The sequence below is a fragment of the Patella vulgata genome, chromosome 6 (assembly GCF_932274485.2).
Source record: "Patella vulgata chromosome 6, xgPatVulg1.2, whole genome shotgun sequence".
NCBI lineage: Eukaryota > Metazoa > Mollusca > Gastropoda > Patellidae > Patella > Patella vulgata.
The window spans coordinates 55,334,688-55,478,866 of record NC_065884.2 but is presented as its reverse complement, the minus strand read 5'-3'; the positions used below and the strand labels follow the sequence as shown (position 1 = coordinate 55,478,866).

The following is a 144,179-nucleotide window of genomic DNA, read 5'->3' as shown; positions in this document are numbered from 1 at the left end:
ACACAAACCCATTTGACATTATTGAAAATGATATAATGAAATATAAACAAAAAGGTGAGGTAATTTTAGGGGGGGGGGGGAGGGGGACTTCAATGCAAGGACTAGATTACTTAAGGATGTGCTTATCTATGACAATGTAGAGACCGGCCCACACTTCCAAAATAGACCCTATCCATATCTAATATCCGAATTGCCCGTCAATACCATAAATACTGAAATTTTTAAGTCTAGAATTAATAATATGGACAAAAAGGTTAATCCCTGGGGGAATGAATTAATTCACTTATGTAACAGTACAAGTGTCTGTATACTAAATGGCAGATGTATGGGTGATCTCTTAGGTGCCCATACCTGTATTAATTACAACGGGTGCAGCACAGTAGATTATATTTTAACCAGTCTCTCTCTGTTTCCTCACATATCGTACATGCGTGTTAGCCCCCTAACTGACATAACTGACCACTGTATGGTGTCTTGCAATATACAACTACCGACTGAACCAGCTGAACAAGTGCTAACGAATAATGATAATACCAAACTAGCAGACCGGTTGTGTGGAAATTCGAATAACTCTGTTAAGGGTAACGTTGGATCTCGACAAAAAAATTTATTTGGAAAAATAATTCTGATAATATATTTATCTCAGAACTTCAAAAAACTAAATATAAATCTGCTCTTAATAACTTTATGATGACCAATTTTGACAAATCCAGTGAACATGATGTAAATGGCGCTACTGCGCTTCTGACTGAAATAAAAAAGAAAAGAAAGCGTAAGAATAAATGGTTTGACAAAGACTGCTCGCGACTTAAACGGGACATGATGTCAGCACGTCGTAATTTCATTGCGAATCCAAATAGTGCCCACGCTCGATCTGTATATTTTGGAAGAAAAAGGGAATACAAAAAAGCAACTAAATTTAAATGTAGACAGGCGAAAAATGACATTTTATTTCAACTTGATGGGTTAGAATCGCGTAATCCTAAAGAGTATTGGAAGCTTGTTAATTCCCTTGTAAATGATAATCCTGAAGTAAAAGATAAAAATGACTGTATTTCTACTCAGTGCTGGGAAAACCATTTTCCAAACTTATTTCATAATACTTCTATTCTAAAATCAGATATCGATGAAATTGAAACTGAAACCCATTACGTGAAATCCTCATTGACAATAAATGATGAAATTAATAAAGAAATTTCCGTATCTGAGTTACGTCTCGCATTTAATAATCTCAAACGCAATAAGTCCAATGGACCCGATCTTATACTCAATGGAATGCTCATGGCATCCCGCGAAATCATGATCGATCAGTATTTAAAACTTTTTAATTTAATCTTATCGTCTAGTATATTTCCTGAAATATGGCAGGATTCTTTTATTTTCCCCATTTATAAGAAAGGAATGAAAGATGACCCTAATAACTACAGGGGAATAGCCCTTGCTAGCTGTTTGAGTAAATGTTTCTTATCAGTAATTAATAAACGCATTGTTTCGTACTTAGAATCAAATAACCTTCTTGACCAATCACAATGTGGCTTTAGAGCAGATCGCAGAACTTCGGACAATATTTTTATTCTCAAAACATTGCTTAACAAATACAAAAATAAAATCAAAATTTATATGTGTGCTTCATTGATTTTAAAAAGGCCTTTGATTGTGTTTGGAGAAAATCTCTATTCCTCAAGTTGATGAAGCACAATATAAATGGCAATGTTTTGGACTTAATAACCTCCATGTATGGCAACACGTCATATATAATTAAAAATAATAATGGATGTCTTTCCGACAAAATACATTCGGTGCGAGGGGTCAAACAGGGATGTGTGCTTAGTCCCACGCTTTTCAATGTATATGTTAATGACTTGCAAGACTACTTCAAATATTCCACAAATCCCATAGACTTCCCCACGTTAAATAATACTCCAATTTCCCCATTTACTTTTTGCTGACGACCTTGTAATGCTATCAACAACAGCAAATGGTCTCCAAAATAGCATTACTTGTTTAACACAGTTCTCCAATGATTCAAAGTTATCAATAAATGCCATAAAATCAAAAGTCATGTTTTTTAATAATGGGAGCAAACTAAAAAAACCTACACAATTTAAATTTGGCAACCATGTATTAGAATATGTAAAATCGTATATGTACCTTGGAGTCTACATAACTGATAACAACTCATTTAAAGCTGCTATGTCTGATCTAAGTAAAAGGCAAGAAAAGCTTGGTTTTCCATTAAGTATAAGGTGTGTACTACAAATTTCCTACCAACCGATATTTTGACTAAACTGTACCATGCTATTATTAAACAAATTTCAATTTATTCATCTGATATATGGGGTTCTCAGATTGTCCACAGCAAAAATTCGGATCTGACAAAATGGGATAAATTAGGCTTAAATAAAATCACCATAAAAATTTGTAAATCCATTTTAGCGCAACCTACAAAGGCATCAAATATTGGCTGCTTAGCCGAAGCTCAAATATTCCCGCTACAAGTGAGCTACTCTGCTACTCGGTATCCTAGGACTGGCATTTTTTTTTTTTTTTTTTTTTTTTGCTACAGCAGCAAATTTGTAATTTGGAATTTGGAATCTGGAATTTGGAATCTGGAATCTGGAATTTGGAATTTGGAATGAGCCTTCTGGGCTTTTGTAGTAGGCCGCCCACGACGAGATCGTGGACGCCCAACCAAGAAACCCACGCACACCGCCGCCCGAAGAAGTCTACCATAAAAAAAGCCAACGGGAGATTGTAAGAAATTTTCCAGGTCAAATTCACGATGGGGAAGAATTTGAATCAAGCCCGCGCCAGGCGTGATATCTTCAAAATTCAAACAAGTCTCACTCTAACCCGATTACGAACTTTTCGTTTTTCTCATAAATTATTATAGGTAGGCTAAATTCGTATTCCTTCCTTCAATTTTTTATAATGTTCATATCAAATATCATAATACGCCAATATCGCAAATTCAGCTTCAAAATTGAAATTTCCCCTTTGGTGCAAACCCTATTTTCCAAAATTTTCTCCTGGGACGCACCCTAGACGCTTCTCCGAAGTAAGGTGCGTCCACGGTGCCGTTCGCCGTGGACCGTCAAGTGTAGGTACCTTGGTTCCCCCAGAAGCCTCATCGGCACCCCCGAAGCCCTTGCCTTACCCAACATTTTAGGGCTAGCTACGGGTCTGCATAGCATCCACAACTTGGACTACTTGATTCAACCAATACAAATACATGTATGGCCTAGTTTGTGGCAAGTGGATGTTAAACACCATTTGACTATTGGATATAAGTACCTTATAAATACTTTACGTGGGATTGTAATTTCACATACACTAATAATTGTAGGACACTGGACACACAAATATAAAAATAAAATGAAATTTTTACCAGTTTTTCTTCAATGGAGTCCTTGGTAAATTCTCAATTATAATGAAACTATAGAAAAAACTTCCAAAGATTGATTCTAGTTCTATCATTTATTAACTGTGACTGAATCAGTGAAATAATATTACACAAAGATAGAACGGAGTGTATGGGAAAAATATGTTTATTTGTTTGAAGGTTTTTTTTTACAGAATTTAGATTTCATTTCAACTAACATAAAAGTGAAAAAAGTTATTTTCTAGTCTATTCCCGGGTTTGTTTCCACTTTTGCCAGAATGTCTATAACATATCATGAAACAAGAATCAAGATGGCCGCTAATCCATCCTGCCTGGGTATTATTTCAGGGATACGGTCAAAACCCCCTAAGTCAGACCCCCCCCCCTCTGGTCAACCCCCTCCCCCCATTTTTATATTATATAATATTGAAATGGCCTGGGCCATTCTTGTTGTTTTTGTATGTTTTCGCCCGTTCGCTTGTTGACGTTCGTGAGCCTTTATTCTAATTATAGTAACATGGGGATGCCTTTCGTTTCTTTATGATAACGTATTAGACCAGGAGCCCAGTGGGTCAACCTAGCTGAAAAGTGTACCAATTTTCTCCTATATGGTATCAATGCATGTATAGCTGGTATCATAAGAATGTAAGTCTGCCGGGGTTCTAGTGGTGGATGTGGTATTCCACGCCCAAAATGCAATGCCCCCCAACTAGGCTAGATTAGATCAAAAGTGTACCACATGAAAATCGTACAGTCAGTATACCGTACATCTTCAGATATTACAAAAACACTCTGGCAGACATTTCTAGTGGTGGGTGTAATTGCAAGATATAATATAATGACCTGCTGCAACCTCCGCCCATATTGTAATTTGAAATATAACACCTATCCAAAAATAAAAATAGAGGTTAGCCTTAGGATTAAGGAATAAGTATAAAAAAAGTAGCCTTAGGCTATAAGGAATAAGTATAAAAATTTTTTAAGATGATCGATTAAGAAATGCGGTCTGCAAGTGACACACAGACATAAAAAAAAAAGAAAAAGGGCGTAGCTCTGTCCCTGGGGGTTGGGTATTCACCACAAATAATAGGGATGTTCCTTAGGATAAAAGGAATATGTATGCCAAGTTTCAAGGTGATACGATAAGAAATGCGATCTGTAGATGACAAACAAATAAATAAATATAAGGGATGGGCGTGGCTCTGCCCCTGGCGGTCGGGCATGCACCAAAAACAATAGGGATCATCGTTAGGGTATAAGCAATTCATATGACAATTTTTCAAGACGATTGATTAAGAATTGTGGCCTGTAGTTGACACACAGACATAAAAAGAAAAGAAAGTGGGCGTGGCTCTGCCCCTGGGGGTAAAAAAACAATAGGGATCATCGTTAGGGTATAAGCAATTCATATGAAAAAATTTCAAGACGATTGATTAAGAATTGTGGCCAGTAGGCGACACACAGACATAAAAAAGAAAATGGGCGTGGCCTTGCCCCTGTGGGTTGGGCATGCACCCAAAACGATAGGGATGTTCCTTAGGGTACAAATAATAAGTATGCAAAGTTTCAAGATGATACGTTAAGAAATGTGGCCTGTAGACGACAAACAAACAAATACAAAAAATGGGCGTGGCTCTGCCCCGGGGAGGCGAGCATGCACCAAAAACAATACGGATCATCCTTAGGGTATAAGGAATAAGTATGTAAAGTTGATACGTTAAGAAATGCGGTCTGTAGATGACAAACAAATAAATAAATATAAGGAATGGGCGTGGTTCTGCCCCTGGGGGTCGGGCATGCACCAAAAACAATTGGGATCATACTTAGGGTATAAGCAATTCATATGAAAAATTTTCAAGACGATTGATTAAGAATTGTGGCCTATAGGCGACACACAGACATAAAAAGAGAAAATGGGCGAGGCTCTGTCCCTGGGGGTCGGGCATGCACCCCAAACGATAAGGATGTTCCTTAGGGTACAAAGAATAAGTATGCATAGTTTCAAGATGATACGTTAAGACATGCGGTCTGTAGATGACAAATAAATAAATAAATATAAGGAATGGGCGTGGCTCTGCCCCTGGGGGTCGGGCATGCACCAAAAACAATAGGGATCATACTTAGGGTATAAGCAATTCATATGAAAAAATTTCAAGATGATTGATTAAGAATTGTGGCCTATAGGCGACACACAGACATACAAAGAAAAAAAAATGGGTGTGGCTCTGCCCCTGGGGGTCGGGCATGCACCCCAAACGATAGGGATGTTCCTTAGAGTACAAAGAATAAGTATGCATAGTTTCAAGATGATACGTTAAGAAATGTGGCCTGTAGACGACAAACAAACAAATACAAAAAATGGGCGTGGCTCTGCCCCTGGGGGTCGGGCACGCACCTAAAACAATAGGGATCATCCTTAGGGTATTAGGAATTAGTATGTAAAGTTTGAAGATGATCACTTAAGAATTGTGGCCTGTAGGCGACACATAGACACACACACCCACACACACACACCACAGGAATCTGACCTTCTTCCACATTATGAATGTGGACGTATAAAAAGTATTGTTTGAAGTTTAAACTAGTGTTGTCAAGAACCTACCTTAAAGACCTAATACATTGTGTCTTACCCAAAAGCTGGACCAAGCCTGTTTTTGTGGCTTCTTCTGGCAAGTAACTTAGGAAGCACATGTCTACGATATATATCACCAGAGCCGGTGGAAGCAATTCTTGATTTGGGTGCTACCATCCTAGGTTCTTAGGCGAGGGTCCAGGGGGTCTAGATCTTCGGAGACGCTTTCTGAGCGATTTCTAGCCTATAAAATTACTCAGCAATTATTTACCATGAAAACACAATCTATGGTGGTTTAATCCTGTGATGCTGAACTTGATACATATATGCATAATAATACCAAGGTTGTGGACACTCTAGAGGTCACAATTTGTATCCGATTTTGGTGCCGAATGAAAAATTTGTATCCGTATTTTTCATTGGACCTACCTTTTCGTAACGCCGATTTATTCGGGCCAGTCGACAGAGTTGTCCCCCTTATTACGACTTCCGTCATGTCTACTGAACATTTTCAAAATGTCGATGAATTGTAAAAAAAAACTCGAGTGATTTATGGCAAATAAACTGACTAAGCATTTTTTTTTTAAATTTGAAATATGTGTTTTTATCCAAAGGAATATATATCGAAGGGTACCGAGTGGTTGATTTGTAAGGCAAAACAATTTTATTCACGATTTGGAATTAAATAGCGACAGGGGTACCTCACGGAGAATAAAATGTCAACAGAAAAGTCTTACCTTTCTCTTTTATTATATAGGCAGAAGGTATGATTTTTAATACGAACATGTTTGATAGTAAATATTATATTATTTAGCACCAAATAGGAAGAAAAATAAAGCAGATTAAAAAATTTGAAAAATATTAAGAAGAAACCCCAGAAAATCATGAAAATATCTTGAAAAAATCACATAGGTCCACCATATAATGGCGTGCCTGTCCCCATGTACCTGTGCCTCTAGTCTAGAGATTACACTTTTTATCTGATTTAAAAGGCGTTCGAATAATATATCACTGTCCGACAAAATGGCCACTCCCCTAATAAAAAAAAACCATGTAATACCCAGGTTTGATTTAAATATTAAGGCCACCTGCAGATTTCGCCAAGATCATGAGATGTAAACAGAGCTAGCGCCATCCCTAACCCAAGATCTAGCCCTTACCCTAACCCGCAATCCTCGGCAACAATCACGTGTTCTAACCCTGTTTACATCTCGTGATCTTGGCGAAATCTACCGATGGCTTTGATATTTAGATCTGACCGTAATACCCAGGTTGTAGACCATCCAGCGGTTTCAATTTTTTTTATCCAATTTTGATGAAACTTAAAATAATCCCAATGATCTGGGTTCCTTTCGATATTGGCGCGTATTGGACCGTAACGTTTTGGATTATGACCCCCTGATTCTACGAAATATCACGTTTTTGCTTATGAGCACTCTACGGGTCACAATTTGTATCTTGTTTTCAAAACTGTTCAAATATATTCACTGTTACGCCGTGAAATAGCCACCCCCCTTTTCGAAAATAGTATAATAAAAGCATATTTGTAATACCCAGGTTGTGGACCATCTAGAGATCACAATTTTATCCGATTTAGATGAAACTTAAAACCGGTATCACTTGTTCTTGGATGAGTTCAATTTTCGTACGCATCTTCCCCTGCCTTTTACACAAAATGTGAAATATTATGAATGAAGTTTATGGACTTTTCACGATGAAACTTAAACTTAACAGAGTGTTAAGGATCAAAAGTTATTGAATGGCAGCAGCAGACCTTACATTCTAGAACTATAGCCCCTGCTTTTCACGCAAGATTTGAAATTTGCACGGATTTTGTAGGCCCTCCAGGGGCGCTAATATTGTTGTCCAATTCTGATGAAACTTAATATGTTAAGGATCAAAAGATCTTAAATGAGAGGATTAGCCCCATTGATTTTACCTCTTCCCCACCCATTTAAAATGTGGACATATCTTGCATGGCAACCGCTTGTTTTAACTGGTCATAGCAGTGAAATATTTGATGGGTAAGGGACACAAGGAAAGAATATATATATATAACTTTATCCCGTCGTTTTTCTAATTACCTAATAATATGCCATAGATACAACGGATGTAAGATGGACTTGAAATAACGATCGGTTGTTTAGTTATCTAATCGCGGTTGTCGCAACCGTGGGTCTCATAATCCAGGGATCAGTATAGAGCATAGCAGGGTTTTCTTCTTCTGAAAGTCTACGTTCTAAAAATCAAGCCTCTTTGTTTTTAATTTAATACTTACTTGCGTGCAATATCCTGGAGAAAAGAGTACTTGCGGTCAAATTATTGGTGGAGCTAGTTTTAAATAAACTCATACCATAGCTAATATACTGTACTGACAATGGAGAATACAAATAAAACATATGTATTTATCAAATTATAACTCGTGTCCTCTGGTGCATTTATATTCGTCTAATACAATTTCGCATAAATTATCAAATACAACGACCGGGGAATCGAAACAACGCCATTTGACTCAATGACTGATCTTAAAAAAAAACAACGCGCACGCGCTAACCATTATGTCATCCAACCCCCCTTAATAAAATAGAATAAAATGGAGATTTAATGTAATAGAAAGAAATGTTACTTAAAATTATTAAAGATGTCTGATTGGCTAAATAATTAGACCGAAACCAAAAGTAGATCACAGTGGATTCGACAGTAAGAAACTATAGTAATATCCATTTACAACATTTATTTTCCCAATTTGTCCATACAATCTGTAAAATAGTATGCAATTCTGATAATTAATAAAATACTTACTAGGAAAATGCTTGTCGAAATATATTGTAACGCATGAAAATAGTATGACTATAATTTATGATAAATTATGATAAATTATCCTTTACCGGAACAGTTTTTTTCGTGGATTATTCTTAAAAAATTAATTTCAGTAGATTTCAATTGCAGTTATCGAATAGTGGTATCATAATGATGGATATTGTAAATTTTATTATTTTAACAATGTGAAGTGAATCAGATGCACCATTGGGAGGGACTATGAAGCAGTGGATGATGACCTCCTTAAATACGCCATATATTCAAAAAGACTTTCGTATATATAGCTTTATTCCGTAAGACAAAAATTACAATCATAAGAAAATGACAATAACGACAGTTTAGACAATATAGGCCTAGCACGAAAACGATAGCCCTCATTGTTGATAACCGACTCAACCAGACTGTAGCTATCAAAGCTTTGTGGCAAAAAAGGTTTATCGCCACGGCTGAAAAAGAATCGCCATACAATAAAAAGTTATTGCTAAAAATGTCTCCAGATTGAATATTTGACGTGCACGTAAAAGATCCCTTGGCAGTTGGAATTCGATATAAGAGTAGGCCATAGCGCCGCTACCCGAGCAAAAAGTCCCTTATAGCATACTGCATGGCTTATGTCCGTCTTCATTAGCCTAGTCGGAGCAGAACAGTGGGACGTTAAACCCCATTTCATTTCATAAAGTTTCAAATACTGTCGCTCCCAAACATGGAGGCTAAATCAGCTAGGGAACACAATACAAAAGGGGGGCTCATTTGGCGAGAAAATCATAGCCAAATTCATTTCTGAACAGCTATCAGATTCGACATTATAGCTAAGTTAAATAGGAGACCATAGAGTAAAATAGTAATGACACGAATGAAAATGAAGAATCAGACTGCTCTGCTGATTTGTTGTTGTATTTATATTGTTTAATGTCCGCTTCCACCGAAGGTGATATCGCAGACTAGTTGTCTTTTTTTCATTTTTATTACCTTAGCGCACGCGTAACGGTCTTTCTTTGGGAGGAAACCGGAGTACCCGTAGTAAACCCACGAGGTTGAGAAGGCGCCCATATCTCACAGCCACATACGCTCATACCAGGGACCGAAACCACAATCGCAAGCCAGGGGAGACCGGCAAGCTAGAGGTCGAAGCCTGGCACCCTAAACCACTAGGTCATCCCATTTTTTAAATACGAAAGTCAAAATATATATGTGATGTGATATACACACATAACAAACGTTATCCACATTAGCAAAGAAAAGGCATCAGTAATTTACAATACATGTATTATTATTATTATTATTATCTAATACAGAGAGAGAGAGAAATGGGGTTTAACGTCCACTCGACACAAACTAGGTCATTTCGGGACTAACATATGGTTTAATTTTATTTACATAATTCGCTTGCGCGTAGGGGTCTTTAGCAGTGGGTGGGAGGAAACCGGAGGACCCGGAGAAAACCCACGAGGTTGGACAGGCGACCCTACTCCTTGCCACGTACAACCGGGGATTCAAAACCACGCCAGTCGACTCAATGACAGACTTTATGATACAGCGCGCTCACGCTAACCATTCAGCCATCCAACCCCCCTATCTAATAAAAGTAAATAATATTAAACGTTTATCATGCATACAGTAATTATTTCAATTCATAATATTGATGAAAAATGTAAAAGAATATTGGAGATTACACAAGATGGTATAAAATACAAATAGATACAATAGAAGGCAGTAACTGAAGATGAGGTGGGGAGAAAATATACTGAAATATTGTTCACCGAAATAACTTTTTTTTCGTTTTTCAAAATTTATAAGAAAAGGATGCTTCCCGAAAATTGAAATCTATCGAGTTCAGACGCTAGACAAAACATGTTAAATATAGCCACGTAAAACGCGGAAATACGCCAACAGAAGAGCTATATCTCAGCCGCAACGTATCGCAAAGGAAAATTTGGATGTTGATCAAATGTGATAGGGGATGCCGCCACGAAATCTGATCTCTGTCGTGTTTACAAGCTTGAATACACCCGTTAAAACAGCAGCCCATATTGTGCTTACAGGGTTTCCGGTTAAATGGGGGTAACTCTGGAACAGGAGGTCGCGAAACGCTGAAATGAAATGAAATGAAATGGAGTTTAACGTCCTACTGTTCTGCTCCTAACCTGGGCTAATGAAGACGGGCATACGCCATACAGTGTGCTATGAGGGAAATTTTGCTCGGACAGCGGCACTACGACCTACTCTTATATCGAATTCCAACTGCCAAGGGATCTTTTACGTGTACGCCAATGTGTACACGGGACCTCGGTTTTTCGTCCCATCCGAACGACTAGACAGCTTTCCTTGTCAGCCCCTCCGTCCTGCATCTTTGACAAGGGAGAACCACGCCGGAAAATCTGGATGAACTTTCTCGGCCAATGCAGGGATCAAAGCGAAACGCTGAATATCAATAGCCGCTCATGACCATAACCTCAAATGAAATGAAATGAAATGGGGTTTAACGTCCTAGTGTTTTGCTCCGAACTGGGCTAATGAAGACGGGCATACGCCATACAGCGTGCTATGAGGGAAATTTTGCCTGGACAGCGGCACTACGGCCTACTCTTATATCGAATTCCAACTATCAAGGGATTTTTCACGTGCACGCCAATGTGTACACGGGATCTCGGGTTCTCGTCTCATCCGAATGTAAAAACTGTAGCCTTTATCAACGGGAGACAATTCTGGCATTGAAGTTTTTCGACATTTGTCCCGAATGTTTCCCACCAAATTTGAAAAAAAATCTGTTACAAACTTTAACCTCTATCGTATTCACAAGGTTTTGGGCAATGGAGGAAAGGTGTTTTTTTCTAACACGACACCAAATACCAGAATATGCCAGTGCTTAAACATGGTACTACGGCATTTCTTGTTTTTGTCATATAGGAATAGGGGTCATACTACTTTGGCCTATATCACGGAATTCGCAATTGTTTTCTTATCAATTCACTAAATGATAGACAAACGATTTGTAGAAAAATTTTTAGTTTCGAATAATCTGACACTTCTTTGGTCTCTTCGATACTATCATATCGAAATTTAACTTGTTGCGGAAAATAACATTTCATTTTGAAGTAGTAGCCAGTAAAAATGCTTCGGCTTAAGGTTTACATTCTTTTCTTGATCGCTCTGTCTATCAGGCCAGATTTTCTTCTTATTCGTTTTGCACCGTGGCGCACCTGAAACCATCGGTTTTCTCGTGAATATTTTGAAAATCAAGCGTCTCAAATGATATCTTTAAAACATAAAAAAAACAACAAAAAAAAACCCCTTCAAAATTAACGTAAACGCGTTTATCATTGAAAGATTAACTAAATTAACTATAATATTTGATTGTCGGAATTAAATCTTATCAGCGTCAGAATATGTGACGTCATCCCTAGGAAGCATAATTGATTGAAATTACAGAGTATTATTAAATAAGATGCTTCTTTTCTGTTGTAGGCGTTACAATAAAACTTATGTTAAAGTGTCAGTAGGAGGAGCCATCCCCGTGTTTGCTTTCGTATTTATTCTGTATCGAGTAGTATCACGCAAATTACTACAATGTATATGATATATAAATAATACTTCACATGGATTGGTCACTTTAAAGTGTCCCAAATTTCTAAAAGTGTGTATGCCTATATTTTCCTGACCCCACACTATTGACCAAAAATTAAGTGCCTTTCGGATTTGGGGAGACAGGGGTCCGTTAGGTACAAAGATGTACGAATCGTGAGAGCCTATATAACGCTTTCTATCACAATTGTTACTGATTTTTCCCATATCACAGTTTTTCTCTTGTTTACCATGTCTTGTTAGAATATACATCAGCTTCTTAGAAATCAGGTCATCCTTGTTGATCAATTCGAACCCTTCTCCAGGATAAACATCGATGGGCGTATACATGGCAATTTCTCCTTGAAGCTTCTCATAGGCGAAGTCAAAATAAGTGATATGCTTTCGCGGGTCTTCAACGCGATTAAACACCAATTTAGCCGTATTAGTTGTAACATGTGCTTTAACGTAATCGACAACATCGGACTCGTTATAAAGAAAATGAACACGATAAATACATTCATGGTTTAAAGTGTTTTGTAGGCCGGTTATAAATTCTGACATTCGTTCTTTAATTTTTTCTATTGTAGATGTTTTGTATTTTTTTGTCTGCAAATCTTTCTTGGTTAATAATGGCATGGTAACTATGGCATGTATCTTAGGTAATGGCTGCCTAGTTGTCATCTTCTGGCGTGATGGTATTGGCTTCTTAAATGTCATCATCGCCTGATGGGATGGTACGGATTCTTGTGCATGATCTGTTTTAATTTCACCCTTGTTGTATTCTGAATGATTGGTCAAATTATATATGATGGTTAAGACCAGTACTACCAAGAATATTATAAGTACGACGGCTTTTGACTTCATCTGAAAAAGAAATGAAATTGCATTTAATGGCAAGTCGGTAAGGGCGCTGCTATATTACAAGAAACATATTACGATATATCCCAATAGCGGAATCGTTGAACCCGAGGAAGTTAAACAAATCACAGAGTTTGTTAAATAATACTTTAATTAATTCTCAACATCAATGAAACAATATTTGTAGCACCATGGGTCGTCTGTCAGACGTGGAGAGCGGACAGCCATTAAAACCGGTGTCCACATCCGGCGTATAACCCATGCATCATTTCTTACTACATATTTTGGAACAGCCCTTGATGACCTGGCGCCTGGTACGTTCGGGCATTTTTATGCGCGAACTCTTAGTTTTTTTTTTACTGGCACGCGCACAGGTACTATTTCTTTTTCTTTTAACAAGTACCCAAATCGGGGATTTCGTGCGGAGGTAGTTCGGAGGTAAACAGTCTGTGAAGTACAACATTTGCCACAGTACCTGTGTATCGCTAATTATAAACCGAATGTGTGAAGACAGTTCATACATATCACTCAAAAATTTTTCAGTACAAACTCAGTTGATTCACGCTCGATTTGCTACTAAACAAACCCATCGGTTTATTTTCTCAACAGTGTGACCCGAAGTGACCGCGGATTTATTGACCTTGTATGAACTTATCCATAGCTATATCCTTACACCGAGAGAAATTATCTAGTCTCGGTGAAAAGAACCATGGTCATCTGGTAGAAAATTACTTTTGTATTTTTTGGAACGGAAAACAGTGTTTTTAGAAGCAAACTAACCTGCCGCACATGAGGAAGTCATTATACTAATAATAAAAGGCGAGACCTCTTTTTGCGGCGCAGGCTTATCACTGAGTAGTAAACCGTCCACAAACAATAATATAGGAAGCCTAGTGACAGTGTAGTAAGTGGGCTATAGACTATAGGTTTGAGTCGAGATTACTGGCTTTCAGTTTACTCTGTTTTTGCGATAACCAATTATGTGAGAAATACCATACTGACATTCGGTTTTTAAAAGTTGTACGCGAACTAAATGCGTTTGTTAGATACTGACAGAGCAGCCCCGAGTCGAACAATCGCCGCCCGAGCTGTCTTCGTCAGCTAGTTTCACAATATCGTGCAATAGGTGTATTAATGTGATTTTTAGGTTTAACCCCGCAAACAATGCCAAAATAGTGTTTTCACTGCTTACAGAAAACTGAAATTTAAAAAAAAATTTTTTATGAGGGTGACACTCCCTATCGAGCTGCCGCTCGGTCTGCGCAGCCTCATGCCTGGCACATACTGTCAACATTGTATATTTTTCCGTTTCCGCCCTTCCCCCCCACAATATATATTTCACGGCTACGTTGCGACGGTACCAGCATACCCAGTTGTTGACACCCATTACATCACTCCTGTCTAACAAATCATAAAGCTGTGGTGTTACGGTGGCGGCATAATATTTCACCGTAACACCACAGCCACTCTAACCATTCATAATACATCTAACTATCCCTTTACAGCACTCCCTAAACATTTCCCCTCGTCCTACTTTCACAAACGTCAACAACACATCTCATACATCCAGTTCGCTGATTAACCCTTGTACCACGTCTACTGGATGACCTGGCGCCTGGTACGTTCGGGCATTTTTATGCGCGAACTCTTAGGTTTTTTTTACTGGCATGCGCACAGGTACTATTTCTTTTTCTTTTAACAAGTACCCAAATCGGGGATTTCGTGCGGAGGTAGTTCGGAGGTAAACAGTCTGTGAAGTACAACACTTGCCACTGTAACTGTGTATCGCTAATTATAAACCGAATGTGTGAAGACAGTTCATACATATCACTCAAAAATTTTTCAGTACAAACTCAGTTGATTCACGCTCGATTTGCTACTAAACAAACCCATCGGTTTATTTTCTCAACAGTGTGACCCGAAGTGACCGCGGATTTATTGACCTTGTATCTAGTCTCGGTGAAAAGAACCATGGTCATCTGGTAGAAAATTACTTTTGTATTTTTTGGAACGGAAAACAGTGTTTTTAGAAGCAAACTAACCTGCCGCACATGAGGAAGTCATTATACTAATAATAAAAGGCGAGAACTCTTTTTGCGGCGCAGGCTTATCACTGAGTAGTAAACCGTCCACAAACAATAATATAGGAAGCCTTATAGTGACGAGTGTAGTAAGTAGGCTATAGACTATAGGTTTGAGTCGAGATTACTCGCTTTCAGTTTACTCTGTTTTTGCGATAACCAATTATGTGAGAAATACCATACTGACATTCGGTTTTTAAAAGTTGTACGCGAACTAAATGCGTTTGTTAGATACTGACAGAGCAGCCCCGAGTCGAACAACCGCCGCCCGAGCTGTCTTCGTCAGCTAGTTTCACAATATCGTGCAATAGGTGTATTAATGTGATTTTTAGGTTTAACCCCGCAAACAATGCCAAAATAGTGTTTTCACTGCTTACAGAAAACTGACCCTCCCACACACTCACTATCGAGCTGCCGCTCGGTCTGCGCAGCCTCATGCCTGGCACATACTGTCAACATTGTATATTTTTCCGTTTCCGCCCTTCCCCCCCACAATATATATTTCACGGCTACGTTGCGACGGTACCAGCATACCCAGTTGTTGACACCCATTACATCACTCCTGTCTAACAAATCATAAAGCTGTGGTGTTACGGTGGCGGCATAGTATTTCACCGTAACACCACAGCCACTCTAACCATTCATAATACATCTAACTATCCCTTTACAGCACTTCACTCCCTACACATTTCCCCTCGTCCTACTTTCCCAAACGTCAACAACACATCTCATACATCCAGTTCGCTGATTAACCCTTGTACCACGTCTACTGGATCGTCTAGTATTGTTTCTGATCGCATATGTAATTCCTTAACTGGTTAGGACATATCTTTAAATGTCATTCCGACATTCCCCATTAATGACTTCAAATGGTGTTTGAATATATTGCATCTTAAATGATATCATCAACAAGAAACAACAGGTACCACATTTCGGTTCTACCTTTTATATTAAGCACTGCTACATATAGGCTACATAGTTACAAGCATTATATTAAAGTCATTCTTTCTAACCCCCTCTCATACAGACTCAGCGAGTCTGCTGATGGAAATTCCTACATCTTCTCCCTACAAGAACCACAAGGCTGTCTACCTAGAACGCACATTCTATTAATTATATATTCTCAGATTCACAGTAATTAATTATTCTATTGGCTAATTATGATGTAATTAATCATGTGATTGGTCACTCTTGCCAAATATGAAATGGTAATTTTCCTTTCACGTGTTTTTATACACTTGCGTTTTAAATAAACTCATACCATAACTAATATTTTGACAATGGAGAATAATTTGTAAAGATAACAATATTGTTTTAGCCATCATATTTCTCTATTCCTTGTCTATAAATTTGAAAACAATGTCGCAACGACAATATTGTTACATATTTAATTAGTGCTAAACTTTAATAACTAAATATTTTACAATAATATATATTTAATGAGAGTGAAACCTTAATAATTTCACGAATTTTGACCCCTGCAAATAGACACCTACACAAAATTTCAACATTCTATCCCAATCAGAAGGAGAGTTATTGTATTCTAGAGTCTCGACCAAACAGACTGAACTATGTACTTCGCCTAAGCAGAAAACACTCAACATCGAACTTTGTTAAGCTGTTGGTGTAATGAGACTATACATGAAGTTTCACCACTATCACTCAATTACAATGAAAGTTTTCGAGGTCCAAAGTCTCGACCAATCAAATTGCTTAAATCGCTTTGCTCACCCTGATCCGAAAATGCTCACTATCGAACTTAGTTAAGGTATTGATGTGATGAAACTTTACATCCCACTTCTACTCGTTGCCACTGGCAACCTTTGATAAAACTGTCCTGTTTAATTGCAATACATACAAGTAAATACAAGTAAAACATAGAAATAAAACAAGAAGTAGAAATCGCTCACCTTAAAATGAGAGAACAACATCAGTTGAATGGTGTAATGTACTGTTTTGGAGAATCGAATGTGAACTGTACTTATATACCCTAAATTGTTTATTTGGTTGGTAACCTATAAACAATTGGGGTTTTAATCCAAGTCTAATTAATTATTTCTACAGCATTCGAGTCTCCGAACAATACATAATTATCCAACCTTTGTTGCTTCTCAGGTAAAGCGTAAATCTCTTAGTCTCATAATCTCTTTCTGTGATCATAGTTATCTGACTATCAATTAAACAATGCGTTTCTAATTAAACGTCTAAGATAGTATTTTTATAATTTAAAATAAGTTGTGGGTTGTAGGTATTTTACTCTACTACAATAACTTCACGAAAAATTGTTCGATAGGCCTGTAATTTGGCATATGGTCATCTCAAAGGATCCATAACAAAATATAAAAAAATTGGAAAAATCTGGAGGGGTCGGGTTAAAACCTTGCATCAGTTGATATGGAATGACCCACATGCGTGTTAGCCCCCTAACTGACATAACTGACCACTGTATGGTGTCTTGCAATATACAACTACCGACTGAACCAGCTGAACAAGTGCTAACGAATAATGATAATACCAAACTAGCAGACCGGTTGTGTGGAAATTCGAATAACTCTGTTAAGGGTAACGTTGGATCTCGACAAAAAAATTTATTTGGGAAAATAATTCTGATAATATATTTATCTCAGAACTTCAAAAAACTAAATATAAATCTGCTCTTTATGATGACCAATTTTGACAAATCCAGTGAACATGATGTAAATGGAGCTACTGCGCTTCTGACTGAAATACTCACCGACGCATCTAGGACAAGCATTAGACTGGTTGAAATAAAAAAGAAAAGAAAGCGTAAGAATAAATGGTTTGACAAAGACTGTTCGCGACTTAAACGGGACATGATGTCAGCACGTCGTAATTTCATTGCGAATCCAAATAGTGCCCACGCTCGATCTGTATATTTTGGAAGAAAAAGGGAATACAAAAAAGTAACTAAATTTAAATGTAGACAGGCGAAAAATGACATTTTATTTCAACTTGATGGGTTAGAATCGCGTAATCCTAAAGAGTATTGGAAGCTTGTTAATTCCCTTGTAAATGATAATCCTGAAGTAAAAGATGAAAATGACTGTATTTCTACTCAGTGCTGGGAAAACCATTTTCCAAACTTATTTCATAATACTTCTATTCTAAAATCAGATATCGATGAAATTGAAACTGAAACCCATTCCGTGAAATCCTCATTGACAATAAATGATGAAATTAATAAAGAAATTTCCGTATCTGAGTTACGTCTCGCATTTAATAATCTCAAACGCAATAAGTCCAATGGACCCGATCTTATACTCAATGGAATGCTCATGGCATCCCGCGAAATCATGATCGATCAGTATTTAAAACTTTTTAATTTAATCTTATCGTCTAGTATATTTCCTGAAATATGGCAGGATTCTTTTATTTTCCCCATTTATAAGAAAGGAATGAAAGATGACCCTAATAACTACAGGGGAATAGCCCTTGCTAGCTGTTTGAGTAAATGTTTCTTATCAGTAATTAATAAACGCATTGTTTCGTACTTAGAATCAAATAACCTTCTTGACCAATCACAATGTGGCTTTAGAGCAGATCGCAGAACTTCGGACAATATTTTTATTCTCAAAACATTGCTTAACAAATACAAAAATAAAATCAAAATTTATATGTGTGCTTCATTGATTTTAAAAAGGCCTTTGATATTCCACAAATCCCATAGACTTCCCCACGTTAAATAATACTCCAATTTCCCCATTTACTTTTTGCTGACGACCTTGTAATGCTATCAACAACAGCAAATGGTCTCCAAAATAGCATTACTTGTTTAACACAGTTCTCCAATGATTCAAAGTTATCAATAAATGCCATAAAATCAAAAGTCATGTTTTTTAATAATGGGAGCAAACTAAAAAAAACCTACACAATTTAAATTTGGCAACCATGTATTAGAATATGTAAAATCGTATATGTACCTTGGAGTCTACATAACTGATAACAACTCATTTAAAGCTGCTATGTCTGATCTAAGTAAAAGGCAAGAAAAGCTTGGTTTTCCATTAAGTATAAGGTGTGTACTACAAATTTCCTACCAACCGATATTTTGACTAAACTGTACCATGCTATTATTAAACAAATTTCAATTTATTCATCTGATATATGGGGTTCTCAGATTGTCCACAGCAAAAATTCGGATCTGACAAAATGGGATAAATTAGGCTTAAATAAAATCACCATAAAAATTTGTAAATCCATTTTAGCGCAACCTACAAAGGCATCAAATATTGGCTGCTTAGCCGAAGCTCAAATATTCCCGCTACAAGTTGATGTGTATCGTAGAATGCTTTCATATTTTAAACGTCTATCCAACCCACAACTCAGTATAAATAACCCAATTCTTTTTTCTTCCTTTAAAGAGGATAGTACTTTAGCGTGCATTAACCCTAAACTCTCTTGGACAGCAGCCATTTAATATATCATCTTTAAATCCATCATCAAATGAAATTACTAAATGCCTTGAAGACAAATTCAATGAAGTTTATGCCAATCTATGCTCTTCAGATACCCAGAAACTAAGAACATTTTATAGGTTTAAAAAGAATATCAAGGCTACGGTGCCCTACCTGCAAGCTGTTAAAAATCTTAAAACTAAAACCGCTATGTCCCGCCTTAGACTAAGCACACGTTCCCTTGAAATAGAGAGAGGGCGATACAAGAATAGACCTGCACATCTGCGGTTTTGCACAAACTGCCCTCAACAGAAAGTTGAAAATGAGTATCATTTTCTCATTAAATGCAACCGCTATGAGGAACTCCGTAAGACAATTGTTTTTGGGGCATTTGATACCCAAATGTATCCATTTTCATTCGAAAACATGGTTAACCCACCGTTTGCTCTGGCCAAAGCAGTGTGCAACTTTGTGCATTAGGCTTTCAAAATAAGGGATGTGGCACCCACTTCTATATAAACCAAAAAAAATAAAAAATAAATAAATAAATAAATAAATAACCAACAATTCAAAGACCTCTTCACGTTTAGTTTAAGCTACAGTAACGCCACATATATTTTTTTCTTACAAGCAAAGACTACAATCTTACTCCTCTCATAAATACATTGTTTCATTTTAATTTCTTATGCCCAGCAACTTGTATTGAACTTACTTGGATATCCAAAATCTTACCAATTTTGATGTTATATACCAAAACTCGAACAAAATCAACCAATGAGTCTGTCAAAAAAAAACCAAGTCTGCTGAGTATCACGTCGATCGTATTTGAAATGGCAGAGCCTTAGGCATTGTCCCAAGAAGAAGAACTACATTACCAAGTGTATAGAACTAGTTCCCGATTCAGAAAACAAATATGCATGGTAGTTACAAAGCCTTTGTCTGATTAGCAAGCTCTGTGAGAAAACATTTCCACAATATCAATAGCCATTTCCAACTGTCTTTATCTTCCGGGGAGGGGTAGGGGGTAACTGAAAACTGAAAAAAAGCAATGTATTAATTGGCTTAAATTTATTAGACAGTTTTGATTTCCTTAAAAAAGTGTTAATTTAATTACATTTTTTTTTTCATGTGTTGATTTGCTATGTCACAGATGAGTCAGTCATATCTATCTAGACTTAACTAAGATTCTTTCTGTGTACATACATGTAGGTGTACAGTTTTACTATATTAAACTGAATTTTAGATTCCAAAATACCATAACAACAATCTTTTCTATTAGAATTGAATAGTAAGCCGCCATTTCTTCTTTCATTTTTTTATTTTTGAATTTATTTTATTATATGATCTTTTCCTTGGTAATTTGCTTATGCAGCCAATATTGAAACTGAAAAAATATATACATGACATGTAATTAACCTTCAAAGATACCTTACCATATACAAACTGTGTGATATGAAATTGAAACTAATGTATCTACATGTATCAAAAGTTTGTTTCAAATCCTCTATAAACATTTTAATCCCAATGAACTACCTTAGCCGTAAAAATCTATTTTAATAACCCTTTTTTGTCATGCGATTTGACTGTTGTAATAATTAGAAGAGAGCCGTGGAGTAATTATAAGGCGCTGGCATGCTAGCCTGGAGGTTGCGGGTTCCCTCTTGGTTTTGACCAAGAAAGCTTTTCAGGATTTCCCCGTGTCAGTAGTGCATGACGGAGGGGCTGACAAGGACAACTGCCTAGTCGTTCGGATGGAACAAAAAGCCAGGTCCCGTGTACACATTGTTGTGCACGTAAAAGATCTATTGACAGATGGAATTCGATATAAGAGTAGGCCATAGTTCCGCTGCCCAGGCAAAATTTTTCTCTTAGCACCCTGCATGACGTATGGGCCCGTCTTTATTAGCCCAGTAGGAGCAGAACAGTAGAATGTTAAAATGTTCAACCCTATTTCATTTCATTTCATTTCATTTCTGGGAATTCAGTATTTTATTAGTAAGATTGAAGTCTCTACTTTCTGTACATGCTAATATCATATTTGAAATAAGGCATACATTTATTCGATATGGGTTTGGGCGGAGGGAGGGGGGGGGGGGTCTAGATGATTAACGTATGCACATGAAATCACAGGGTCTGTCATTGAGTCAAGTGGCATGGTTTCGATTTCAAAAGCGAATTATACATATTAAACTGAATCATGTTAGCCTCGAAATGACATAGCGCTAGTAAGTAGATAAGGACCCATTCTACAACAACTCCAGGTTTATGCAAAATTAATATTACACAACACATGCCAAATTTTAATACACGTTGAATGAGGCAGTACACGGAAAGAAGGTGCAAATGGAAGAAGGCTACTCGTCCCAGTTGATTACCGGTATACATGTAGGTCTTGGCAGGCCCGTAGCTAGCGGTAGGCTACGAAAGCCCAGAAGGCTCATTCCAAATTCCAAATTCCAAATGCGAAATTCCAAATTCCAAATTCATGTCTTACCGATAAAATAGCAAATTGGCAGACCCCCTCAATTAAACAAATGAGAATTTTTATAAATTGTAATTTTACACAAATAATTACTTCTAGTTTACATATCTGGGCCGGATAAATACCCGTTCCAAATTACTAGATTCCAAATTCCAAATTCCAGATTCCAAATTCCAGATTCCAAATTCCAGATTCCAAATTCCAGATTCCAGATTCCAAATTCCAAATGCTTAATTCCAAATTTCAAATCTGATCCGACCAATCGGATCAGATTTATGCTTTTGACTAATCAGTGAGGGGATAATAATATTCCAGTTCTGGTTTGCTTCGGCAGATGTGAAAAGTTTGGAAATGAAATGAAATGGGGTTTAACGTCCTACTGTTCTGCATACGCCATACAGTGTGCTATGAGGGAAATTTTGCCACGGCAGCGGCACTATCACTACTTTTATATCGAATTCCAACTGCCAAGGGATCTTTTACGTGCATTCCAATGTATACACGGGACCTCGGTTTTTCGTCTCATCCGAAGGACAAGACACTTGTCCTGCATCACTGACAAGGGGGAACCACGCCGGAAAAACTGGATGAACTTTCTCGGCCAATGCAGGGATCGAACACCCGACCTCCAGACTAGCGTCTAACCCACTTAGCCACGTGATCCCCTGAAAAGTTTGTGGCAAAGTTCCTCTGCAGTGAGCTACTCTGCTACTCGGTATCCTAGGACTGGCATTTTTTTTTTTTTTTTTTGCTACAGCAGCAAATTTGTAATTTGTAATTTGGAATCTGGAATTTGAATTTGGAATAAGCCTTCTGGGCTTTCGTAGTAGGCCGCCCAAGGCGAGATCATGGACGCCCAACCAAGAAACCCACGCACACCGCCGCCCGAAGAAGTCTACCATAAAAAAAGGCAACGGGAGATTGTATGAAATTTTCCAGGTCAAATTCACGATGGGGAAGAATTTGAATCAAGCCCGCGCCAGGCGTGATATCTTCAAAATTCGAACAAGTCTCACTCTAACCCGATTACGAACTTTTCGTTTTTCTCATAAATTATTATAGGTACGCTAAAGTCGTATTCCTTCCTTCAATTTTTTATAATGTTCATATCAAATATCATAATACGCCAATATCGCAAATTCAGCTTCAAAATTGAAATTTCCCCTTTGGTGCAAACCCTATTTTCCAAAATTTTCTCATGGGACGCAGTAAGGTGCGTCCACGGTGCCGTTCGCCGTGGACCGTCAAGTGTAGGTACCTTGGTTCCCCCAGAAGCCTCATCGGCACCCCCGAAGCCCTTGCCTTACCCAACATTTTAGGGCTAGCTACGGGTCTGCATAGCATACACAACGTGGACAACTTGATTCAGCCAATACAAATACATGTATGGCCTAGTTTGTGGCAAGTGGATGTAAGTATAAGTACCTTATAAATACTTTACGTGGGATTGTAATTTCACATACACTAATAATTGTAGGACACTGGACACACAAATATAAAAATAAAATGAAATTTTTACCAGTTTTTCTTCAATGGAGTCCTTGGTAAATTCTCAATTATAATGAAACTATAGAAAAAACTTCCAAAGATTGATTCTAGTTCTATCATTTATTAACTGTGACTGAATCAGTGAAATAATATTACACAAAGATAGAACGGAGTGTATGGGAAAATATGTTTATTTGTTTGAAGGTTTTTTTTTTACAGAATTTAGATTACATTTCAAGTAACATAAAAGTGAAAAAAGTTATTTTCTAGTCCATTCCCGGGTTTGTTTCCACTTTTGCCAGAATGTCTATAAAATATCATGAAACAAGAATCAAGATGGCCGCTAATCCATCCTGCCTGGGTATTATTTCACGGATACGGTCAAAACCCCCTAAGTCAGACCCCCCCCCCCCCTGCTGCCTGGGTATTATTTCAGGGATACGGTCAAAACCCCCTAAGTCAGACCCCCCCCCCCGGTCAACCGCCTCCCCCCATTTTTATATTATATAATATTGAAATGGCCTGGGCCATTCTTGTTGTTTTTGTATGTTTTCGCCCGTTCGCTTGTTGACGTTCGTGAGCCTTTATTCTAATTATAGTAACATGGGGATGCCTTTCGTTTCTTTATGATAACGTATTAGACCAGGAGCCCAGTGGGTCAACCTAGCTGAAAAGTGTACCAATTTTCTCCTATATGGTATCAATGCATGTATAGCTGGTATCATAAGAATGTAAGTCTGCCGGGGTTCTAGTGGTGGGTGTGGTATTCCACGCCCAAAATGCAATGCCCCCCAACTAGGCTAGATTAGATCAAAAGTGTACCACATGAAAATCGTACAGTCAGTATACCGTACATCTTCAGATATTACAAAAACACTCTGGCAGACATTTCTAGTGGTGGGTGTAATTGCAAGATATAATATAATGACCAGCTGCAACCTCCGCCCATATTGTAATTTGAAATATAACACCTATCCGTAGCGGATTGGTCAACAACTAGCTGTCCGTTCGGGGAATTAACCCACCCCAGACCGAATACTGACCAATCAGGTGACGGTGCGTGGGTGTGGTACCCGGAATTCAAGGCTGGACATCGATCCGGCCCATAATATATAAGATCAGATAAAACGTTTTGGGGATATCACTTCGGTGCGATATCACTTCGGTGGAAGCGGACGTTAAATAAAGCTATTTCACACACACACACACGCGCGTTTTGGGGACAATCCCGGCCAGAGAGCCGAGCTGGGAACAAGACCGCTACCAGACGAAAACCCGGTTAACATAACTATTGTAGAACAAGTATTGTACATATGTTCAACATCAGTTTAACGTTTCGTTCACATTAACAGAACACAATTTTTATTTTAAAACAATCGATGTCTTTATTCTAAAAGCATGACGTTTCGAATAGGTATGCATAGTTTCAAAATGATCTGTTAAGAATTGCGGTCTGTAGGCAAAACACAAGACACACAAACATTAGGCGTGGCTCTGTCCCAAGGGGTCTAGCATGCACCAAAAATAATAATAGAGGTTAGCCTTAGGATTAAGGAATAAGTATAAAAAAAAAGTAGCCTTAGGCTATAAGGAATAAGTATAAAAAAGTTTTCAAAATGATCGATTAAGAAATGCGGTCTGCAAGTGACACACAGACATAAAAAAAAGAAAATGGGCGCAGCTCTGTCCCTGGGGGTTGGGTATTCACCACAAATAATAGGGATGTTCCTTAGGATAAAAGGAATATGTATGCTAAGTTTCAAGGTGATACGATAAGAAATGCGATCTGTAGATGACAAACAAATAAATAAATATAAGGGATGGGCGTGGCTCTGCCCCTGGCGGTCGGGCATGCACCAAATACAATAGGGATCATCGTTAGGGTATAAGCAATTCATATGACAATTTTTCAAGACGATTGATTAAGAATTGTGGCCTGTAGGTGACACACAGACATAAAAAGAAAAGAAAATGGGCGTGGCTCTGCCCCTGGGGATAAAAAAAACAATAGGGATCATCGTTAGGGTATAAGCAATTCATATGAAAAAATTTCAAGACGATTGATTAAGAATTGTGGCCTGTAGGCGACACACAGACATAAAAAAGAAAATGGGCGTGGCTTTGCTCCTGTGGGTTGGGCATGCACCCAAAACGATAGGGATGTTCCTTAGGGTACAAAAAATAAGCATGCAAAGTTTCAAGATGATACGTTAAGAAATGTGGCCTGTAGACGACAAACAAGCAAATACAAAAAATGGGCGTGGCTCTGCACCGGGGAGGCGAGCATGCACCAAAAACAATACGGATCATCCTTAGGGTATAAGGAATAAGTATGTAAAGTTGATACGTTAAGAAATGCGGTCTGTAGATGACAAACAAATAAATAAATATAAGGAATGGGCGTGGTTCTGCCCCTGGGGGTCGGGCATGCACCAAAAACAATAGGGATCATACTTAGGGTATAAGCAATTCATATGAAAAATTTTCAAGTCGATTGATTAAGAATTGTGGCCTATAGGCGACACACAGACATAAAAAGAGAAAATGGGCGAGGCTCTGCCCCCGGGGGTCGGGCATGCACCCCAAACGATAGGGATGTTCCTTAGGGTACAAAGAATAAGTATGCATAGTTTCAAGATGATACGTTAAGACATGCGGTCTGTTGATGACAAACAAATAAATAAATATAAGGAATGGGCGTGGCTCTGCCCCTGGGGGTCGGGCATGCACCAAAAACAATAGGTATCATACTTAGGGTATAAACAATTCATATGAAAAAATTTCAAGACGATTGATTAAGAATTGTGGCCTATAGGTGACACACAGACATACAAAGATAAAAAAATGGGTGTGGCTCTGCCCCTGGGGGTCGGGCATGCACCCCAAACGATAGGGATGTTCCTTAGGGTACAAAGAATAAGTATGCATAGTTTCAAGATGATACGTTAAGAAATGTGGCCTGTACTTTAAAAACATAAAAAAAAACCCAAAAAAAACCTTCAAAATTAACGTAAACGTGTTTATCATTGAAAGATTAACTATGATATTTGATTGTCGGAATTAAATCTTATCAGCGTCAGAATATGTGACGTCATCCCTAGGAAGCATAATTGATTGAAATTACAGAGTATTATTAAATAAGATGCTTCTTTTCTGTTGTAGGCCTTACAATAAAACTTATGTTAAAGTGTCAGTAGGAGGAGCCATCCCCGTGTTTGCTTTCGTATTTATTCTGTATCGAGTAGTATCACGCAAATTACTACAATGTATATGATATATAAATAATACTTCACATGGATTGGTCACTTTAAAGTGTCCCAAATTTCTAAAAGTGTGTATGGCTATATTTTCCTGACCCCACACTATTGACCAAAAATTAAGTGCCTTTCGGATTTGGGGAGATAGGGGTCCGTTAGGTACAAAGATGTACGAATCGTGAGAGCCGAAATAAAGCTTTCTATCACAATTGTTACTGATTTTTCCCATATCACAGTTTTTCTCTTGTTTACCATGTCTTGTTAGAATATACATCAGCTTCTTAGAAATCAGGTCATCCTTGTTGATCAATTCGAACCCTTCTCCAGGATAAACATCGATGGGCGTATACATGGCAATTTCTCCTTGAAGCTTCTCATAGGCGAAGTCAAAATACGTGATATGCTTTCGCGGGTCTTCAACGCGATTAAACACCAATTTGGCCGTATTAGTTGTAACATGTGCTTTAACGTAATCGACAACATCGGACTCGTTATAAAGAAAATGAACACGATAAATACATTCATGGTTTAAAGTGTTTTGTAGGCCGGTTATAAATTCTGACATTCGTTCTTTAATTTTTTCTATTGTAGATGTTTTGTATTTTTTTGTCTGCAAATCTTTCTTGGTTAATAATGGCATGGTAACTATGGCATGTATCTTAGGTAATGGCTGCCTAGTTGTCATCTTCTGGCGTGATGGTATTGGCTTCTTAAATGTCATCATCGCCTGATGGGATGGTACGGATTCTTGTGCATGATCTGTTTTAATTTCACCCTTGTTGTATTCTGAATGATTGGTCAAATTATATACATATATGATGGTTAAGACCAGTACTAACAAGAATATTATAAGTACGACGGCTTTTGACTTCATCTGAAAAAGAAATGAAATTGCATTTAATGGCAAGTCGGTAAGGGCGCTGCTATATTACAAGAAACATATTACGATATATCCCAATAGCGGAATCGTTGAACCCGAGGAAGTTAAACAAATCACAGAGTTTGTTAAATAATACTTTAATTAATTCTCAACATCAATGAAACAATATTTGTAGCACCATGGGTCGTCTGTCAGACGTGGAGAGCGGACAGCCATTAAAACCGGTGTCCACATCCGGCGTATAACCCATGCATCATTTCTTACTACATATTTTGGAACAGCCCTTGATCGTCTAGTACAATGTAGTTACAAGCATTATATTAAAGTCATTCTTTCTAACCCCCTCTCATACAGACTCAGCGAGTCTGCTGATGGAAATTCCTACATCTTCTCCCTACAAGAACCACAAGGCTGTCTACCTAGAACGCACATTCTATTAATTATATATTCTCAGATTCACAGTAATTAATTATTCTATTGGCTAATTATGATGTAATTAATCATGTGATTGGTCACTCTTGCCAAATATGAAATGGTAATTTTCCTATCACGTGTTTTTATACACTTGCGTTTTAAATAAACTCATACCATAACTAATATTTTGACAATGGAGAATAATTTGTAAAGATAACAATATTGTTTTAGCCATCATATTTCTCTATTCCTTGTCTATAAATTTGAAAACAATGTCGCAACGACAATATTGTTACATATTTAATTAGTGCTAAACTTTAATAACTAAATATTTTACAATAATATATATTTAATGAGAGTAAAACCTTAATAATTTCACGAATTTTGACCCCTGCAAATAGACACCTACACAAAATTTCAACATTCTATCCCAATCAGAAGGAGAGTTATTGTATTCTAAAGTCTCGACCAAACAGATTGAACTATGTACTTCGCCTAAGCAGAAAACACTCAACATCGAACTTTGTTAAGCTGTTGGTGTAATGAGACTACACATGAAGTTTCACCACTATCACTCAATTACAATGAAAGTTTTCGAGGTCCAAAGTCTCGACCAATCAAATTGCTTATCGCTTTGCTCACCCTGATCCGAAAATGCTCACTATCAGACTTAGTTAAGGTATTGATGTGATGAAACTATACACCACGTTTCATCACACTTACTTAATTAGAAGCAAAGATATCGTGTCCGAAAGCATCAACCAATCCCTGCTTACTCTAACTAGAAAATGCTCATCTTTGAACTCAATCAAGACATTTACCTAATCAACACCCATACCAAGTTTAAACATTCTAGCTAAATTAGAAGGAAGGTTACTGTGTCCCAAAAAGTATGACGGACATACAGACAGACCATTTAAATAGTCCCTTGCTTTCGTCGAAAGGCGGGGTATAATAATTTGAGTGTATGCAGTACATATTATTTGTGATAAAAAAAAAGAATCGAGCCGTGTCGGCAGTGTTCATGTCAAACAAGGTCAAAAATTTAATACTCGATTTATGGAGGCAAAATCTGACACCCCACACTATTTACCGTATATCACAGGTCCTACAGGTCGGTATAGGCGTGGTCTACCGTATATCACAGGTCCTACAGGTCGGTATAGACGTGGTCTACGGACAAATTCCAACAGCGCAATTTAGGTATTATTACCATATTTTAGAATGTTATTGCATGCATGACGAAGTCTGCAATGGGGAATGCATGTATCCAAATCATAATCAGGTGACCCAATTCTAATAACGACACGGTGGCAAATATTGTGGCTAATAAAAAAACAAAACAATAGTTACTGAAATGATAATTTAGATTGATGTAGGTTTTTCAAATATAAACTGAAACTATCAATTAGTGTATATGCTCTGTATATAACATTAATAATTACTAGAAATCATGTTGATGCTACATATATAATAATGATATTACCCCCCCCCCTCCCCCCCCCCCCAAAAAAAAAAAAAAAACAAACAAAAAAACCAAAAAAACAACAAAAAAACCCCAACAAAACACCCCCCTCCCCCCCCCACCCAAAACAAAAAGAAAAACAATAACAAAAAAAAACCCAACAAAAAAAACCAAAATAAAATATAGAGTCACAATATATTCAGCCCAATGCATTTCAATGTCGTGACTAACATTCCTTTTAGGACACTCTTCTACACGCATGAAAGACTTTCAATAGTGAAAACTACTGTGCTGTTAAAAACACAACACAGTTTATATAACGTAACGTTATAACAGAGGAAAATGAGTATGTAAAATATAAAAACTAAAACGAAATAACATTAATTAGACATCAATTATAATTAAAATAACCAATCCTAAGCATTTAAAATTGGGTTATATATAGCGGTCAAGTTGCTTTCTTTTGTTTCCAAGAGATCATTATCGCTAATATTGAGTTTGTACAAAGGAAAAATCTTGAATAGACCTTTAATTAACACAAATATCCAAATGTTCGCTTACCGACAAGACTCTATTTCTTGCGAGTTTTATATTAGAACGACGTCGGTCAATTCGTAAATTCAACTGATCAGTAGTTTTTTTTCAAATGTACTTGCCATTACAACCATTACATATTTCGATTTGCAATTCATATTTTGTTTTACATAGAATTTAACATCTTTATTATCTTGATTTTAATTATGTTTGATGTTTATTAATGTTATTTCTATATTTATAATGACTCTATATTTATACACGGTGTTTTAGGTCATGCGACAAAGGAGTTAATTGATAACTAACGTTTTACGAAAATTACTGCCAGATTTATGGCCCTTGGTAGTAAATGTTTTGTATACTTAACGTTGGTATAGGCAGAATTAGAAGTCAACTGGGTTGTTACTCGTAATCAGATTTCAGTGTGTTGTAAATATTTTCATTACTGACAAAAGAAATAAATATACGCCAACTCTTTCTGAGTGGCCGGACGACTTAGATGCTGTGGGCGCATGTTTCGATGCCTGGCAACATACATTTTTATATAATGCTGTTTGACAGCTTTTGAGAGTTAAAATGTCGTAAGTACCCAGATATCTCTCTCGTCAACGAGCATTTCTCATCCATTACGGTAATGTATTAATACGCTTTGGGACAAACTATCCATCTTCTGTCAGCCATTGTACAATTTATGGTCTTAAAAATCAGTCATGCAAAACATTAATGTTGTTGTCTTACAGTACTTCTGATATACAATATTTAAGACAAAATGGAAATTTAAAAATTGGCACACGTATAGCGTACCAGAATGCTTTCGAGTGCCATTTGTATGAAGTTATCTTATAAATAAACAGTAATAGTTCCAACAGTCATCTTATATATAATAATAATATATCAAACAGTTATCTTATAAACAGTAATAGTTCCAACAGTTATCTTATAAACAATACTATTTCAAATATTAATCATATAAACAGTAATAGTTCCAACATTAGTCTTCCTGTTTTAAAAAAAGTCTTCGGTACTAGATCGACTGACTTATCATCAACCTTTGACTAAGAGAAATAACGACTTAAAACCGATTCTAAAAGACTTAAAAGTCTTACCTTGAAGCGAGAAAATCCAAAAACAATAAAATAATAGTAGGGTGCCTCGTGCAGCGATAATTATCCTTACAGAAAGATGAACTCAACACGGCGAATGTGAACGCTTCAGTGGCTTGTCTCGAAGTGAATATTAGTTAGTTGTTAGTTGTGTTTTACGTCCGCTTCCACCGAGGTGATATCGCAGACAAGAAGTAAATATTGCTTTGAGTTTATAATTGGTTAAATTGTCATAGCTGATTAAGTTCAACACGGCCGTTTATTTAGTGACTATAAATGTGATTTAAGTATGGTGGCTGATTGGTATCATGTCGTAATGTCGTGATGTCGCCTTTCATAACGCGACAACCCGACAACCCGACATCACGACATTTCTACCCGACATTACGACAACCCGACAACCCGACACGTCGTAATGTCGGGTAAAAATGTCGTGATGTCGGGTAAAAATGTCGTGGTGTCGGGTTGTCGGGTTGTCGTGATGTCGGGTTGTCGGGTTGTCGTGATGTCGGGTTGTCGCGTTATATCTTGACCATGTTGTACATCTCTATATTCGTTTAAAAAACAACTTAAAACACATTTATTTAATCAGGCTTTTAACTGACTCTGTATACAATCGTTAACATGTTCATAATCTTGTTGTTTATTTATGATTTTCCTAAGGCTAAGCAGAGATAAGCAATTTGATTGGTCGATGTTTTGGGACACAATAACCTTGATTCTAGCTAATTCTGAGTTTGATCATGAGAAAGAGAGAGCGAGAGAGAGAGAGAGAGGTTTAACGTCCACTCGACACAAACTAGGTCATTTCGGGACTAACTTATGGTTCAATTTTATTTCAATTATTCGCTCGCGCGTAGGGGTCTTCAGCAGTCGGAGGAAACCGGGGGACCCGGGGAAAACCCACGAGGTTAGACAGACGACCCTACTCTTTGTCATGTACAAGCTTGGGCTGGAAACCACACTACTTGACTCAATGACAGACACACAGACAAGGGGGGGCTTCATAATATGTTCACATTATGAAATGAAATGGGGTTTAACGTCCTACTGTTCTGCTCCGACTGAGCTAATGAAGACGGTTCACATTATGAATGTGGACGTATACAAATGGATACGAATGCAACTCAAACTGCACTGTAAGTGTCATAGGCGTACGTGGCCGAACTTGTTTGGGGGGCCAGCATATTTTCCCGACAAATATATTTCTTTAGAGTCCGCGGGCGGCGAAGCCGTCCGCCCGCGGGCGCCGGAGGCGCTAAGCGTCCGACGGGGGGGGGGGGGGTCTGGGGGGCCTCCCCCATAAAATTTTGAAAACCAGACGGCCGTAGACGCGATTTCCAGGCATTTCGAATACTTTCTAGTAATTTGGAGTGTGTAGTAAATTATGTCAGTTGCAGCATAAAAACTGGTAAAAGTCATCTTTAAAATACAAGCTCTATTACTACGAAAACAAAGAACAAGTCGAACGATTTACTTTTGCCACATTTTTCAGATCACTTCTATCACTGGGCTCGTCCGGTGCATGGAGTTGGATGCCAGTATACAACCCGGGTTGTCGGGTTGTCGTAATGTCGGGTAGAAATGTCGTGATGTCGGGTTGTCGCGTTATGAAAGGCGACATCACGACATTACGACATGATACCAATCAGCCACCATATTTAAGGCTTGGTATATATAGAGAATCTCCTACCAGTCTTTTTTGATATCAAAAAAATATCAACAAGTTGATAAAGTAACAAAAAACGAGGCTCTGCCGAGTTTATTTTTTTACTTTATCAACGAGAAGGAGATTTTATTTATCACCCAATCCCTTCTTACATGCACAAATAGATAAATATAATTCTTTGCTGTAGATTGAACTGTTATTGAACATTACGGCGTAGTGATACATCATTTTTTGACAGCAATTCAACCATTGCGCAGTCCTTTATATTGACCCAATGTTTCCATCAAGGTCAATTGAATAACAATAGTTTATTTTTAATAAAAAAAAAAGAAAGTTACTTTTAATAAGAAATGAACTGTTCTTTGAAAATAAAAAAGAAATGAACTGTTCTTTGGAAATAAAAAAAACAACTGACCAATCAAATTCATGTAAAGCGATATCTCAGTAGATTATTAAATATATCACACAAGCGATATCTACTGTAGAATGTATTATTGGGTGATAAATATAAATATTGTGGTGTAATTGTCGAGATATTTGGAGAAATTTATTTATGGTGGGGCACCATAATAATAGTCCTTTTATTGACAGCTTAAGTCACAAACTGTTTAATGCTGAAAGATTCAACTACGAGTTGCATATCGTGGTTATTGTGACAAAGTGCTTAATTTTCTATTTTATAAAATACGAACTATTATCTAGATTCTGTGAACTTATTGACCTTATCTGGTTTTGATAATAGATGATGTCTTACCTTGTGAAATTAATTAAGGTTTTTGACGACCTTGTATATATTTTGAAGAAATTTTGATACGATACGATTGTATCTTGTTATCCCACCTTTCAGCCAAGCGAGGAGTCGCCAGAATAAAACATTGTTCGTACTGTTACAATGTCATGCATGAGTAATTTAGGTTTGAATGGCCATACTGTAGTTCAGGGTAACCAAACCTTCGACATAGTGCGTCAGATATAAAATGAGAATAAAATGCCGAGCGCGGACCGGACTTTTCAATACAATACACTGATAACGGAATACAGAATACACTGCATGTACACAAATAATAAAGACAGTCCTACTTATTTACACTGAACAAAGCCTTGTGTTAGGTTCTTTTGTTATTGTTATACTATAGAGGGGTAGATTACAGACAAGTCATTCAGAATTGGCTAAATGTACGTGGCAGCCTTTTCAGATTAATATCCCTTGATATAATTTTAGTTCATTGTTTTAAATAAATTAATTACCCCCATTATTTACGTTGGCTACCATCTTGAGAGAGTTATGTCTACCAATACTGTATTTCCTCGCTGAAGCAAAACTAAAGGATTAACTAAAACAATGAATGTCAATTAGGCCCGAAGCACTCAGACCATGGCAGGTTTAAAACCCATGTGACCGCAACTGACTTCAATGAGTTAATCCTTAATCTGCCTTTAAATACGAATGTAAGACGTAAAAATGTTCTCTAGAAGGAAGCGTAAACCGCCCTACTACTAATAAAACTCCGATAAAATTAATAAATCAATTAATAAAATTAATCAATTAACAGCAGGGCGGAACGTAAAAATGTCCTCCAGAAGGAAGAGTAAACCGCCCTACACTACTAATAAAACTCTGATAAAATTAATAAATCAAATTATACAATGTAGGATGAAGCGAAAAAACGTCCCCTAGAGGGAATCGCCACCTGTCCTACACCACAAATAAAACTATTTATTAATAAATCAGGGTGATAGCGCAAAAATGTCCCCATAAGAGGGAAACGCTACACACCCTGAAATGTTCTTTACACTTTTATTTATTTGACTAAATAAGTATTGATTGTAGATCATATTAAGCCACCATATATGTATTATTGTATTTATTAACTCCTAATAAATTTTGATTGAATGTATATCATACTAACTTGCCATAAATGCATTTTTTTCCCTCCAACCCCAGCCCCCCCCCCCTCGAAGCCTTACTAGACGAAATAAAAACAAAACCATCACAAAACCAGCTACTCTTTTTTCTCTAGCTTTCTCTTTTCAGGCGCTGGATTCTTCCTTCAGAGAACCAACAACAAAGAATGAACAACAGAAATAATGACGAAATCAACCACCATACCGGACAAAAAAACCAAATGGAAGGAAGAATGGTCCAGGCCTTACACTCACCAACAAGCCCCAAGGAAGAGTTGCACCGCCCTGCCATTCAACCGGACAAATCGACCAGACCGACGAAAACGACCTAAATATATAAATATATATTACTCAATGTTTAAGCCCGAGACGATTAAACAATTTAAAGGGCAATATTGGTGCCAGTCATTATCACATATGTGATAGAACTGGTTAAACACGTTCCAAATATTATTTTATCACATCGATCATTGCTACAATAGAGACGTAAGCAATGCTTGAACAATCGGAAGTGACGAACGCAAAAGGAAAACACTAGTTATCCCTCTATATAACTGACTGAAGTGACGATTGATAACAGATTCATGGGAGAATTTCTGCTTACTAATAATTCCTTCGAAGACCAAAAGTTGTCATATGAGACTGTAAGAGCATATCTGACAATTCAAAAAAGTAATTGAATGTCATTAGATAAGAGAACACCAGCGGCTGCCAGGCAGGTTACGCCCACATTTTCGAGAGATGGATAAAGAACAAGCTAAAAAGAAAGTGATTTTTCCTACAATCAAGGGCCATAATTCAGAAAATTACAATTCGATATGCGCAAATATCGAAAAGAACCGAGACCTTTGGGTTATAAACTTACATTTCAAGTTTCAACAAAATCGGATAAAAACTGTGACCTCTATAGGGTCCACTACCATAATATACCATATTTTTACGCTATGCGCGAATATCGAAAGGAACCGAGATCTTTGGGTTATAAGTATACATTTCAAGTTTAAATCAAATCGGATAAAAATTGTGACCTCTACAGTGTTCACAAGCTAGACACGTGATTTTTCGTACAATCAGGGGCCATAATCCATGAAGCTACAGTCCGATACATGCCAATATCGAAACGAACCGAGATATTAGGGTGATAAACCTATATTTCAAGTTTCATTGAAATCGGATAAAAATTGTGACCTGTAGACTGTTCACAAACAATTGTGGAAGGACGGACGTCCGGGCGTATAACGAGAAATAGAAACAGTCCGTACATTCACGTGTGTTTATTCATTCTATACTTATATAAACATGGTAATGCACGGACTTTTTCTATTTTTCTTTCATGTTCTCTTACATAGTGACAGTCAATTCTTTTTATGAATTGTCAGATATCCTTTCACAGTCTCACACAACAACTTTTGATCTTCGAAGGAATTATTAGTGAGCAAAAATTCGCCCATGTACCTGTTATCACCTGTCACTTCAGTCAGTTATATAGAGGGATAACTCGTGTTTTCATTTTGCGTTCGTCACTTCCGATTGTTGAAACATTGATTACATATCTATCGTAGCAATGATCTCTGTGATACAATAATATTTGGAACGTCTTTTACCAGTTTTATCACATATGTGATAATGACTGGCACCAATATTGTCCTTTAAAATAAAGACATTATCTCGCACGTGCCTTTCAATGTTGCATCTAGTATAAAGTTACGATTGCCAAGTTGCTCGTAAATTATGTGAAGTCACATCTGTATTTTAAGTATAAATACTAGCCTGTCCAGTGGATATCCTGTCAGCCTAATAAATTGTCTGCCTAAAGGCTATATATATGCACTGGTCTGCCTAATGGCTATATATATGCACTTGTCTGCCTAATGGCTATATATATGCACTGGTCTGCCTAATGGCTATATATATGCACTGGTCTGCCTAATGGCTGTTTTATATTAACAAATATTAGGCAGACCACCAAAATTGTATATTTGTATTTTTGAGGATTTTTTTTTTAAAAAAAATTTCAGATATCAATTAGACAGCCCCAAAGGTGTCATTTTTAAAATTTTCATCTCCAAAAAGTAATAAGTATGGATTTTCACAAATGTCTACCTAATGCCCAAAATATAATACGGTCTGCCTAATGCCCAAATCATATATATATATATATATATATATATATATATATATATATATATATATATGTACATACTATGTCTAAATGTTTGTCTCTGTCCAAATGTTCGTCCACATTCATGTCTGTTTTGTTACAAATTCGTCTGTTTTGTAAACGTCCACTGGCACCTCTTTATTCTATTCTTTGCACCTACTATCTCATGTCTCTTGCTGTTGTCTATTGTCTTCTGTACATATATATATAAACCTAATTATCCTCCTTTTCACTAATCACATTGTAAATTATTGCACCCTGTATACATAACATGTTATTGTCTGCGATATCACCTCGGTGGAAGCGGACATAAAATACAACTAACTAACAACAACAATCAATTTCTTCACAATACAGTATTGGAACTTAAACTCTCTCTTCTGTTTTAATTCAAGGTACGGAACGCACAAAACAAATTAACTACGGCGTATGACACGAACCGCCCCTTTAAAATACATCAAATGCTCTTAAAGCCTGAAAAAATCGGCAATAAATATACTTTCTATGGATGGTTCAGAATGTTTAAATAAACAATTCATTTTGCCACATATTGAGTCCCTATTTTGTTTCAATTTTGCAAAATACTTATCGTATCTTTTCCAGTTACAGGCACGGGCAGATAATTATGCTCCAATGGGCAAGAAACCTGCACAAAAGACTTGAAATTTGGGATTAAAGTCTTATAACAGGCCGTGTATTCACCTTTATAATACTGTGTCTCCCAATCAGATTCCTTCTACATCAGGACAACGCCTATTTATTTGGTAATGTCTAATTATTTTTGGGCCCATTCATTTTCTAATTCCACCGACAACAATTTGAATATAAAGTAAAATTATTGTCCATCATTTTTATACTGCTATCTACTGTAAAAATACACTTACGGTAACGCCACATATATTTTTTTCTTACAAGCAAAGACTACAATCTTACTCCTCTCATAAATACATTGTTTCATTTTAATTTCTTATGCCCAGCAACTTGTATTGAACTTACTTGGATATCCAAAATCTTACCAATTTTGATGTTATATACCAAAACTCGAACAAAATCAACCAATGAGACTGTCAAAAAAAAACAAGTCTGCTGAGTATCACGTCGATCGTATTTGAAATGGCAGAGCCCTAGGCATTGTCCCAAGAAGAACTACATTACCAAGTGCATAAAACTAGTTCACGATTCAGAAAACAAATATTGTAAAAGCTAAAGTTCTCTGGTTATAAGTCTTAAAATGAAACTAACACTGTATTAGATGTATAATATTAAACATATAATTAAAATAAAATAAAGTATTAATGACATATTAATATTTACATAAGTTGGGGGGTAGGTGTAAGAGCTTTCTTACTCGCTGGTGTTTAGAGGCACTATTTCGTCTATAGGACGCCTATCTTTAAGTTATAAAACTACACACTTTGGACAAATAATATACAAAATATACGCTTACCTTAAAATGAAACAAACACTGTATTTGATGTATAGCAAGTTTATGAGGACATTACTTACTTAGTTAGTTGTATTTTACGTCCGCTTCCACCTAGGTGATATCGCAGACAATGAGGACCCTATTCGTTCGTTCTTGGTGTTTAACGTCTGCTTCCACATAAGTGGTATCGCAGACAAGACATAGGAGAGCCGAAGCTGATTCCTGTTTTTTAGAATATGATTTTGCAATCTTTCCATTTGGCCTTAGGCCATGGATTTGGTTTAGTGGGAAGTTCTTCCCTTTATTTAATATAAAACATATCGTTTGGTAGAGGATTACGTCTTCTTCTGGATTGGTAGATGTCATCGTTTTAGTGTTTAGGTGGAGGCCCGTCTTATCGTGGCCTCCCCTTACTCCACTATCCCACTCTCTGGGTTTGGTATCAGTTTTATTTGCGGAATAATGTTTAGATGCCGAGTTCGTCTGACCGTAACTCCCCCTTACTCCACTATCCTGCTAGTTTGGTAAATGTCATCTTTGTGGGGTTTGTGTTTAGGTGCCAGGCCCGTCTTATCATGACCTCCCCTTACTCCACTATCCCATTCTGTAGGTTTGGTGTCTGTTTTTGGTGGAATAGTGTTTAGATGCCGAGTCCCCCTTACTCCACTATCCTGCCAGTTTGGTATAAATCCCCTATGTAGTTTAGTGTTTAGATGCCGGGCCCGTCTAACCGTGACCCCCCCCCCTTACTTCACTATTCTACTTAGTCCAACTGTGTCCATTAGGGCGTGGATTTGTTCGAAGATTTGCAGTTTCAGATCTGGTCTCGGGAAGAGTAGGTTCTTAGTGTTGAATGGTATGTTGTTGGTCTCCATTGTTCTCACTAGTTCCCTTCTCTCCTCCTCGTATACCTCGCAGTCTACCAGGACATGGTTGGTGGTACATTCTTCTCCGCACTCACAGATGATGACTTGGTGTTTGTAGTCTCGCAGCCGCTCTTTCACCCTTAGCTTCGATATAAGTCTACAAATATCTCTTCTAGGGTGATTGAGTGTTGTCTTTGTGTAGATCTTGTCATCCAGCCGGAATCTGTATGTGTCATGTTCAACGAGATTTAATTCCCAGATTGAATTGACCTGTCTTTTGAATATACTGTAGATGTCCGTGGTGCTGTAGTCAATGGTGCGGAGTGATGCTGTGTCCTTGAGACCTTCATTGGCGAGTCGATCTGCCTCCTCGTTTCCTCTAATGTTGACATGTGATGGAATCCACACGAGTTCTACTTTGCTTCCCGTCTCTATACCCCTCTGGTACAGCTGCCTGATTTCCAAAATGACTTCTGGTCTTGAGTCCGAGTTGTCATTTTGGATTGAAATCAGACTGCTCAGAGAGTCGCTTGGAATGACGAACTTACTAGTCTTTTGATGGGAAATCCATGATATAGCGTCACGAATGGCCACAAGCTCTGCAGTGTACACCGAACAGTTATTGGGCAGTTTCCTGCTTATTCCCTGTTTCCCGTTTGGCAGGTATATTCCAAACGAGCTGGTGCCCCTTTTAGGATTGCGTGAGCCATCCGTGTACACATGGTCCCAGTCATCAGACGGCCAGTTGTCTTCCAGGTGTTCTAGAGAGAAAGCACGTGCAGCAGTGGGGTTGTTTTTCTTGTCAATTTTCTGTAGTAGATCTAGATTAACCGGCGGTATAGGGAGCGTCCAAGGGGCAATCGCTGGGGGGGGGGGGGGGTCGTGTTCATTTATCACGAGCTCCCCCAGTTGCAGTTCCTTGATTGTTTCCCTGATACCCTGGCCGAAGCTTTTCTTTCTAGGATCTCTTACATATCTTGTCTTTTGTAGACTGACAAAAGTAGGGGATCTTTTGCCCAGTTGCGAGATCATGGCCCAATACCTTGTCGCTAGTTCTTTTCTTCTTAGGGATAGGGCAACTCCCCGGCTTCCTGTAGTAATGCCTCTCTCCTAGTCCCAAGCCCTATGCCGGTCGCAATACACAGAGCTTTGTATTGGATGGTGTCAAGCTTACTTAAGAGTTTTGGCGCACAGTTCATGAAGGCCAAAGAGCCGTAGTCTAATACAGAGCGTATTAGAGCACGATACACCATCATTAATGTAACTCTATTGGCACCCCATGTGCTGCCCGTTATTTTCCTCATTAAGTTTAGGATTTTGGTGCATCTATCTACAGTCTCGTCGATGTGCGGTTTCCAGGTCAGCCTTTGGTCAAAGATTACGCCAAGGAACTTGGTTTGGTCTTTAAACTCGATGGTTTTCCCGTTCATACACAGAGTCATTCTGTTTATCCCTCTATCCCTGTTTACAAGCATGCCGACTGTTTTCTTCTCCGAGACTTTGAATCCCCAATCGTTTGCCCATGCCATGAATTTGTCTAAGGCCTTCTGCATGTTCTTTTGTAGTTCACAGAAGTTCCTCCCTTTCCTCCATATGGTACTGTCATCAGCAAATTTAGCTAACTCAGTTTTGGCGTCGAGGTAGGAAGATTTCTGTATGTCGTTGATCATGATATTGAAGAGAGTGGGACTGATAACCGACCCCTGAGGCGTGCCATTTTCTAATGTTTGCGCGGCACTCAGGAATCTGCCTACATTCACCTGTATCCTTCTATCGCTCAGAAAGCTTTTGATCCACCGAAACATTATGCTCGTTATAGCCAGACTAAATCGAAAGCCTTAGTTAAATCTACGAACACGACACATAACAGGTTCCCAGAGAGGAGTGCGTGCGACATGACTTGCTGTAGTCTCACCAAGTGGTCCGTTGTTGAACGCCCTTTCCTGAACCCGCTTTGATTTTCGTCGATCAGTCGGTTGCTCTCCAGATAGAACTGTAGTCGTATGTTAACCATTGTTTCCAAGGTTTTGCACAGTGTGGATGTCAAGCTTACTGGTCGATAGGACTCTGCCTTTGTTCTCTCTTTACCTGGTTTTGGAAGAGGGATAACGTTGGCTTTCCGCCATTCTTTGGGTACCTCTCCTGCCAGCCAGGATGTGTTGAAGAATTTAGTAGTATCCTTTTGGCATTTCTAGGCAGATGTTTGAGCATCGAGTACTTTACTTTGTCCTCACCAGCCGCACTATCCTTCTTGAGGGAAAGAGCCTTATTTAACTCCTCTTCAGAGAAGGCTAGATTGATTGGTTTAGCCCCTTCATTAGGTTCAATTTCTAGTTAAGAGTGCTGTGAGTAAAAGATTTCCTTTCTCTTCAGGAACTCTGGTGATAGGTTTTCGTCCCTGCTTGCGTCAGCGAAAGCTTTTGCAAGTAGATCTGCCTTTTCATTGCCGTTGGTAACGTACTCATCTCCATTCTTTAGGTCTGGTATGTTGAATGATCTGCGCTTCCCGTTCATGGCGTTCAGCTTCTTCCAGACGGCACCTGTTTGCGTGTTTTGATTCAACGCATTACAGAATGTCATCCAGTGTTCGCTTTGTGCCTTCCGGATGGTGTCTCTTGCGGCGTATTTCAACTTCAGGTAGTTTTGGTGATTGACTTCATTGTAGTGGCGTTTCCGTAGGCGTAGTGCCTTCTTTCTTTCGTTAACCGCCTTCTGACATTCTGGTGACCACCAAGGTTTTCTAATCCTTGATTGCCCTCCAGAAGTCTTGGGAATGGAGTCGTCTGCGGCTCATATAATAGCACTCGTGATGTTGGCTGCGTACACGTCGATGTTGGCATCGATGATGTCTTCTTCTTTCCACCCAAGGCAGCCTACACGGAAGTTAGCCCAATCAGCCTCTTTTATTTTCCAATTGGGTTTCCCGTTATAGACTTCCCTGGTTGTTTCACATTGGATGCAGAGTTCTATCAGTAGATGGTCGCTGCCAAGTGTTTCATCTTCGTGTACTTGCCAGTCGCAGCGGTTTGCCATACCAAGCGTACAGAGCGTGAGATCCAGGTGTGAAGGTGGGGCATTTCCTCCAACAAAAGTAGGGCTCTCGTCGTTCAGTACGCATGGATATCATGGGATGAGTTTTCAATAATACTGTTATCCTCTAAATAGCTTTGACCCACTGAGGGTCCTGTATTAGTAGGGGTGGAAGAGACATAACTACTAGGTGTATCATCAATAGACTTGTTAACATCATTCTTAGCATGGCTATCGGGGTCGAGGATAACATTTGCTCTACTGGTAAGGGTAGGGTTGTCATTGTTGTTTACTGGTTTTATAATGAAACTTAAGGTTGACAAGTCATGGTTTAGACTTCCTGGGGTTTTGGAATTGGCTTGACCGGTTATTATCTCATTAGTTTTTGTGGTATTATTATGGGAGTGAATAACAGTATTGACATTAAAGTTCTTTTCTTCCCAAGGGAATTTATCAAGGACATGGTTTATGATATCTTGGTTCTCATATATAGGTTCATTATTATTATTGCTATGAGTAGATTCTGAGGCTGTTTCCGAAGATATTAAACCACTATTTGAGCTGGGTTGGGGGTGCAGAGCAGGAAATTCAATTCGACTGTCTGGATTTGGGGCTTTAGGGTTGTCTCCAAGGCTGAATCTTTTATCAGGTTTTGAACATTCGCGGCCAAGATGACCATGAAGGCCACAGTTGTAACAGACTTTGCCCCGTATTTGGCCCTCATATTTAATGGATACATGTATCCCCTTTACATATATGTGAGAAGGGATGGGTTTAAACATTTTTTTTTTACATACACAATTCTAACACCGCTTTCCACAGTTGGAAATGGTTTGAAGGTAGAGCGATCACATTTGACCAACTCACAATAATTTATCAATTTGTTAACAAGATATTTATTGTCCATCTCGAAAGGTAAGCCAAAGACGGCTACCGGAATCGAGTCTACAGGGTAGTCCCATGTGATGTTGCCTGCAGCTTCAACTGTGAAATTGCAGTTATTCACAGAAAAGTTTTTGAAGGTTTCAAGAAAGATATCCTTAGAAAGGATATCTCGGAGGGTATGGCAAAATTTACCTTTACCTACATTTTGCAGACATTTTATATTGTTGACGTTATAATCCTTAGCATGCAAGAAGTATAGGATGTCGACAGAAGCTATCCCAGTCGAGGAGTTATCATCATCAGGTATAAGCTCCATTGTATTGTCTCTATTTATATGGTTTGTAACACTCATTTCCCCATTGGGGTTAATTGTCATCTTTGTAGATTTTATGAAACTCATTGTCAATAAATTACTTTTAACAGCTTGTCTCTGGTTATAATTAGTGAGTTGAGGTTGTCTTAGGGGATGCTCGATTCACAGTCCGGAACGTACCGAATTGACAGAATTGCAATCGAGTGACGCGGAATTCAGTCCTGTCACAGTTCTGTCAGTCCCAACAGCTGAGGTGGTGTGAGTAGAATCGAGCATCCCCATAGTGTTTATAGTGAGTCACGGCGGCCATGACGGCCATGACAGTAAGGCTGTCGCCAACTGAGAATACTAAAGTCTTGTCTAACTTGAATACGAATATTATATTTATTTAGTGCTGTGGTATTATATCATGTCAGGGGTATCTGGATCGCATCTATTTTAACGATTAGATGGCCATTATCGGATACTAAATAACTCTTTAACAACACAGGTTAGAGAAGAGAGCTTCCAAGACACGTTTTGTCGGCTCGACTACACTACGTCTCTCACCATAGCTGAGACTAAGCTCACTCTATGTTTGAAATACAATTCTACAAAATACATAATAGACAATTATGACACATTGACAATTAAACTATAAAATATTGCTTCCAAGTTGAAATCTAAAACAATAGTTCATTCTATAGAGAGTTTGGTTAATGACCAATACTTAATCTCGCCATTGTTTAGACTGTAATGCTTCGTCTAAATTATATCTGGCGTAATAGCCGGTGGCTGGTTTAATAAGGTTCTATAACCCAGGGGCCAGTTGATATTTGGTTGTAAAGAGTCAATTGGCTATGTGTTTTTATAAGAACAATATATCACTCATGCCAGTGTCTGTTTAATTCAACACGTATCTTACTTGAGAAATAAATAGGTAAATAAAATATATTTATGATATGTTTGCCAAAATGGGAAAAGTAACATTGGTTTTTAATATATAGAAATCATATGACTTGTGTCGGTCATAATATCAATAGCCATTTCCAACTGTCTTCATCTCGGCGTGGGGGGGGGGGGGGGGCTGGTAACTGAAAACTGAAAGAAAGCAATGTATTAATTGGCTTAAATTGATTAGCAATTTTGATTTACTTAAAAAAGTGTTAATTTAATTACATTTATTTTGTTTCATGTGTTGATTTGCTATGTCACTGATGAGTCAGTCATATCTATCTAGACTTAACTAAGATTCTGACTGTGCACATACATGTAGGTGTACAGTTTTACTATATTAAACTGAATTTTAGATTCCAAAATACCATAACAACAATCTTTTCTATTAGAATTAAATAGTTAGCCGCCATTTCTTCTTTAATTTTTTTATTTTTGAATTTCTTTTATTATATGATCTTTTCCTTGGTAATTTGCTTATGCAGCCAATATTGAAACTGAAAAAATATATACATGACATTTAAAATACAGATATGACGTCATCCTTTGATGTTGGAGTACCATTATTTCAAAAAATCGTACGGGCAATGTGCTAAGCGTAACTTAGTAAAATATTGAACTCGAGTGACGTATTTCATTGCAAAGCACGTGCAAGTGTCTGTATTTTAAGTTGTTTAATGGTCTCGAGCTTAAGACATTGCGTAATATTTTGTATATATGTTGTTACAATATATTACTTAATGTCTCGCTCTCGACCATTAAACAATACGTAATTAACCTTTAAAGATACCTTACCATATACAAACTGTGTGATATGAAATTGAAACTAATGTATCTACATTGTTGAACTTAATAAGCTATGCTAATTTAACCATTCATAAACTCAAAGCAATATTCACTTCGAGACAAGCCACTGAAGCGTGCACATTCGCCGTGTTGAGTTCAACTTTCTGTAAGGATAATTATCGCTGCACGAGACACCCTACTATTATTTTATTGTTTTTGGATTTTCTCGCTTCAAGGTAAGAATTTTAAGTCTTTTAGAATGGGTTTTAAGTCGTGATTTCTCTTGTCAAAGGTTGATGATAAGTCAGTCGATCTAGTACCGAAGTATATTCGAACTATTACTGTTTATATGATTAATATTTGAAATAGTATTGTTTATAAGATAACTGTTACTGTGTGAACCATCGTAAATTTTAAACGGATTTCTTCGATTATGAACAAACTACTTAACTTTGGTTATTATAAACTTACCTGTGTGTTTGTAATGAACTCCCGTTCGATAAAATCCATTGCACAACTAATTATCACAACGATGAGAACAAGTTCTCTCTTGAAAAATTTGAAAATTTACTTGTAATTTCGACAGAGTCGATGTCAACAATGTCTTCGTGACGTATTGGTCGAATCCAATATACCTGTTGCGGGGGTTGGTTAACATTGAAAGATAGTTTGACAGCGCGATCATTTTGATCGTATATGGGTTTGGGCGACGAAAAGTATCAATTGAAGGCAATTACATAGGAGATTTATATGGAAACCATTGATCGCCAGTCTATCAAATTTTCTTCACAATTAAAATATCACTGATTGCACGGATACTCGTAAAAATAAAGTCATGTATAAACTATAAATATCCTATCTTCTTTATGTTATAAATAATTTAACAAGGATCATGAAGCTTACCTCCGAATTCTCTGAGTGTATTTTTAATTTTATACGCATTCTTTCGATCGAATAATAACCGCTTCAGTAACATCTTTAAGCGTGTTGCGGCAGCCCTCAGCGTGTCTATTGGGTGCCCGGGTGGGTATATAATGCTACTACTGTCTGATTCATCGTAAATTTTAAACGGATTTCTTCGATTATGAACAAACTACTTAACTTTGGTTATTATAAACTCACCTGTGTGTTTGTAATGAACTCCCGTTCGATAAAATCCATTGCACAACTGATTATCACAACGATGAGAACAAGTTCTCTCTTGAAAAATTTGAAAATTTACTTGTAATTTCGACAGAGTCGATGTCAACAATGTCTTCGTGACGTATTGGTCGAATCCAATATACCTGTTGCGGGGGTTGGTTAACATTGAAAGATAGTTTGACAGCGCGATCATTTTGATCGTATATGGGTTTGGGCGACGAAAAATATCAATTGAAGGCAATTACATAGGAGATTTATATGGAAACCATTGATCGCCAGTCTATCAAATTTTCTTCACAATTAAAATATCACTGATTGCACGGATACTCGTAAAAATAAAGTCATGAATAAACTATAAATATCCTATCTTCTTTATGTTATAAATAATTTAACAAGGATCATGAAGCTTACCTCCGAATTCTCTGAGTGTATTTTTAATTTTATACGCATTCTTTCGATCGAATAATAACCGCTTCAGTAACATCTTTAAGCGTGTTGCGGCAGCCCTCAGCGTGTCTATTGCCGTATTGGGTGCCCGGGTGGGTATATAATGCTACTAAGCCCGTATGACCCCGTAAGAAGCGGAACATTAATTCTCGATTCGACAGTTTTGACCGAAGTGTGATAAAGCCCGTAAAACGAATGTATAGTTGTGTTTGTGCGGCATGCGTGTTCAAAAGTAAATAATCCCATCCGAGTCGCTAATCAAATAATTAGAACAAAATATTTCAAAAAGTAAAGCTATAAAATTTGCAGAGATTTTACTAGAATGTAAAAGACGGTAACTAAATACAGGAATGCGGGTAGTTATGTGTGCGAACGCTCAAACTCAATGCCAATTGTCGTAGGTATCCAGACCACTCGGACCAAAGACTACTCGGACTAAGACCAGTCGGACCAAAGACTACTCGGACTAAGACCAGTCGGACCAAAACAAGACCAGTCGGACCAATTAAATTATATTATAAGGCTAGACAATATGCTATTTATTTATTATTAAATCACAATACAAAGAAGCAAATAATTCTTATACGGAATTCTTATATTTAGAGTTGTTTGGTTCAATTTTGTGTACGTAAATAAATCAACGATTAGTTTTAAAATTAATTAATAATGGTGCCAAAAAAAAATATCAATCTAATTTTTCTTTACTCTTGCAATGAGACTCGGTATGTCCAGACTTTTGACAGTTTCTACATATACGGGTATACTGTTCTTGTCTGATAGCCTAATTTTACTTTTTCCACATTCGCGGTATCCCCAGTGGTTTCATTCCGTTCTACCCCACTAACCCCTGGGTTACTATATATGGGGGGGGGGGGGGGGTGGAGACACGTTTTCAAGTTATCCGCCCTTGATGCGTTAATATAAACAGCACATAATAATACGAAGACCGGACGTTTATATGCCCCTTTTTAAACGTGACTACAAGTGTGGTTCTCGATATTTTGCGATTTGGAATACAATTATCAATTTATTCAAACAACACGTTATTATTAGTTCGAGTAGTCATATTAAAACACACACAATTATCAATTTATTCAAATAACACTTTATTATTGGTTCGAGTAGTCATATTAAAATAAACACAATTATCAATTTATTAAAATAACACTTTATTATTGGTTCGAGTAATTATATTAAAACAAACGCAATTATCAATTTATTAAAACAACATTTTATTATTGGTCCGAGTCGTCTTTCTGTTGGGTCCGAATAGTCTTTTTGTATGGTCCGAGTAGTCTATTTGTTTGGGCTGAGTGGTCTATCACTTGGTCCGACTGGTCTTGAACCGAGTGATCTTTGGTCCGAGTGGTCATGGATTCTTGTCGTAATTGTACTTGAATTTCCTATGCTGTCACCCCTAATACGAAATGATATCTTCCGCAGAGTGACGTAACCATCTTCCATATTGGTATTTTTCTCTGGGAAAAGTTTGTGATATTTCAATTTTTCAAGAGAGAACTTGTTTTCATCGTTGTGATAATTAGTTGTGCAATGGATTTTATCGAACGGGAGTTCATTACAAACACACAGGTAAGTTTATAATAACCAACGTTAAGTAGTTTGTTCATAATCGAAGAAATCCGTTTAAAATTTACGATGAATCAGACAGTAAGCCCGTATGACCCCGTAAGAAGCGGAACATTAATTCTCGATTCGACAGTTTTGACCGAAGTGTGATAAAGCCCGTAAAACGAATGTATAGTTGTGTTTGTGCGGCATGCGTGTTCAAAAGTAAATAATCCCATCCGAGTCGCAAATCTATGGTGGCTGATAGTGGCCATGTTAAATCTCGCCCTTTTCATAACGCGACAACACGACATCACAACAGTATTGGCGCAATCATACGACACTTAACTCTGTCGTATCATCGTGTTATTTTTATCCTAACGTCGAGATGTCGACTTATTGGCATAGTCTCTTTCTACAAGTCACAAAAATACAGCTGTACTCATTACATCAGATTAGATACAATAAGACTCGTCAAAAGAGATAATAGGAAAGTGTTGATTAATTATTCGTTTTCTCAAAATAATGAAACATTTTGCGCCCAAAATTGAATTATTAGTATTATATTAAAAAAATCTAGAATTATAATAGGACACAAGTGAGTCAGCTATGTTAATTCCTTGAATAAGAAGTGGTGTCGGTAGGTATCGAACAAGCATGCATTGCCTCGTGTACGACACCCACCAATACTTATAGATTACTGAAGCGATAGTTTAGAAGCGATTTCAGAAGATTTCCAATTTATTTTATTAGAGTGGGAAGGGGATTATATAAAACCTCAAATCAGATCACAGAAAATCACTGCATTGGTGTAGCACGCCATCCCAATAAGTGCAGGGGAGGTTTTTTTATGAGGTGAAGAAAGCGATTTGCAGCTGTTATTGACCTTATCGCGTATTCATCCGTTTGGCAGCACTAATGGGATCGGGGCCTAGATGATTAAAAATAGGCCCAGTATTGCCTTCAGCTATGAACACACTCCGAAAGTCCCCTACGCACCCCCCCCCTCTTATTTTGTTTAACAAATAATTTCGGAATCAATAAAATGGCAGGTCCCTATCAATGATGTTTGATACGACTGGAAATTAATGTGTCTAAAATTGATTAAACAACATAGGGTAGTAAATATTACATTTCGAATCCGTATCAATGATACATTTACTCAAAATGTTCCTTCTAATGGATCACCATTTAACTTGAAAACAAGGGAAGCAGCCGATCGAAGAAAAAAAGATTTTAAAAAACAAGTTTCAATATGACAGTCGTGGTTCGGTCATGCATTTACATCCGTGGGTGTCATCCTTTCTTTGAAAGTAATGATTGTGCCAAATTGGAACAAAGTCCATCTAGATTCGCGGCCTGTAGGTAAAGTGTTGGTACGACAAAACACTAAACTGTCGTATCATCGACTTGTCGTCTCGGAAGTTTAAAACTGCACATGCGCTATAGTCTTTATCTACAAGACCCTTCTATAAATAAAAAACAAAACTGACACAGTTATATGGGACAACAATCACTGTTTTATTATACACAAGCACAACGTTTCGATAAGTATTCTCTTATCGTTATCATTTGTGTATAATAAAACAGTGATTGTTGTCCCAAACTGTGTCAGTTTTGTTATGTTTTCAATTGCTAAATGCCACTAAAGGATTATATTACCTTCTATAAATATTCGCTAAAACACTTAGCACATGTGAAAACAATATAATTTCAAAATTAAAAGAGTTTAAGAAAATATATTTTTATAGGTCTGGGGTTTTTGGGTTTTTTTTTTTTATTTTACATTTGATCTGTCAACACTCTACCTACAGGCCGCGAATCTAGATGGAATTTGTTCAAATTTGGCACAATCATTACTTTCAAAGAAAGGGTTGCACTCTCGGAGGTAAATGCATGACCGAAGCACTACTGTCACATTGAAACCTGTTTTTTTTAGAATCTGTTTTCGTCGATCGACTGTTTCCCTTGTTTCAAGTTAAATGATGATCTATTGGAAAGAACGTATTGAGTAAATCTACGCTATCACTAATACGGATTCAATATGTAATATTTCTCATTACTACCTATGTTGTTTAATCAATGCTATACATGTTATTTTTCAGTCGTATCAAACATCATTGATATCATTTTATTGATTCTGAAATTATTTGTAAAACAAAATAAGAGACGTGGGGAGGGGGGGGGGGGGCGTATGAGGCTTTCATAGTGTGTAATCATCTAGGCCTCGATCCATTGTTTTTGGTGCTTGATATTTTGCGGGGGAGTCGCAGTGTTGGTTCGGTAACCCGAAAGCTGGGTGTTCGATCCCTTCATTGGACGAGAAAGTTCATCCAGATTTTCCGACGAGGTCTTGTCAGTTGTGCTGGACAGAGGGCCTGGCACGTAAAATATCCCTTGGTAGTTGGAATTCGATATAATGGTAGGCCATAGTGCGCTGTCCTGGCAAAATTTCGCTCATAGTATGGCGTATGCCCGTCTTCAATATGACAGTAGTGGTTCGGTCATTTTTTTACACCCGAGAGTATCATCCTTTCAGAGGATCGCGTGGCTACGTGGGCAAGACGCTAGCTAACTAGCCTGGAGGTCGGGTGTTCGATCCCACACTGATCAGAAGTGAATATTCGCTAGGCCTCTGATAAGAATGACATCGATGCGACTTAATGAGTCCCCAATATTAACATTATTCCTCCGACAAATTTAATTCTAAAATTTTTTTTTTTATGTATTAGAAAAATAAATAAAGACATTTGAAGTATTTGTAGGTAAAAAATATTTCCTATGTAGCGTAAATGGGAATTAAAATGAGTAAAAGGCATCATTCTACCCGAAGCAGTTACGTCTTATATAAACAATGCACGCGCCATTGGTCCAATGATTGACACCGCGTGACGTGATTGCATGTGTTGAAAACAGTCATCTTTTACAGAGATATTAGACGACTTTTTTCACAGATTGGTTCGATCCCTGCATTGGCCGACAAAATTCATCAAGATTTACCGGCGTGGTTCCCCCTTGTCAGTGATGCAGGACGGAGGGCCTGACAATGACAGCTGTCTAGTCGTTCGGATGGGACGAAACACCGAGGTCCCGTGTACACATTGGCGTGCACGTAAAAGATCCCTTGGCAGTTGGATTTCGAGCCGTAGCGGGCCGTAGCGCCGCTTCCCGGGCAAAATTCCCTCATAGCACACTGTATGGCGTATGCCCGTCGTCTTTAGCCCAGCTTAGGAGAGAACAGTAGGACGTTAAACCCCATCTCATTTCATTTCATGCCATCCTGTCTTTGAAAGTAATGATTATGCCAAATTTGAACATCTAGTTCCGCAGTCTGTAGTTATACCAGAGGGTTGACAGATAACACCTTAAAAAAAAAACAGATCTATGAAAATATATTTTCTAAACCTTTTTTAATTTTTGAAATTATATTGTTTTCACGTGTGATAAGTGTTTTAGCGAATAGTTGTAGAAAGGGTCTTGTAGATTAAGACTATAGCGCATGTGCAGTTTTAAACTTCCGAGACGACAAGTCGACAAGTCGATGATACGACAGTTTGGTTTTGTCGTATCATCGACTTGTCGACTTGTCGTCTCGGAAGTTTGAAACTGCACATGCGCTATAGTCTTAATCTACAAGACCCTTTCTGTAACTACATGTATTCGCTGAAACACTTAGCACACGCGAAAACAATATTATTTCAAAATTAAAAGAGTTTTAGAAATATATTTTTATAGGTCTGGTTTTTTCTTTGTTTTTTTACGTTTGAACCGTCAACACTATACCTATAGGCCGCGAATGTAAACTGACTTTGTTCAAATTTGGCACAATCATTACTTTCAAAGAAAGCATGACACTCTCGAATGTAAATGCATGACCGAATCACTACTGTCATATTGAAATGTGTGTGTTTCTAAATCTTTTTCTTCGATCGCTGCTTTCCTTGTTTCATGTTAAATGATGATCCATTGGAAGGAACATATTGAGTAAATGTACGTTATCACTGATACGTATGGTGGCTGATAGTGGCCATGTTAAATCTCGCCCTTTTCATAACGCGACAACACGACATCACGACAGTATTGACGCAATCATACGACACTTTATTCTGTCGTATCATCGTGTTATTTTTATCGTAACGTCGAGATGTCGACTTATTGTCCTAGTCTCTTTCTACAAGTCACAAAAATACAGCTGTACTCATTACATCATATATAGGCCTAAGTAGTAGATTTGATAAATATAAAAGAGATAGTAGGAAAACGTTGATTAATTATTTGTTTTCTCAAAATAATGAAACATTTTGTGTCCACAAGTGAATTATATTTGGTATTATATTTAAAAAATCTAGAATTACAATAGCAGGACCAAAGTGAGTTAACTAAGTTAATTCCTTGAAGAAAAAGTGGTGTCGGGAGGTATCGAACAAGTAAGCATTCATTGTCATGTGTACGACACCCACCAATATTTATAGATGACTGGAGCGATAGTTTAAAAATGATTTCAGAAGACAGGGTGGGAAGGGGATTGTAAAAAAACCAAATCGGGTCACATTCTTTAAAATCACAGCATTATCATAGTGCAGCACGTCACCCCAATAGTTGCAGGAGTTTTTTTTTTTTTTTGAATGAGGTGGAGAAAACGATTCGCAGCCTGTCATTGAGTCAACTGGCGTGGTTTTGAATCCCCGGTTGTACGTGACAAGGTGTAGGGTCGCCTGTCAAACCTCGTGGGTTTTCTCCGGGTCCTCCGGTTTCCTCTGCGAACGCTCAAACTCAATGCCAATTGTCGTAGGTATCCAGACCACTCGGACCAAAGACTACTCGGACTATGACCAGTCGGACCAAAACAAGACCAGTCGGACCAATTAAATTATATTATAAGGCTAGACAATATGCTATTTATTTATTATTAAATCACAATACAAAGAAGCAAATAATTCTTATACGGAATTCTTATATTTAGAGTTGTTTAGTTCAATTTTGTGTACGGAAAATAAATCAACGATTAGTTTTAAAATTAATTAATAATGGTGCCAAAAAAAAATATCAATCTAATTTTTCTTTACTCTTGCAATGAGACTCGGTATGTCCAGACTTTTGACAGTTTCTACATATACGGGTATACTGTTCTTGTCTGATAGCCTAATTTTACTTTTTCCACATTCGCGGTATCCCCAGTGGTTTCATTCCGTTCTACCCCACTAACCCCTGGGTTACTATATATGGGGGGGGGGGGGAGAGACACGTTTTCAAGTTATCCGCCCTTGATGCGTTAATATAAACAGCACATAATAATACGAAGACCGAACGTTTATATGCCCCTTTTTAAACGTGACTACAAGTGTGGTTCTCGATATTTTGCGATTTTGAATACAATTATCAATTTATTCAAACAACACGTTATTATTAGTTCGAGTAATCATATTAAAACACACACAATTAGCAATTTATTCAAATAACACTTTATTATTGGTTCGAGTAGTCATATTAAAATAAACACAATTTATTAAAATAACACTTTATTATTGGTTCGAGTAATCATATTAAAACAAACGCAATTATCAATTTATTAAAACAACACTTTATTATTGGTCCGAGTCGTCTTTCTGTTGGGTCCGAATAGTCTTTTTGTATGGTCCGAGTAGTCTATTTGTTTGGGCTGAGTGGTCTATCAGTTGGTCCGACTGGTCTGGTACCGAGTGGTCTTTGGTCCGAGTGGTCATGGATTCTTGTCGTAATTGTACTTAACTCCTTTGTCGCATGACCTAAAACACCGTGTATAAATATAGAGTCATTATAAATATAGAAATAACATTAATAAACATCAAACATAATTAAAATCAAGATAATAAAGATGTTAAATTCTATGTAAAACAAAATATGAATTGCAAATCGAAATGTGTAATTTACTTATTTTAATATGTAATGGTTGTAATAGCAAGTACATTTGAAAAACTACTGATCAGTTGAATTTACGAATTGACCGACGTCGTTCTAATATAAAACTCGCAAGAAATAGTCTTGCCGGTAAGAGAACATTTGGATATTTGTGGTAAAGGTCTCTTGGAAACAAAAGAAAGCAACTTTACCGCTAAATATAACCCAATATTAAATGCTTAGGATCGGTTATTTTGATTATAATTGATGTTTAATTAATGTTATTTCGTTTTAGTTTTTATATTTTACATAGTCATTTTCCTCTGTTATAACGTAACGTTATTGTAACAGCATAGATAGTAACGCATTAAAATGGCCTGACGATTTGTTTGATAACGATGAAAGTACTAGCCAAAAATTTAATTTTTAGTGTTTTGTCTCTAATATTTGAATTTTACTTATATCTTTAAACATGCATTATGCAAGAGCTAAATCTCCCTACTGCAGGTCTTTCATCGCGCGCATTTTACCTACCGATAGTTCATTGGCCAATCACGCTATTTTACCGAGATTTCGTCTAATAGTTTGGATACAGCTATGGCGGGTGTGGCGCCGGGCAGGGTAAGCTTACTCTTCCGGACACCTGTTACCACTGTTTGTCATGTATTTTGTACACGGTGAACAGTCCATATGCTGATTACACTAGTTTGCCTTATTGCACTATTTTGCCTATACCGTTTTTTTAGGACTTCGAATTTTGTCTAATGGTTTGGATTGTTTATTTAGACCTGAAAAATTCTCTAAATTATCCAGGCCATAATCAACTCTCGATGGCATCGCTAGCCTGTGATGTTTATTGAATTGGGTTCCGATTTCCTGTTCGACTTCTATTAATAAGTTAATCATTAAATGGTTAATCGGGACTATGTATTTTATCGTACTGACTTTAGTAATGATGATCGAGGCTAGCCCCAATATTCAATCGCTAAAATCTCGGTTCAAAGTGGGTCAATTTGACTGAAATTTTCAGCAAATTCCCTTTACATTATCTAGTTTGTAACTATTATAGTGCGAATGGCCAGCTCTTTATCCAATCTCCCATAATGTATCTTTATCTGAGATTTTAATCACTGTCTAATATTTTCCGCCACAGGGGCATCATCAGTACATAACATAACAATATTAACTTTAGTCTCTAGACAGTATATATAAGATCACAATAAAGATTGCTGGTAGTTTTCACTAATAATAATGAAAGTCTTTCATGCGTGTGGAAGAGTGTCCTAAAAGGAATGTAAGTCTCGCGTACTGACGATTCTTTAATTTCCGCCATATTTGAAACAGATTTTTAATAATTCAACACCGTTTTCAAGTAGAATTTAGCGATGAAATAAAAATGCGGTTTGCGCATGTTCGGGTCTCTTAATGGCTGTTCAGTTCAAATGTATTTTGTGTATGTTTTTAATCACAGAATTCTACTTGAAAATAGTGTTGAATCATTATATATATGTGTCAGCTGTCGCAAGAAATGTTGCCTATTTTTGGAGGTGCATGCCAAACCCCCAGGGGCATAACCACGCCCATTTTCTTTTTGTATGTCGCCTACAGGCCATAATTCTTAATCGATTGTCTTGAAAAATGTTCATACTTATTCCTTATACCCTAACGATGTTCCCTATTGTTTTTGGTGCATGCTCGACCGCAAGGGGGAGAACCAGGCTCATTTCTTGTATTTGTTTGTTTGTCGTCTACAGGTCACATTTCTTAACGTATTATCTTGAAACTTTGCATATGTATTCTTTATACCCTAAGGAACGTCGCTATTGTTTGTGGTGTATGACCAACCCCAGGGACAGAACCACGCCCATTTTCTTTTTGTCTGCCTGTGTTTCGCCTAAAGGCCACAATTCTTAATTGATCGTCTTGAAAAGTTTTTATACTTATTCCTTATACCCTAAGGATGATCCCATTTGTTTTTGGTGCATGCCCGACCCCCAGTGGCAGAACCACGAATATTTCTTGTATTTGTTTGTCATCTACAGGCCGCATTCTTTATACCTTAAGGAACATCGCTATTGTTTGTGGTGCATGCCCAACCCTCAGGGGCATAGTACGCCCATTTTCATTTTGTGTGCCTGTGTGTCGCATACAGGCCAAAATTCTGAATCGATCGTCATGTAAACTTTGCATACATATACCTTATACCATAAGGATGGCACCTATTGTTTTTTTGATGATTTATGTGCGTGCTGTATCATGTGGTCTGTCATTTAGTCAACTGACGTGGTTTCGATTCCCCGGTTGTACGTGAAAAGGAGTAGGGTCGGTTGTCCAACCTGGTGGGTTTTATTCGGGTCCTCCGGTTTCCTTCCACCGCTAAAGACTCCTACGCACAAGCGAATTATTGAAATAAAATTGTGTTAGTCCCCAAATGACCTAGTTTGTGTAGAGTGGACGTTAAACCACCTCTCTTTCTCTCTGTCATTTTTTTTGGATGATTGCCCGACAACCAGGGGCAGAGCCAAACCCATTTTATCTTTGTGTGTCTGAGTGTTGCCTGCAGGCCACGATTCTTAATCGATGGTCTTGGAACTTGGTATATGTATTCTTTATAGCCGAAGGGGGACAACTACATGTCCCGACCCCAGGGGCAGAGTAACGTCTAATTTTTGTGTTTATCTTATGCAGGCCGGAATTTTGAATGGATCAGCTTGGCATATGTATTCCTTATAGCCTAAGGCGACAACTATTGATTTTGGCGCATCACCCCCCCCCACCCTTTTGTCAGTGCCACACCCACTTTTTGCTGATAATCTGTCGTTAATGATATACAGGTTGCAATTATTAACAGATCTGGATCCAATCATAGGGTGGTACCTATTTTTTTTTATCCATGTCCAACCCCCTGGGGAAGAGCCACCCTGAATGGATCATCTTGGGACTTGGCATATCCATTCCTTATACTGTAAGGATAGCAACTGTTTATGTTGGTGTATGTCCCGACCCGCAGGGATGTGATACCACATCCACTTTTTTCTTAATTTTTATCTGTAGATACTCGACATATTGTGTTCAAATTCAGCATATCAGTAACTTCAATAACAGAGTGGTACCTACTTATATTGTTCCATATCCAACCCTATGCCCAACCTTTGTATTTATCGTCTACAGGCTGCAATTCTGAATGGATCATCTTGGAACTTTTCATATTTTGTCCATATACCATAAGACAGCAACTTTTTATTTTGGGGCATGACCCGACCCCCAGGGACGGTGTCACACCGACTTTTTTGTTAATATTTAGTCTGTAAATTTGGCAAAACAAACCCAACGCCTAGTTGCCTTTGCCTCTTGTCATAATACAGTCTTTGCACTCATTTCAAATTTCATTCTCTTCATTTTAAAAAAGTTCCAAATCAATCAAAGCAGGAATGTGGACGTATATTGCAGCGTTAGCGATGCTTTCGTTTTAGTTTTATGCTGTCGTATAAGCTACAACAGTCAACGTGATTAGTACGTCAAAACCACTATGTTAAATACCATAAATCAACGCATGCCCCCTTCAAATGAAGTTATACCTATTATACTTGATTGCGAGCAACAGTCAGGTTTCAAATACGTTTACATTGTTAGTAACTGAATGTTATTAAGGTTTCACACTCATTAAATATAGATTATTATGAAATATTTAATTATTAAAGGTTAGCACTAATTAAATATGTAACAATATTGTCGTTGCGACAGTGTTTTCAAATTTATAGACACGGAATAGAGAAATATGAAGGCTAAAACAATATTGTTATCTTTACAAATTATTCTCCATTGTCAAAATATTAGTTATGGTATGAGTTTATTTAAAACGCAAATTAAATTGTTTATGAAATGTTGTGTGAATAAGAGGAAAAGAGGTCTAAGTTAAAGGATAGACTCTGTGTCTAAAAACACGTGATAGGAAAATTACCATTTCATATTTGGGAAGCGTGACCAATCACATGATTAATTACATCATAATTAGCCAATAGAATAATTAATTATTGTGAATCTGAGAATATATAATAAAGATACATTATGGGAGATTTTTATAGAGAGTTGGCCATTCTTGCTATAACAGTTCAAAAGTAGACGATGAAAGAAGAATAAATTGAAAATTTCAGTCAAATTACTTTATTCTGAACAAAGTTATCATCGTTGTAATAGTTGACTAGAAATGGTAGTCAAATATATCTTCACCTTGGCCGATCGTTTGATTGACAGGCGTTAACTCCACCTACATAATCTCGATTATCAAGTAACGTTTTCAATGGCTTGAGACGGGGTTGCAGTTCAATTCGTATCACATTTATTTTTACTACACATTAAAAATAAGACTTTTATTATATAGACAAGAAGCGAAAGTTTGAAAGGAATGGACCAAATCAATGAGGCATAATTATAGTCGACTTCTTGTTAGCCTGCGTGTACTCTTGTACTGTTACGGGACTACGTGACTCTCGAAGCAGACAAATAGGAAACACTACAGTGATCCAATGGGGCTGCAATTCAACTGGGGTGATGTAAGCTGCGATGTTTATCAATTTCCATAATTTTTCTGTAAACGCAAGTGACAAAAGAACGTATAATACCAACATCCAAATTCTCATTTTAACCACAACTGAACATAATATCAAGGCAGTATATATCGAACTTTCAATCAAATTCACTGACATGCAAGTTCGTACATTCTATCATTTAGCCTCGATCTAACTGATGACGTCAACGTAACGGTTAATAATCTCCGCATGGGGCGCCATTTTTGATTTAATCAATCAGTGAAATCCTATTTAAATCCAAGCTGTAGCCGAGCCATCCGTGGGTCTACATAATTGATTTTGGGCTTGTTGTTTAAATAAAGATCTAATTTATAATTTCTATAACATTTGAAGCCTAAATTAACACTTGCAATAATCAGATTTAGCTCTTGCATAATGTATGTTTAATAGAATGTGCGTTCTAGGTATACAGCCTTGTGGTTCTTGTAGGGAGAAGATGTAGGAATTTCCATCAGCAGACTCGCTGAGTCTGTATAAGAGAGAATAGAGAGAATGACTTCAATATAATGCTTGTAACTATGTAGCCTATATGTAGTAGTGCTTAATATAAAAGGTAGAACCGAAATGTGGTACCTGTTGTTTCTTGTTGATGATACCATTTAAGATGCAATATATTCAAACACAATTTGAAGTCGTCATTAATGGGGAATGTCGGAATGACATTTAAAGATATGTCCTAACCAGTTAAGGAATTACATATGCGATCAGAAACAATACTAGACGATCAAGCGATGTTCCAAAATATGTAGTAAGAAATGATTCATGGGTTTTACGCCGGATGTGGACACCGGTTTTAATGGCTGTCCGCTCTCCACGTCTGACAGACGACCCATGGTGCTACATATATGTTTTCATTCATGTTGAGAATTAATTAAAGTATTGTTTAACAAACTCTGTGATTTGTTTAACTTCCTCGGGTTCAACGATTCCGCTATTGGGATATATCGTAATATGTTTCTTCTAATATAGCAGCGCCCTTACCGAATTGCCATTAAATGCAATTTCATTTCTTTTTCAGATGAAGCCAAAAGCCGTCGTACTTATAATATTCTTGTTAGTACTGGTCTTAACCATCATATATGTATATAATTTGACCAATCATTCAGAATACAACAAGGGTGAAATTAAAACAGATCATGCACAAGAATCCGTACCATCCCATCAGGCGATGATGACATTTAAGAAGCCAATACCATCACGCCAGAAGATGACAACTATGCAGCCATTACCTAAGATACATGCCATAGTTACCATGCCATTATTAACCAAGAAAGATTTACTGACAAAAAAATACAAAAAATCTACAATAGAAAAAATTAAAGAACGAATGTCAGAATTTATAACCGGCCTACAAAACACTTTAAACCATGAATGTATTTATCGTGTTCATTTTCTTTATAACGAGTCCGATGTTGTCGATTACGTTAAAGCACACGTTAAAACTAATACGACCAAATTGGTGTTTAATCGCGTTGAAGACCCGCGAAAGCATATCACGTATTTTGACTTCGCCTATGAGAAGCTTCAAGGAGAAATTGCCATGTATACGCCCATCGATGTTTATCCTGGAGAAGGGTTCGAATTCATCAACAAGGATGACCTGATTTCTAAGAAGCTGATGTATATTCTAACAAGACATGGTAAACAAGAGAAAAACTGTGATATGGGAAAAATCAGTAACAATTGTGATAGAAAGCTTTATTTCGGCTCTCACGATTCGTACATCTTTGTACCTAACGGACCCCTATCTCCCCAAATCCGAAAGGCACTTAATTTTTGGTCAATAGTGTGGGGTCAGGAAAATATAGCCATACACACTTTTAGAAATTTGGGACACTTTAAAGTGACCAATCCATGTGAAGTATTATTTGTATATCATATACATTGTAGCAATTTGCGTGATTCTACTCGATACAGAATAAATACGAAAGCAAACTCGGGGATGGCTCCCCCTACTGACATTTTAACATAAGTTTTATTGTAACGCCTACAACAGAAAAGAAGCATCTTATTTAAAGATACATTATGGGAGATTCGATAACGAGTTGGCAGTTCTCACTATAATAGTTAAAAACTAGATAACGTAAAGGCAATTTGCTGAAAATTTCATTCAAATTGATTCACTATGAACCGAAAACTAAGCGAATGAAATTTCTGCCTAGCCTCGGTCATCATTACTAAAGTCAGTACGATAAACAGCATAGTCTCGATTATCTATTTAATCGTTTAATCGAGCAGAGTAGCGATGCCATCTAGAGTTGATTATGGTCTGGATAAGTTAATTGATATCTAATTAATAATTTAGATAACATTTCAGGCCTAAAGAAAGACCTGCAATAGACAGATTTAGGTCTTGCATAATGTATGTTTAATAATACTTAATACTGTGTAATTTCAATCAATTATGCTTTCTAGGGATGGCGTCATATATTCTGACGCTGATAAGATTTAATTCCGACAATCAAATATTATAGTTAATTTAGTTCATCTTTCAATGATATACGCCTTTACGGTAATTTTGAAGGGGTTTTTTTTTGGTTTTTTTTTTTGTTTTAAAGATATCATTTGAGACGCTTGATTTTCAAAATATTCAAGAGAAAACCGATGGTTTCAGGTGCGCCACGGTGAAAAACGAATAAGAAGGAAATCTGGCCTGATAGACAGAGCGAGTTGTTCAAATGCGATCAAGAAATGAATGTAAACCTTAAGCCGAAGCATTTTTACTGGCTACTACTTCAAAATGAAATGTTATTTTCCGAAACGAGTTAAATTTCGATATGATAGTACCGAAGAAACCAAGGAAATACCAGATTATTCGAAAATAAAACTCTTTCTACAAATCGTTTGTCTATCGTTTAGTGAATTGATAAGAAAACAATTGCGAATTCCGTGATATAGGCCAAAGTGATATGACCCCTTTTCCTATATGACAAAAACAAGAAATGCCGTAGTACCACGTTTAAGCACTGGCATATTCTGGTATTTGGTGTCGTGTTAGAAAAAAAACACCTTTCCTCCATTGCCCAAAACCTTGTGAATACGATAGAGGTTACAGTTTGTAACAGATTTTTTTTTCAAATTTGGTGGGAAACATTCGGGACAAATGTCGAAAAACTTCAATGCCAGAATTGTCTCCCGTTGATAAAGGCTACAGTTTTTACATTCGGATGAGACGAGAATCCGAGATCCCGTGTACACATTGGTGTGCACGTGAAAGATCCCTTGACAGTTGGAATTCGATAAAAGAGTAGGCCGTAGTGCCGCTGTCCGGTCAAAATTTCCCTCATAGCACACTGTATGGCGTATGCCCGTCTTCATTAGCCCAGTTCGGAGCAAAACACTAGGACGGTAAACCCCATTTCATTTGGGGTTATGGTCATGAGCGGCTATTGATATTCAGCGTTCCGCGAACTCCTGTTCCAGAGTTACCTCCATTTAACCGGAAACCCTGTAAGCACAATATGGGCTGCAGTTTTAACGGGTGTATTCAAGCTTGTAAACACGACAGAGATCAGACTTCTTGGCTTGGCGGCATCCCCTATCACATTTGATCAACATCCAAATTTTCCTTTGCGATACGTTGCGGTTGAGATATAGCTCTTGTGTTGGCGTATTTCCGCGTTTTCCATGGCTATCTTTAACATGTTTTGTCTAGCTTCTGAACTCGATAGATTTCAATTTTCGGGAAGCATCCTTTTCTTATAAATTTTGAAAAACAAAAAAGAGTTAGTTATTTCGGTGAACAATATTTCAGTATATTTTTCCCCCCACCTCATCCTCGGTTACTGCCTTCTATTGTATCTATTTGTATTTTATACCATCTTGTGTAATCTGTAATATTTATCTGACTCCAATATTCTTTTACATTTTTCATCGATATTATAAATTGAAATAATTAATGTATGCATGATAAACGTTTAATATTGTTCACTTGTATTAGATAATAATAATAATACATGTATTGTAAATTACTGATGCCCTTTCTTTGCTAATGTGGATAACGTTTGTTATGTGTGTATATCACATCACATATTTTGACTTTCGTATTTAAAAAATGGGATGACCTAGTGGTTTAGGGTGTTAGGCTTCGACCTCTAGCTTGCCCGGTCACCCCTGGCTTGCGATTGTGGTTTCGGTCCCTGGTATGAGCGTATGTGGCTGTGAGATATGGTGCCTTCTCAACCTCGTGGGTTTACTCCGGGTACTCCGGTTTCCTCCCAAAGAAAGACCGTTGCGCGTGCGCTAAGGTAATAAAAATGAAAATAAGACAACTAGTCTGTTCCCTAGCTGATTTAGCCTCCACTTTTGGGAGCGACAGTATTTGAAACTTTATGAAATGAAATGGGGTTTAACGTCCCACTGTTCTGCTCCGACTAGGCTAATGAAGACGGACATAAGCCATGCAGTATGCTATGAGGGATTTTCTGCTCGGGTAGCGGCGCTATGGCTTACTCTTATATCGAATTCCAACTGCCAAGGGATCTTTTACGTGCACGCCAAATATTCAATCTGGAGACATTTTTAGCAATAACTTTTTATTGTATGGCGATTCTTTTTCAGCCGAGGCGATAAACTTTTTTTGCCACAAAGCTTTGATAGCTACTACAGTCTGATTGAGTTGGTTATCAACAATGAGGGCTATCGTTTTCGTGCTAGGCCTATATTGTCTAAACTGTCGTTATTGTCATTGTCTTATGATTGTAATTTTTGTCTTAAAAAAGAATAAAGCTATATATACGAAAGTCTTTTTGAATATATGGCGTATTAAAGGCGGTCCTCATCCACTGCCTCATAGTCCCTTCCAATGGTGCATCTGATTCACTTCACATTGTTAAAATAATAAAGTTTACAATATCCATCATTATGATACCACTATTCGATAACTGCAATTGAAATCTACTGAAATTAATTTTTTAAGAAAAATCCACGAAAACAACTGTTCCAGTAAAGGATAATTTATCATAATTTATCATAAATTATAGTCATACTATTTTCATGCGTTACAACATAATATTTCGACAAGCATTTTCCTAGTAAATATTTTATTAATTATCAAAATTACATACTATTTTACAAACAGATTTTATGGACAAATTGGGAAAAGAAATGTTGCAAACTGGTAAACCATTTCTTCTTCTTGGATGTAAATATTATATGATTTAGAACCAAATAGGAAGAAAATAAAGAAGATTAAAATTTTTGAAGAATATGAAGAAAAAAAACAAAATCAAAAATTTTGAAAAAATCACATAGGTAAGAAGGGCGTTCCTGTCCTCATGTACCTGTGACTAGAGGGATCTCAAGCTTAAAACGCGATTTTTCGTACAATCAGGGGCTATAATCCAGGAAGTTACAATCCGATATGCACGAATATGGAAAGGAACCAAACTTGCATTTCAAGATTATCAAAATTGGACGAAAATTGTGACCTCTAGAATGTCCATAAGCTAAAAACGTGATTTTCGTACAATCAGAGGTCATAATCCATGAAGTTACGGTCCGATACATGCCAATTTCGACATGAAACCGAGATCTTTGGGAGACAGACCTATATTTCAAGTTTCGTCAATATCGGATAAAAATTGTGACATAATTGAACGGTTTTTACAATCAAATGAAAACTGTTACAAAGTAAAATTTGATTGTTAGTACAATCAGGGGCCTTAATCAAGGAAGTGCCGGTCCTATATGTGCCAATATCGAAAGGAACCGAGATCTTTCGGTAATAAACATACATTGTAAGTTTCATCAAAATCGGATACAAATTGTGACCTCTAGAGTGTCCACAACCTTGGTATTATTATGCATATATTTATCAAGTTCAGCATCACAGGATTAAACCACCATAGATTGTGTTTTCATGGTAAATAATTGCTGAGTAATTTTATAGGCTAGAAATCGCTCAGAACGCGTCTCCGACGATCTAGACCCCCCAAGAGCTTCCGGGGCCTAGGCGGCCCCTGGACCCTCGCCTAAGAACCTAGGATGGTAGCCCCCAAATCAAGAATTGCTTCCACCTGCTCTGGTTATATATATCGTAGATAAGTGTTTCCTAAGTTACTTGCCAGAAGAAGCCACAAAAACAGGCTTGGTCCAGCTTGGGGGTAAGACACAATGTATTGGGTCTTTAAGGTAGGTTCTTGACAACACTAGTTTAAACTTCATACAATACTTTTTTTTCTTCTTTAATACTTGTTCTACAATAGTTAAGTTAACACGTTTTTCGTCTGGTAGCGGTCTTGTTCCCAGCTCGGCTCTCTGGCCGGGATTGTCCCCGTCCGCTTCCACCGAAGTGATATCGCACCGAAGTGATATCCCCAAAACGTTTTATCTGATCTTATATATTATAGGCGGATCGATGTCCAGCTTTGAATTCCGGGTACCACACCCACGCACCGTCACCTGATTGGTCAGTATTCGGTCTGGGGTGGGTTAATGCCCCGAACGGACAGCTAGTTGTTGACCAATCCGCTACGGATAGGTATTATATTTCAGATTACAATATGGGCGGAGGTTGCAGCTGGTCATTATATTATATCTTGCAATTACATAGCTCTGTCAGGGGTAACCCACCACTAGAAATGTCTGCCAGAGTGTTTTTGTAATATCTGAAGATGTACGGTATACTGCTGTACGATTTTCATGTGGTACACTTTTGAGCTAATCTAGCCTAGTTGGGGGGCATTGCATTTTGGGCGTGGAATACCACACCCACCACTAGAACCCCGACAGACTTACATTCTTATGATACCAGATATACATGCATTGATACCATATACATATAGCAGAAAATTGGTACACTTTTCAGCTAGGTTGACCCACTGGGCTCCTGGTCTAATACGTTATCATAAAGAAACGAAAGGCATCCCCATGTTACTATAATTAGAATAAAGGCTCACGAACGTCAACAAGCGAACGTGTGAAAACATACAAAAACAAGAAGAATGTCCCAGGCCATTTCAATATTACATAATATAAAAAAAAATGGGGGGAGGGGGACCTAGGGGGTTTTGACCGTATCCCTGAAATAATACCCAGGCAGGATGGATTAGCGGCCATCTTGATTCTTGTTTCATGATATAACTTTTATAAAATAACTTTTTTCACTTTTATGTTAGTTGAAATGTAATCTAAATTCTGTAAAAAAAAACAACCTTTAAACAAATAAACATATTTTCCCCATACACTCCGTTCTATCTTTGTGTAATATTATTTCACTGATTCAGTCACAGTTAATAAATGATAGAACTAGAATCAATCTTTGGAAGTTGTTTCTATAGTTTCATTATAATTGAGAATTTACCAAGGACTCCATTGAAGAAAAACTGGTAAAAATTTCATTTTATTTTTATATTTGTGTGTCCAGTGTCCTACAATTATTAGTGTATGTGAAATTACAATCCCACGTAAAGTATTTATAAGGTACTTAAATCCAATAGTCAAATGGTGTTTAACATCCACTTGCCACAAACTAGGCCATTACATGTATTTGTATTGGCTGAATCAAGTAGTCCACGTTGTGTATGCTATGCAGACCTGTAGCTAGCCCTAAAATGTTGGGTTAGGCAAGGGCTTCGGGGTGCCGATGAGGCTTCTGGGGGAAGCAAGGTACCTACACTTGACGGTCCAGGGTTTGCACCAAAGGGGAAATTTCAATTTTGAAGCTGAATTTGCGATATTGGCGTATTATGATATTTGATATGAACATTATAAAAAATTGAAGGAAGGAATACGACTTTAGCGTACCTATAATAATTTATGAGAAAAACGAAAAGTTCGAAATCGGGTTAGAGTGCGACTTGTTTGAATTTTGAAGATATCACGCCTGGCGCGGGCTTGATTCAAATTCTTCCCCATCGTGAATTTGACCTGGAAAATTTCTTACAATCTCCCGTTGCCTTTTTTTATGGTAGACTTCTTCGGGCGGCGGTGTGCGTGGGTTTCTTGGTTGGGCGTCCATGATCTCGTCGTGGGCGGCCTACTACGAAAGCCCAGAAGGCTCATTCCAAATTCCAAATTCCAGATTCCAAATTCCAAATTACAAATTCCAAATTTGCTGCTGTAGCAAAAAAAAAAAAAAAAAAAAAAAAATGCCAGTCCTAGGATACCGAGTAGCAGAGTAGCTCACTGCAGAGGAACTTTGCCACAAACGTTTCAGGGGATCACGTGGCTAAGTGGGTAAGACGCTAGTCAGGAGGTCGGGTGTTCGATCCCTGCATTGGCCGAGAAAGTTCATCCAGATTTTCCGGCGTGGTTCCCCCTTGTCAGTGATGCAGGACGGAGGGCCTGACAAGGACAGGTGTCTAGTCCTTCGGATGAGACGAAAAACCGAGGTCCCGTGTATACATTGGAATGCACGTAAAAGATCCCTTGGCAGTTGGAATTCGATATAAAAGTAGTGATTTTGCCGCTGCCCGGGCAAAATTTCCCTCATAGCACACTGTATGGCGTATGCCCGTCTTCATTAGCCCAGTATAGGAGCAGAACAGTAGGACGTTAAACCCCATTTCATTTCATTTCCAAACTTTTCACATCTGCGAAGCAAACCGGAACTGGAATATTATTATACTCTAACTGATTAGTCAAAAGCAAAAACCTGATCCGATTGGTCGGATCAGATTTGGAATTTGGAATTTGGAATTAAGCATTTGGAATTTGGAATCTGGAATTTGGAATCTAGTAATTTGGAACGGGTATTTATCCGGCCCAGATAGGTAAACTAGAAGTAATTAGTTGTGTAAATTTTAATTACAATTTATACAAATTCTAATTTGTTTAATTGAGGGGGACTGCCAATTTGCTATTTTATCGGTAAGACATGAATTTGGAATTTGGAATTTCGCATTTGGAATTTGGAATTTCGCATTTGGAATTTGGAATTTCGCAAATGGAATTTGGAATTTGGAATGAGCCTTCTGGGCTTTCGTAGCCTACCGCTAGCTACGGGCCTGCCAAGCCCTACATGTATACCGGTAATCAACTGGGACGAGTAGCCTTCTTCCATTTGCACCTTCTTTCCGTGTACTGCCTCATTCAACGTGTATTAAAGTTTGGCATGTGTTGTGTAATATTAATTCTGCATAAACCTGGAGTTGTTGTAGAATGGGTCCTTATCTACTTACTAGCGCTATGTCATTCCGAGGCTAACATGATTCAGTTTAATATGTATAATTCGCTTTTAAAATCGAAACCATGCCACTTGACTCAATGACAGACCCTGTGATTTCATGTGCATGTGTTTAACATCTAGACCCCCCTCCCCCTCCACCCAAACCCATATCGAATAAATGTATGGCTTATTTCAAATATATTTGCATATACAGAAAGTAGAGACTTCAATCTTACTAATAAAATACTGAATTCCCAGAAATGAAATGAATTAACATCCTACTGGGCTAATAAAGACGGGCCCATACGTCATGCAGGGTGCTAAGTGAAAATTTTTGCCTGGGCAGCGGAACTATGGCCTACTTTTATATCGAATTCCAACTTGCAGTAAAACTTTAAGGTGTACGAAAATGTGTACACGGGACCTGGCTTTTTGTTCCATCCGAACGACTAGGCAATTGTCCTTGTCAGCCCCTCCGTCATGCACTACTGACACGGGGAAAACACGCTGCAAAATCCTGAAAAGCTTTTTTGGTCAAAACCAAGAGGGAACCCGCGACCTCCAGGCTAGCGTGCCAGCGCCTTATAATTACTCCACGGCTCTCTTCTAATTATTACAACAGTCAAATCGCATGACAAAAAAGGGTTATTAAAATAGATTTTTACGGCTAAGGTAGTTCATTGGGATTAAAATGTTTATAGAGGATTTGAAACAAACTTTTGATACATGTAGATTCCTCATGGGTTGTTTCCAGGTTCTCCAGTTTCCTTACAATGCTAAAGGTGTACCGCATATTTGTTTCTCACCTTCCTAACTGACCCATGGGCAAGCTCTCTCTCTCCCTCTCTGGATGGCGTGATTAGTTTAAACAATATTTTATTCAATAAACTGAATTGGATTGAACAACAGGCAAGGCCTATATAAGTTCTCTCCAAACATATAAAATAGTTAAATCTTATGTTTACAATACAGTGGTGACATATGTACAGACAGTGAGTAACAAACATATATACATTTTGAAGTGTAATTTTAAGTTTTAAATGTTAAAGTTTTAAAATCTCTTGCTGTCTTTTATGTATTTTTGCACTATTTTCAAATATGTTGGAATTGGTGTTATCTGAAAGAGAGGAGTTGCCATATAGGATTAGGTCAATTGTAACATTTTGATTAAGGTGGTGTAGATTATTTTTTAGAATTTTTCTTGGGGCAGAGTAGGCTGGACATATGAAAAAATAATGGTAATTATCTTCGTCTGCAGAATTACACCTAGGGCACATCTTTGTGTCACTCTAATAAAATGGTAGAATAAGTGATTATTTAAGTTACTAGCTTTATTTCTTAATTGGCAATGGATAATATTCTCTTTCCTATTTCCAGTATTATAATATAGTAGTGGTCTAATTAAAGGATACACGCGTGAAAGGCCCAATTTGAATGTACTCAACGTTTGTGAAGTTTTAATATTTTCAGTTAGTTGTTCCAAAGTTTAATTGTGCAAGGAAAGAAACTATTAGAATATGAACTCGTTTTACAAAATGGTAGATTGAGGTTCAGATTGAGATTAGATCAAGATAAGCGCGTAATGAAACGCAGAGGAAGCCTTATACTAACTTAATAACTACTTCCATGAATTAGCTTCCACTGTACCCCATCACAAATATTTTATGTTGGTGCCCCGAGCTTAGAATGTCTAAACAGTGCGGAAAAATAAACAAAAAGGTGTATGTATAAATATATTTATATTTTATATACATATATATAATTGTTCAACAATACTTAATAATCAGAATATATATTAAATATATATTTTTTCAATTATACAACATATTTCCACGAAATCTTAAAATATATGTTTCTATATAATACTATACAAAATATTGCAACACTACAGTGATCGGAATATATATCATATTATTAAAATAAACGTAAAATATGATATTATACAAAATATTTCAAGGAAACACAAAATATTTCACGGAAATACAAAATATTTCAAGGAAATACAAAATATTTCAAGGAAATACAAAATATTTCAGTAATAAAGCAATACTCGAAATATACATTATTGAACATGAATAGTGATGACAACCACTGTTCATATAATTAATGATGGTTTGGCAATCTTTATCAGTAACAGTTTTTACTGTTACGTTTTCTGAACAGTTACAACTGCTCGGAGCTGTTGGTGATTTTGTCATAGTTGTCGGTTCTGGTTCTGGAGCAGTAGACGCAGTAGGCGCAGTAGGCACAGTAGCAATTCTCATAGACTTGAAGGATTTAGAAGCGGGTGTACTTTTTCTGGACAAATTACCGGAAGAATAATCTATGCTAAACAGTCCATTTGTGTCATTGTATCCATTTTCCCATGTAAAACCATCCATCAATGGCGAATACGTGTAACCCACAACAGTACTACAACCGTCCAATTTAATAGCTGAAATACACACAATAAAGAATTAAACCCATGTTACTAAGATCTCGGTTTATTTTGTTTGTTTCTTTTTAAGTTGGTTGTAAATGCGTGCTGATAAATAAGCTTTAATAAAAGACTGTTCCCAAAATTATGCAAATCCATTTGAAAATGTAATAGGTTTGTCCTTCGCCACCCAATCGTATTATGCAACACATGCATGTCTTTTACGTCAGCTAGATGTTTTAGATAAATGTGCCCAAATTCTACTTTAAATTATCAAAATACTGATAATATGGGGAAAGTCCAACCTGGCGATGCCTCGCGTCATAAAAGCTGCTTAGTGGAACGTAACCTCGAATCTAGCAGTACCGCATATTCCTGAAGCAACGACTGCCAATTTTACAACATCTGGGCGTTGCTAGATTGCTTTACAATTCCCGAACTACGTTATCTCCAGTGCACACGCGTAAAAGTAGCGTCCAATCAGAGGTTGTGGCACATACACGCCCAAATCAAACATAGCGACCTCCACGGAAACCTTAACATTGAACGAACCTTGAGCTCGATTATCACAGGTAGACAATTTATCTGGAAAGCGCCAGACTTGCTATTCGCGATGATCGATGAATATGATAGGCTCTCCAGCTGGGTGAATATCCGATCGAAATTAGTGCCGAAATATCCAGGATATTACGTAAAGGCATTGATAAGATGTACGGACTTAAAGCGAGATCAAGCCTTCTATTGAAGATGCCAGTACCGTAAATAAATTACCTTTCAAGATTTCGTTTGTGTACTCTTTGATATACGTTGTCCTGTCTATGTTATTTTTCTCAGCTGTTTTATCCGATATACCATTGCCGGATATGAATATATGGATGTTTCCATATCTTTTGGTTATCGTTCTTAACATCATTCGTATTCCACGAGGATATACCATTAACCAATCTGAACCTGGGCTGCAAAATGAAAAAAAATAATACAGTAGTAAAATAAGAGCACTACAAAAAGGCAGGTCGTGTAATTTCTCAAACATCTGAGAACTAACCTCCGATTTTATTGCAAAGAGAGAATATTATGTGCTTCTCATTTGATGTTTGAAGTACCTTTAGTATCCCTGACAGAATACAATAATCAACATTTCGCTAAGCTACGAATTGTAATATTACCTTGCCCAAGTACCATTATCATTCAGAGAACAGCCATGTTCGTTGATACTTCATTTTTGACCACCACCGCCCAATTTATCTCAGTGGTTTCTATCAATGTTGTTCTAAAGATCGAACCATACGAAATAGTATATGTTTACTTTGCGAAATATGTCTCGAATTAAACCACGTGACCACCAGCAGAAAAAAACCCACAGATTAATAAAAACTGGCGACAGTAAATGAAGATAAGAATACTACACATTATCTATTTCAATAATGTATTAAGCGTCGAGATTTCGTCCACACTAACAAACCGTGTTCAAACATAACTTTGTGTGGATGGGGGGGGGGGGGCTAACTGTAAGTGTAAGGGTACAACACATTCTCTTTGCTCAAGTTAGCACACGTATCGACATGAACTGTGATAACGTTTTAGCTTAAATGTATTCCTCGCTATATATCTAAACACATTAATGTGTTATCTTTCATTTTAAATTTCCTTGGCCAGTTCGGGTCTCGCAGGTAGATATAATCGACCAATCTGTTTCACAGAGGATTACGAAAGTCTTCTAATATCTCTGTAAAAGATGACTACCTTTAACACGCGACGTATCGTCACGCGGCGTCAATCATTGACTCAATGGCGCGTGCATTGTTTACATATGACGTTCTACTTGGGGCAGAATGGAGACTTTTACTCATTTTAATACCCATTTGCACTAAATAGGAAATAATTTTTACCTACAAATACGTCTAACGCCTTTATTTATTTTTCTAATACATAAAAAAAATGTTTTAGAATTTAACTTGTCGAAGGAAAAAAAGTTAATATTTGTGGCGCATTAAGTCGCATCAATGTCATCCTTATCAGTGATTGTAGCGGCCTAGCGAAAATTCACTGCTGATCAGTGTGATAATCGACCTGAGAAATGTTTTGAAATTTTGGCGCAGTAACGATGAAAACTGAGGTTTTATGGCCGGTTACCATTTCAAATAGAGATTAGAATTCAACCAGAAAAAAACAATCCAGATTCCATTTAAAAGAGTACCGTTGAATCATCTCGGCCCAGAAGGTTTTAAATACTGTGAATTACATTTTAAAAACCACCGTGGAAAAATGTAATGGCAGTAAGTCAATTGCTATCCGCGAATCTTATAAATTTTAAAGGGAGCCACGGTGGCTAGGTGGTTAAGACGCTGGCTCGCTAGCCGGGATGTCGCGTCTTCGATCCCTGGATTGGCAGAGAAAGTTCATAGGGATTTTCCGACGTGGTTTCCCCTTGTCAGTGGTGCAGAACGGAGGGCCTGACAAGGACAGCTGTCTAATCCTTCGGATGATACGAAAAAGCGAGGTCCCGTGTATATATTGTAATTCACGTAAAAGATCCCCTGGCAGTTGGAATTCGATATAAGAGTAGGCGATAGTGCCGCTGCCCGGGCAAAATTTCCCTCATAGCACACTGTATGGCGTATGCCCGTCTTCATTAGCCCAGTATAGGAGCAAAACAGTAGGACGTTAAACCCCATTTCATTTCATTTATAAATCTAATATCGCGTTCACTGGCTAAATTTCGTTTATTTTGATTCGGTCGATGGCACCAATCCAATAAATAATTGAAGAATCTCGCTCAGATTCAGACATGCGAAGTTTCATTAAAACTTGACGATACACATAGACTCTACTGTACTAACAACCTCTTATTAACATATCTGACAGGTCAATGGTAATAAATTAACTAATAAATTTTAAAGTTTCGAATACAAGACAACAACCAAATTGCAATAGAAGCAGATACAAATGAAACTCCTAATCTTTAATAACAAAACAAAAGCTTTGAAATAGGGAAACCGATAATCGCAAGTGGGAATAGCGGTCGCTTTTTATAATATACTTATAAGTTATATCTAACGACATGTGTGGGTTTGTATTAAAACAAAACGGATGTATTGAAAGTTGAATTTAGATTTACTTTCACTCAACATAATAAAATTTCCGTAATTTTGGGGTATTTTTTTGGACAAGATATTTTGCTCGATGGTTGCGTTATGTTTTGGGAACTTGTTATGTGAGTGTAGAAATCAAAAGAAATTTTAATATGTTGAATGAGATATAGATATTTAATATAATATAGAGATCGACCGGGTTGTAGTGTTAAAGAACGTGCATATTTATCTTGTGATGATGAATGGTATACAGGTTATATGATTGTCTTATACAAAATATATTACCTTGGCCAATCGTTGTTGAAGCTAAGTGTGACATCTTTGTCACCATAAAATGATGGAGGGATAGATCGGGGAAATTTACTTTCGCTCACCAGATATGTTGTGTAATGACTTACACCAAGAAAGTCAGCTGAGCCTGAAAATAGACTTGATATGTTAAAACATTGAAATCAATGCCACCCAAAGAAACAAGAGAAGACTTATCACTTAAAGGAGCTAAATCGCTAATATTTTGGACCTAGAAATTGGCACAAATGGGTCGCAACACATATAATAATGTAATATGAATTTATATAAACTGTTTTACATTCAATCGTGTCCGTTTTACTGTGAACTGCCATCAGTTATTTTCGGCGAAATACGCCAGAAATCTCAACCGCAAGTCAGTTTCTAGCGCCTGGTTATTCCAGTCAACACCGATATTATTTATTGTGCATGCTCTCCAAATAAGAACATGATATCACTGTTTGACATGATTTGTGAAATATGTCTAGCCTCATTCTTTGAGCACCTTGTTACAAATGGCGATGAAATGCATTATGGTACACGATTGGTGTACCAATGGTAAAATGTTTTTATTTGTCTAAAATATTGGATATCAGAAGCCCATCTTTTCCAGGTAAGATCACAACACCAATGCTGATTTAAATTGCAAAAAAAAAAAAAATGTGTTTTCAATGTCGAAGATTTTAGATGATATTGAGTTACGGACTTAGCTACTTTAAACATACATTATGCAAGAGCTAAATCTGCCTATTGTAAGTCTTTCTTTAGGCCTGAAATTTTATATAAACTATTAATTAGACATTAATTAACGTATCCAGACCATATTCAACTCTCGATGTCAACGCTAGGCTGCGATAATTGTTGGATTATGATCCGATTTGCTGCATAACTTTCCTTCTCGATTTAACGATTAATCGAGACTATTATTTTTGTCGTACCGACTTTAGTAATGACGACCGAGGCTATGCGGAACTTTCGATCGCTTATTTCTTGGTTTATAGTGGATCAATTTGATTGAAATTTTTAGCAAATTGCCTTTACATTATCTAGTTTTTAACTATTATAGTGAGAACTGCCAACTCGTTATCTAATCTCCTATAATGTATCTTTAATGTGAAAAAAGAAATTCACCTGTCTTGAAATCAATGTGACCCAGAGGGAGAGAGGGAGAGAGGGAGAGAGAGAGGTTTAACGTCCACTCGATACAAATTAGGTCATTTCTGGACTAACACATGGTTCAATTTTATTTCAGAAATTCGCTTGCGCGTAGGGGTCTTTAGCAGTGGGAGGAAACCGGAGGACCCGGAGAAAACCCATAAGGTTGGGCATGCGACCCTACCCCTTGTCACGTACAACCGGGGATTCGAAGCCACGCCAGTTGACTCAATGACAGGCTTTATGATACATCACGCACGTGCTAACCATTCGCCCCCCGCCCCCGCCCCCGAACCCAAAGAGACAAGAGAATACATTCAAATGATGTTGAACAAGAAATTAACGCGTCTTGAAATCAAGTCGTATATTGAAATCAGTGCTTCCTCACTTACATTACTCTTATGTATGTAGTCAGCTTGCTATTTGATCATAATAAGACACTGTTTACCAGATAATGAGATCATTGTGTTACCATGCTATGTCTTTATAGCCTCTTATAATTAATCGTCGTTAATTGCTGTGTTGTTTTGAGAGGGTGTTACTTTTAACAATATTAAAACCTTATTGATGTCATATTTTGCCGCTAATCCAGAGTTAATCCGTGAACAATGGTGTTATAAACTAAGTCTATTTCTCACTTAAATCAGAAAACTGCATTTATTGTAACAAATATAGCTTTTATTAAATAACATTAAAAAATTTACACACAAAAAATGCGTTAGATATGCAGGATAAATTACAATAATTTACACATTATAGCATTCTACAGCCCAACTAAATAGGATATGTTTTGTTCCATACTGATTAACACTTAAAAGTCCCAAATGTTAAAATTGTTACAAACATTACGGCCATTGTTATCGACCCACTGTTCCGTTACATAATCATAAAACCTTTCTATTTGTGGAATGTTTAAGTTTACAGCCAGGGCAGTAACTAGCTCAGAGCAACAAGGGGACGGGAAGTGTTCTCATGGTTGCTATAAAATTGACGGACAAGGTATATCTATTTTTTTATGGTCGAAAATTTTTTCGCAAGGGGGTGCGAAACTTTTACGGGCCTGTCAACAGCTTCTAGAAATGAAATGAAATGGAGTTTAACGTCCTACGGTTCTGCTCCGAACTTGGCAAATGAAGACGGGCAACAGCTTCTAGAGCAAAGTACCAAAAAAATCAAGCTCATTGACGCTGATCAGTCCTAACGATACCTGAGTGACAAGTTTCAAAAAGAATAATTATAGATATACATGTCATTAACAGATTAGCAGTCTGCCGGCATTCCGGGAACAAGTCATATTATTCACTTACAGGGGGCCACGGCGACTCAGTGTAAAGTCTCTGGCTCGCTAACCAGGTCTTGGTTTCGCTTCCGGTGTTGGCCTCGGTTTTTCGTCACATCCTAACAACTAAACACTGTTCTAGCCTGGCCCTCCGACCTACACCAATGACAAGGACAAACCGCACCGACCCCCCCCCCCCCCCCCCGAGGAACTTTCTCGGGCAGTCAGCGATTCAGCGTCATGCTTACTCAGCCACCGCACCCCCACACCTCCCACAGTGTGTAACTTTAAATATATGTTATGTAAATGCAGTTTCACGTACCTTTATTCAGCTCCTTTTCTCTTTGTGTAAATGTTGGCAACCTCGACCCGGTTATTCGGTTTTTCATCTCAACCGGATAATCGCCAGTTTTAAATATGGGATCACCAACCCAACCATAATCAAACTCAATATTTCTTAGGACGGCATCATTATCAGCGGGATTTCTCGAATCTTTGGGAATATACCAATCTCTTCGCAAAGATATTCCTACACGACCTATATAAAACAGTTCTTGTTAGTCTCGTTGTTTTTGTCTAAATGAAGATAGAGTGATAGTAGTGATTGATATTGTTTCAGTAAACTAATAGACTGGCCCGAAACTTACCACATGATTATTGATCGACCAAATTCACCAGTTGGTAACCCTTTACTCATCAAGCTTAAAATATTGGACTATAGAAGTAACTATTACGTAATGGACGATATAAGTGAGTATAGTGTAATGGACGATACACGTAATTATAGGGTAATGGACGATATAAGCGAGTATCAAGTAATGGACTATAGAAGTAATTATAGGGTGATGGAATATATATAAATCAGTATAAGGTAATGGACGACAGAAGTAACTTTAAGGTAATGGTCTATAGAAGTAAATATAGTGTAATGGACTTTAGAAGTCAGAATAATGTAATGGGCGATAGAAGTAATTAGAGGCTAATGGACAATAAAAGTAACTATAAGCTAATGATATCAATATAAGGTAATTGACTATAGTAAGGAAATGGGTGATATAAATAAGTATAGGGTAATGGACGATACAAGTCAGTGGAAGTAACTATAATGTTGGGGATGCAGAAATAGCACAATCTATGCTACAAGTAATTCTATTTACGCTAGAGATATGAATTTATCCTATCGATTAAATTTACCGGAATTGTTTTGGTCTGAAGTTATAGGCAAGAATAAACTATTCATATTTACCGTTTTGTTTACGTTTGAATTCCGTATGATACATATGATAAACACGTGCGTGTGCTTTTATCATGTTGTGTACAGCCAAATACATGTCACCGGTTCTTTTTTGTTCGCCACCTGGAGGTAACTCTTCTGATTCGTAAGCCCAAAACGCTGATTGTTCTGGTTCATTCATAGTTACCCAATTTTTCACCTAAAACAATAAAATATAGTATTAAATCGTTTTCTATACATATTACCACTAATGCCGCCATATGCCTGCCATGCATCCGGCTAATAAACATTAATTTATCCATTTTTAATAATGACACAGAGAAGTGGGGATTAACGGACACTCGGCACAAACTAGGTCATTTGGGGATATGGTTCATTTTTATATGAATAATTCTCTTGCGCGTAGGGGTCTTTAACAGTGGGACTCCGGAGCGGCTCGGGAAAAACCACGAGGTTGAAAAAGCGATTATACTTTTTGTCATGTACACGCGGAGAATCGAATCCACGCCATTTGACTCAATTCTAATCTAACGCGGACGCGTTAAAAATTCGACCACACAACCACCCTTTAAGTTAATGTCTCCTTCATCTATTTTCTACGATGAAAATGTAGTAGTATCTATTGATGAAATATCTAAAACGCCCCTTTAGATTTAGTCAGCAATTTAATACCTTGATGAAATGAATAAACCATTAAGCTATATAAAAAAAACTCTCTAGTATTGTTAGTATAACATAGAAAAGCGTACAACAAAAAATAACTTACCACGTCCCCAAAATTCTGGAAGCAAATTCTGGCATAATCCACGAATTTATCAATTGTGGTCTCGTTCAGCCATCCACCATATTGTTCTTCTAGAACATTTGGTAAATCCCAACTGAATAAGGAGACCGTGGGGATTATCTTGTTCGCCATTAGTTTGTCGAAGATGTCTTTATAATAATCTATACCTTTTTGATTTACAACATCTGCCTTACCCATTGGTAAAATCCTGGACCATGATATGGATTGAAAGTAGAATGAAGCCTGTTTGTGAAAATATTGAACGAAATTTGTATACCATAGTTTAGAAAGCAATGTTTAACAATTGTGACAACAAATGTTCAAAATAGAATTCAAAATAATAAAAATACAAAAGGATATATAGCATTCGTTTTCTGGTAATTAAAGAATACATGTTCTTTGATTGGAAATAATACAAGTCAATAACATCTGAGGTGGTGAAGATATGCCAATTCTGTATGCTTATTTCTGAATATATATTTTAGATTGATGGAAACCGTGTTAAAAATCGATGGTCTTCTCCTTAAAAACGTGCTCGGTTGTCAGTTCAGAACGTTCCGAACTAAAGGGAATGTAACTGAATGAGGCGGAATTAAGTATTTTGTTTTTACAGTTCTGCTAGTTCCGATCAGAGGATCGTTAACTAATTTAACGTTTCAGCTTTGGCGATTGGTCGAGATATTATTATACTCAATCAAACGATCTGAAATTGAATTCTCTTAATCCCCTCGAAAAAACATGCAAATTTCTGGCGACAAGGCATGCGCTAACTGAATATGATACAATTTCCACAAATCACCCTAGCTAAAACGTTTAAATACGTCACATTTATGCTGGCACCAAACCTGGTAGTCGGTGCTCGGTTTTCAGTCAAGAACATTCCGAATCGAAGGAATTCCATTCGAGTTACTCGAACTTCAGTTCTTTAACAGTTCTGTCAGTACCCAGAGCAGAACCGTCACGTAAACAAATTATACTCCAGTAATCGCGTGCACATATTAGATTACTTGTATTTTACACGAAATCAAGCAAAGGTTAGCAAAATGGTTACCAATATAAGATTGACCGATTCTGAAATCGCTCAAAATATTATTACGTTTTACATCGTTCTACATAGAAGGTCTTCAATATCTACATATATAAAAAAATCCGAACATCGTAGCCACATAAGTGTTCTTACCGATATCTGTTTTAATGCCGCAATGTCTTCCGTGTATCTATGGTAACTGTCAGCAGCGACATCTCCGTTAGAAGTGTTACGGAAGAAAGCATCTAAAACACTTTCCCCCTTTCCTGAAATAGCAGAAACCGTATGAAACTGTTCCGATGCACAATAAGTACTGATCGATTAAAGCGGGGATAAAATGCTGCGCACACTAACGTGCATTTGTCACCGACGGTCCGAATTTTCATCCCCGTAAAGCTGTCGGGTGAAACATTTACCATACCCGGGATATTCGTCACCGATTTTTATCGTCTGGTAAAATATTATGCACGCACACTACTTGGCGACGCCCGCCAACACGTGTTGACAGCATAGAAAGTAGTGTCAGACGCCCACCCTCAAGTGTTGTCAGCATAAAAAGTTGTGTCAGACATCCGCCAAGAAGTGTTGTCAGCATAGAAAGTAGTGTCAGACGCCCACCTTCAAGTGCTGTCAGCATGAAAGTAGTGTCAGACGCCCACCTTCAAGTGTTGTCAGCATAGAATGTAGTTTCACACGCCCACTAACAAGTGTTGTCAGCTGGAATGTAGTGTCAGACGCCCACAAACAAATGTTATCAGCATAGAAAGTAGTTAGAGAGTGTTGCCTTACCATCAGCTTTCCATCCACCTTCAATCTGATATGCTGTTGTAGCAGCACCCCACATGAAATTCTCTGGGAAATCTTCTTCTAAATATTCCTCTTCGTAGGGTATCTCCATGGTAGCTTTTGGATCTGTCTTAGAACCATTAATAAACCCGTTATCTCTGACAATTTCGCGAATCAAAGCAGCCGATGCTTTAGGTTTTCTTATTCGCTGGGGATCAGAGAAATTCACTTGATAAATCCCAAAATATTCAGTATATCCACTTTGCCATTCAAAGTTATCCATGACAGACCACGCGGTATAGCCAATAACTTTAACCCCATCCAGTTTCACGGCTGAAATACAAGTTTTGATAAATAAATAAACGTTAACTCAAACCAAACAATGGCATTTCGGGTGTTAGACCACTCGGTCACACCACCCGCTTTAATTTCTAGCCGAACTTCTGAATAATCTCCCCGTTGGATATTGAAGTTTGCGAGTTTGTTTATTATCTGAGTTAGTTGGTTACAAAATGACTGTAAAAGAAAAACACCCATGGCTCATGGAACTGGGTGTTGAATTTAAATTGCGCCCATTGAAGCCACTAACCCTTCAAATTTGAAATTCTAAATAAGAGTAGGCCGCAGTGCCGCTGTACGGGCAAAATATCCCTCACTGAACACTGTATGGCACATGCGTCTTCATTAGTTTAGTCACTGCACAAAAGTAGGGCGTTAAAACCCCATTTCATTTCATTTCAAGCCGCCCAAAACTCAATGGTTATGCTTCACATATTTTCATTGTTATGGATAAGATGGTTATCATGTCCATACTATTGATTGACTGGTTAACCACCCTAAGATATTTTTTAGAACAGGAATTTTTAGTCCCATCAATATGAATAAAATACAGATCTATATTTCGTTTCGTTTTTTATACTTTCGATGGCCTACACTACATGTAGTGGAAGGTCGCGTCAGCGGTCATACAAGCGGCTTTTGACCCTATGACGTTAGACATTGATTACTCGACGAACGTTGACGTTTCTAGTGGTTTACCCACAGTTCCGTGCACCATACGCCAAGAACTCGCCGTAACAGATCGTTTCATTGACTAATCCCTCACTTCAAACAGAACCCGGGTTATATAGCAACTCTTCAAGTTCCTAGTAAAACGAAATTTGGAACTATAAAACGAAATAGGATCTGTGTTTTAATCAGATTATAGACCCATCAACACATCATTAATAATAATCAATTGGTTTTGTAATTAATAAAGAAGGCGGTATGCGCGAAGATTCTCTGATTAAAGATTAAATAAACTGTCATCTCTTAAAATATTCTTAAAGAAGTGGAAAATATTTAGAACGTTCCGCGCCCTTACCTTTTAGAACCTCGTTGATATAATGAGTGTAAAAATACACTCGACTGACATCATCTAAAGTCTGGTTATTATCAGAGACCCCATTTTCTGTGATGAATATTTCTCGGTCTCCGTAATGATTTTTCACCCAATTTAGAATTTTCCTGATTCCCCATGGTACAACTTTCAACCAAGATGAACCAGAACTGAAATAAAGGTCTGTTTTAGTAATACAAAGAAACTTTTGTGAACAGAAATTAACTATGCTCAATAGTCACGTGAAATTAAAATAAACATTATTGCGAGCTGTTATAAAACATTATACTCAACAGTCATTTGAATTAAGTCTTGTCTAGATTACAGGAGATGGGGTGGCTTACTCCTTGCCATGTACCTGGTAACTCGGTGACACAACCCCACTTTAACCACCCCTAACCCACAACATGAATAGGACACATTAGAAACTACACACGCGCTCAATAATCACCACAGTTTGTAGACGAGGGTTAAATGTGATAAATAGTTTTATAAAACGTCCGCTCCATATTGAAGTGATATCGCAGACGCAGCCACGTGAATTGTATATAGTCTTACCCAGGCCAGGCCGGATCAGAATCCACCCAAGCTCCACGATCTGTCCAATAACTACCATTTTGCTTTGCTATAACTTCTGGATCGTCGTTAACAACCCTGTTTGTTGTATAATGGTTCATGCCAAAAAAATCAGATGTACCTAGAACATAGATAAAGATTTAAAGTAGTAAAGCCTCTTGAATTTGCTTGATATTTTAAGTGCTGTTTAGATGTATAGCAAAGCAGTCACCATGCGATTAAAAATTTGAAAGATTAAGCTGACGTTTGCTATTGCAGAGGGGTTGGATAGCCGAATGAGTAGCACATGCGCGTCGTATCAGAAGGTCTGTCATTGAGTCAACTGACGTGGTTTCGATTCCCAGGTTGTGCGTGAGAAGGAGTATGGTCGCCTATCCAAGCTCGTGGGTTTTCTCCGGGTCCCCCGGTTTCCTCTCACTATTAAAGACCCATACCTGCAAGCGAATTATCGTGTCATGTCATAGATTATGAATCTTCTTCATAGGTCGCCTGGTACAGAAAAGTACGATGTTAAGCCCCGCTTGATTTCATTCTAATATCCAGACTAGACGAGTCGTTCGAAAGAAAATAAAGGATCCATGCAGTATGGAATCTTGAGACACAATGTATCCAACACAACTTCAATCCACACTTTACTTCTAATGGGAAGCACTTCGTTTTCACGAATGACATAATATTACGTAACAAACGTTGTACATTTATTTTATTGAGAATTTTCCAGGCTGCATGCATTCTAGACGACTATGATCATTTATTGATCCACATGTTATACGGAAGAATTTTAACGCGATTTCCAAATTTTAGATGCTTGCCAATGTGTACGATGCAGTTCTCCTTACAAGCCCACACGGGCCATATTACAAGGACGAATTGGCTCTGAAAACCCCCAATGAATCTTCTCAGCCCACACAAAGATCTGAATATATGGTAATACTGATTTATTGAAATTTGTTATTACCGTTTATCCATTGTTTCTCTTCCTCTGTAAATTCTGGAAGTCTGGATTCAGAATACTTCTGGGCAATACTATTGCGTCTAACTATTTCCTTCATAATGGGTGGGTAGTCTCCGTTAACGTAAATGGGATGAGCGTACCAACCGAGAAATGTCTGTATGGAAGACTCGGAGGCTTCCCTGTGCTTCTCGTTGTATATATCTTGAGGCTGTGACCAGTCAATATTTAAGGTTATACCAATACGACCTGAAATTAAGTTAGAATTAAACCCGTTTTGCTTTTGACAGACTTTTCTTCATTAGTATAAGTCCAATAACAATGTTAAAAGGCGGCGGCGGGGGGGGGGGGGGGGGGTCGATGAATCCGTGCGTACTAGGTCATAGTCTGTTACTTGACGTGGTTTTGATCTTTGTATGTAACAAGGAGTGGGGTCCTCCCGTTTTCGCCCACTGTCCGAATCATTGAAATAAGCTAGTTTTTAATTGTGTTAAAATGAAGTTCGATCTGTTAAATAATAATAATAATGAGGTTTTATATAGCGTCTTCTCCATGTTGACAAATGCTCAAAACGCATTATCCAACCTCGTGGGTTTTCTCCGGGTCCTCCGGTTTCCTCCCACTGCTAAATTATTGAAATAAAATTAAAACATATGTTAGTCCCGAAATGACCTAGTTTGTGTGCGTGTGTGTGTGTGTGTGTGTGTGTCTCTCTCTCTCTCTCTCTCTCTCTCTCTCTCTCTCTCTCTCAAAATGCATTAACCTACATTCCCCTTACCTGTTCCATTATAAACGTCGTGGTACTGATGATAAGCCTCGGCATGAGCTTTTATAGCATTGTGAGTTGCCAAATATGGATTTTTTGCCATGTCAATAATACCAGGGGCAAACACCCCACTGCCGTAGCCCAATACCGTAAAAACCCACGGTTCATTCAATGTTAACCACATGGGCACCTGTAAATATAGCATTCAACACTGCATGTATTGCAAACCTTATCCTTAGAATGTGTTACTCAAACTAAGCAGGAGCCACGGTGGTTAAGTGGGTAAGATTCTGGAGGTGGCGTGTTCGATCCTGCATTGGCCGAGAAATGTCAGTGGTGCAGGGAGGAGGGCGTGATAGCTGTTTAGTCGCAGGGATGTGACGAATAACCGAAGTCCCGTGTATACATTGGCGTGCACGTAAGAGATCCATTGGCAGTTGCCATTCGATATAAGAGTAGACCATAGTGCCGCTGCCGGGCAAAATTTCCCTCATGTAAAACTCATTTACATTTATTAATAAAAAAATAATTTACACAATAATTTACACAAGCTAATTATAATTATGACAGAGCGTGTAATTCTACACAAAAAATCGTCCATATCTTCTTTTGCGCGTGTACTAAATAATGGAGGCGACGATAATATACTCTTCAAAAAAATAGGGGATATTGAAATGCAAATACCTATGCAGGTTGTGATATGATAAATAGTCATGGACACTTGACATGCTTTGAGAGTATGTTCACAGATGAAGAACTTATCGCTTCAACAGAACCACTGAGCTGCACATGCGACACGCAATAGCACCATACACGTGGGAGGGGTTCATTGTCAAATATGACACTTCAAGGAAGGGTTGAGGAAAACTGTCGCGTGCTGGTTTATCTATCCATGTCTGCTTTCCTATCGGTTCTTGCATAAAATTTACTGTTTAGCGTATCTTTGCTTTAGTGTGGTACGTTTAATTTGATCGGGAGATGTGTTCATGGACGGCAACGTCAACTGACAACACTGCAAGAATTGGCTGTGGCACTGCAAGAGGAGTGGGTCAGATTGCCCCAAATTGTGATTGGACGGTTGATTAGGAGCATGCCACGACGAATTTCCGAATGGCTGAGGATTGGTGGAGCAATTACTCATTATTAAGACAAAATTCAAAAACGCCCATTTTCACTTTGGCCGGTGTATCTCTTTGCGACTGAATGGGGCCGTCAGATAAGCCGCCCATATGAACTGTTTATGTTCATTTGTAGGCAAATTGACCCGTTATTAACATACACTGGTTACCTCTAATAAAAACAGCAGTGCATTTCCAAAGTTTTGTATTGTTTCTGAATATCTTTTTTTGAAGAGTATATATGTCAATTATCAAAACGCTTTGCTGGAAGCACCCGGAAACCCATATCTCGGAAAATGTAATGTTTTGGTAACAAATCAATTTTCCCAGTAGTTTTCCAACTGATGGCATGTGTTTAGAAACGCGAGTGCCAACGGGAGATATCTTAAATATTAAACAGGCGACATTACCATGAGGCAATGCATTTTTGGCTATCTAGCGTTACCAAAGCCTAAAACAATCAAGTGGAAAAGGTAAATATTGACCATGCACAACCAAAAGTGGTCTTATCAAAAAGCATATTGGTTAACAATATCAAAGTCGATCAATCCTACTGGAAGTTATGGTATTTATTTTTTTATAATGAATGGAGTCTGGTTGCATCAAACCTAAGTTGTATCCATTATCATGTAAAGAACACTTTTCAGTCATCATTTATGTTAAAGTTAAGTAGGGACACTGGTTTTTTAGCCGTTTGGCGGATCATGTTTTGCTTACCCTGTCACCAAACTCTTCAAAGCAGAGAGCAGCATACTCTTTAAACCAGTAAGCAATGGATTCATTCAACCATCCGCCATGATCTTCAAGGGCTTGCGGTAAATCCCAATGAAAGATGGTAACCACCGGTTTAATGTTGTGTCTTAAAAGCTCATTAATCAAATTATTGTAGTAGTCTATCCCTTTCTGGTTCCTAGTGGCCCGGGTTCCGTCACTCATAACACGAGCCCACGCTATGGAGAACCGGTATGCTTGGACCTGAAAATACCAATACATTTCAGAGTAAAAGACCCCTCACCTATTCCAGAAATCAGACCTGAAAAGTATTCGACGAATGTTTGGTTTGAGTATTGTAACATTAAACTTAATATCCTTATTGTTTAAAGTGAATTAGGATCATAGACGTTCTTAAATATTTCACAAAATTGGGAAACTTTAGAGAGGGACAATGTAAGAATATGCTTTGTCGATATGTGTCATCGAGTTACTTAAACGATAGGATATATGACATTCTAATTAATATATATATATATATATATATATATATATATATATATATATATATATATATATATACACGCGGTTACAGATACATATAATTCATAATGAATAGTTGTATAGTATATGAAAATCACTTGATTCAATGAGAACAATTAAGATACATCTCTTTGTTAGTCCAACGTGTATGTTTGTGGCTAATTGCACGAGAGAGCAGATTTTTCCAATTATGCTGAATTATTTCCCATGAGGGTAGACTTCGCAATCATTATTGCAGGCTTGTCATTAGTCCAAAACGTACAACAGGATGTTGCCCGAGTGCAAAATATTCTGGTATGCCCAATAAAAAAATCGTTTAAGCAATTAGAATAATTTTTAAAGCAATTCATTTCCACATAACCCATCCCTTCAAGAAACTAGACCCCCCCCCCCCCACACACACACACTTATTAATATTTGAATTTCTCTATTAATAAATTAATTTTATATGGAATTTAAGGTACCACACTAATTGCCTATAACTGTAATATATTTCATCTTAGTACCACTTATTCGATAATACTATTTTTATACAAAAAGAAAATAGTTTTCCTCGCTCCACTCAGCACAACTTAGATCGCTTAATCTTATGTGTCATTCTCACCAGTATTACATTTACCCATATGACACCCTACCCCCCCCCCCCCCCCAATACTATTTTCAAAGTAAAATTGGACCAGAAGATTAATATGCCAGTTGGTTCAAAACGCCAATATCAAAGTACCATGGGTGCTTGGAACTTTAAAACCCTTGGTCTACGATGATGAGATTTGGGATGTCAAAATGTTAAATCTTACCCCCAAATCGTCAATGATGGCAACATCGTCTTGGTATTTGTGGTAGCTGTCACAAGCTACTTGTGGGGTGGCATTTTCTTTACATCTACCAGCGTTAGCGAATGTATCCCAGATGCTAAGTCCTTTCCCTGAAAAGCACAGAAAAAAATGTTAGTTATATCACAGAAACATTCAAATGAGTGCATAGCATTTCATTGCTATTTTAATAAATGCATTTTAAAGTTTCCCCCAAAAAATAGAATTTTTTGCATCTTGGGTCTTGATTGGCAGGTTGGTCTGGATTCGACCAATCACAGTATGCACATTATCCGGCGTGAAATATCACGTAAGACCACGACGAAGTGGACTAAACAACCGAAAAATAAAATGCAACAAAATGCTGTCCCGCTTTTAATTAGACTGATACTTGTTCAAGGGCATATTTAGCTTTTATATGGTTGATATTAATTAAATACTATTGAACTGTTTTACCAAATTCTTCAGAAGAAGAGTTAAAGCGATGTCTTAATTGATTGGGTTTCTTTCATTTGTGGGGAAAATGATTATTGAAACAGTTGGTTTCATTTATTATACCACTTACCGTCAATGTTCCAGGCGCCTTCTATCTGAGCTGAAGACGTAGCAGTACTGAATATAAAATCTTTGGGGAAGGTGTCGTAATAAAATTGATCTGTATATTGTGGTGCAATCCCCCAACCTCCTGCCTGTGTAAATCCTGGATTAAATGCGTTTTCTTTCGTCAGAATTGAGAACCAGTGAGCTGAAGCTCTGGCGGTTCTGTTACGTGCCATGACCTCAAAATCAACTTTGTAGAAACCGTACTTATGTTTATAACCGGAACTTCCTTCAAAACCATCAAGCAGAAATCCACCGGAATAACCTTTCACATTACAGCCGTCCAAATTGATAGCTGTAGAAAAACACAAATGTTTTATATCAGAATTAATGCATTTACAAGAGGGTATATTACATTTACAAGAAGGTAAATTACATTTAAAAGAGGGTAAATTACATTTACAAGAGGGTAAATTACGTTATTTACTAATAAAACTTATACTCTTGTCTGTGTAACTCTTGGAAGCATTGCCGAATCAAGTCAGATTTCATTAGTCGGTCTGGACAATACGGAGATTTTAATAAATTTTCAGTGGATAGTTTAACAAAATATTCATTGCAAATTATACGGTGTTACTTGTATTTATTGAATGAGATAGATAATGATGTTATAGTCTTGATCTTTTAAAAAAAAAATATGAGTTGGCCAGTCTAACGCCGCCTCTGTTACGGTTGTGTTCAACTGGCATGAGCTGTCTTGTCCACTAACCAATTCGTGCTGTCTAGGGCAAGAACAGTTTTAGCCAATCAAAATGTCATTCATTTGTTTGACTGCAAAGAGGACAGTAAAAAACGAAATGAAGTCTTTATGTAGTAGAGGTCAATAAAGTAGTTCAATGCAGAATTATTTTTAATGGGATTTAAAGAGCCGGTCTACCTTTAAGAACACTGTTGATGTACGTTCTATAGTAATGCATTCTGTGTTCATCAATTAAAGAACCATTCGTATCAGGAAGACCATTTTCTGTGATATAAACTGCGGGATTGTTATACTGATACTTTATCCAGTTTAAAACTTTTCTCATGCCAAATGGGGTTACTTTGACCATACCGGAGCTGAAAGTCGAAGAGCATTAGGGTTTAATATGGATTTACTGAATTCCCAATTCTCGGGGATTGTCATAATACTCAAAATTTTCTTGCTTGATCAAGAAATAAAACTAAAAATAAATAACGACTGAACCATGCCAATAATTAGCCGAAATGTAAATTCAATCGCGCGCTGATTTTCTCTACTCAAGATATATATAACCAAAAGCAAATCATCCGTGATTGAGCGACAGTACACATTAATCCGGATGTTTTGATGCGAAGAATTCACACACACGCATGAGCAATCTTGTTAATCCTTACCTTATCCAAGTTGGATCATCTGATTTCTCTACATTTTGGTCGTTAAAAAAACTGACAGTGGCGTTATCAGGGGATATTTGAGAGCTAATCACAGTGGACGTATACATATTTACTCCGAGAAAATCATAACTGCCTGAAATTCAAGACAGTGTTATTAAATAATGATATAAGCATTTATTTTCTAATACACACGTTAATAATGCATTGTAAAGTAGAACAGAAACATTTGTAATTTAAATTTCAACTGGTTCCTGTCATTACATGGATTATACTAATTTCAACCAAATCGGCATTGATTCAGATGACGGTTGTCGTGCAATAGCAGGTATGCGTGCCCTTTCCAAATCATCCGACACCACCTAGCATCGCTCTTATTGTGACAAACCCGTGCAGTTAATGTGAAAAATTCTGAAATATTAACCAATCGTACTTTATTTATTAAAGCAAATTTTAACTTTACAGATTATTAAGGTCACAATAATTACTGCACCCATATACCTTTGATCATTTGAATTTCTGCGTCTGTGAATTCCGGCAATCGACTGTTAGACATGCCCGCAACTCGACTTTTCTGTGCCACTTGCTCGTATAGAACTGTTGGCCAATCACCAGTACCCAAAATGGGATTACCAAACCAGCCACTATTCATCTGAAGATATCGTTCTGCTGCTTCCACGTCCTTGTGATTATACGGATTCTTTGGTTCCGCCCATACAAAATGTAAGGCTATACCAACTTGTCCTGTAGCTTAAAAGGTAAAACAAAACAGTATTACCTTCAATTACACCGGATAATTAGAATCCAATATTGTCACGGTAAGAGAGAGGGTTTAACGTCCACTCGACACAAACTACGTTCCTTCTGAACTAACACATGGTTCAATTTTATTTCATCAAATCGCTTGCGCGTAGTGGTCTTTAAGCAGTGGGAGATGGGAGGGACCCGGAGAAAACCCACAAGGTTGGACAGGCGAGCCTATTTATTGTCACGTACCAGCGGGTTAATCGAAACCACTCCCTTTGACTTAATTACAGATCTTATGATGCAATGCGGCTGCGCTAACCATTCTGCCACCCCACCACTCGAGTAATAGATAAGAAGGGCATCAGTATATGTCATTACACCTGCGACCTACTGAAGGATTGTGTTTTCCGTAATCCCATGCGGGGGTGGCCGGATAGGTTTATTGTGTGTGCGTTGGATCGTAGGGTTTGTCATTGAGTCAAGTGGTGTGGTTTCGACAAGGCGTAGCCCCCCCCCCCCACTCTCTCTCTCTCTCTCTCTCTTGATTATCCAGTCTCTTTAGCCAAGTCAAGTAAGAGTTGCGCCCCGTCCCACAATAAATCCCATAATTCTTGCATTAATATAAACAAACATGAATCGTGACGACGAATTAGGATTAATTTTCAAAGCATAGATATGGCCCATGAAGAGAGAAATTTTACAATAAAAAATTAAGAGTGTTAGATATTGAACTCGCATGCAATCAAATGGATTTTTTGAAATGACATTCATAAATTAATTTCATGGGCGTAAACATCTTGTTTTAAAACGAGTTACCTGCCTTAGACATTGTTTATGACAATGTAATAGACCGGATTATCTAGCCAATTTTTCTCAAATGTTGACAACGCATCCAGACTAATATTCGTAGAATATTTTTCTGGATGATAATTTTCTGGATGATAGAGACTACTATTATTTGTGCAAATTGTGCACTTGTGCGTGACAAAGAAATGCGTCTTTTATATGTCCCTGAATATCTCTGATATAACTCGTTGGATACTAGTTTTATCATTACCATGGACTCAACTCTCACCAGCAAAAGAACAAATATGATTGACAATAGAACAAAATGTAATAAAATACATTGTAATGTTATCGTTTACTCATACCGTTCTGTTGATTCTTGTATACACTTTCATAACGTCGGTAAGCCTTGGCGTGGGCCAGTAGCAGGTTTTTAGATACTGTGTAAGGTGCTGTACCAAGATCCGTGTGATATGGCGGCTCGGTACCACTTCCGTAGCCAAGGACTGCTACTCCACGAGGATTATTAATTGTTATCCATTGTTTTACCTAAAAACATCAAGTGGTCCAATATATCAACTTATAAAAGGGTACGCAACAGATCTATTTTAGTGAATAAAAACTGTTAATTTATTTATGAAAGACGATATCTAGTTGTGTGTAATTATCTGCAACTGGATAGCTTTTATTGATATGCTCGAGTCTTAATAATTGAGTCTATTAAATTTTCGAAATATAAAAATTCAGTAACCGCGTTCATCTACGTTTGCGATCAATTACGAACAGCTCAATATTTTGAACAGAGAGAGAGAGAGAGAGAGAGAGAGAGAGAGAGGGTTTAACGTCCACTCGACACAAACTAGGTCATTTCGGGACTAACATATGGTTTAATTTTATTTACATAATTCGCTTGCGCATAGGGGTCTTTAGCAGTGGGAGGAAACCGGAGGCCCCGGAGAAAACCCACGAGGTTGGACAGGCGACCCTACTCCTTGCCACGTACAACCGGGGATTCGAAACCACGCCAGTCGATATTTTGAACAGACACTTTAGTATACAATACACAGTGACCATAATACTCAAATCACATAAACCATATTGTAACAACAGGTCTACTCGTAGTTATGATTATAGTTCATTTCATCAATAAAATACTGTAAACTTAGAATTTATTTTTATTCTAATGTTTTCTGGAATTTCAGAAAATATATAGCATAAACTCAATAGACATAAACAAAGGCAAAAATGTATTTACATTATTTGAATATAAGAAAACACCAAATTCGATCAAATTGAACCTTGCTGATATAGAAACCAGGCCCAAAATTCAAACAGGCATTGTAAATTGAACGTACCTGAGGCCCTAACTCTCTAAAACAAGTATCGGCATAATCAACAAACAAGTCTACCGTTGACTCGTTCATCCAACCACCTAAATCTTCCAGAGCTTGGGGTAAGTCCGATTGGTAAAGCGTCACAAATGGCTGAATTTCGTTGTCCAATAATTCCGTGACAAGGTTTCTATAGTATTCCATTCCTTTCTCATTAAATGAAGAAGAGGTTCCATCTGGGAAAATTCTTGACCATGCTATTGAAAACCGATACTGTTTAACCTGAAGTGATGAAATATATGACACAAATCTGCACTTATGACAAGTCAATTTTAGAGAGAGATCTACTTCTACGAGAATAGTTCTCTCCGTTATGACCCCCCAACCCCCAATGCCACACCCACATGATATATAAAATATTAAATAATTTTCAATGACGATCGGTGTGAATTTGAAATATTCCTACGGGACTGGTGATTTCTAACTATGTTTGTGATTTGTGAATCCTCTGTGATATGATTATCATGTGGACTACCAAATGTCCCACCGATGTCATGCAATATCATATTTACCCCAATTTTTTTTATGAGTTGAACATCCTGTTTATATTGATGATACTGGTCACTACTGATGTCTCCTGTTTGTCCATTCTTTATTTTACCCATACGACTAGCAGTATCTAATATGCTTATACCTTTACCTAAAAAAAAAAAGATATTAGATTTTAGAGATTGTTCTAATAGATAGAGCGAAGTTATACGTGTAAAATTGACACTACAGTTTCGCCAACCATTTTTGAAAATAATGAGAAAATATCTGGTATTAACTAGACTATACATATGCACTTCCTTTACACTACGCTGGGTTATACTACACGAAAGAGTTAGCAAAGATATTGCGATTATCCAGGAGTTTATAACAGATATGTCAAAAGAGGTTGTCCAAATATTTTTTAAAACAAAGGTCTTAATGGTGGGCTATGACAAATACATGTCTGTTCTCAATACAATATCAAATATTCCGATAGGAAAAAAACCTCGAGGTCCTGTGTACAGGTTTGAGAGGGCGTGATGGAACCATTGCCAGTTGGAATTCGAAATAAGATTAGATCTAATTCTCTCATATCACACTGTGTGGCGTATGCCAGTCTTAATTACATTTTGTAGCTCTGACGGAAAAGAACAGAAGGACGTTAAACCCCAGTCAAAGCAAGGCTATAATAGACTCGGTTGTCAGGTGTGGCTAAGACAGCGTTCATTGAGTTAGTTTAGAATTGTTGTAGAGCCTAGTTTGAATTTGTCCTTTTTAATTTATATGAACTTACTTCGTAGCTATGAGGGTCTTAATCTACACTTTTAGTTAGTATTTGTTTATAATTAGATAATGCCAGTTTTATTGGCATTCTGTCACGTTCTCCTTGGAGTCGGATAAATTAGAAATCTTAATCAGTAGCGTTGCTAAGCATTTGGACGGTCCGTTTTGAATTTCCAAATTTTCCGCCCAGTATAACGAGTTATAATTTGATTTGATCGTTGTACCTTTGATTCTTATTCTGTTTATAAATCAAAATATTTGGATAGTGCAGTTTAGTGGAATATATGTAAATACTTTTATCATTCTAAGTTTGAATATTAAAATTAACGGCACCCCTTTTACTCCCTCACCACTAGGACAAGGGTTTATATATAGTTGTATCAAAATACCAACCGTCTTCACTTGACGCCCCTTCTACTTGATAAGCCGAACTTCCAACTCCCCACACGAAGTCATTCGGGAATTTTCCAAAATATATTTTGAATTGATCGGAGTATGGCACAACACCCGATTCCATTCCACCTGGACCTGGATACCCCTTGTGGAAACCATTGTCTTTGATTATTCGTGAATAATATCTCGCTGATGCTTTCTGGGTTCTGGCTCTGTCTGTGTCGGTAAAATCTACGTGGTGTAGGCCGTATTTGACACTAAAGCCGTGAACCCATTCGAAACTGTCCATTAGAGCTGCGGCAAAGTAACCCTCGACTTGGCAGCTGTCTTCAGTTATAGCTGTTGGGAAGAACGATTGAAATTATTTCAAAATTTGAGGAAAATGGTTTATAATTATAATGGTTGATGCAAAATAAATTTTAAAATAAAATAAAATAAAATAAAATAAAATAAAATAAAATAAAATAAAATAAAATAATAATAAAATAAAATAAAATAATAAAATAAAATAATAAAATAAAATAAAAAAAAAAAAAAATAAAAAATAAAAAAAAATAAAATAAAATAAATAAATAAAAAAAAAAATAAAAAAAATAAAATGTATATGACATTTATGTGACATTAAATTGTTTAAATTAATTAATATATTGACGATATATAAGTGTACCTTTCAGGACTTGATCTAAGTGATGTTTCATATAGTATACTCTGTGTTTATCTTCAAGTGTTCCGGTCATATCACCAAAACCAGCGTCTTTAACGTAGACTGATAAGCCACTGTACTGGTTCTTTATCCAGTTCAAAGCCTTTCGTAAGCCAGTCGGTGATGGGTGACTGAAAGAAGATAGACTATTATATAAAAGCAATTAACATAGAACATTTTTTATGTGACGGTTACGATGGCAACATGGGTATCTTGACACTATCTAATTAACAATTTCAATTTTAATCTTCTAAATAACACCTTTCTGAGTGTGTTTTTTAAATGAAATTGTCACGTTGATCGTTAAAATGTTTGCTATTTTTAAAATCCAACCGAAATCTTTTCAGAGGATCTCAGAAATCCAAGAACAAATTAAGTTCAGTCTTGTCCAACTTTTACATGTATAAATACAAATCTAAAGCACGGATTTGTTAAATATATAAATTCCTAGGACTATTTAGCCAATAATGCAGAGGTTTAAATACAAAAAAAAGTAGCAAAAAAAAAAAAAACCACACAGCGGTTCCACTGTTGGGACTGAAAACGGGAAACTGAGAAGGGATGTGTATCCAGTACGGATGGGAACAAAATCAGAGGTCCCATGTACACATTGGTAATCCACGTAAGAGAACAGTTGATCCTGGGTATTCGAATCATTCCCCTTCGTTGGACACGTGACCATGGCAATTTAAATCAGTGTATGTATGTTACTCTGAAAATGATCTAAGTAAACTGTCGACGGGATGTTAAACACCATGATTTTTTTTCAAGAAGAGAGATCAGCAAATCCTAACCTTACAACCACCACCTAACAATGGCGGACAAAAGGAATAAAAATCAAATCAGTGACATTTAGCGCCATTATACATACCCCATCCAAGACATGTCTGGTTTTGCTAATACATCACAATCACACATATAAGACGGTGGGTCACAATGGTTAACCTTAACTGTTACCATTTTAGAGGTACCATACCGAAGTTCAAGAAAATCGATGGTATCTGTGAATCAGAAGAAAACAATCATTGACTCTGGACTCCTATGAAATATATAAAAGAACTTCGACGGCTCGAGTCCTCCTCTCATGAAAGTTTTGTTGAAATTTGTAATACTCGCTAAGCCTAAAATAGAATTCTCGAAAGGCATCTTTCAAAGTGGGTTAAAAGGAAATATCGAAACTTTTTGAACTGTATACTTGATGGGGACGCTAAATATAATTTATTCGAGCAATCATCGGGCTATGGCCCTTGCTAATCTTGGTATTGGGCTTACATTTGGGCAATAGTATGTCAGTATTGATCAGCTACCAAACGATGTGGTTTTTTTTTATTAAATAAAGGGAAGAACTTCCCACTAAACCATTCCATGGCCTAAGGCCGTAAATGGAAAGATTTCATTCCAATATTTCAATATACAGGAAGAAGCTTCGACTCTCCTAGTTCTTGTCTGCGATATCACTTTAATGGAGGCAGACGTTAAAGAATCGAGATAGTAGTAGTGTCAGTACAAAATGTATATCTTTGTGAATGAGCCTTTGGTGTATTTTTACTCTGTTAAAAACGGTATTTGAATTTAATGGCGACCAAGGTTGGTAATAAAAGAGCTAAATATACCTCGGTTATCACGTATTTCATCTGCAGTGAACTCTGGTAGTCTGGAAGGATTGTCGGGAGTTATTTCCTGTCTTTTGCTGTTGATTAAGGTTTTCATAATATCAGGATAATCTCCATTTACAAAAGGATTAAGAAACCAGCCAAGTTGAAACTGCATTGCCCTCTCTTTGGCATCCATATCGATTTCACTCAAAGAGTCCATAGGTTCAAACCAATAAGATCTAAGTGCGATCCCAATATTCCCTGTAAATAAGTTTAAAACAGATCAGTTATGAACGAACAGTGAATGGGATAGAGACTTTATTATCACTAATCGAATGGTATCAATGTCGCTGTTTACCTTCTATTTTATTTACAGAAGAAGTAACATATCATGCTTATAGTCAGTAAAAAGAATGCTTACAGTATCAATGTCATTGCAACATTATAGTCAGTAAAAAGCATGCGTACAATACAGTCAGTAAAGAAGTGTGTCTCTGTGTGTGTGTGTGTGTGTGTGTGTGAGAGAGAGAGAGAGAGAGAGAGAGAGAGAGAGAGATGATTCAACGTCTACTCGACACAAACTAGGTCAAATGGGTCTTTAGCAGTGGGAAGAAAACCGAAGGACCCAGAGAAAACCCACGAGGTTGGACAGGCGATCCAACTACTTGCCACGTAAAACCGGGGAATCGAAACCACGCCAGTTGACTCAGTGATATACCTTATGATACAGAGCGCAGGCGCTAAACATTCGCCCCCCCCCCCAGGAAAGAAGTAAAATATCTCAATCGTTAACACATTCTATACCAAGGCAAATGTTTAAAATAATGAATGAATGGAATGGGGTTTAACGTCCTAGTTTTCTGCACCAACCGGGCCATTGAAGAAGGGCATACGCCAAGGCAGCAATTGCATTCCAGCTGTCAAGGGTTCTTTTAGTTATGTACACCCCAATGTGTACACGGGTCCTCGGGTTTCTTGCCATCCGAAAGGCTAGACACTGTTCCTTGGCATGTACCCCGCCCTGTACGACTTACAAGGTGAAATCGTGCTCGACAATCCCTGGATCGAACCCGGAACACCTCGTTAGTGCACCAGAGCCTTATCCACTGAACCAACGTGACTCCTTTATACCAATAATAAACAGGAGGGGGTTATTGAAAGGTTGTTTATCAGAGACAATGAACAGGAATACGGAAACTGGAAAAATCGAATCATTACACACACTAACCATAGTTGACAAATCGGTGCATACTGGCAATGACAATTCCCTAAGCAACGATTTTGTTATCTTTATTAGCATAATCTATCAAGGCCGTTGGGGTTGCGTGGACTTTTTACTAGAGTACCCTGGCGTAGACGTAGACTAAGAAAGAATCTTCTGGGGGTTTTTTTCAAGCCGATTCCCATTTGGCAGGGCTAAATGGGAATACGTTACGTCAATACGTTACGTCAATGTGGTTTTAGAGTTTTGGCAGAATTTCGCGTCGCGTACGTATGCATCACTGAGCTGAGCTTAGTTCTATTACAGCATGATGGCAGATATCTACCAAGATCACCATCAGTACTAATCAAGTACCTAGCCTACAATTTCTCGACAGTCGCTAAGTTATTATTTAATGTCGAATCTTATTAAAAAAATCTTCGATTTCAACTTGACAGCAATTTTTGGTTTCACTAATGTATCATTTCAGAAAATTTATACCCCTTTACTATAGAATAAAATCATTTACAGATTACAAAGTCCAACCCCCCTAAATTTAGCATGTAGATCAACCAGCATGCAAACAGGCAGGCAGGAGAAGTATAAAAATAATGATTAAATTCCAATCTTTATCATGGTTAAATCAAATCAAATATAGGTCTTCGTGTTCTAGGATTCATAAAAACGCTACGATACAATTCAGTGTCTAAAAGTAGCACAAAAGACGGCGAAAAGACGACAATGTTATACGAACCTTTTCCGTATGAAAGTTGTTCGATACGTGCTGCCGTATCCGTGTGCCGTATTTCGTATGAGACATACACACACATTGATGACGTCACGCACAAAATCCATACGGATACGCGATACGGACCAGGAATTTACGCTTGCCAAAAGTATCTTATAAAGACAATTCTATCGTAACGCATTGCACGACAGTGGGAACCTAGCATTAGCACTTGACATTGGCATTGTGTATCGTAGCGTAGTAGTAAAATAAAATAAAACCAAGTACGAACAATCCAAACCATTAGACAAAATTAGAAGTCCTAAAAAAGGGGGTATAGGCGAAATAGTGTAGGCTACACTACCATTGGAGGATGTTGATAAAATTAAGCGTAAATAATATTCACAAAATAAGAAATATTTTACCTGCTTGGTAACTAAAGGCTCTGTTATAAGTTCTGTACGTGGCTATGTGAGCTTTTATCATATTGTGAGCAGCTGTGTAGGTGTATGTTCCTGGTCCCCACAACCCAGGAGCAATCGAACGATTACCGTATCCATTAACTGCTTCATTCCACGGATCATTTAGAGTCACCCAATGTTTAACCTAAAGTTTAAACAAAATTGAGTGTATTGTTCGGTACATTTTCCGAAATTTTTTCACATCACGTCGGAACCCCGGGCATAAATTCTGCATTAAACATGGAATTCTACATGGCGATATTGACCCGGACATACATTCTACGTGTGCATTAACCTGGGACATATAGTCGACGTGATGGAGTAAAACTGTGGCATAATTTCTACATGCGTGTATTAACACGTGACATAGATTCTACGTCAGCATTAGCCTGAAGCATAAATTCTACGTGACTGCATAAACCCAAATCATAAACTATATGACTGAATTATCCTGAAGCATAAAGTCTACGTGACTGAATTAACAGTGGATTTGTTGGGTGGTCTCGTGTGCTTGTTGATTAAGCGCTTGGACCATGTTCACATTGAATAAGTGTTTCTAAGGATATGTCATGGTCGGAATAAAGATAAAAACAGGCAAATGTCTAATTCCGATAGTATTATTGTAGCATTGAACGATCACAACGTTATGGAATTGAAATGGCAATGGAAAATAGCACGCATATACACAGCTGCATGCTCTGACATAGAATCATTGAATAGATTTCTTTAAAAAAAATAGTAGGAATTTTTCTTTATACTTTGGTACGATTTTTGTGGTGGTTATATTTATTCAGGTTTGCTCAAATGAAATTCCCTAAACCCATATAGGCACCGCAGCGACCAGTTTATTCATATTTATTGAGTTCCAGGCCCTGCTGATCTCTGACAGGAACCGACAAAATCATTTATTTTGTCATTAACGCCCAAAGTACATGTATTGCAAAACCTGACCAAAAAAGAAAGATATGTAACAGATATGCACGTGTTACAAACCATGCCGATGAATAAATTATGGATTTTTAGTAAAAGTTGGTATGTACAAATAAGGGTAGGACAGATTCAGACAAATCAGATTTGAAAATCTAACTTTTGTAAAACATTGATTTTAAACTGGCGTTTTTTAATTGAACTCGAAATAAGCAGCCTGAACTCGAAAAAAGCAGCCCGCAATGCTTTAGAATACAATTCTACTCATTGGTATTGAGCTCCGTATCATTTCGACTAGCCCCCCCCCCCCCCCGTTTAAATCAAGCAGTAACAGTAATCTAGCTGTACGTATCCTTTGTATGGGATATTCACGATTTATGCGATATTATTATGTTTTAATACTTTACTTACGTCATTTCCAAATTCTGCGAAGCACTTTCGAGCATATTCGACAAAGTGGTCATTTGTATCATCATTCAACCATCCACCTCGAAGCTGTAACGGTTCTGGTAAATCGTTATCGTATAAAGTCACAATGGGCGTTATGTTATATTTTTTTAATTCACTAATCAAGTTTTGGTAATAGTTGATACCTTCAGTATTGAAAGGGTACGATCCAGTTGGCATAATCCTGGACCAGGAAATAGAAAACCTGTACGAATTCGCCTACAAAAGAGAAAAAAGACACATGTTTTAGATACAATTTTTGAAACAGGTTTTTAATTAGATCGACATAGTTGTCTTTGTATTAAGATATTTCGTTTATGGTGTGGAGTTCCGATGTTCTGAAAAACTAGGTTAGTTTGGGACCAACTTATGGTACATCTCCATTTTTCTTTGTTGAATCTTTAGAACATTGAGGAAAAAGTCTCCATTTTTCTTTGTTGAATCTTTAGAACATTGAGGAAAAAGTACAGCGACCCGGAGAAACCGCATAGGGTTAGGCAGACGAGCCTTCACCTTGCACATACACGCCTGGGGTCGAAATCGTACACTCGACTCCGTGACAGACCCTTGGATTTATTATAGTGCGCGCTATAACTTCTAGAATTTGGTAATCTTTAAAATAAATATACCGCTCTTCATTATTGAATATTCGTTCATTTCATTGAAAAAAAATAAAAAAATAAGGCGTTTCATCAAATGATGAAATCTTTCCTAAGCTCTGCAGGAGCCACGATGGCTAAGTGGGTAAGATGCTTGATCGCTAGCCTGGCAGTCTAGGGTTTGCTCCCGGTGTTGGTATAGAAAGTTCATCGCGATTTTCCGGCGTGGTTTCCCCCTTGTCAGTAGTGCAGGAGAGCTGTTCAGTCGTTTGGATGGGACGAAAAACCGTAAAAGAACCAATGACAGAATTTGATATAAGAGTATGTCATAGTGCCGCTGCCGGGCAAAATTTCCCCCATAGCACAGTGTATGGCGTATGCCTGTCTTCATGAGCCCAGTCGGAGCAGAACAGTAGGACGTTAAACACCATTTCATTTCATTTCTTTTCTAAGCTCTGTATATATTATATTATCGCGTTGTTATCAATGGAGCCAGGAAAATATTTTTATAAATGTTACCCCAATATTTCTGAGCAACTGAACATCTTCTTTGTATTTATGATAACTGTCACACGTCATGTCGCCTGTTGATCCGTCTTGAATATTTCCTGGTTCTTGTACGTATACATCCCATATACTGGAACCTTTACCTACAATAAAATGATTTCATTACTCTAGTCTGGGCAACATATATTATATTCAAATTCTAGTTGTACTCTAAAACTGAAAATCAAAGAATGTTTATTTATAAATATACAACATTGCAAGGTTAAAAATATAAGACCACCAGTAGCTTGGTGAAGGAAAGCAAATAAAAAAAAGTCATATTATGATGTGATACTGACGTTCTCAATACCCCAGGTAGTAGACATTAATAATTTCGATCTATTTTACAAATGTTTGACATGACAGCGGCCTAATCTTCATTGGTATTCCACTGGTTATTGAGAGAGAGAGAGAGAGAGAGAGGAGAGAAAGATAGAGAAAGAGAGCTGGGTTTAATGTGCATTCGACACAAACTAGGTCATTTCGGGACTAACAAATGGTTCAAATTTATTTCAATAATGTACTTGCGCGTAGGTGTCTTTAGCAGTGAGAGCAAACCGGAGGACCCGGGGAAAACCCCCGAGGTTGGGCAGGCGACCCTACTCCTTGTCACGTATAACCGGAGAATCGAAACCACGACATTTGACTCAATGACAGACCTTATGATACAGCGCAAACGTGCTAACCATTCGGCCATTCAATCCCCCAGAGAGAGAAAGAGAGAGAGAGAGAGAGAAAGAGAGAGACTTGGTCATTTCGAGACTAACAAATGATTCCATTTTATTTCAATAATTCGCTTGCGCGTAGGGGCCTTTAGCAGCGGAGGAAACCGGAGAACTCGTTGAAAACCCACGACCATACTCCTTATCACGTACAAGTGGGGAATCTAAACCACGCCACTAGACTCAATGACAGACCTTATGATGCAACGCACACGCATTAACCATTCGCCCTCCCCTATTAGTGAGCCAGTACAATATTCATTGAGTTACAGTGGCCCTCGAATTGCAGTTCGCATGATACGGCTATTAAATGTCATATTTAACAATACACCATAGGCATAGATACAAACGTGTATTGGATATGTAAACTTAATAAATAAAAAGTGGTATCGGATGTTCTATCAGTTGTATGCATGCAATGTGTGGTGCACTACATCGATCACTACTATTAGCTTAACTGACGCAAGTGTATGGACTGTATTTCAGAATACAAAAGCCTCTAGCTAGAAGATAATCTAGTGAACAGGGTCACCTGCACAGTAACCCACCCAGAGATTTAAATACAATAATACTTCCAGTGTTCGAGATCTTAGTCATTACTGAGTGTTTGTACCTGGTCTGTGATCTCTATTATTACACGTTAATACAATGACCCTCCATCCGGAATCAGACAACCCGAATCAGAATGATGTAGTCTGACGGTAACACCTACCATTACAACTATAAACCAAATTACTGTTTAAACAGCATACAAATGAAATACAAAAGTTTTTTTTTTATCTGAGCTACGTTTCTACAATGATTCTCTTATCTTTTTCAAGAACAACACAATACAAGACAATCATTGCAGAGATGTAGCTCTGATTAAGAACTCTCGTGTTTAATATAAACCAAAACATATGCGCATTTATACCCTTCGAAATGGTTTATAAAAAAATCCTTACCGTCTGTCATAGAGGCCCCCTCTACTTTATAAGCCGACGAAGATGCTCCCCATTTAAAATCCACGGGGAATGTTCCAAAAAGGAAAGGGTCATTTTCATTTTCAGCTGCACATTTCCGAAACAATAAGAAACACACAACAAAGTTTATGAACCTTTTCATTTTGAAGCTATCTCTGTGAATGTGAGTCTTTCGTAAAACTCAACGACACCTTTGTGAGAATTACTTCGAGAGAATAAGCCAGCGAAAACAGATCCACGGCTTTACTCACAAAGGCAAACATGCTACGAAATTAAATAGGTTCATGTTACGAATGACTAAGGTCATCTTAACAAATGTAAATTTGCCCAATTATAAACATATCACCGATACAAAAACAAAAAAAAAAAAAATAAAAAAAAAGAAGACTGTAAACATTAAAGATCTATTTTTTGGACAGTCGCGATTTTAAATATAACCGCCGATTGGAAAACATGCACAAGAAAAATATTTATTATCGAGACACATCCTGGAAAACAAACTTTAACGTAGCCACCATTTTGTATCAATCTAAACTGCCATGGCGATAAATGGTAGTTGTACAATTACGCCAGGCTTAATGATCGACGTTCTGTAATAATATTTGGCCAATTCAAGTCAATAGTTTGATTTTTTTTATGTCATTACAAAACATCAGACTTTCGTATAAAAAATTATTTAATGGACCATATAAATGGCCTAATTTACCACGAGTAAATACAACTTTAAACAATTCATCTTAAATAATAGTTCAAAAATAGATTACTTTATTCTGAGCAAAGTTATGACTGTTTGAAGATGTTACGTAGATTGTTATTATTATAGTAGCATCGTAAAATCCATTGATTCTCAGCCATCCGATGATCTTGCGAGTTGATTATAGGTTTTCGATTTGAATAGATTTCTAAATAATAGTTTATATAACATTTGAAGTGAAAATAAAGACATGCAATAGGCAGATATAACTCTTACATATTGCATCTTTAATCCTGACTGGGTCCAATTGTAAACAGTGAAGTTAAAGTAGCTAACTCAATATCATTCACAGTCTTCGACATTCAAATACGACTTATTGGTCAATTTCAATCAACACTGATGTTGTTATCTTAGCGTGAAAAGATGGACTTCTGGCATCCAATATTTAAGACACGAATCGCGTGCCAGAATGCTTTCGAGCACCATTTGTAATGAAGTGACTGGATGAACAGGCTAAATATATCCTACAAGGGAAGACTACCGGAGTGGACCGGAATAACCAGACGCCAAAGACTTTCGTTCAATTTGCACTCTTCGCAGCTGATTAGAAATTACAGTAAAAACAGAAACGATTGAATATAAATGAGTTTATATACATTCATATTACATTATTATATGCGTTTCGACCCATTCCTAAAGAATGGCGATTTAGCTCCTTTAAGTGTATATTTACATCAATACTCAACTTCTAATTTATTATTTTATATGTCAAAGAGGAAGTAAACGCGAAGATACCAACTTCTAATTTATTATTTTATAAGTAAACGCGAAGGTAAATAAAACAGCTGCTGAAATATTTAAACTTTTATAATCAAAAATAAAATATAGTATGTACATACATGTATATATGTAGCCTATCGTCGATCATAGTAATTGTCAATCAAGTTCAAAGTACATAATACAAACTAGTAGAATTTTTGCTCGAGAAATAACATATTCGCATAATATGTGATATGTACTTAAAATACTTAAATCAACTTAGGGTTTGAATGACATATTGTGATATAAAAACACTTGTAGAGCCATAACATAACTGGTTCTATGTCAGCAACATGTTAACAGATATCTCATGAGAATATTCTTCAGTAAAATTCCATTCCAACATATAAGGGTGGGTTGTCGACGTCATTGGGCTCAATTAACCAATCTCTATAATTATTTACATCATATTTGACCAATTGGATAATTGAATGTCCAAAACCAGTAGATACAAAATTAGGATACTGGTGAGAATTCGCCAGACTTCTATTAGGTTCCAGAGGGCTTACATCTGAGATCCTAGACAGCCGCGAGGCTGGCTAGGGTAGAGAAATGGTTTTAGCTAGTATTGTTATCGATTATGCTTGTATACCTGTATTCAGCTATATATATATATAAAATATGTAGAAGCAAACTGTCGCATTGTTATTCCTGGTAAGACAGACGTCTTAAGAAACTGTAAGAAGTAAATACACAACGTGAAGCAGAAGTAAAGACAGCTAGAGACAAATTCTAGACGATCACAAGGCTACAGAAATATGTAGTAAGAAAAGATGCATGGGTCGTACGTAAGATGTGGCGACCGGTTTTAGTACTGTGTCCGCTCTCCACGTCAGACAAAGGACATATGGTGCTACACAGAATAACTGGCGTTCCTACGGCAAAGTGGTATTAAGTGTTTTGAGAAGACCAAGCACACCATGCCTTGTGTTTCCAAAATCCTGTTTTTAAATGGTTACACTAAACGATGACATTAAAGAGCCATGAAAGCGCTTTAGAGATCTTAGAGAGAGTTTAACGTCGACTCGACACAAACTAGGTCATTTCGGGAGTTACATATGTTTCTTTTTATTTTAATAATTCGCATGCGCGTAGGGGTCTTTTAGCTGTGGAAGGGAACCGGGCAGGCAACCTTACTCCTTGTCATGTACAATCCAAATCACGCCACTTGACTCAATCACAGACCATATGAAAACAGATATGGAATTTCGGGCGTATGGCTACCTCCGTATGGACACTCAAAGTTTGTATTGTTGCACATTATAAGTATATATAGGTTTGGAAGTCTTTAACCCCGGATTAACCAGTTTTATTTACTAAAATATATCTGGGACCACTCCTTTAAAATGTTGTCACAATTGGTATGTTAATTTGCTATGTATAATTGTGACATGGTTTATTTCTGTGATTTAGGGTACCTAATTAATTGGGTACGTGGCTAAAGGGAATATTTATTTCTTTTAAAGACATTTATTAAGGGTTGTACAGGTTTTGGTTAATAAAGTTTAATTATTTTCAATGTATATGCGTTGTTTTTACAGAACGATTGTTGGTATGTCTGAGCAAGTTAGGTAATGAGGGTGTAAAGTAATGAATGTGTCTGGATTGTGATGCATGTGCAGGTGGTGCATAGTTCTGATTGGATGTTTGAGTGACTAAAAGTTCCTTGGTGTAGGAATTAGAAAAGTTTGTCAGAGAGGTTTAAAATAAGTTACAGGATAGACATGGCTGTTTTCTCTACTTAGATCAGAGAGATTTTAAAGGACCAGACATGACTGTTTTTCAATATCTACGGTAACACCAATGACTGGCTTTAGATGCTTAGAACCTGGTAATTAAATACGATGTATTTAAATGTGATGAATCCGTTCCTTGATGAAATAACATTTAACCGGTAATGTCTAGGTGACCGATATAAATCATATTTCAACCCAGGGGTAACCTTGTGAATCATATTGTAGTTTAATCTTGGTGAACTTTGTGAATCGTACGCATGTAGTCTTGGTGAAATATTTCAATCTTGGTGAAGTTTTAAAACAACTAGGGAGTCTAGGTGAATCCGGGAAATAGATCTGTGACATGTGAAGGTTTTGTGTTTTCCGAGAATTTGTGTTCGGGTTTAAAGTGTTTTAAAAAACCAACTTACGCGATTGGGACGGTGGAATTAAGACGGAGAATTAATCTGAATGCTAACCAGGAGGATTGATTAGAATTAAAGCAACAGAGTTTTAAATGCCGGAATGAACTGTAACTTTGTAATTTTGTAAAAAAAACCTCTTAAATTGTACATGTAAATTGATTGTACAATATACATATTTAAAATAAATTAATTAGTTGTGTTGTTTGTTGGAAATTTGGAAAAGGGGGCAATTAAGTTAAAGAACCTGAGGTCACTTTGTTACAAATCTATATGGGTAAATCACGATATTTACAAAATCGAGAATGGCTCTTCTCACGTAACGATAATAATAATGCAAATTCTATAGAAATATAGGCTACAATTTTTTGGGACAATTTATCGACTTTTTGTTTGTGACATGACATGATATGGACCATTTACTTTGTTATATGTCGATATATTCCCTCATAAATATTCTCTCTGTAACCCTACAAACATTAGCAACTTAAACGAGATATTTCTAAAATGACAAAGCTTTTATTTAGCATATGTCATTATTTTATTGGACTGACTTGGATGACCTGGCGAATCACTCACTATTCACATACAAATGGGATTATCAATTGTAGATTATGCATACAGTGTACACATATAACATCCATACATTTTGAAGACGCGTGACAGTATACTTTTAGCCAGAAGATTATTTGAAGATTTAGATTATTTTATCTATTGATCGGATGTCTATATATGTAAGTAAAATAAAAATAAAAGAGAGCGATCTGTTTTATTATTGGATGAAATAGGATTTAACGTCCTACTTTTCTGTCCCGACTGGGCCAATGAAGTCGGGCATACACCATACACTGTGCTATGAGAGAAATCTTCCCCGGGCAGCGGCGCTACGGCCTACTCTTATATCGAATTCCAACTGCCAAGGGATCTTTTACGTGCACGCCAATGTGTACATGGGACCTCATGTTTTTTCCCTATACGTTGTCCCGTATCAGACCCTCAGTCCTACATCACTGACAAGGAGGAACCACGCCGGAAAATCCCGATGAACTTTCTCGGCCAATGCTGGGATCGAACTCGGGACTTCCAGGTTAGCGAGTCAGCGTCTCACCCACATGGCTCCCATGTTTTGTTATTAACAAAACTTTTATTCATACTAAAACTACATTGTTTGAATACTGATCTCTTACTACATAACATTACTTTATAATTATCTCCTCGCCTTTTCATAAATGTTTTGATTTAACAGAACGCTTTCCCTTATTAAGGGAAGAGAGAGAGAGAGAGAGAGAGAGAGAGAGAGAGAGAGAGGGAGGATTTAATGTCCAACCGACACAAACTAGGTCATGTCGGGACTAATATATGGTTCTATTTTATTTCAATAATTCGCTTGCGTGTATGGGTATTTAGCAGTGGGAGGAAACCGGAGTAAAACCCATGAAGTTGAACAGGCAACCCTACTCCTTGTCACGTACACGCTTGGAATTGAAACCATGTCAGTTAACTCAATGACAGACCTTATGATACAGCGCTCATGTGCTAACCATCCGGCCATCCACCCCCTAGAGGAATAAACACATTTAAGAATACAATTAAGAAATGAAATGAAATGGGGTTTAACGTCATAATGTTCTGCTCGGACTGGGCTAATGAAGACGGGAATACAATTATAGGACCATAGATCCTAAAGGACTATAAGATTTTTAAAGTCAATATAAAAAGCGAGTGCATTATGTACTAAGATACAAAAAAACTGTAAAACCAACAAATCTGTTAGCTACGAGAGCTCGCTGCAACATAACAACCCGTCATAGTGGTAAATAAATGGTATCATGTGTTCCTACAGGTTAAAGATAACATGGCTCGAACACTACACCTGATTTAGGTAAATTCTCATCTCATTATTTTCCGGTAAAAACATCTGATTAATTTGATCGACTCTTCTTTGACATCTTGGGGCCATAGATTACGTAGTTTGCAAATGAAACGTTACTCAAGACGTATGATTTTGGGTTAGGTTTCTTAGTTGATAATAAAGGGTTAATCTGCTTTTAAATAACGGCTTATAAAATAAAAACATATTCTATAATAAACGTAAAAAAACATGTGGAAATGACATTTGAATTCCCATTAATACCAAAAGCTAGAGGTTCCTGCAGAATATTTCTTAAAGGAGCTAAGTCTCTAACTCAATATATATTTTCCATAATGTTCGAAATTAGAAACACAATTATTCAGTATTAATCAATTTCAATCAATATTGATGTTGCCATCTTGCCGTTAACTAAAGGATCCTAATATTTGAGGCACAATTAACATTTTATAATCAGTACACGAGTCGTGTACCTTATTTTATAATGAACAAATAAAAACATACCCTACAACACAATATGGAAGTAATTAGTAAAACGACAAAATAATAATTTTAAAAACGTGTAGACATGCACTGAGCAGGCGTAAACGACTGCCGTTCAATTTGAACTGTTCACGTATTTCACGAAACATAATCGATAAGATATAACCCTATTTTTTGCAAAAATTAAATATAACTCACTTTACATACATTCATATTATATTAATATGTGCTTTTAGAACCATTTTTGTCTATTTCAAGGTTTAAAAAATGGAGCCATACGCCCTTTAATATATACATGTACTATCTGATTAGCATTGTTTTTTTCTTCATGGAATCTGCAGAGATTAACGTAGACTGGAAAGGCAAACTTACTCTGCTTGGGTTCCTAATCTTCATAACCTACAAAGAGCCTACCATGTCGCAAATATCATAAAATGAAATGAAATGGGGTTTAAAGTCCCATACCTAATAATATAACTGCACATTGATAGAAATGAAATGAAATGGGGTTTAACGTGTGCTATGAGGGAAATTTTGCCCGGACAGCGGCAGTACGGCCTACTCTTATATCGAATTCCAACTGTCAAGGTATATTTTACGTTCCCGTCGGGCTGGAAAATCTCAAACTTTCTCGACCAACACCGAGATTGAATCAGGACCACCCGGCTCTCTATAACGTTTGTGAACTATTATGAAACCAGAGAAAATAATTAACAGCTTTAGTTCAGAATGTACCATCATGATTAGATTTAAAATTATTAGAATTATTTGAAAACAAGAGCTAAAAATGGCCACAGCTGAATATAGATATCAAACCTGCCAAGTCATCATTTTAAATGTCGATAATTTGTTGTAAATTTTGTTATCATGATTTTAAAGAATTTTATCTGATCAGCAACGGAAATATTTCGTTCAAAAGTTGGTATGTTGTGCTACTTATTGTTAGTTTCCACAGGTGATCTTAAGATACGGCAAAGGTAGGTAGTTTTTTTTATTTCTTCATTCTAAGGTGGCATGTACGATTCTGAATTGATGCCACTAGAATTTGAAAATACACGGTTTACATATAAAATGACTTTAAGCTCATTAATTTTTGATTAGTTTCACAAATTTTAAAGAGATAAAAAGTCTAATCACATAAACAAATTTGAGAAAAAAATATATGTGCGGCGAAAATAGTAAACACTCAATCATATTGTGAGGCTCGTTTTTTTCTTCTGTTCGGAAATCTAAAAGTATGGCGGATGTGTCACTTAAACGTTATCGCATATAAAGTTGGCACTTCTTCACATGCAAATTACGGGTTGCAGTTATCAATAAGGACATGATGATCAAGCAAGCATACCGCCATTTCCTTAACCCTACTGGTTAACAGAACGGAATTTTTCTGTGAGCTGACTAATCACTTTCAGTCTATACTTTAAAGACAATGAAATGAAATGGGGTTTAACGTCCTACTGTTCTGCTTCGACAGGGATAAGGAAGACGGCATACGCCATACGGTGTGCTATCAGGACAGCGGCGCTACGGCTTACTTTTATATCGAATTCCACACTGCGTAGCTGGTTGTCAAGTTCCACATGGAGCGACTGTTGCTGAACTTTGGATGGACAGGACTGAACACGGTTCATTCTCTCCATGTCAATGCTGGCGGAATGGAAGCGGTAAAAGCAACATAGTTGTTGAGCCATGTCAGGATATTCAGTAAACATCTGAAGGAGTGATTCTTCTCCTTCTCTGATATTTACCACCTCGTGGGTTGAAAACATCAATGAATCTGCAAAGCTGTCAGTGGATTTGACTTCGTCGACGATCAAACATCTCAGGTCATTGTAAAATCGGGGAATAACGGGTCCCTTGTTGTTGATTGTGTCATCTTCATATTGTACACGATTTGGCGAGGATGTATCATCATCTACGAGGCGTGTCAGCTTAAAAATTTCGGAATTAAAAGCTTATTGAGCAGCACAACCAAGTACTTTTGAGTTTTAAATACGTCGTTTTACTGAAGAAATAATGACAGTTTTTGCAGATGTTTCTGAAGAACAGAAAATCAAATATGTGTGACTTTACTTATTTAAACTGAGATCGGATTTTAATGATCAACAACATTTGAGTTAAGATTTAGTCTCAAGTTAAAGACGATTCATTTTTTGAACGATCTATAGAAATATAGTTTGAAAAGAAGCCAAGTATTTAAAGGAGGTAAGTCTCTAATATTTGGGTCCCAGAAATTGACACAAATTGGTCGCAACGCATACAATAATGTAATAGGCTACCATACAAAAGTCTCTGCGGCCAGTCTGCGATCTTTTACGGCGCCGAACACACGCAAGTAGCGCGTAAGTCTTGCGCACGGGTTTACTCAAATTCCCCCCACCCTCCAGACAGCAATTAGTATGCATGTACGGCGGGTTGTGAGCTAGGCTTTAGCAAGTGCATAAGGACCACTTTACACGCAAAAAAAATCGATAAGACGAACCTTCGAACAAAATGTTATAGATGCCATTTAATACTGTTGTATATGCTTAATGATGTTTGATATATTGTAGATGCTGTATCTATTAATCCTGTTATTGGCATCAAGTGTTCTTGCCAAGAACTATACAGAACGCTTAATCGTTGGTCATTTTCCAGCTGAATTTGCTTTCGGGGTTGCATCGTCGGCTTACCAAGTCGAAGGGGCATGGAATGCAGACGGTAAGAGACCATGATAATATCGCTAACATTCAATTAGTTTTGTTCTTTTATGACAATTACGCTGGTATTCGGAATTGTGTGTGTATTGTGGAAGGGGGTTGTTTTAGTGTGCGTAAGACTGCATTATCTAAGATCTAGACGAAAAGTGTTTCCGATCAAATCTGGAAAAAAACAACGAAAGGAGACGATATAGTCAAGCTGCTAATACCAGTATTTATTATGGACCTCATGTATTAAACCAATTTAATTAAACTGTCGCGAACAAGTAATTCGATTATTGATACTTATTGATACAATTTAATTTATCCTCGATCGCTGGAACAATATATTGAATATTATTCTACTTTTCTATGTTTCGTAGCTGTTCTTATTTTCAGGCAAGGGTAAAAGCATATGGGACGTATTCGCTCACCAACCTGGGCACATAAAAGATGGGTCGACGGGAGATGTATCGGATGATCAATATCATAAATATAAAGAAGATGTGCAACATTTAAAATGGCTTGGGGTAAGATCTCATGGTTTCACCATTTGGGAGTATAGCTATCCACACGTCGGTCATCAAATAGGCTGTTTATATAATCCGTATGAAATATATGCTTTGCAATATGTATATGAGACAGCTATCAGCTTATATCTATATTAAGTTCTATATCTATATACTCGCCGATTGTCCTTATCAATTGTTTATATAGCAACTCTAATATGAAAAATATCTCATTTTGTCTACTAGATATACCGAGTCAATATCATCTGATCGTGACCATGACATTTAATAATATATCTATCGTACATACATGTTTAATTTGGCAATAATAACAAATACTTGACACAATCTCTGCACGGTAAACGTTTACATAGAATAAATTTTATTTTTTAAACTTCTATATCATTCCATTGAGAAAATAGGTCAAAATTCAAAATTGAATTTGTTCAGAGAGTAAGACACTGACCCGCTAACCAGGAGGTCTAGGGTTTGCTGCTGGTTGAAACAGTTCCTTGGTAATACCTCATATCAGTAGTGCAGGACGGGTGTCCAGTCGTTCGAATGAGACGAAACAAACAGAGTCCTGTGTACACAGTGGCGTACACGTAAAAGAAACCCTGACAAATGGAATTTGAATTAAGAATAGGCTGGCACCAGCGTACTGGTAAAATGTCACTCCTTACACACTGAATATGAGATATGCCCGTCGTCGTTAGCCAGTCGGTGCAGACCAGTAGGACGTTAAACCCCATTTCATTTCATATCATTTCAAACCCCATTGCATTTCATGTCTATAAAAAATAACAAAAAAACAACAACATTTACAACATGTCGTATGACACGCTTGAGCTCGTTTGCTATACATTATAATAAACAGGATGTTATGCAAGCGACACACGAGTTGTCACGCACGAGCGCTATTTCGAAACCAAGGTCATTTGACATACTTTATGGCCCATAGCGCATACCTTAGACTAGGCTGATAGAATGGCGACTAGTTGACCGGGTTGGACAAAAAAAATCCAAGGTCATGTGTAAAACAACCCGATGAAGAGTAGAAGGAAAAGTGACCCCAATGAATCGGCATCCCGGTCGTTCAGATAAGTAGGACGTTAAACCCCAGTTTATTACATTTTCTTAGAACTTTCTCTAATAGAAGTTAGTAAACAAGCACAAAATATTCTGATCCTATAAAAATATACAAACCAAATTATAACCACGCTGTTTTCTATTTAATTGTTCAAGTAGTAGTAGTTTTTCCGCTATGGTTTCCACTTGTCGGTGATGCAGGACGGGGCGTGGGTTGGGGGTGACAAGGGCAGTTGTCTAGTCGATCGGATGAGACGAAAATCCGAGATCCCGAGTACAGATTGGCGTGCACGTAAAAGACTCCTTGGCAGTTGGAATTCGATATGAGAGTAGCCCGTAGTCCGGACAAAACTCCCCTCATAGTACACTGAATGGCGCATGCCCGTCTTCATTAGCAGAACAGTAGGACGTTAAACCCCATTCCATTTCATTTCAGTTCAAGTAGTAGTAGGAAAGGGCGTGACACCCGCTTACACTAAGGGTGATATAACAGACAAAAGTTACCTTGGAAACTTTCGAGAGGAGTCAGTCACATGCAAGAGGCTCGTCCCGCTAGGTTTGGAGATGGGAAAAGGGTCTAGAAATGTTCTCTTCCATATGCCTAGTTAAATGCGTAGACTTGCCTTTTGAGTAACAGCACCCCAACTTTTAAACAATACGGTATCATTTTTGTAGGTAACTCACTACAGATTGTCAATAGCTTGGACACGGATTTTACCTGATGGAACGATCAATAACATCAATCAAAAGGGCATAGATCACTATAATGCTGTAATCGACGAGCTCTTCAACAATAATATTGTACCTTTTGTTACCTTATTTCACTGGGATCTGCCACAAGGACTCCAAGATTACGGTGGCTGGGAGAATGATACCATCATTGAACACTATAAGAACTATGCGGATCTTTGTTTTAAGTCTTTTGGAGACAGGGTAATTATTTTCTCTGGTACTATAAAACAAAAAGTGCAGTATTTACAATTCGCATTAACCAATGGAATGATCTGTTTAGTTGATAGAGGGCCTAGCAAGGACAGTGTCTAGTCGTTCGGATGTGGCCCCGTGTACACATCTGCATGCACGTGAAAGAAATCCTGACAGTTGGAATAAGGGTAGACCATAGCGCCGCTGTACAGGCAACATTTCTGTCGTCTTACTTAGCCCAGTCGCGGCAGAAAAGTAAGACGTTATACTCCATTTCATTTCAATTTCTTTGTTTAGTCGAACTTTATTAGAACGTTCACGGAATTCTAAGAAACACCTGTATATACATCATGTGACCTGCCCCCGTGAAACCAGGCGTTTGACGCACAACTTCAGTTTGTACTACCTACACAAAAGCAAAAACCGCATGCCTTCTTGTCGCTGTGAATGATCCGAACTCCAGATGATACGACAAATTTAAAAAGAATTGCATTTTTGGAAAGCTTAGACTGTGGACTATTGAAATATACTGTCATCTCTATTTTTCATAAAAATGACCAAGAGCCTGATTTTGTGGGAGCAGCTCACATATATACAAAGAACCGACTTGTAGATTTGTAATTAAATTAGATTGGATTGCTTGGTAAATTACAGACCCATTTGTCAAAAAAGAATATTTTTTTAAATATATTGTAGGTGACAAACTGGATCACGTTTAATGAACCATTTATTACCTCTTGGATGGGGCATGAAACCGGGGTAAATGCACCTGGTATAAAGAATGTTGATGCAGAGTACAGAACAGCTCATAACCTAATCCGATCTCACGTCAAGGCGTATCGACATTACAACCAACATTATAAAACTGCTCAAATGGGTAAAGTTTTCAATACCTAAATTTTAAACAAGCCCGTAAAACAAAACTTGAGCTTTTGGAACTTTTAAAAGCTGAAAGCTGAAAGATTTTAAGTCGCTAAACGTTTTTCTGGGCGTTGACTACTTGTGTTTTTCAATGATTACTATTCCCATTTTATCGTAGTTTAGTATTAAATTCCTAAAGATATTGACCCTAAAAGTACAAGAGTATCACATTTTATTCAGTGTCCTTATTAGGAAATGACCGTAATAGAGATTTTCGCCCCTTTTATTTCAGGTCGAGTTGGAATAACCCTGGACACTGAATGGAAGGAACCACGGACAGACAGTCCTGCTGATTTGGCCGCTTCTAACAGAGGTATGGTCTTCAGGCTTGGTTGGTTTGCTAATCCTATAGTGTATGGTGATTATCCCAAAATAATGAAAGATATGCTTGCGGAAAGAAGTAGAATTCAAGGACATACTGGATCAAGACTTCCAACCTTCACAGCTGCAGAAATTACTGAAAACAAAGGTAAAATGATATGTACATATCTTTACTTGTGTGGTTTTTGTAATTAGTCTAATTCTGTAATCGCATGTGTAATGTTTGTAATTACTTATGGAATTACTTGTGCAATATCTGTAAGTAGGCTACGTGTTAATATCTGTAATTACTTGTGCAATGTATGTAATTCTTCGACTCTAATTGTGAAATATCTGCAGTTAATTGTGTAATGTCTATATTTACGCGTGTAATATATGTAATTGCGTGTCATGTCTGTAATTACGTGTAAAATGTCGGTAATTGCTTGTGTAATGTCTGTAATTACTTATGGAATGTATTTAACAAGTAATGCCTGCAATTGCATGTTTAATGTATGTAATTACTTGTGTAATGATAATAATCATTTAAGTAATCATAAGTAATATTCAACCACATATAGCTGTCACACATTTATAAACAAAATAGTATTACTTTTAATATCTAATGTCAACTCTTATCACAAAACGTGTTGAAACCATGTTATTTCGTGCCTAATTAAATGGCTTCCCTTCGTCAGTGGTGTAGGAACCGTGTCTAGTCGTTCGGATTGCACGAAAACCCGACATCCTTTATTCCCCGATAAAAGAACTCTTGTCAATATTGAAAATATAAAAAGTAACCAAAGCCTTTCAAAAACTCTGCATCATGGAATTTGGTAGATGGAAATGGATCATGACTTTCGCCAAGCAAAAGTGGATTAATTAACCGGTATAATTTATATTAACCTGGTGTGTGAAAGGCTAATGCTACATTTAACAACTTTCGTGTGACTGTCAGTTTGATTAAAACATTTATCTTTACAGGAGCACTGGATTTTATGGGTATAAATCATTATTCCACTAATTTTGTGCAATCTACGATGTCTGATAAAACTAAACCAGGTTTCTTTAATGATCAGGATGTGGCTTTTATCTCAACTAAGTAAGTTCTAAACACAGGCGTACTTTGAATAAGTAAAGAAATTAGTGCTATTGTCAATGTGTGGCCGGGTGTGTGTGTGTGTGGGGGGGGGGGGGGCATTACACAGACAACATAACAAATCTAATCAATGCGAGGAGGGGGAGATGAAGGGTCTGCCATATGCGCCCACTGCTCGGTGCACTCCTAGGTCTACCAAGATACCAGATTCACTTATTAATCTGTAATTAAAAATTTGCTAAATACAGGATTTAAATTAGGAAGTAATCAAACAAATGAAAAAGAAATTTTATACGCAAATATTTCATGATTTTACCATGTATCATTTGTACCAAATATAATCAGCTGAAATGTCAATTTCGGTATGGCTTTTTGATAACCATGACGTTTTTGTGAAATCCAAATCAGTTTAGAGCTAGTGGTATGAGTTGTCATATCCACCAGAATTCTATGCTGATTCTCTAGGGAACTGTACACGAATTTGGGCGTAAATCAGTAAGCAAACAGTCTATATAATTCATTCCAATCTTCGCAACTGACTGATGGTACATGATCATTATATTTTATTCAATATCTAATATTAAAATAGTCCCCTTGCCCTTATTAGACCGGATCGAGTTGAAAGTGAGATGTTAAGCCCCATTTATTATCAATTCATTAGCTATTTTCAACCATACTCAAACCTAACTACATTTTCTTATTTATATTTCGGTTTTTCAGCAAATACGCATGGGGATTAAGAAAATTACTGAATTATATTAAAACAACGTATGGTAATATAGATGTATATATAACAGAAAATGGCGCGACTGATTGTGGAACAAATGAGGATCAAGTACGAGTTGATTATGTCAAAAGATACCTTAACGCCGTTCTTCAAGGTATTATAAAGCAATGACTCTTTGAAGCTAACATGAATATATATATTTTACTGATTATTTAATATATTTGAGAGATTGCAGAAATATTAGGATTGACGCTCATCCATAACATTTCAGAAGTAAGTGTGCGGTAGACATGGTTGAGCAGTTGAACATACGGTTAACACATGCATACCTTCCTCATTGAAATGAAATTCATACTTATTTATTTACTTAAAACAGATTTTTATGGGTGTTTTCGATTTAATCATGTCCATGCCTAATATAAAAATTCAATTTAGTATTGTTAATAATATGTTTATTTCGTTATAAATTTTTACTTTTCGCAGCAATACAAGATGGTTGCCCAGTTAAAGGCTACTTTGTGTGGAGTTTGTTGGATTCTTTTGAGTGGAGCAGTGGGTATACTGTGAAAATGGGCCTGTTTCGGGTAGATTTTTCAAGATCCGATTTACCTCGATATCCCAAAACTTCCGCTTATTTTTATCAATCGATCTGTAAGGAGAAAGGATTTACGCAACGTATCTTGGACTTCAGAGCATGTAAGTTGCTTCACTGCTGTTACATGGTAATTGAGAGTGTAAAACTTGCAGAGAGAGAGAGAGAGAGAGAGAGAGAGGGAGAGTTTGTAAGAAATAAATGTAATTTAGTATGCTAAAAAAGACCTTTACTATTTAGATAGTTCGAGTAAATTGATCACGAACCGCCTAGAACATTGCTACGTTAAATGAACTGTAAAAAAAACCCTTATACTCCGACTTCCAGCTAGTTTTAGGAATCTGGTTCGTGTTATTGTGAGCTATAAAATAATGTTACGATTATTTTAAAAACTTTTCTAGAAATTTCAAAATTATTAATTCTCTATTATTTTAGTTGCTAAGGACAGAGATGAGTTTGTATACGGGCAATTTCCAGCTGGTTTTATGTGGGGATTGGCCACTGCAGCATATCAAGTAGAGGGTGCATGGAATGAAGACGGTTAGTTCTATTCTAGTTTCATTTAAATTGCGAACATTATTATTTAATACGGGCAAAACAAACCCTAGCGAAATAAAACTTTGAGCGTATCAAATATTTACAAAGTCTATATTGTTTGACTTCCAGATAAAAGATTGTTTTCAGAGAAAATAACTAATCCCTTTCGGTGAAAAGCCACGCCTTCTATCTATGACATAATGCAGACTCAAGGCTAAAGAGTACTATTCTCAGACGACGTGTTGTGTTCCGAACGACGTTTATTGTTGGACAGCGATAAGAAGACAAATACCGTGAAAACCCTTGAGTGTATCAGCTAGTCTTTAACAGTAAAATATGGTCGCAAACTAACCACTATTACCCTCCAACTATCTGCTTTTAAAAACTGTTCAATATTTTTGGTTCAGTTTTGAACGTTTTTGTCCCAAATGCATGAGCAGAATATTATGTAAGTAATAGTTATATACCAACCCATACATCGAGAAAACAACGTATATAACTGACTTATACTAAATACTTTTTCGAGAAATAGAGATTTTTTCTATTTTTCCCAATTTCTAAAGCATTTTTCATTTCACAAATTTATCAAAGTTTCCCATTCAGAGCCCCTCAATTATCTCATCGCAAACGCTTATTTCTACTCAGGTAAATGATGTCAGTACACCACACGTGAATTTCACGGTTTAAATCAGGTCAGGGAAAATGTTCATAACGGGGATATTGATTGGTTGAGAAAAGCAAACGTCATCCAATCATTTTGTACAATAACCATTTCTTGTTGTTTTGCCAACATCCTGGCTGCGTCGATTGTAGTGGATGGCAGAAATGATTGCGGGAATTCGTCGAAGAAACCTTCGTCGAAGAATCCTACTTTATAATGTCACAGATATATATTTCTAAGACCGAGAATATCAGTTCTGCAAGAGATGTCAATGATCGCAAAGATTTAGAAGCCCGAGCCTTCACAGAACAAGAAATTAAAGCCATGCAGATGAGTCGAATTCCCCCAAACACGAGGAAAAATACCAATTGCATAGGAATATGGTGACACTTCGAGATCAGTACAAAAGATTTGATTTTAACTTTTTTGATAAGCAAGGTACATTTGCTAATTTCCGCACAGATCAATTCATTAACTTCGCGAGGTATTGACATCCACTGACAGACAAAAACAAGAACAGCCATTAAATGAAGACGAGTTGGAATTGTAGAGTTCTCAAGTTTGTAGTGTAGAAAATGCCAATGGATTAATTTATACTAGTAATATATTTGGATTACGTGCTGCGGATGAGCATAAACCGCGACAAAATGTGAAAATTTTTATTGTAGAAAATGCCAAGAGATTAATTTATAATAGTAAAATATTTGGATTATGTGCTGTGGATGCGACTTTTACCATAACATGTTCAAAACGGGTTGTAGATGTTCAAATAAATATGTAAATCATGATTTTGCTATTTTTGTCCCTTTTCAACTGATACACGGCCACTTTTCAAAAGTGGCCGTGAAAAGTGGCCGTGTATCGGTGTATACCCTTCCATTTTCATCAAAGAGTCGAGAAAAAGTATGGGTATAAATGACAGTACATCAGTACTGAAAGCTATACATTATAGTATATACAGAGGGGAAATAAAACTTAAACTAAACATAGCGGAGAATCGGTCAGTATTTAGTACAAAATTCGGATTTTTTATTTAAATTTATCCTTCTTAAGGTCCAATACATCATGTCAATAATGTTAAAAAAATAACCAATTGCATTAATTAAACATATCGGAGAATAGATTGTTATATAGTACAAAATTTAGTTTTTTGTTTCAGTCGTCTCCTCCAATTAATACATCACATCAATAGTATATGTCTCTTAACCTCTACAGTGTCCTCACAGACGTATGATCGTGTAATAAAAAGTTCTTCTCTACTCGACGACCTATATTGATTTAAGTATATCTATACTTGACCGGTTTATGTATTGAGAACATTGCAGGGATTAACTTCAATATAATTATGGTTCAGATTTAATGAATAACTTTAGGGATATTTAATAAAGAACCGAATTAAGCAACGGTTACATGAATGCGTAGCTTCAAAACATGTTAGACACAATAAACGCTTAAACAAATCTTTAGATAGAGTTGATAGATAGAGTGCCATAATTTGACACCCATTCAACAAGTGATATTATATTCGTAGGACAAGTTCATACTTCTAAAAGTACGTTTAGGCCTTGACCCAGATTATGCTTTTGTAATACAAATCATGGCATATATTAAAAAAAACACAGGCGGAATAGGTTCAAAGGGGAATAACCTCTTGGATTCAGGCCAAGATAACGTATTGAATTAGGTTGATCTGTTGTTGGAAATTTTCACTGGCCGATTAATAACAATTTTCGATTTGACATGACTGTGGCCAAAAAAAACATAGCATGCAAAAGTTTAGATATATCTCAATTAATTGCTGAGATATAGACGTTTTAAGAGTCGTACGCAGTCGCTTAGAGCGGTATTCGTGCAAAATCCTTTAGTCTAAGTGGCCACATTCTTGTATTTTCCATAAATAATTGACTTAATGGCAATTTTAGTTATTTGAAATAAATTAAAATTTATTTTCTGGCTAAAAGTTAAATGCATCTGTAAACTAGACTATTGTCACATACGATACCCCTAATCAATTATAATATGTGACTATTGTCACATACGATACCCCTAATCAATTATAATCTAAGGCATGACAACATAAATGCTGATATACAAAGTGTGCTCTAAACAATGCTTATATAAAGATTGTATAAGTAGTAAGGCGATACTGTAATACGCTGGTTTAATACAAGTATGTACATATTCCAGAATAAATCAAATCCACCAATTGTTTTTGTTAAACTTTCAGGTCGTTTCTGAACATTCTAAAATATTTAGCAGCTTATCTGAATGAATATAACCAGGCCATAAAATAGATTTACATCAATTAATTTAAACTCTAGTTTGACTTAATTTTTACTGTATTTTAGACCCCTTCCCTCCCCATCACAAAATTGAACCCATTTAACGTTTTAGAGTTGACCCAATCAAATATGGTTCGCTCCTTTCAATTTGAACGTACATGTAAACGGATATATACTGTTTGTTCTGTCTTTGTTTCGTTGTTCAATTATCCTGTATTGTGTATTTGTTTTACTGTAACCTATTGTAGGTAAAGGACCTAGTATATGGGATGATTTTGCCCATCAGTCAGGTAGAATAGCTAATGGTGACACAGGAGATGTAGCTTGTGATAGTTATCATAAATATAAAGAAGATGTTCAGATGTTAAAACATGTTGGGGTAAGAACACGTATTGTCATTGTACATAAAACCATCATTTATGTATGTATGATGTAATGTATGATGTAATATTCTTAAAGCCTCCATTGACTTTATTTCAATTTTTAATAAGAAAATGTCAGGGCAGAAAGTTGTAAAATATATTTTAAATTAAGATATATCTGCGACTGCCGGGAACAAATGATCAGTTGGGACTACCGGGACACGCGAAATACTAGACAGTAGTGTGAATTGTCGAGCCAATAACTTGCATTTGGATCGGTTGATTTTAGTAATTTGTCTCTAGAGAAACATGATTTTTTGTTGAGAAAACGTATAAAGGGGCATCATAGAAGATTAGATAAAGAGTTGATAGTTCTCGCTATAATAGTTTTAAAAAAGGCGATAACGTAAATATAATATGCTGAAAATTTCAGTCAAATTGCTCCACTCTGAACCGAGATATTTCATTTTGAATTTTAGACTAGCCTCGGTCATCATTACTAAAATCGATACAATAAAAAAATTACAATGTTTCGATTAACAACTTTTACGTTTAATTATTTTTCAAAAAAGATATTCCAATCCGCTAAATATCGCAATCTAGCGATGGCATCGAGGGTTGATTATGGCCTGGATAAGTTAACTAATGTCCAATGAATAGTTTATATAACATTTCAGGCCTCTTGGATAATGTATGTTTTATAACGGACCAACAAAAAACAAAACAAAACAAAACAAAAAATACTCTTCATAACTGTAACAAAAGAACCAGGACGTAACGAAAATACAAAGAAAAACAAATCTTTGAAAGGAAAAACGGACCATCTTACTATATACGTCTTTGTTTATTTTTCAAGGTAACATTTTACCGATTTTCTATTGCTTGGTCTCGGGTGTTACCAGATGGCACACTCGCATCTTTAAACAGCAAGGGTATCGATTATTACAACAGATTAATAGATGAACTACTGGCCAACAACATTACCCCTTTTGTCACATTATACCACTGGGATCTACCATCAGCGTTACAGAAGCAGGGTGGCTGGTTAAACGAGTCTATAATAGATCGGTATAATGATTACGCCAAACTCTGCTTCGAGAATTTCGGTGACCGGGTAAGACATTTATAATTAATGAGTATTAAAATAAAAATGTTTTTTTTTTGGAAACATTTAAGGTTTAAATAAAAATGTATACCCTTTTAAAAGCTAGGTTTTAATTGGGTCACTGATTCGAACTCAAACGTATTTCTATCCAAAATTATGTGACTTCTAACGACAAGGAAAAAAATGAAAAGGTAGACCTAATATGCTTATTAAATACCTATATTTGGATAGAGCAGCAATATAACAGACAGACAAAAAAAAAAAAAACCCAAAAACATCACAGACATCATATTATGATCGAGTTGGATATGACTACTAGCTGCGTCCTTGAAACGGACAAATGGTGGATGTTTAACACAGTTTATCTAAAATATAATCTTACATTTGCACTATAGCAGCAAGCGCAGATGCGGCACATGATTGAGCATGCGACCTTGAAACGAGCAAATGACGTATGTTTTTTAAACAGTGTATCTGGTATATAAATCTTACATTTGCATTGAAATTGTTTGCATGGTGTTATTAGCACAACCCTTGTATACTCATTAGTATGTCGGAATTCTTATTTACAGGTCAAACTTTGGTTGACCTTTAACGAAGCTTATGTGATTTCTTGGTTAGGCCATGGCAATGGTATATTTGCTCCCGGTATTAAAAGCCCTGGGACCGGTGTTTATCAAGTAGCTCATAATATAATTCGATCCCATGTCAAAGCTTATCATTCATACGACACCCTCTTTAGATCGAGATTCAACGGTAAGCATATTTATTTAGATTTTAATTAAATCAACATTACATATATACGTATGTAAATTGTGAATCAAAAATAAGGTTAAATAAACAATAGCTCCATTCCCAAATTCGGCTTATTTGAGGCCAGTTAAGTTACCAAGTGGTCCAAGGAAGGTCCAGCCCAGTCTTCCATTGACAGTGGTACACGCCGGAGGGTTTTGCCGTTCGGATTCGACCGGGACGGGAAACCGAGGTCCCGTATATAGAATTTACAACTGTAAAAGATCATCTAAAAGTTAAAAACCGAAATAAGAGTAGGTCGTGTCGCCGCTGTCCACTTAGAATTTGCCACATCACATTACATGGCGTATGGTGTTGTAAATTAAGAACAAATCCCCATTTAATTGACAAAAATTCCTAATCGTATTAACCTCAAAATAACTGAAGTATTCTGTTGACGTGATCTTAAACTGCATTTTCTCCATTCATTAGTAAATTCCCAACGTCAACCTCATAGACGTTGTGGTTGAGTCACACCTTACAGTGTATTGCTCTATTTATGGCAGAAAGCGTCCAACAAATTTTGTAAAATTAGAGCCGCGCAAAAAGAAGTCAACCAACGGGAAAATCTATGAATATATCGCCAGGGCTTCATTGCTGCTGTACACATACAAAGGGAGACAATTCAGTAAAGTCGAGCAGGATAAACACCAAAATGTAAATTTAAACAACTTTGTTCCGATTCCAGATAAAAATAAAAGGCCAACAATAAAAGGGACGGAGTGTAAAACGGGGCTTAACGGGACGCCAGCATCAACCGGGATATATTAGGCAAAACCGACGACAACCAAAATACTGACACAAAATCAGATTCATTTAATGTCTACAGATCTTCACAAATCGGACTAATGGAGACAGAGTATATTATAAACAAATAACAATTTATATGTATTCCGATAAACTAACCTTATGACACGGGCTTAACGCTAAGATTTCACGGTACCTTCAGATTGTGTCCAAAGACTGGAATGATGTGAGATTGAGTTCAATATTACTTAGGTCTTTTAGAGACTAACATACTGCAAATTTTATGCTAACGCGTGTAATGCGATAATCCATATAAACAATGTTTTTTTTTGCAATTCGTTATATTCTAACTGTATATTAAAGGAGTTGCGGTTTATGTTGAGACCATCTTTTACAGGTAAAGTAGGAATTACATTAGATATAGAATGGAAAGAACCGTTTACCATGTCTTCTGCTGACAGTTACGCTGCGGAGAGAGCTCTTCAGTTTAAATTAGGATGGTTTGCTAATGCCATATTCGGTAATGGCGATTATCCAAGCGTCATGAAACAGTACGTGGCGGCAAAGAGTAAGAGTCAACATTTGCTAAAATCCAGATTACCAGAATTTACCGACGACGAAAAGAAAATGAATGCAGGTTTGTATTTAAAATGGCACTACCTGATTACTGGTACAGGTACCTTAACCTTGAGGGTGGTTGGGTGGCTGAATGGTTAGCACGTGCTCGCTGTACCATAAAGTCTGTCATTGAGTCAACTGGCGTGGTTTCGAATCCCCAGCTGTACGTGGCAAGGAGTAGGGTCACCTGTCCAACCTCGTGGATTTTCTCCGGGTCCTGCGGTTTCCTCCCACTGCTAATGACCCATACGCGCAAGCGAATCGTTGAAATAAAATTTTAAAAAACATATGTTAGTCCCGAAATGACCTAGTTTGTGTCGAATGGACGTTAAACCCCATCTCTCTCTCTCTCTCTCTCTCTCTCTCTCTCTCTCTCTCACCTCAACCTTGAAGATGACCACACTTGGTGATTCTTTACTTTATCCGATTTGCCTCGGCGTGTTTTAGTTTGAAGAGATTGGCCCTACCTGGAGACATTTTATTGGCTATTTTAATTGGTTGAAGGTCTGGTGAAAGTCAGAAAGACCCTGCATTTGTCGGGTTTTGATCCTGCGACGATTTGGAGGTTATTGAGAATGAGAATATTCAATCCGACCCTCAACCTGATATATTTTGCATTGCTCATAAGCTTACATTTTATCCTGCGTGTCCGGAAAAACATTTAAAAATGTCGGTACATGGTAATCTGTTGTTTTGTATACAGTAAAGTAAAAACAAAGTCGGTAATGTACCGCATGAAATGTATAAGATTTAGTTTCTCGAACATGGTATACAGTAAGTTATACTATGGACGGAATCCATAAGAAAATTCTTGAAACCTCAGAATCTTCGAAAAGCCAGCATAAAACAAGGCTTATCTTTCTGATTCTCCCAATTATAAAATTCAACAAAAGGTTTCAGAGGTAATTAATTTAACGCCCAGGACTAACTTTGTCTGTACGATTCTGCAAACAGATTAGAGATACGTTAGACACCCGTGTAAACATATCTGAGATACAGATGTTTTACGATTCGATTCATGTGAAGTGCTTTAAAGGAGGTTCAGCGAATAGGACTTTGTTCTAGATTGTCCGGGACTTGGTTTTCAATTTTAAAATGCATAACGGTTATTTTAAAAATGATATTATTTAAATTAATTAATGTTATTTTTCTTGTTGAAAGTGTCATTTCATCTTTAAAGGCATTACGTTTAGACTCTCCCCGCTGTTGTGCTGCACAAGCGCTGTTATAGATCAGAGTTGTTAGATTCCATAAGACGTTTTTAATTCGCACCATACATAAGAACATAAATCACGTTATTTTTGGCTTATCTGGGAGAAAGTGTTTAATGTAGTAAATTAACTGAACTAACAACGTTTATTTGAATTCAATTTTACATTAAGATAATCTCGGCATTGTTATTTAATTTGTGCCGTTTCTGTTTGTAGGATCGTATGACTTTCTTGGTATTAATCACTATACAACAAATCTCGTGTCTGATGTACCCAATACAGATAGTACCCCCAGCTATGAACGCGATCAAGATATTGAGACAACAACGGATCCATGTTGGGAAAAGTAAGAACACAACCTTAGTTTCATTGTTCAAGTACATTATCGATACTAGTGTTTCAGAAAATAGCCCGAAACCGATGGGCACGTTCTGTAATGTTTTTGTTGTTCTTAACGTTTAATCCGACATCGTCTAGCGACTGAATACTCTACCTTGGTCATCAGCCATATGTATCCAGTGTGTCGATTGGACTCGGTTCGTCGAAACCCAAGTGATTTTTTATGATTTATTTTAGGAGATCTGTACCTGTATAATTTGTACGCCTTGCCTCGTCCCATCCGAACAGACGCTCTTTCTTACGTCACTGGCAAGGGGAAAGCACACTGGAAAATCACGAGGAAGTTTCTCGTCCAACACCAGCGCCTAACTACGGAAGATTGAGTGTGTAATTAGATTGTTATGTGTTGAGTTAGTCTCAGTATTATCCAGTATTTTTCGCCAAGTCAAGTAACAGTTGCGCCCCTTCTTGCGATAAATCCCATAATTCTTGCATTATTATAAGCAATCATGAATCGTGACGACGAATTAGGATTAATTAAAAATGAAGTGAGAAATTTTATAATAAAAAAATTAAGAGTGTTGGATATTGAACTGGCAATGGAATCAAATGGATTTTCTGAAATGGCATTCTTAAATTAATTTCATGGGCGTCGACTTCTTGTTTTAGGAATAGTTACCTCCCTTAGACTTTGTTTATGATAATGTAAAAGACCGGATATTCTAGCCAATGACCTATTATTCTCAAATGTTGACAACGCATCCAGATTAATATTCATAGAATATTTTTCTGGGTGATAGAGACTAGTGTTGAGTACACCGTGAAATTTTAAAATTATAAAACAAAACATTATTTTCATGTAAATTGTCATAAATTCAAATCGCAATGGGTAATAAGGAATAGAGTTTCAGGATAATGATTTTAAAACATCGACCATTTTTTGGAGGGATTTTTTTTCAGGACACCCGTTGATTGGCTCCGTGTTAATCCATGGGGTATTAGAAAATTATTAAACTATATAAAGTCACGATATGGTAATCCTACTGTATATATTACTGAGAGTGGTAGACCGGATATTGATGGTTTAGATGACCAAGGAAGGATCAGATATTACAAGTCATACACCAATGAATTGATGAAAGGTATGTAAGCATATTTAATTTAAATACGCGGGCTGGACGGTTCACCGAATCTGGGAGGATAGAGCTTATCCCAAAACAGTATTTCTACTAATATATCTGTAAACCTTTAGTTCAGATTGGATTTGAGGCTTGATTTGAATTGAAACAAAGCATCTATAAATATGTAATTTTCTCACTAAAAAAGATATATGGAAAACCTAAATAATATTGTAAGGGAGAGGCTATTGTAATGAAGAGAAAAAAAAATCAAATGTAGTTTGATGCCTAATTGTTCGGTATCAACCAGGATAATGAAGATGTACGTACGCCATACATTATGCTGTAGGGGGAATTTGGTCCTAACAGCGACGTTACGGTCTGCTCTTTATTTCGTATTTTGAGTTCTTTTACGTGCACGCCAACGTGTGCACTGGACCTCAGTTTTAAATTCCATCCGAATAACTAGACGCTGCCCATCACAGCCACCCCCTTCCTGCACCATTGACAAGGGGAAATAACGCTGGGAAGTTTGGGGAACTGTCTAGGTCAACAGCGGGATCAATCCCCGGACCTCCTGATTAGTGAGCCACGGTCAAGCTAAAACCACGACGGAGCACGATCAAACCCTGGACCATCCGGGAAGTGAGTCGCCGCCTTACTGATTCACCGCGACTCCCTTGCACACTGACGACACTTGCTAGGAAAGCAGGAATACTAGCTGTACACGTACAATGCTCGCCCTTTTTCCGAACTGTAATCTCTGGCGTATGCTCGTCTTCATTATAGTGCAGAACAGTAAGACATTAAACTCCATTTGATTTCTTTTCTCTTCATTACAATGTTGTCGCTCCCATTACAGTATTATTTAGTTTTGGTCATACCCATTTTAGTGAGAACACTAAATATCTGTAGATGCTATGTTTCAGTTTAAAGATTTGTTAGAACTTTAGCCTCAACTCCTATCTGAAAAAAGGTAGAACTCATATATGCCCTTGTGTGCAGTTTATCAGAATAAATTCGTTAAACAAAATACTGTAATAATTATTGAAATGTCCATAAAGGGAGATAACTCCTTTTACTGTAAATGGATTTCCAAAATTCCGTATGTTCCTTTGCCCATTATGTTGTCTGCATTTTGCTTTAAATCAAAATATAACTAATAGCATATTCTTTGCATATTATGAGGGTGTTTTCGCCATTATTTAATTTTATTTGAACTTCAGAATTATTAGAATAAATATAGCATTTACGTGACAATATCACAATCTAATTTTCGTCTGGCCCAAAATTGAGTTATAGCAAACATTTTGCTTGGAACTCTCTGGATTTGTGTTCCTAGCGGAACTTAACCCTAAAAATGTTGACTGCGGGCCTATAACATTTAAAGCCACACTAAAGGCCTGCAATAGGCAGATTTAGCCTTGACATAATGTTCACTAGTCGATTGGGAATATGGGCTAATTGGTTATTATTAAGGTTTAAACCATCTGTGGCTGTAACGTCGTAGTAGGCCTACATTCAATTTCAGATAATCGTTCACAGTTTCAAAATCATATCAGTCCGTATATTTCCTCTCTCATTATTTTAGCTATAAATGTTGATGGATGTAATGTTAAAGGCTACACAGGTTGGTCCTTGATGGATAACCTTGAATGGACATCCGGTTACTCTCTTAGGTTTGGAGTACATTACGTCAACTTTACGGATCCTGCCAGACCACGTACTCCTCGAAAGTCTGTTGATTTCCTTAGAAATCTGTTTTCAAATAATGGATTTTACAAACAGTAACTATAATAGACATAGATATATAAACTGTTTAAACAGAGCTATTGTACATATATTTAGCATAAAATGTTAACGTGATTAATACTATACTATGTTAATGTGTGTTACTGTGAATAAATCATAAACCGTTAATATTATTTAAAACACGCCATGTTAATGCAAATATAATTATTAAAATGTTAATATGAATAAATCATGAAACGTTAATGTCAGTAACCTATATATATGCCACTATCCCGTGTCTCGGCAACAAAAAGGAAGTAGTTGTGGCATTATCGTCTAGGAGCTTCTCTGATTTCACTTTGTGGGATTTATTATTTCAATCATCAATTAACTGACTCTGGAACACCGTTTATGTTGTTACGAAGTTTATATAACAAATACAGCAAACTACAAAGGTTAAACACAGGTAAACTACAACGTCTATTATAGATACTTTGGGAGTTATTAAAATATTCACGGTCTGAGTTTAACATCCTTTATAACTCTGACTTAACAGTTTAAACATCACATTTTGTCTCTATCCCAGCCTCTCAGCCGAGGCGGGTGTGGGTATGACGTTCCCTTAGGAACTCAAGGATTGTGTCTTCTCTAAGTCTCATCATGATGTGAAATAAAACTCGCTCTTTTTTATATACAGCTATTGGGGCGGGACAAATACCATTTTTGGGTGTTTCATATGGGCACCATTTAGCGTCAACATTATTCTAATTAATTGGACTAATCTGTGCACCAGTTGCCTGGAAGATAGTACTAAGTTTCAGATTTTATGAGCTCATCTACCGGGTTCTATCGGCTCGAAAACACGGGGCAATTTTTTGAAAATTTGTGTCTGAAACCATATTCGAGGCCAATTTGCTGGTGCGTTTTCATATGTTTCTTGCGTAGTACTACCGGCAATCTCTAGATATGCCAAAATATGGGCCTATATCTATTACTTTGTAGCTCCTTGAGCACCCAGAAATCCTGAAAATATACAATTACACCAACTTTTTTTCGGTTTTCATGGCCAAGTAGCATGCGAACCATACCATTCACCTGTTATCTGATTACCGATTAGTAATGTACACATCGAGTTCTTTACGACTATTAAATTTGAGTCCTATATACCTTCACTAGAAACGTAAAAACAAGATACCTGAAATTCAAGTAAATTATTAATACATATTTTGTTTCAAAAACTTTATCAATAACTCATAAAACTGAAATGCCTACATCCCAGTCAATGTTGAAGCTACAGACCACAAATTTTACAGTTTCTGGTATTTACATGTACAATAACATATATTTTTTCCAGATTTTTTCGAGGGTGTCGATTTCCCACCCCTGGCCCACTTGACATGAAATGAGCCAATAGGCAGATTTAGCTCGGCTCTAATGATTACGTCCGCTTTACATCACAAGAACTTCTTTTGTTACAGCTTGTGTCCGCTTAACAATAGAGCTAGAACTAGTTTTGGAAGCCATTTTACCTACTTGACAATCAATGGACTACTCTATTTAAAAAACAATTCAAAAACCAGAGTCTAGGATATGGTCAGGGGAAACGTCCTGTCGTAGCTGCACATTATTGGCTTGAAATTAGTTTTTCTTTCACCTTCAACTTAGTGATTAACCAACCAATATTCCCGCGCAGATGATTAACATCTGAGATAAACCGATTAGTATCGAATTCTCGCATTCAGACAGTGGACAATCTGTTCGATGCCAGTGATTCTCTCTGCAGGATGTAGATCCTGAATCACGTCGCACCGAATCCATTTCTACCAATGCTCTTCCATGTGGGCCACAGACATGTTTGGCCGCCTGTTATCAACCTAAGGACGAGCGGGGTTATCAACGGGACAGGGATGACTCGTCTCCCACCTGACTAAGTTTCTCCCAATATCCGTTCTCTGATGGCACGATGGAAGTTTACCCACTTCCTGGTGACGAATTTATGTTCCACAAATACCGTTTCTTCAGTGCGAATAAACAACAACTGTCATACACTATAGCGCCACATGACAAGCAGTAATAACGACGGCCACGAATGACCGAAGATAAAATGTTAATGGATGTTTAGAGTTTTGTTTCATGGAGTTTTTAGAAAACTTATGCCTTATTGATTTTGACATTTCTAAATGGGTTTTTGAATAGGTATAACGGAAACAACACAACTTTTATGGCGATTGATATCAAATAAACACGTATAGATTACAAATCCTTTGGGTGTAGCCATTATTTCTACCAGACCATAAGGACATTTATTATCAAAGATAACATACATGTATGTTTACATGACGGGAGTGGAATGCAATTCAACGTATTATTAGAGCACGAACTAATGTAACTTAGGAAGTCATGACGATTATGTGATTATAATTATTACAGGTCATCATCAATGTTTAAAATACATTTGAACAAACCAAATTGTGTAAATATTATACTCATTACCACAGTGACATAGCTCTTTCATCCGATCGACCTGAATATATGAAAGATCGTCTAGTTTGTTCCAAAAGTAGTGAATGGAACTGTGAGTTAGTGGTTATATACAGAAGCCCGTATTTGCTAGACACTATTTGGAAAAAGGCATTGTGATGAATATGCTGCAAAACGTGTCTATTCTCCTGGTTCTGTTAGCCGGTTCCCTATGTTTTGTACATGGAGCAACGTTTGAAGATCTTAAATTATTACAAAAAACTATTTTTACAAACTACAGTAATTTACTACGACCAAAGTATAACTTTAGTGAACCAACCTTCGTTGGATTCAACTTGAATATTTCTGACGTTATTGAAATGAATGAAATTCAACAAATTTTGAAGCTATTTTGTAGTTTTCAGTTATCGTGGACGGACGACTTTTTAAGGTGGGATCCGAATTCATTCGGGGGTTTATCCAAGATACAAATTGATTCTCATCTTGTCTGGAAACCGGATATAGATTTACTAGGTTCTGTAGATGAATCTGATTTGTTTGTTCAAAAGAATGCCAGATTGACTGTGTTTAGTAATGGGGCGGTTCATTGGTATCAACGTCAATTAATAACTGTTAAATGTGAACTGAAGGTGGAACGATTTCCGTTTGACAGGAGCAGCTGTAACCTTATATTTGTACCTCTAAAATACACTAGTGAAGAGGTCCAGCTTGTGGAACTAACGGACAGAGACAATTATCATATCAAGGTCTACGGAGAATGGAATTTCGATGTCATTTCTTTCGCAGTTTCAAATCTCAAATTTGATAACACCGATTATGATGTATCTTCATTTAACATATCGATACGATTTACACGCAATCCTTTGTTCTTTGCAGTCAGTGCACTTTTCCCCGTCGTACTTCTCTCCTTCTTAAACGTATTTGCATTTTGTCTGCCGGACAATTCTGGAGAAAAGACCTCATTTTCAATCACATTATTGTTGGCTTTAGCGGTATTTCTGACGTCCATTGAAAGTTCTCTTCCAAAATCTTCTACGAACGTAAATTATATTACGTTGTACATCACATCTTTGTTAGTCATAAGTTGCCTGATAGTAATGACCAATATATTTCTCTTGTACTTTCACCATAAGCTCCAACGAAAGGAGGAGTGGGAACGGAACCATGACACCGCACAGGATACCACAGACAATACACTGACCCACAGGATTCTCCAAAAGCTGAAGTGTATATGGAACAGAATGAGATGCAAGTCCAAACACGACAGTAAAAGCGGTTGTACTATTGATATGCTGATATTCTTGTTTTACCTTGGTGTGTGGCTGACTGCTACATTATTTTATTTCACTTACTCAAATGGTGTGGATTTCGGTCTTGATTTACGGATTCGTGTCTAATTCTTTTGTGCCATCGCTCGCACCCCTGTTCGTCCGGGTGTTCGACCGTTCAGATTAATTTTGTTTGTGGACATTCTACAGGTAACAATTTTATCGGATTTTGATGCAACTAAAAATATATGTTTGTATCCCAAAGCTTTCGAACCGCAATTTCCTAGATGGTTTATCCAGTGTAAGCTATAGTTCTTTCTTGTCGGTATTACACTGTTTAGTCAAAATTACAATTATAACTGTGGTCGATGACTATTGTTATCCCTAAACATAGCTGCGCTGTGGATATATAATTTTAGAACTTGGGTGATATTTGTTTTATCAGAATTTGTTGCTATTGATTTTTGAGTTAATCCACCGGTGAATTGGATTTTTGTAAACTCGCATGACTTATGTGTAATTGATAGTGTATGCTTAAAGAACCTATTTTGTTGTGACAAAATTTATATAGCCTGCGATAGTTGTGTAAGTGTGTTAATGTATTATGTTAAAATCTGTAATATTTGTATATGTGTATAAATATAATGTATTTTGTATATGTTGTGCTTAAAATAAATATTTTGTTGTAATAAAATAAATATTTTGTTGTAATAAAATAAAGATTAAGATTTTATTGTAATAAAATAAAGATTTTGTTGTATTTTGTTGTAATAAAATAAATATTGTGTTGTAATAAAATAAATATTGTGTTGTAATAAAATAAATATTTTGTTGTGATAAAATTTATATAGTGTTATTTTTGTATATGTAAATTATTATTATATTGTGCTAAAATCTGTAACATGTGTATAAACATGATGTGTTTTGTACATCTCGTTTTTATTACCACACACTGCAGTAAAGTCGGGTGGTACTAATGTGCCATTATACCTTAGTACTGCAATTTATATAGCAGTTTTAATAGTCCCAATTTCTCCTATTAATTAAGGTATTGGTCAATGAAGCCCAATGACGTAAGAAATAGCCAAATATGGGCATTAGCCTAGCATTGAGTATCTAGTGGTTGGAGGAAAATTAGTTTTAATCACTGTCTTTACTACACCGCAGAAAATGTAAGACAGATTGATTATATTTTGTATGGAAACTCACAATAACTCACAGGATGAACTCGCCAGCCAACAGAACACCCAGACTTCTTTTTATTGTCATGTAATATACTATTCAAAAAAAGTAGGGGATATTTGATTTTTAAGTGTTATTAAAGTCACCTAATGAAACTGACGAAGAAACAAATGACAAAATGAAATGAAGTTCACATTCATCGATTTATTCCAAATGATCGTTAGACTAAGTAAGGCACAGACTGACCATTATAAGGGTAAAATGATACCCGGGGTCAAACAGCAAAGTTACCACAGCATCACAACCAAGTCAGTAACGGGTAAATCCTCCTCTGTTTGCCAAACAAGCATTGATCCGACGTGGCATACTCCTAATGAGACGTCTAAGGTCATTTTGGTCCAGATTGTCCCATTCCTGTTGCAACGCAGCAGCAAGTTCTTGGACATTGGCAGGACGTTGTTGACGTTGACGTAACCTCTGTCAAAGCATGTCCCAGACATGCTCGATGGGGGGAGAGGTCGGGACTCAGTGCTGGCCAAGGTAATGTGGTGATGTTCTGTTGTTGGAGGTAACCTGTAACGATCCTGGCCCTGTGACATCTTGCGTTGTCATCCTGGAAGATGAAACGGCGGCCATGACGTCGTGCGAACGGCACAACATGGACTGCCAAGATGTTGTCCCGGTAGTACTGGCCTGTAACACGCCCTGCAACAACATGTAAAGCCGTTCTTCCAGCAACAGTGATGCCTCCCCACACCATAACAGAACCACCCCCAAATCGATCATGTCTGATGACGTTAACGTCTTGGAAGCGCTCGTTTCGACGACGCCACACCCTCCTACGTCTGTCCCGAAAATCAACAGTGAACCTTGACTCATCTGAAAACATCACATTGCTCCAGCGTCGATTATCCCAGTGTTGACAATCCCTACACCAACGACGTCTTGCCTGAATGTGATGATCTCTCAAACAAGGGATCACGCGAGGACGTCGGGCGCGAAGGTGACCCCTATGCAGTCGATTCCGAATCGTCTGGCCACTCACTCTCACACCAGTGTCTGTTTCAAGACGAGCGCTGATCTGATTTGCTGTGATGACACGATTTCTCAAGGCCAAGGTACGGATAAATCGATCCTGGGCTTGAGTTGTCGCCCTTGGTCGACCTGAGCGTGGTCTGTCCTGTACAGATTGTGTATCACGGTATCTGGACCATAGCCTGCTTATGACAGACTGCGAAACATTCATCGTCCGCGCCACAACCGCCTGTGTTGTGCCGATCTGTAGCATGCCAAGGGCACGTAACCTTTCATTTTGGGTAAGCCGACGCATATCAAAATTTGTTTTCTGGTCACTAAAACAATTAAACTGATGTTTCCACCCTGGAATTCAATGCCACAATGACTGTAACATTCAAAGTCAGAGTCGTGCAAATCTTGGGTTGGACCCCCATGATGATCCCAAGCATCACCTGCATTCCATGCGGTAGCTATTGGTGCGTTTGGGCGTCACATGTAACTGGAAATGTTTCTTCTGTTAGGTTCTATAGTGACTTTTTTCGCAGTCATTTGCATATTTTAGTATTATGCCCCCAAAATCAAATATCCCCTACTTTTTTTGAATAGTATATAACCTGTTTGTATGATAAGTTGATAAACCCGGTTTGGTTAACGTCATAATACCATTTAACTAGGTCTACTACCTGATATATTTTAGTGACTAAATGTGATTAAGTTAAAGAGAACAATTAGAGATAGTGATCGCTAGGACGATGATTGATTACCTAATAACCAAAACTAAACAGACAGGGTGTATTAATATTGCTAGAATTTTTGCTCTTATAATTAATGGTGGCATTATATTTCATTAATTAATGTCTTTGGCCAATTGTACTAAATGTAGACTAAAAAATATAAGTGACAAGTGGACACATAAAAAGAATTATAGAACCAAAACATAGCTGCTTATATGTGTCCGCAACATGTTACCAGATTACACGCGAGTGGAAATATATTAATTGCATCATTTGGCTTAGTTTAACCAATCATATCAGAAATAGCACAGGTTCAAGGCCATGAATAGGCTTTTCTGTGCGTGATGTCCATATGTCCTATAAAAGAAATCATGGCAAACTTTTAAGGCAGATTTCATTGGATTCCGGAGAGTTTACCATCTGAATTCCTGCATGGACAACCGCTTGATTCCAGAAGGGAAAAGATGTAACAGGTTCTGTCAGCAGACTCGCCCAACGAGTCTGGCTGAATGAGGTTTGAGAGAATGACTTTATTCTATTATGCATTGTACCATATGTAAGCAGCTATGTTATATAAAATGTAAAAACAAACACTGTTGCATTGCTATTCCCGGTAAGAGAAACGTCTTAAGAAAACAGTAAAAAGTAAATACACAACGTGAAGCAGAAGCAAAGACAGCAAGAGATAAATTCTAGACGATCACAAGGCTACTAAGATATGTAGTAAGTAAAGATGCATGGGTCGTACGTAGGATGTGGCGGCCAGTTAGGGTCACCCGCTCTCCACGTCTGACAGAAAACTCATGGTGCTACAAAGGCAGCGAATTATAGCAGCGGTTCCTGTGGCTGCAGCCTCCAACCTGGAAATTGAAAATACATATTGAGCATTGCATTTTTTCAATTTCTTGGTTTGGCATGATTATGATATATTATTGTTTATTTGAGAGTTTGACTACTGTAAGGAGTTGTTGCTATGGTTTATCCATGACCCAGGTAATTGAAACACAAAGGGAGATGATTTCACGTAGCACGACCGGTATATTTAAAGGACAATATTGGTGCCAGTCATTATCACATATGTGATAGAGCTGGTTAAACACATTCCAAATATAATTTTAACACCGAGATCATTGCTACGATAGCTGAGTAATACATGTTCCTGAATCGGAAGTGACGAACTACAAAGGAAAACACGAGTCATGCCTTTATATAACTGACTGATGTGACGAGTGATAACAGATACACGGCCGTATTTCTGATCACTAATAATTCTTTCGAAGACCAAAAGTTGTTGTATGAGATTGTGAGAGGATATCTGACAATTCATAAAAAGAATTGACTGCCACTAGATAAGTGAACACGAAAGAAAAACAGAAAAAGTCCGTGCATTATGTTTTTATATGATATAGAATGAATATAAACATGGGAATGTACGGACTTTTTCTATTTTTCTCGTGTTCTCTTATCTAATGACATTCAATTACTTTATTGAATTGTCAGGTAATGGATATACGGCTGAATTTCTGCTCACTAATAAGTCCTTCGAAGACCAAAATTTGATATTTGGGACTGTAAGAGGGGGGGGGGGGTGAAAGACTAAAGCAGAAGAACAGGATTGATTATATTTTTGGTAACCAGGTGGAGAAATCTCTTGTGTGTCCGGAGTCCACGTGTTAGCATCTGTGTGTGTAAAAAAAGCTTTATTTAACACCCGCTCCCACCGACGTGATATCGCAGATCAGTCCGCGGTCTAGCTATTTTTATATGCCATTAGATGTCATGTGAATTGCCCAACTTGAATGGCTCTGTAAATACTGAGACATAATTTAGATAAACACGTGTAGATGACTAATGCGTTCTACAAGTTAATAAATACATTAACTGTCAGAGATCGACCGAAAGTTAATAAATAGCATATTACTTGTATTTACATGATAGAATCCAATTGCAATTATTGCTAGAACACGAACTAATTATTTTATATAATCAAAAATCTTTGATATAGGTCTACGTTTCAACAAACATGTTTTTTATTAGTACATGAACTATCTATTACCGTTATGGTATAGCTACTTCATATATAACAGATATTATGTTATTTGTTCAAACAGTAGTTTAACATGACCGTGAGCTGTTGATGTCCAGAAGCTCGGTGTGTTTTATTATTGAAAGTCATATTTCTAGAATACTGTTCGGAAATCTGCACTAATATATGAATATGCTGAAAAACGTGGTTATTCTCCTAATCATATTTACTGGTGGTCTTGTTTTTGTACATGGAGCTACGTTTGCAGATGTTAAGTTACTGGAAACAACACTGTTTACAAATTACAGCAATTTACAAAGACCCAATTATAACTTTAGTGAACCAACGGTCGTTGGATTCAACTTGAATATTTCTGATGTTATTGAACTGAATGAAATTCAACAAATTTTGAAGCTATTTTGCTGTTTCCAGTTATCATGGGCGGACGACTTTTTGAAGTGGGATCCGAATTCATTCGGCGGGTTATCCAAGATACAAGTTGATTCTCATCTTGTCTGGAAACCGGATATAGATCTACTAGGTTCTTTAGATGATTCTGATCTGTTTGTTGGAAAGAATGCCAGATTGACTGTTTTTAGTAATGGGACAGTTCAGTGGTATCCGAGTCAATCAATAGCTATTAAATGTGAACTGACGGTGAACAGATTTCCGTTCGATACCAGCTCCTGTAACCTCATATTTGTACCTCTGAAATACACTAATGAAGAGGTTCAACTTGTAAACCGAATGGACAGAGATAATTCTTATAAAATTGTATACGGAGTATGGGAATTCAATTTCAGTTCTTTCGGAATTGCAAATCTCAAATTTGGTAAAATCGAAAATGTTGTATCTTCATTTAAAATATCGATTCAATTGACACGTAATTACGTGTTCTTTTTAGTCAGTGCATTGCTTCCTATCATAATCCTATCCTTCCTGAACGTATTTGCATTTTGTCTTCCGGATGATTCTGGAGAAAAGACCTCATTCTCAATCACCTTACTGTTGGCCCTAACGGTATTTTTGACGAATATTACCGGTTCCCTACCCAAATCCTCTCAGACGGTGACTAACATTACGTTGTACATCACCGGTTTGTTAATCACAAGCTGCCTGATAGTAATGACCAATATATTTCTCTTGTACTTTCATCATAAGCGCAAGCGAAAAGAGGAATGGGAACGGAACCATGGAACAGCCCAGAATGCTACTGATCATACAAGAATTTCAAAGATTTTCAAAAAGCTAAAGTATATATGGAACAGAATAAGATGCAAGTCCAAGCACGACAGCAAAAGCGGTTGCACTGTTGATATGTTGATATTCGTTTTTTACCTTAGTGTGTGGCTAGCTTTAACAGTCATGTACATCTCTATGACTCTATGGGGTTTGGATTTTAACAGCTTTCTTTCCTAAATTGTGTGTAAATACTTACCGTTGCTGGTCATGGTGTGTAAATACTTACCGTTGCTAGTCATTGTATGTAAATACTTCCATTGCCATTCGTTTTTTTTACCTTTCTGTGTGACTGGCTTCAACAATCATGTACTTCTCTGTGTGGTGGGGATTATAACAGCTTTCTTTCCTAAACTATGTGAAAATACTTAGTGTTACTGGTCATTGTGTGTAAATACTTACCGTTGCTAGTCACTGTATGCTTACGTTTGTCAGTCATGGTATGTAAATACTTATATTTTCCAGACTTGGTGTGTAAATACTAACTACTGCTTGTCACTGAACATTCCATTCGCCCAAGCGGAACCGTAAACTCTGTAAAAAAAAACAACATTGACGTCATTATTTGTAAATATTTTCCCGTAGCCAGTCATTGAACATCTTATTCGCCCAATCGGAACCATACAATTTGACATTTTAATGTGCACGTAGTTTGGATGGGAAGAAAACTGGGGGGTTGGATGGCTGAATGGTTAGCGTGCGCGCGCGCGCTATATCATAAAGTCTGTCATTGAGTCGACTGGCGTGGTTTCGAATCCCCGGTTGTACGTGACAAGGAGTAGGGTCGCCTGTCCAACCTCGTGGGTTTTCTCCGGGTCCTCCGGTTTCCTCCCACTGCTAAAGACCCCTATGCGCAAGCGAATTATTGAAATAAAATTAAACCATATGTTAGTCCCGAAATGACCTAGTTTGTGTCGAGTGGACGTTAAACCACATTTCTCTCTCTCTCTCTCTCTCTCTCTGGGAAGAAAACTACACGTACAAAAAACACCTTGACAGATGGGGTTTGGTATAGGAGTAGGCCAATTTTCATTATCCCGGTCAGTCCAGAACACGACGTTTAGCCTTATTTCATTTCATTTCGACTTATAGATCAAGCTCGTCGCGTTTCTTCAAGTTCATATTTGTTTTCCACTGAACTATGCCAATATTATAAAATAAGGAATATTTTTCATCGACAATTTTATTACATGAGAGTACATTTTTACCAGCTATAAAATTATTTCTAGGTCAAAACTGCTAAAATTTAATCTTGAGGTAGTTGGTACATTATAAATTACACGTATTCTCACGCAATAAAAACAGTAAAAATATTGCTAATGTTATAACTTATGTTTTTCGATTCTCTGCCACTGGGCTTGTTAAACCGAACGCAGACAATGGAATATTTATGTCGACGAACATAAACACTGAACACTGTTTTTTGTGTCCGCAGATGACGAACATGGTAACGCAGACGAACGAACGTTTTATGTCGAACAATAAGTCTAGCGCCACAATACAATCACCGCACAATATCAACCACCCAATGACCTAATATAAATCACGTGATTTCAAAATGGCATACATATCACATGACATTTGAATGCCATGTGATCGCTGTTTGGTGCGTGGAAAAAAGACTTCCTCGAATGTTCGACTTCGACGCAAACGGCAAACTGGATTCCAAATATCTAACAATAAGTCGAACAATAAGTCTAGCGCCACAATAAAATCACCGCACAATATCTACCACCCAATGACATAATATAAATCACGTGATTTCAAAATGGCATTCAAATGTCATGTGATCGCTGATTGGTGCGTGGAAAAAAAGACTTCCTCGAATGTTCGGCTTCGACGCAAACGACAAACTGGATTCCAAATATCTAACACGCTTGTTGCTTTTTTTGTTTTTTGTTTTTTTTGAAGCCCCAGACGGGGAACAAATTGATCGGAATACTTTTGGCATTTGACAATTTGCGAAGCGAATCACCCGGTTAAACTTGTGTGATATTTTATTGATGAACTGTTGTAAATATCTGCGTTACAGAACATATCCACATTACCTGTAATTGCGTTAATTGGTAGGTCTAATATGTATGATACTTTGAGTCCGCTTTTCACCCAGAAGCAACAACGGTTGCCATATTCTTTGATCTGGGGAAGGATGATTTATATCCCACCCCAAAACTCAGGAAGACATTCTGAAAGCCCTCAAAATATTGATCAAACCGCAACAATGGTTGTATGCACAGGCACTTGAAGGGATTAAAATAAAACTTCTTACTACTGCTTGGCTATATATTATAGGAACTGGGTGATCCAGACTGCACCTGCGGCGCGGCCTCGCTTCGTAGGCTCGATCATTTACCGACCAAATTTCGAGTAACGGATAGGTTTATAAGGGACTGGGTGATACAGACTGCTACAAACAAATCTTATTTCCGGGCTGATGAAGACGAATTTCGGCAAGTGACAGCGCTTCACGTTTGATTTGTAATTAATAACGCTGTAAAATGGCCAATTTAATTACATCGGAAGCTGAATAATGATCAAATAAGGCCTCGTTGTCAATGAAAACGACGGGTAGTGTTAGAACTAGTGAGTATTGTGAGATGTTAGCAGACGTAATGCCTTGAAGACGTGAAAACAAAGATGGCGGCTGAAATACCTTCTTATATACTATAATATATAGTCAAGCAGTAGTAAGAAGTTTTATTTTAATCCCTTCAAGTGCCTGTGGTTGTATGGGATAACCTCGCTAGTCTTATTACCTGAAAGGGCTGGACATCTATCACAACCAAGGACTTATAGTTAATGAAAATTCTGTTGTAAGGAATTTTGTTTGATATTAAACTTTGAGCTATTTGATTAAAGGTACATTAGATAAGATTTAGATAAAGAGCTAGCCATTCTTGCTATAATAGTTCGACAATAGATAATGTAAAATGAATAATTTGAAAATTTCATTCAAATTACTCTATTGCGAGCGAAGATATTAGCCTTTGAAGGTTTGACAAGACGTGTGGATTAATTGCAACCACCGTACTGGTTGTTCGAAGCTAAGTCTCGCTCCTCCATTTTTAGATTAAATCAAAATATGGCTGAACTGTTCTAATCTGTTTAATATCGGATATATTCGATGGCATCGAGAGGTGATTATGGTCGTGTCATGTTAATAAATGTCTAATTAATAGTTGATATGACATTTCGGGTCTAAAGAAAAACACGCAATAGACAGATTTAGCTCTTGCATAATGTATGTCTAATATTTAGAACACGTTAACATAGCAATGTTACAGACCATTTCAGGTTTATAGAATTCATTCCATATATGAGTATTTGAATTTATTTATAGAAATGTATTTGTAGTATCGGCGTCTTAAGAATGTATTCAATGTAAAATTTGTTGGATTTGCTTGTTAATTCAGGTTGGCGCCAGAGACAAAGCAAGCAACCTAGACTCGATGAGGGAGAGGGGAGGTGCGGGGGACTAACGTCCACTAGACACCAACCAAGCTAATTCTGGACTAAGATGGATCAATTTTATTTCAATAAAGGGGTCTTTAGTAATGGGAGGAAACAGGAGGACCCGGAGAAAACCCCAGAGGTTGGACCGGCGACCCTACTCCTTGTCACGTACAAGCGGAGAATCTAAACCACCCCATATGACTCAATGACAGACCTTCTGATCCAGCGCGCACGTGTTAACCATTCGGCCACCCCCATGTTTAATGCGAAAACAACAGACTTGTAAAACCAAATAAATTATTTTCGGAATACCATAGTCCATATTATGGAACCTGAAATTCCACTGAGCATGTTTAAAGCGAAAACAACAGACTTGTAAAACCAAACAAATTATATATTTTCGGAATACCATAGTCCATATTATGGAACCTGAAATTGTAGTTGTCTCCCTGTAATCAGTGATTAGACTAATATTTACTACTGAGCAATTTGCTACCAAATTGTTAACCTCTCATTTACCAAAGAAGGATATGTGTTTTATACTATTCAAAAAAAGTAGGGGATATTTGATTTTGGGGGCATAATACTAAAATATGCAAATGACTACGAAAAAAGTCACTATAGAACCTAACAGAAGAAACATTTCCAGTTACATGTGACGCCCAAACGCACCAATAGCTACCGCATGGAATGCAGGTGATGCTTGGGATCATCATGGGGGTCCAACCCAAGATTTGCACGACTCTGACTTTGAATGTTACAGTCATTGTGGCATTGAATTCCAGGGTGGAAACATCAGTTTAATTGTTTTAGTGACCAGAAAACAAATTTTGATATGCGTCGGCTTACCCAAAATGAAAGGTTACGTGCCCTTGGCATGCTACAGATCGGCACAACACAGGCGGTTGTGGCGCGGACGATGAATGTTTCTCAGTCTGTCATAAGCAGGCTATGGTCCAGATACCGTGATACACAATCTGTACAGGACAGACCACGCTCAGGTCGACTAAGGGCGACAACTCAAGCCCAGGATCGATTTATCCGTACCTTGGCCTTGAGAAATCGTGTCATCACAGCAAATCAGATCAGCGCCCGTCTTCAAACAGACACTGGTGTGAGAGTGAGTGGCCAGACGATTCGGAATCGACTGAATAGGGGTCACCTTCGCGCCCGACGTCCTCGCGTGATCCCTTGTTTGAGAGATCATCACATTCAGGCAAGACGTCGTTGGTGTAGGGATCGTCAACACTGGGATAATGGACGCTGGAGCAATGTGATGTTTTCAGATGAGTCAAGGTTCACTGTTGATTTTTTGGACAGACGTAGGAGGGTGTGGCGTCGTCGAAACGAGCGCTTCCAAGACGTTAACGTCATCAGACATGATCGATTTGGGGGTGGTTCTGTTATGGTGTGGGGAGGCATCACTGTTGCTGGAAGAACGGCTTTACATGTTGTTGCAGGGCGTGTTACAGGCCAGTACTACCGGGACAACATCTTGGCAGTCCGTGTTGTGCCGTTCGCACGACGTCATGGCCGCCGTTTCATCTTCCAGGATGACAACGCAAGATGTCACAGGGCCAGGATCGTTACAGGTCACCTCCAACAACAGAACATCACCACATTACCTTGGCCAGCACTGAGTCCCGACCCCTCCCTCATCGAGCATGTCTGGGACATGCTTGGACAGAGGTTACGTCAACGTCAACAACGTCCTGCCAATGTCCAAGAACTTGCTGCTGCGTTGCAACAGGAATGGGACAATCTGGACCAAAATGACCTTAGACGTCTCATTAGGAGTATGCCACGTCGGATCAATGCTTGTTTGGCAAACATAGGAGGATTTACCCGTTACTGACTTGGTTGTGATGCTGTGGTAACTTTGCTGTTTGACCCCGGGTATCATTTTACCCTTATAATGGTCAGTCTGTGCCTTACTTAGTCTAACGATCATTTGGAATAAATCGATGAATGTGAACTTCATTTCATTTTGTCATTTGTTTCTTCGTCAGTTTCATTAGGTGACTTTAATAACACTTAAAAATCAAATATCCCCTACTTTTTTTGAATAGTATATTATTATACGCCT

General features: G+C 37.3%; 6 protein-coding genes and 1 long non-coding RNA gene across 7 annotated transcripts; 2 read left to right on the top strand and 5 right to left on the bottom strand.

Moving 5' to 3' along the window:
• Positions 1-26,660: 26,660 nt before the first annotated feature.
• On the bottom strand, positions 26,661-31,431 carry LOC126824569 (uncharacterized). The gene is made up of 2 exons (XM_050553809.2): positions 31,319-31,431; positions 26,661-27,793 (listed from the first exon to the last, which is right to left on the bottom strand). The coding sequence occupies exon 2, from the start codon at positions 27,791-27,793 to the stop codon at positions 26,840-26,842; it is 954 nt and encodes a 317-aa protein (XP_050409766.1). The 5' UTR covers positions 31,319-31,431; the 3' UTR covers positions 26,661-26,839.
• A 38,558-nt stretch (positions 31,432-69,989) lies between these two features.
• Positions 69,990-80,193, bottom strand: LOC126823875 (lactase/phlorizin hydrolase-like). The gene is made up of 6 exons (XM_056101755.1): positions 80,085-80,193; positions 77,497-77,652; positions 76,573-76,788; positions 73,814-73,946; positions 71,208-71,392; positions 69,990-70,454 (listed from the first exon to the last, which is right to left on the bottom strand). Exons 1-6 carry the CDS (start codon positions 80,191-80,193, stop codon positions 70,033-70,035), a joined length of 1,221 nt encoding a protein of 406 aa, XP_055957730.1. The 3' UTR covers positions 69,990-70,032.
• A 54-nt stretch (positions 80,194-80,247) lies between these two features.
• LOC126824691 (uncharacterized) lies at positions 80,248-82,149 on the bottom strand. Its single transcript, XR_007681610.2, has 3 exons — positions 82,018-82,149; positions 81,445-81,629; positions 80,248-80,414 (listed from the first exon to the last, which is right to left on the bottom strand). It is a non-coding gene; the product is annotated as an uncharacterized LOC126824691 (long non-coding RNA).
• A 1,596-nt stretch (positions 82,150-83,745) lies between these two features.
• On the bottom strand, positions 83,746-87,713 carry LOC126824690 (cytosolic beta-glucosidase-like). The gene is made up of 4 exons (XM_056101754.1): positions 87,503-87,713; positions 86,923-87,050; positions 85,589-85,846; positions 83,746-83,943 (listed from the first exon to the last, which is right to left on the bottom strand). Exons 1-4 carry the CDS (start codon positions 87,711-87,713, stop codon positions 83,746-83,748), a joined length of 795 nt encoding a protein of 264 aa, XP_055957729.1.
• A 4,726-nt stretch (positions 87,714-92,439) lies between these two features.
• LOC126824402 (beta-glucosidase A) lies at positions 92,440-99,903 on the bottom strand. The gene is made up of 4 exons (XM_050553624.1): positions 99,896-99,903; positions 99,480-99,637; positions 93,670-93,797; positions 92,440-92,451 (listed from the first exon to the last, which is right to left on the bottom strand). Exons 1-4 carry the CDS (start codon positions 99,901-99,903, stop codon positions 92,440-92,442), a joined length of 306 nt encoding a protein of 101 aa, XP_050409581.1.
• Positions 99,904-110,903: 11,000 nt separating this feature from the next.
• Positions 110,904-128,753, top strand: LOC126824401 (lactase/phlorizin hydrolase). The gene is made up of 16 exons (XM_056101753.1): positions 110,904-111,051; positions 111,429-111,559; positions 113,303-113,560; positions 114,248-114,428; positions 114,705-114,941; positions 115,757-115,814; positions 116,592-116,752; positions 117,082-117,294; positions 117,626-117,730; positions 120,919-121,049; positions 121,889-122,146; positions 122,710-122,893; positions 124,074-124,313; positions 125,722-125,851; positions 126,805-126,986; positions 128,554-128,753. The coding sequence occupies exons 1-16, from the start codon at positions 110,904-110,906 to the stop codon at positions 128,751-128,753; spliced, it is 2,817 nt and encodes a 938-aa protein (XP_055957728.1).
• A 2,780-nt stretch (positions 128,754-131,533) lies between these two features.
• On the top strand, positions 131,534-137,494 carry LOC126824400 (5-hydroxytryptamine receptor 3A-like). The gene is made up of 3 exons (XM_056101752.1): positions 131,534-131,659; positions 131,921-132,401; positions 137,487-137,494. The coding sequence occupies exons 1-3, from the start codon at positions 131,534-131,536 to the stop codon at positions 137,492-137,494; spliced, it is 615 nt and encodes a 204-aa protein (XP_055957727.1).
• Positions 137,495-144,179: the final 6,685 nt, after the last annotated feature.

Coding starts and splice junctions, on each gene's coding strand:
- LOC126824569 (XM_050553809.2), bottom strand. CDS start 27,793: ATGAAGTCAAAAGCCGTCGTACTTATAATATTCTTGTTAGTACTGGTC.
- LOC126823875 (XM_056101755.1), bottom strand. CDS start 80,193: ATGGAGATACCCTACGAAGAGGAATATTTAGAAGAAGATTTCCCAGAG. Junction 73,947..76,572: donor AGAAAAGGAGCTGAATAAAG/GTACGTGAAACT, acceptor GTCTATTTTCAG/GCTCAGCTGACTTTCTTGGT. Junction 71,393..73,813: donor TTCAACAACGATTGGCCAAG/GTAATATATTTT, acceptor TTCATTTTGCAG/CCCAGGTTCAGATTGGTTAA.
- LOC126824690 (XM_056101754.1), bottom strand. CDS start 87,713: ATGGCACGTAACAGAACCGCCAGAGCTTCAGCTCACTGGTTCTCAATT. Junction 85,847..86,922: donor CCATCATTGACGATTTGGGG/GTAAGATTTAAC, acceptor TGGTATTTTCAG/GTCCAAGCATACCGGTTCTC. Junction 83,944..85,588: donor TTGAAGAGTTTGGTGACAGG/GTAAGCAAAACA, acceptor CTATATTTACAG/GTGCCCATGTGGTTAACATT.
- LOC126824402 (XM_050553624.1), bottom strand. Junction 93,798..99,479: donor AGAATTTGGAAATGACGTAA/GTAAAGTATTAA, acceptor TCTTCCCAACAG/CTATAACTGAAGACAGCTGC.
- LOC126824401 (XM_056101753.1), top strand. CDS start 110,904: ATGCTGTATCTATTAATCCTGTTATTGGCATCAAGTGTTCTTGCCAAG. Junction 117,731..120,918: donor GGGTGCATGGAATGAAGACG/GTTAGTTCTATT, acceptor AACCTATTGTAG/GTAAAGGACCTAGTATATGG. Junction 125,852..126,804: donor ACGGATCCATGTTGGGAAAA/GTAAGAACACAA, acceptor ATTTTTTTTCAG/GACACCCGTTGATTGGCTCC.
- LOC126824400 (XM_056101752.1), top strand. CDS start 131,534: ATGAATGAAATTCAACAAATTTTGAAGCTATTTTGTAGTTTTCAGTTA. Junction 131,660..131,920: donor TACAAATTGATTCTCATCTT/GTCTGGAAACCG, acceptor TATCATATCAAG/GTCTACGGAGAATGGAATTT.